Source organism: Saimiri boliviensis, chromosome 2 (assembly GCF_048565385.1).
Source record: "Saimiri boliviensis isolate mSaiBol1 chromosome 2, mSaiBol1.pri, whole genome shotgun sequence".
Taxonomy (NCBI): domain Eukaryota; kingdom Metazoa; phylum Chordata; class Mammalia; order Primates; family Cebidae; genus Saimiri; species Saimiri boliviensis.
Genome location: NC_133450.1, coordinates 861,399 through 1,003,075, shown reverse-complemented (window position 1 = coordinate 1,003,075; position 141,677 = coordinate 861,399). Strand labels below are relative to the sequence as shown.

Below are 141,677 nucleotides of genomic sequence, written 5' to 3'. Positions count from 1 at the left end.
GTCAGGTTAGAAAAATTGTCTCCTTTCTCCCACAGCCATCAGAGCAGGGCTGTGGCTCACAGGTGGCTTTAGGAGCCCCATTTCATATACTCCCCCATTTCACAGGTGGGTAAACAAAGGCCTGGAGGGCTGGGGAGGAGGGCAGGCTCCCCAGGTGGGCAACACACCAGCTCCTGCTCCTGCTCCTGGAGCCCCTCCTGCTCAAGAAGCCTCTCCTCCTGTTCTCTCAGCCTCACCTCCTGCTCCTGGAGCCTCATTTTCGCCTCCTGCAGTCTCTCCTGTTCCCGTAGCTCGTCTCTCAGGTACTTGGTTTCAGTTTTTAGGTTTTTCTCCAAGTCAGAGTGTCCTGCTGGGGGCTTCAGGATTGAGGGTTCAGCTGAGAAAGGAAGCAGACGATAAGGGCCTCTGGATTCTCAAAACAAAAAAAACAAAAAAAAACTCTTCTGGGTGCACAGCTCCTCTCAGGTTCCCCAAACCTGCCCTCACTGCTCATGATTCCTCAACCCCAAATGGTAGCCAGTCTTCCGAGCCACTTTCAGATCGAGAGCACCGTGGGTGGCTGACGACGGGAACCCCTCCCTCTTTCTGATGGGGACACTGAGGCTCGTGGAGATTACAAGACTTGCCGTCTCCTGGCACAGACCTCTTTCCCTCTGCCTCAAAGCCCTTCCAGACACCCACCTCCCTGGGGCACCCTAAGCCACCCCCACAGCCCTCTGATGCCAGTCCTGCTCCCAGGTCATGCCAGCCCCATCTTACCCAGATGGTTTTGTAGGTGGGCAAGGCTCCTCTTCAGCTCCTCGATTTTCATTGCGTCCTGGCTTTTCTCCATTTTGAATATTTCCATCTGCCCAAAGCACAGGGGGAAAGGGCCCTGGAGAGAGGGGCTGGTGGCTGGACAGGCTACCATCGCCCTCTCCGCCCCCAGCTCCACAAAGTCCAGTCCCGTGACCACCCCTGGCTGGACTATTCTCATTTTACAGATGCCCAGGAAGATCCAGTGAGCTATCTAAGGAGCGCGGCTGAAGGGTCAGCTCTCACTTCTCCTGCCATTTTCAGCAATTGCTGCTGCCACCGCGCCTTCTCTGTTTTGAGTTGTTGAGCGTATGCGTCTCTTTCTAGCTGAACTTTCTTAAGACACTCCGTCACCTGCAAGAATGGGCCCGGAAGTTAGGAAGGGCTGTCACGGGTCCTCACCTGCTCCTGGCCACCTGGGGTCATCTTCCTTCCACATCCCTCCCTCTGCAAAGTCTCACCTCTGCCACCTGTGCTTTGAGCAGTTCCCGCTCCTGTAGAAACTGCTGTAACTGCTGCTCAAGGACTGCTTCACAGCGGCTCGAGGGCTGGAGGGTGGAGAGGGAGAAGCTTCAATCTGGAGAGCCTGGGCCATTCCACACGGTGCCCCTTAAAAGGGCTAGGAGTGAGCTTAATACACAACTCGGTCAGTAAAGATCAAGGCCCATGGCCTGGATTTTAAAAGAACTCAGTAAAGTTGGAAGGGACAGGCAAAGAGATCAAATTTACTGCTGGCTCACAGAGGCCCAGAGAGATCAGATCGATTCTATTGTTATTCCTGTTATTACTACCGCTGTTGGAACCTTTATCGAGTGGGTCACCAGGTAGCATGGTAATGATCCCATTTAAGCTCACAACCACCATGTGAGGCAGTCACTACCATTACCTCTACTGTGTAGATGGAAAACAGGGAGCATTAGAGGTTAGGTGGTTGCCTAAGATCATTAGACAGAGCTGGGACTTGAACACCCAGGTCCATCTGATCCTTTAAGTCCATTTTTTTTTCCTGCCGGGGATGGGGGCACAGACAGGAAAGGGGAAATTAACCTTCTGCTCACTTTTTGAAAGGATGATACATTAACATAGTCCAAAACTCAGAAGGTACAGAAGGGAAGTATCTCCCAGCCACCCGTGCTCTCCTGAGTTTTTCACAAATCCTGGCAGACATATTTTATGTGTATTATCATAGTATGTACACACATGCGTGCACACACACACACACACACACACACGTTTCCTCTCTCTACACAAATCGTAACATCCCAAAGCTCCTCTTCTGTACCTTCACTGTCCATGTTCCCAGTCCCACCTAGGACTTGGCCAAGGCCACAGCCAGGTAAGGGCAGGGCGGGCATTTGGCCTCTGAGCTCTGCGTCCAGTGCTGGCTCCCCATAGCGCCCTTCAACTCACCCACAGCAGCCCCAAGGGGAAACTGGAGCCCAGGACTGGCTGCATGGAATCAGGGGACCCCACCGGACTCTTACCAATACGTTGACGGTGTTATTCAGTTCACTGGTTGTGACGGAGCTCGAGTCCAGGGCTATTTGAGGTTGGTGCGCGCTCTGAGGCACATGCAGAGAGGAGGAGTTGGGGGAGGGTCGGGGGAGAGGTAGAGAGAACAATCATTAGGGTTGGGGTGTGTGGGGGCTGTCTCGGCTGGCAGAGGGGCACCCAGCCGCCACTGTGGGAGGAGGGTGGAGGGCTGGCCTGCAGGGTCACTGTGCCTCAGCTCAGGGCCTCTTACCTCTGGATCTTTCATGGAGGCACATGGCGCAGGGCCCTCCTTGTGACCACCTGCCGCTGACTACAAGAGACGAGAGTGCACATGGAGATGTTCTGTCCCCTCCGTGTCCAAGCCTCTGACTTCCTGTCCTCCCCATCAGCTGGCAGCATTTTCTGTTCTGCCTCTCGTACCCTTTGTCCCAAAACTCCTTGTGCCAGCTCCTCTCATGGTTCTTATCTCCCACCATCCCACCCTGGGGCCCCTTCAGTGACTCTCAAAGGGACAGCCTGACAGCAAATGGCTGTGCTCATTGGGCTGGCTTCCCCTTGAGCCTGGGGATGAGGAAAACCAAACAGCAAGGACCATTTCCTGGGTGTCCTGGGTGTTTACAGCGGGCCATGTACTAGGGATCAACAAAAAAACAACAGCAATAACGAATCTCATTTCACCTTCACTAATGGAAGTCAGACAACACCACCTCTATTTTACAGATGTGAAAGGAGAGACCCAAAAAGCTCCAGCAACTTGCCCTAAATCATATCCCTAGCAGATTGAGAGGCTGGATTCAAACCCAGATTTCTTTTTTTTTTTTTTTCTAGTTTATAAAATGTGATTTATTTTTTGAACTTTAAAAATATGGAACGCTTCACGAATTTGCGTGTCATCCTTGCGCAGGGGCCATGCTAATCTTCTCTGTATCGTTCCAATTTTAGTATATGTGCTGCCGAAGCAAGCACTTTTTTTTTTTTTTAGACGGAGTTTCACTCTTGTTACCCAGGCTGGAGTGCAATGGCGCGATCTCGGCTCACCGCAACCTCCGCCTCCTGGGTTCAGGCAATTCTCCTGCCTCAGCCTCCTGAGTAGCTGGGATTACAGGCGCGCGCCACCATGCCCAGCTAATGTTTTGTATTTTTAGTAGAGACGGGGTTTCACCATGTTGACCAGGATGGTCTCGATCTCTTGACCTCGTGATCCACCCGCCTCGGCCTCCCAAAGTGCTGGGATTACAGGCTTGAGCCACCGCGCCTGGCCTCAAACCCAGAATTCTTAACCAGTACCCAGAAGTTCTTCCACAATCTTAACAATTACCCTCTACTGCCCCTTGGACCCCTTTTCCCAGGAAGCCTGGCCAGCCAAGACTCACATGGCATGGTGACTGGCCACCATCAGAAGCGGCTGTCTCAGGGCAATTGTTGTCTCTTTTCTTTCATCTTCTCACTCGTGTTGGAACAGCAGGGCTGTTTCTTTGTTGAAATTCTTTTAACTGGGGGGAAAAAGAGCAGTAATGCCCATGAGACCTACAAACCCCTACGGTCACAACCTACCTTACAGTTTTTACAAAATACTGTTATACACCACCTGATTTAATGCCACCAACAACTCTATAAAGTGCTGTGACAATCACTTAGTGACTGAGAGGGATTGATATCATGGCAAAAAAGAAAAAAAAAGAAAAAAGAAGAAAAAGCAATACTAGACCTTAAACTCATTCCTCTGACTCCAAGCTCTGGGGTTTTGCCACGAATCAGCAACTGCCAGAGACCAAAACCACAGGCAGAGGCAGAAAAGTCGCCATTAAGTAGGCAGGAACTGTACGCCATGTGGTTTAGAGTCATATGGCCTCACACGTCTGTTAGTGTTAAGAAGTGCACCAGCACCTCTCACACTTTTATATCAATGTGTCCCCACGGCAGAAGGCAGCCTTTCTGTTAAATCTGGGAATTCACCAGAAAGAGGACAACGCAAGTCTCATTTCAGAGAGAAGTCTGGTATGCTCTTAGAAACCGATGTGACTGTCATCCCTAAGAACATTAATGTTTTTGCTGTCTCAAGAGACTCAAGGGAAACTGATGCTTCAGAAAGATGTCCCATGTTTATCCCGTGGCATTCAAAGTAGCCCAGGTTGAGATGATAAGAGTAAGATTCAAGCTGTCAAGTTCAATTTCCCAATATCTGCTCCACAGAAGATGAGCAGACCTCACTCCAGAGGCCACTGACTGAAGGGCAGTCTTGTCCCAGAACCATGGAGAACTTGAAGATGAGGTGGAGAACTCAGAAAGAAACATGAAAGTCTCTCTGGAGAGTAGAAGCCTGAGAGAAAACCAAAGCAAACCCATTCTCCCACTGCCACCCAGAGACACTGTCAACGTTTAGAGCTCACGGGGGAAGTGCAGGCTTTCCACACTGTCAATGTCTCTGTTAAGGGAGTGAGGCAGGCTGAAACCTCTTGCTCCTAGGTCCCACAGTCCCCATTCCCCTTCCAGCTGGAAATTTGTGCTGGGACCAGAGGAGCCAGAAATGGGATGAGAATGCGTAGGGGACTGGGTCCTAAGGTCAAAGGCTGGTCTTGTAGCAGTACTGAGGGTTCCTAGGGGAACGGTGACATCACTACATTCCACTCCTCCTGGGGGAAGGGACCACATCAAGTACATGCCTCGGTCACTGCTCCATGATGGGGGAGGGGGATGCAGGGCTGGGACCCAGGTCCTTGGAGACGCCAGCCCAAAGAGCACAGGCAGGTCGCGCTGGGGGAGCAGGAGGGGAGGGCAGAGTCTGCAGCAGGAGCCCCAGGAGTCAGCAGCCCAAAGTCACCCAGAAATGACTGGTGAGGGTGGGGACTGGGAGACCCAGGTCCTCAGAGACAGGAGCCCACAGAGCCCAGGGAGGTCCGGCTTGGGGCAGGAAAAGGTGAGGCCCAAGTAGGGAGCGGGGAGCCTCAGCGGTTACACATGCAATGTCACCCTGGGGTGACTGGCAAGGGCAGGGGCTGGGCTCCTTGCTGAAGGGGTGGGGCTGACTGACAAGAGGTTGGTAGGGGAGCCCAGAGGCACCGGGGTTGGGGGCCCGCCCAGCCTGGCGTGTCTCGGAAGTGTTATGGACTCTGGCAGCGGTCTTGCCGTCGGAGGGCATCTGCGTGCCTGTCACCTTCTTCCTAGCCGAGGCTAATTTCATCTGGCGAATTTCTTCTGACATCGCCATGGTGGGGTGGGCAGGGAGGGGCGGCTGGGCAGGGAGGGGGGGCTGGGGAGGGGGGTCGGGTTGGGGCCACATCGACACAATTCAGGGGAGCACTGGTGAGCAGCTCCGCTCTCCTGCCAGGCGGCTGTGTTGACTGAGCCAGAGGAGGCGTAACCAGGGCCGCACTGGAATGTGGAATGGGGGCGTGGCCTGCATGCTGCAAGCCCATTGGTCAGTGAGGAAGATGAAAGGGGGAGGGGGCGTGGCCAGGCAGCTCCGGAGACACCTGCGGCATCCCAAGGAAAGCGTCCCCGGTAACCCCTGTCCCCGCCCACTCGGAGAGGGGAGGGGCCCCCCACTCCGGGAGAGGGGAGGGCCCGGCTTTTGCTTTTCAACTTTTCAATCTACCAGAGCCTGCAGCCCAGTGTTTGGGGAGGCGACTGTATGGGGAGATGACAGTGTGGGAAACTATCCTGCCTAGGCCGAGGCCTCATGGAGCCCAGGGTTCCCTAGGGCCAGGAGAGCGCTGGAGCGCACGCTGACACCCATGGAAACCTGAAATCCACACCCGCAGGAGACGAGGAAGGGGCGTTGAGCCTCCAATGCACCTGCAGCCAGGTGAGACAGGCACAGGTGGGCGCCAAGCACGTCTCCTGCCTGACCGTCCTCTCCTGCCTCCCCCAAGCGGAGAAGTGCCAGCTGCCCATCAGCCCATTGGCTAGATTGAAGCCACTGAATCTGGGTCCCAACAGGCAGGTGTAACCCCTGACTGTCCCAGGCCCGGCCCAAGACAGTCATGGCTCTGGCAAGGACGTGGTAGACAGATGTGATGTTCCCAGTGGCTCTATAAACCTCTTGTTGAGGATCAAAGAAATGGGCAAGACCATCATGCTCAGCCGAGAATCTGTCAGGGCCAGACAGAAGTCAGTTTAGTTCCAGGCCTGGCCCTGGAAAGATGGTGGACTGGGGGCAGCCACGGTGAAGGTGAACGGAGAGACATGGGCGGCGTGGCCAAGGCTGTCAGCTCCTGCAGCACCTGCCGAACATCCGCCCAGGCCTGGCTCTGCACTCAGGCTTCTGCCTGGAGCCACAGGTGCCTGGACAGTGGCCTCAAGTACGGATGGTGGTAGGAAAAGCACTTCTGGCCACATGTGGGCACCTAAGCATAACACAGAGGGGCATCATGCCCCAAAGAGATCATAGAGGCCAAGAACTCAAGCAGGGGAGAGAGATCCAAGATGGCTGATCACTAGCAGCTTGGGATTGTAGCTCCCATTGAAAACGCAAAGAACGAGAGGACGCCACAGCTTCACATGAATTCTTGTTGCTCACGCACCAGGAGATTCCCAGCGGAGGAGCCCCACGGGTCGCCAGCGCGACTCTTGTGACCGGCGAGGCGGTTTTGCCGGCGCCTCGGAGCGTCGGTTCTTGGTGCAGCATCAGAAAAGCACCATCAATCTTAACGCCGCTGATTTAGTCGGCGCAGTGGGTTGCTCAGATTTCGGCGCTGAGAATCAGTAAGTTGGACGTCCACTCAGAAACCCAATTACAAAGACGGTAATTATAAAGACCACAGATGGATAAATCTACAACGAAGGGAAGAAAACAGTCAAAAAAGGCTGAGAATACCCAAGATCAGAACGCCTCTCCCTCAGCAGGGGATCATAGTTCCTCATCAGCAACGGAACAAGCCTTGATGGAGAACGAGTGTGTTCCAATTACAGAAGCAGGCTTCAAAAGGTGGATAATGAGAAACTTCTGTGAATTAAAAGAACTTGTTCTAACACAATCCAGAGAAACTAAGAACTTTGAAAAAAGGTTTGACGAAATGTCAACAAGAATACAAAATTTAGAGAGGAAAATAAGTGAATTGATGGAGCTGAAAAACACAATACGAGAACTACGTGAAGTATGCACAATTTTTAACAGCCGAATTGATCAAGCAGAAGAAAGGATATCAGAGGTCGAAGACCAACTCAATGAAATAAAACGAGAAGACAAGATTAGAGAAAAAAGGATAAAAGGGAACGAGCAAAATCTCCAAGAAATACGGGACTATGTGAAAAGACCTAATCTACGCTTGATAGGTGTACCTGAATGTGACGAAGAGAATGAATCCAAGCTGGAAAATATGCTTCAGGACATTATTCAGGAAAATTTTCCCAACTTAGTAAGGCAGGATAATACTCAACTCCAGATGGGAGCCCCCTGAGGGAAAAGTTCCTTTGGTGAGAGGAAGAAGGCCATCTGGCCTCCTCCAAACCAACCAACTCCAGCAGCCTCTGGCTCTTCAATAACAATCATCATCACCCAGAGATTTGAGGACTCAGCCCTGGTCAAGGTGGCAAAGTGTCTGTTTGTCTCCCCCCATTAGACAGGGGTCTTGTCTTGCTACCCTAAGAATAAAGAGGTGACTGGGAAGGGGTGGGAGGGACATGGTGGGGGCGGAGACTCCAGCCCCCCTTCTCCAGGCCTTGCTGACACGGGCCTGCTTTTATTTATTTTTATATTGATCCCTTGATTTTTCAAAAAATCTCATAATTTCCCTTTCATAAATTTGATACTTTTCATAAAATTTTTCTACTTTTTATCCACAACGTTTTTTGCCACAATTTTTCCACATTTTTTTATCCCATAACTTTTTTATCCCATAACTGTTATTAGTTTGTGTTCTTTTAACAAACACACGTGCATAGCTATATTACAATTTCACAAAAATAAAAACACAGTATCTCATGCCAAGTATGCCCAGCATTGGCAGAGTCTCAATATCTTTAATACTATAGTTGTCAAGACGCACAAAATTTTAAGGCAAAAACAGCGCTTTGCAGCAATTGAATAATTTATTACATTACAGGAGCGTCACAGCAGCAGTCAATAATGCTGCTTTACACAAAAGGCTCAGGATTTCCATCTTACATTCTGTTCACAAGAGTTCATACATTGGTAAAAGTCATTCTTAGAAAACTTGGCCACTAATGCTTTGGACTGGAATTGGCATTTCTTTCCCTACTTTTCCTTCCCCTGGTTTCTTTTAAACTATGACATTCATATTTTAAAATGTTTTAAGTAATTTAAAAACATTAAGATAGCAGTTACATGTTTTAATAGTTATTTTTAAATGGCTCTTTAAGATAAAGTTTTGGAGCAGCTATATTATGGGTAGGATAGGACTGATTTACATTTTCAAATTTTCTTAAAATCAGCTTTGGTTTCAGAACTGATTTTTATTCATTTCTGAAAAATCTATCAGGTTTGACAAAATCCTTTAAAATGATTATCATATATCGCAATCTTTAAATAGGTATTTTGATTCTTCCTACAGAAATTCAAATTTATTCAGTTGAACCCACATTTGAAAACTCTATTTTTTTTGTAATGACCTCTGAACAGAGAGACGCTGCCATTGAGCAGGCCTCTGGTATAGCAAACATGGTCCATTCAGGAGCTGTGAATATAGCTCTAGGTGAGCCCCTGAATCCGTTCATGGTAGATTATGCTAAATAGTGAGATGTTGCTGGAGGTGTGGATGAGGACGTTTGTTGTTGCAATCCTTCTTTGCACCTTATTTTAAAGAAAATATGAAACATTTTTCTGGTTGCATTTTTAAATCTTTAAAATGGAGGGGAAGAATAGGGCAGGGCATTGTTATGTTCCTTCTGACCCTTCAGTGTTATAAATTCAACATATAGACTGACAACCGAAATCAATGGTGGAACACGGTTCTTTTCCTTTTTTTTTTTTTTTTTTTTTTTTTTTGTATCTGTTCAATGAAAATAAGAAGGTACAACCCAAGTTTTGTACTCTGACTAGAGGGATTGCACTTCAAGGTCTGAAAGTAGGACTTTTACCTTAAAAACAACAACAAACAAAAACTATCGCACAGGATGGATAAGAAGATTCTTAAACAGTTTTGTGTGGATCTTGTTGGTGCTGAACTATATGGCATGAGCCTTATAGATTGTAAAATAGAGATAGTTGGAGCTAAAGTACAGAGCTAAAATTTTTTAAACTTTATTTGCTGTTAAATTCTGTGAAGTTTCAGTCATCTAAAATAAACATACACAAATATGAAAATAAAATAAAATTCTATGTTTTTGATGAATGCTAACCTTCTGATGTTGCCTTCTAAGCAAATTGAAAGCGCCTTCTACGGAATGAGGCAGAGAACAGATACTTGGCTGAATGAAGTACTGCAAAAGACTCTCATGCACTTTGAAGAAACACTTAAATTACTGTCATATGATTTCCATTCTTGTTAGATTTTTCTTAAATAGATGACAAAATGCCTACAGAGAGTGATATTTCGGTTAATATCGTAAATGTATTTTCCAGAATGACATTCAGCTAAATATGTCTGTATGTGATTTACTCCATAGGTACCTGATGAACACATTCTTGTCAGATTGGGTACAGACGCTAAACACTATGTCAAGGTCATTGCTAGTCATTTATATTTCTTAGGGTAAAAGTGAAGTGATTTGAACTATCAAACTAATTTATCAATGTATCAGATAAACCCAGTTTCAGAATGATTAAGAAAAACTGTTCGGCCAAATAATGTGGCTGATCGACAGTGGTACGATTTCTAGCCTGGGGGTTTAAAATGGACTTAAAGTTCTGTTTTGTGTTTTATTTCTGAACTTGCCGCTTTTGCATTCTTTGAGTTTTTTTTCCAATTGAGACAGAGCCTCACTCTGTTGCCCAGGCTGGAGTGCAGTGGTACGATCTCGGCTCACTGCAACCTCTGCCTCCCAGGCTCAAGCGATTCTTTTGTCTCGGCCTCCCAAGTAGCTTGGATTGCAGGCGGCTGCTACTATGCCCGGTGAATTTTTTTTGTATTTTTAGTAGAGATGGGGTTTCACCATGTTGGTCAGGCTGGTTTCGAACTCCTGACCTTAAGTGATCCAGCCACGCTGGCCTCTCAAAGTGCTGGGATTACAGGCGTGAGCCACTGCAGCCAGTTGAAATCTCATTTCAATCCCTGTGAATCTGAGCTGGACTTTACTTGCTTTCACCAGTAACGTCCAGAAGGGATGCTCTGTGATGCTCACAGCCGAGACAAAGGTGATGCAGCTTCTGCCTCGTTCCTGGGGATAGTTGCCTCTGTGGGATTGAGCTACCGTGTAAGAAGATAACCAGTCGGAGGCCACCATGCTGGAAGAAACCAAAGCCACATGAAGAGTAAGTAAGCTGATTGCTTTAGCAAAATACTCCATACTGATAGTGACTGTCCACTTCTTGCTTTTGTGAATGCAAGCTGTTTTTGCAATAGTCTCACACTGAGTGCCAAAAACTATTGTTTTGGTTGAATGCATTCTCTTGATCCTTCACTACCTGGTCCTAGGAATTTGTTAAATGCTCCTCATTTCTGTTGCAATATAGTCTGCAGTGACCTTGATCATCTTGACATGCTATAGAACATCATCCATTATATTAATGACAGAATAATAATTGGACTTGGTTTTTAGGACAGAGCAAGTATGCTGCTTTGAAATACTTCACGCTGAAGGATGAGAGCTGAGCCCTACAGAGTTCTGGAAGCCTGCCATGTGAGGGAATGTTTTAGAGGCCCAAAGATCTAGGAGTACATTGAGACATCCTAGCAAAGGGATGTTTTGCATTTCCTACCACTAAGAGAGAGGGACAGCAGGGACAGCACTCAGTGGGCTGCCTGGAACTCTTGAGGCAAAATAAAAAATAAAAAAATACTACCCTTGAGAATAATGTTCTGGTCCATGGTACCAGAAGACTACTGACTTTGAGGAGGTCGGAGGAAGTATGTGAATATCCTTTTGAAGACTTAACAGGGGCCGGCGCGGTGGCTGATGCCTATAATCCTAGCACTTTGGGAGGCTGAAGTAGACGGATCACCAGAGGTCAGGAGTTCGAGACCAGCCTGCCCAACATGGCGAAACCCCATCTCTACTAAAAATACAAAATTAGCCAGGTGTGGTGGCGCATGCCTGTAATCCCAGCTTCTCAGGAGGCTGAGGCAGGAGAATCACTTGAACCCAGTAGGCAGAGTTTGCATGGAGCCAAGAATGCGTTACTGCACTCCAGCCTGGGCAACAAGAATGAAACTCTGTCTCAAAAAAAAAAGGGGGTGCTTAGCAAGGCATAAGCTTAGGAATGACACCTTGCATGGCTGGGTCATTGTCCTTGAGGATGCAGTATGTTTGTTCAACCAATGATCACTATATAAAATCCCTGTGCTGTTTCCCCAGCATCTGGAATACACAGAATGGTCATTAAAGCATGCAAGTAAGGTTGACTTAAACACACTCCCTTTGAGCCATTAGTGGCGATTATGTTTTTAATTCTCATAACTTCAGATTACCAGCCTTGGTCTCAGGGTGTGTGTACAGAGGGAGACAGTCTGTGTTCCACTGCATCAGTGCGGTGTCACCTGAGGACATGGGCATCTCCATGCTGCCAGATCAGAGGCCAAAATGGGAATTATTACACTGACGGGGATAACTGACTTGATGAAGAGTTGGACTTGCTGCCACATAATGGGCCCCAAACGGAGATGTCTGGAACTTGGGGGAGTCACTCGGGCACCCCTTCGTGTTTCTGTGCCTGGTAATAATAGCGGAGAAGCAACTGAGGCACCCGTGGCCTGACGAGGGCAAGGTAATCAGGGCTCAGCCTCTCAGAGATGAAGGTCTGGCCATTCACTGAGCAAGCGACGGTGACTAGCTGAAGGGCTGGCCAAGGACGGGGAAACCGAGACGAGGCAGTAGAGGAGAGGGGTCGTGGGTACAGATCACGGCCTTGAGACCAGCTGCGGCAGTGAAGACGGTGGCGTGTTCCACACACCCTTCTATTTTCAGTCATTTTGGAAGATTGCAGCCAGCTACAACCCCGAAATGTCAGTAAGAGAGCAAACGCCGGGTGGGCATGAGAGGATCTGCTGAGAGCAAGGAGTGGACGTGGCAGTCACTATTACTGATGCCCAGCCCACGGCCCAGCGGTTAGTTCTGAGCCCGCAGCGGGAGTAGCCTGGAAGTGCTGAGGCCGTGGCGTCTCCAAGGTCAGCCTTGAATCAGTGAGTTTCAAGAGTCAGAATACACGTGCTCCCACCTTCCCATCCCTCGGTGAATTCCTTCTGAGACCTGCTCTGTATGGCTTCTCAGAGGTTCCCCAGTGGAAGTGAGCCCCAGTTGCTTAGGAAAATACAATCTACTAATTAAGGCAGCTGTACAATTCCTAAGCCCCAGTTGCTTAGGAAAATACAATCTACTAATTAAGGCAGCTTTTCCCTTTCTTTCCCTCCCTCTCCTCACTCTGTCCCATGACGTTCCTGGGATCTCCACATAAATCATCTGTAATCAAATCTTTATCTGTCTGCATTTTGGGGAACCCAAAGAAAGACGTAAGTTTTTATCACGTTTGCCTATCTACGTTTATTTCTTATTTGCTACAAATATTATTAGTAATTTTCTTGACGAAAGTAATATGCTATCAGTTGATAGGCTTAAGAAATATATATTTATAGTGACACCTTCCATAAAATGGTGAAACCAATTTTAAAAAGTTATTTTCACTAGTTTATGAAAAATGAAGAAATTGAATTTTGAAAAACCGCAGCAAAACATCTGAACACCGTATAAAGAGGAATATTTCCATAACTGTAGAAATGGCTGGCAGGGCTATCAGCTATCCAGGGATTATTTCGAAATCTCAGTCATTGGCCAACTACTATGATCAATGAAATCAACATTTTCATGATGTAGACAAAAAAATGCATCATGAGTCAATTTTTTTCTTTTTTTGTTTTGAGGCAGGGTATTGCTCTTTCCCAGGCTAGAGTGCAGTGGCGTGATCTTAGCTCACTGCAAACTCTGCCTTCTGGTTGTGGCAACTCTCCTGCCTCAGCCTCCTGAGTAGCTGGGATTACAGGCATCCGCCACTGTGCCTTGCTGATTTTTTTTTTTTTTTTTTTTTTTTTTTTTGAGATGGAGTCTTGCTCTGTCACCAGGCTGGAGTGCAATGGTCCAGTCTCAGCTCACTGCAACCTCCACCGCCTGGGTTCAAGCGATTCTTCCGCCTCAGCCTCCTGAGTAGCTGGGATTACAGGCATCCACCACTGTACCTTGCTGATTTTTTTTTTTTTTTTTTTTTTTTTTTTTGAGACGGAGTCTTGCTCTGTTGCCAGGCTGGAGTGCAGTGGTCCAGTCTCAAGCTCACTGCAACCTCCACCGCCTGGGTTCAAGCGATTCTTCCACCTCAGCCTCCCGAGTAGCTGGGACCACAGGCACATGCCACCATGTCCAGCTAATTTCTGTATTTTTAGTAGAGATGGGGTTTCACCATGTTGGCCAGGCTGGTCTTGAACTCCTGACCTTGTGATCCACCCGCCTCGGCCTCTCAAAGTTCTAGGATTACAGGTGTGAACCACGGTGCCTGGCCAATAAGTCAGATTTAATGGGTGTATGTTTTTCCTTTAAAAGTTGTTTTAGTATCTAGGTTACTCAGCCCTTTATTTTTCATTTTATAGCACATTTTTTATATATACAAATACACATACACATACACATTAGCATTCAGACTTACATGCACACATCTTTTGGTATTTTAAATATTTTCAAAGTGTAGCTGTATATACTCATGCTTTCTTTCTTTCTTTCTTTCTTTCTTTTTTTTTTTTTTGATGGAGTTTTGCTGTGTCATCCAGGCTGGAGTGCAATGGCGAGATCCCGGCTCACTGCAACATCCACCTTCAGATTCAAGCAATTCTCCTGCCTCAGCCTCCAGAGCAGCTGGGATTACAGGCACGTGCCACCACCCCCGGCTAATTCTGTATTTTTAGTAGAGACGGGGTTTCTCCATGTTGGTCATGCTGTTCTCAAACTCCCAAACTCAGGTGATCCGCCCACCTTGGCCTCCCAAAGTATCAGGTTAACAGGCATGATCCACGGTGTCAGGCCCAGTAAAAACTTTTCTATTTTCAGCTGGTGTGGAGGCATGTGTCTAAGTCCCAGCTACTTGGGAGGATCATTTGAGCCCAGGAGGCTGAGGCTGCTATGAGCCATGATCACATCACTGCACTCCAGCCTGGGTGACAAAACGCAACCCTGTCTCAAAAAAAAACAAAAAACAAAAAACAAAATTATTTGTAAAAAGGATGAAAGGGTTCTTAATTTCATCATTCACGTAATTTCTTAATCCTTGGTACTACCACGCCCTTCTGGAGAAAGCTAAGGACCCAGGGGTGATCCCGCTAGGGAAGGCCTTACCTCTTTACAGAGAGGAGTCCGTCCAGTACACTTGGGCTGCTGGTAACTCTTTGGTAGGGCTCGATAGCTGGAGTCCAGTCGTTTACAAGAGGCGTAATCTATCTCCATGGCAATGCCCTCTGTGGCTCGCTCCTTTGGAAAAGTTTCCAGATGTACAGACTCCTTATAGCCCAGAAAGTTTTTAAACCAATTAAACAACTCAGGGAATTTCCTGAAGAATCAAAGCAATAAGCGACAAGCAATCAGAGGCATGATACAGTTATCCTGAGGTGTGACCACCACCATCTGGTTTCAGATCAGAAACCTGCTACCAGGGACAAATTCTTTCCTGCCTAAGAAGCACTGCTTCTGAGCATCTGGTTTCCCCTTTTTCTAATAAAATGCTCTCAGATCAGTTAAAAGTGGTGATAAAACAGTTTTACTGAAACCAGGCAAAATAACAAGCCATTCTTTTGATCAAAAATATTGCTTTAATGTTCACATAATTCTTAGGTTGTCAAATACAGAAAAGGTTCTGGAACTCTGGGAGAGAAAAGGCTGAGTGTGGTGGCTCAGGCGTGTAATCCCAGCACCGTGGGAGGCCGAGGCAGCCAAAGCACCTGAGGTCACAAGTTTGAGACCAGCCTAACCAACATGGAGAAACCCCGCCTCTACTAAAAATAGAAAATTAGCTGAGCATGGTGGTGCATGCCTTTAATCCCAGCTACTCAACAGGCTGAGGCAGAAGAATTGCTAGAACCCAGGAAGCAGAGGTGGCAGTGAACCGAGATCGCACCATTGCACTCCAGCCCGGGCAACAAGAGTGACTGTCGATCTAAAAAAAAAAAAAAAAAAGATTCCAGAACTCTGGGAGAGATTTTTCTCGATAAACATCCAGCACTGGTCAGAAGATCGGGAGGCCACCAGTCTTAGACATTAGTCAATAAACACTTACTGCCCTCACTCTCTTCTCACCCTAGAGTTGGACTAGAAGACTTCTCAGGACTCTTTTGACACTAACATTTGAGTCAACTGACCTGTCTCTAGTAAATTAACTGTCTGTCACCCACTCTCACAAATCAAATACTACCGGGCCTCCATAACACGCATCAGAGCTGAGCCCCTCACTTCACGTACCCCAGGAAAGGAGAGACTAGCTGCACAAGAGGCTGAGTTGGGAGGATTGCTTCAAGCCGTTGCCACACCACTGCAGACCAGCCTGGGTAACACAGTGAGTCCTAATGTAAAAGAAAGAAGGGAGGAAGGGAGGGAGGGGAGAAAGAATAAAGGGCTGGTCACAGTGGCTCACACCTGTAACCCAGCAGTTTGGGAGGCCGAAGTGGGCAGATCACTTGAGTAAAGGAGTTGGAGATCAGATGGGGGAATATGGCAAAACCACATCTCTATGAAAAATATAAAAATGTCGCCAGGTGTGGTGGTGTGCACCTGTGGTCCCAGCTATTCAAGAGGCTGAAGTGAAAGGATCGCTTGAGCCCAGCAGACTGAGGCTGCAGAGAGACGTGATCATGTCACTGAACTCCAGCCTGGGTAACACAACGAGACCTAATCTCAGTAAAAACACAAAAAAGAAAAGAGAAGAAAATATGGCTGCACACAGTGGCTAACGCCTGTAACACGGCACTTTTGAAGGTTGAGGTGGCCAGGTCACCTCATTTCAGGAGTTCAAGACCAGACTGGTCAATGTGACAAAACCCATGTCTACCAAAAATACACATAGTTAGCCAGGCATGGTGGGGTGCAGCTGTGGTCCCAGCTGTTCAAGAGACTGAGGTGGGAGGATCGGTTTAGCCCAGGAGGTTGAGGCTGTAACATGCCGGGGTCATAGCACTGCACTCCAGCCTAAGCAACAGAGAGACCCAATCTCAATAAATAAATAAATAAGAAAAGGGGGCTCATGCCTATCAGCCCTTTGGGAGGCCAAGGTGAGCACATGACTTGAGATCAGGAGTTTGAGACCAGACTGGGCAACACGGCCAAACCCCAACTCTATTAAAAAAAAAAAAAAAAAAAAAAAAAATTAGCCAGGCGTGGTGGTGTGCACCTGCGGTCTAAGGTTTTCAAGAGGCTGAGGCAAGACGATCATTTCTGCCCAGGAAGGTTAGGCTGCAGCAAGCTGTGGTCAAGCGGCTGCACTCCAGCCTGGGTAACAGAGCAAGACCTAATCTCAAAAAAAAGGAGAAAAGGGCCGGGCACAGTGGCTCGCGGTGGTATCCCAGCATTTCGGGTGGCTGAGGTGGGCAGATAACTTGAGTTCAGGAGTTTAAGGCCGGAACGGGCAACATGGCAAAACCTCATCGCTACCAAAAATACAAAAAATTAGCCCGGTGGTGATACACACCTGTGTTTTCAGCTACCCAAGAGGCTGAGGTGGGAGGATCGTTCAGCCGCGAGGTGGATGCAGCTCGCCGGGACCGCGCCGTGCACTCCAGCCTGGGTAACAGAACGAGACCTTACCTCAAAGGGTGAAAAAAGGAAAGGAAGAAAAAAGGGCTGGGCACAGCGGCTCAGGCTTGCAGGCTGACGTGGGAGGCGCGCTCGTGCCCGGGAGTTTCAGGCTGCAGCCAGGCGTGACCACGGCATTGCACCCCAGCCAGGGTAACAGAGCAAATTCAAAAAAAAGAAACCGCGGGGCACGGCGGCTCAGGCCCGTAACCCAGCGCTCGGAAAGGCCGAGGTCTTGACTCTCCCTCCGGCCTCGGCCCAGGCTGGCGGGACCGCCCCGAGGCGGAGGCTGCCCGGACCCCGCGGCCAGGCCGCCCCTGCTCCGGGACCTCCCGCCGGTCTGCGGGCGTCGGTGTGGGGCTGGCTGGGTGCGCGGGGCTTTCCTGCGTGCACACGTGTGCCGGGGCCCGAGCGCGGGGAGAGCGCGGATCTGGAACGGCGTGTGTGCAGATGTGGGCCAGGCACGGACGTGCAGGCACGGGTCTGCATGCGTGGCGGGGCCTGTGTGTCAGCCTGCTGGATGCACGTGCGTCTCAGCGCCGCCGGGAGGGGCTCGGGGACACCCGGAAGCCCGCCAGGTCGGGTGCCGCTGCAGCCTCAAAGCCGAGTTGGCTGTGGGCCCAGGCACCAGAGTCAGGCTCAGGGCGGTGGGGGAAAGGGGATAGAGACCGATCCGTTCACCTTGCCCTCCACTGGAGACTTTGGGCCGCCCCAGGTTGGGTTGTAGCGTCTGGAGAGCCCCGAGCCTCAGGTAGGGAAGCGGGGAGGTGGAAGAACACTCGCAGAGGCCCGATCCAGCCCTCCGGGAGCATCCAGATGCCGGCCACAATTGTGCAGAATCGAGCTCTTCCTGGTCTTTCCCATCGGCCATCCCGAGGTCCCTGGAAGGTGAAAGTGGGAACGGAGACACAGCTGCTCCTTTCCCACTGCCTGAGGCAGGGGTGGTGCTGCGGTGGGGGGCTCTTCTCCGGGACCCTGGCCTGGGTGCTGAGTGAGGTTGGAGCTTGGCAGGGAGGATCAACAGAGCTGCTTCTCCAGGATGGCCTGAGCCTGCTCCCTGGGCACGTGCCCTGTCCGAGAGCCTGGTCGCCTCCTACGGTCAGGGAAGGAGGCACCTACATTTTGGCAACTGTCGTGAATGGAGGAGCAGCCTCCCTTGAGGGAGTGTATCCTGGGCTCTCCACCTCCTACTGGCAGGAGAAAGGTCACTCCCACACCCCTAAGAGTTCTCTGTGGGCTCCATGGAGCCCCCACCCCCCAACACACAGAGACTCCCAAGGGTCTCAGGTGGCCTCCTGTCAACTACCTGGGTCCGAGGTGGGGGCCTCGGGAAGTCTCCAGGGCAAACGGTATTGCATGGGCTGAGGCCCAGGAGAGAGGGACTCCTGGGGTTGGAGGTGGGGACCCAGCAGGCCCCAAGGAGCATGTGGGGAGGCCAGACCAAAGTCAGCACTTAATTAACCCAGAGTGTCCCAAGGGTGGGGGTGGGGAGAGTCCACACCCTGAAATCCTACAATTACTTCTCACAGCATTGCTGTGGAGTGAGAAGGGGGCTTTCACCCTCATAGGGGGCTCTGTCCACCAAGGCCGCTGACTGCCAGGGAAGCCACACCCACAGTGCCCTTCTTTCTGAATGCTGGCCCTTCCACAGCCTGGATGCTTGAGCCTGGGCAGAGGGGTAACGACCCCAGGACTGTCTTCGCAAGCAGAGAGGCTACTTGGCACCAGGCTCTGACTCCTTGGTCTGAGCTCAGCAGCAGGCATGTCACCAGCGCCCCCTGGACAGAAGGGGCTCAGCCCTGAGGACCCAGCACTCCCCACACCTGCATGTCCCTGCTGGGCATCCACCCTGGGGACCCAGCTTTCCCCCGCCCCCAGCTGCTGGCAGCAGCATCTTGACTCATCTTGGGTCTCTGAGGCCACACCAGGAAGCAGCCAGCAGCTGGGACTGCTGTTTCTGCATCTTTTTTGTTATTATTATTTTATTTTATTTTTTCATTTTTATTCCCCACTCTGTCACCCAGGCTGGAGGGCAATGGCATGCTGTTGGCTTACCATAACCTCTGCCTTCCAGGTTCAAGCAATTCTCCTGCGTCGGCCTCCCAAATAGCTGGGATTACAGGTGTGCGCCACCAGGCCTGGCTAATTTTTGTATTTTTAAGTAGAGACGGGGTTTCACCATGTTGGTCAAGCTGGTCTCGAACTCCCGAACTTGTGAGCCTCCCACCTCAGCCTCCCAAAGTGCTGGTTTAAAGGCGTGAGCCACCCAGACCAGCTGTTTCTGCATCTTTTCTCTGGAGCTCACTTGGGTGGGAGGGGCTACAGACTCTTGCAGCCCACGCCCTCCGCTCCCTGGCTGAGCGAGCTTTCTTCTCAGGAGTCTGACTGCAGGCTGGGACCGCCTGTCACAGAGGCAGGTCTGAGTAGTCCAGGCCCGTTCCTGCTCTCCAGCAGGGCCCCTCCTGTTCATTTGTGCAGCTGCCTTTGCCCAAAGCACAGGTGAAGTCTGTGTGGACTGTGTCCCTTGTTCCCAAGGGGAGCATGGCTCCAGTCCTGGCCTGGAACTCGGATGCCTTAGAATTAGAGGTCACATCTAGCAGGGAGGAGCAGCGTGGTCTGCCCACGGCCAGGGCAGGTACCACGTTGGCAGCCCCAGACCTGACACCACAGCTGCCATGTCCCCTCTCCACTTCTGTCCAGCGCATCACCTACACTACGTGCTGTCCTTCGTGAATCCAGACTGTCAGCCTCCCCAGCTCAGCCGGGAAGTCCCACCGACCGTAAGGAGAACAGTGTCTCCTGAGTTGGGGGCTGTGGGAATGGGCCCGGTGTGGGGTGGGGGAGGTCGGGGTGAGGCAGGTGTCCAGCGCCGCTCTGCTTACCTTCACTTCTCCTTTGCCCACAAAGGAGGCATCTTCTCCATGTCCCTCTGCCACCCTGAGGACATAAAATACTTCCCCAGGTCTGTCTTCCCTTGGACACGGCCCACCTACCTTCCTGTGGGACTCAGGGCTTTGTTTTGTCCTGTGGCCCACATGAGAAGCAATTATCCCTACTCTGCTTAGCTGAGAGAGGTAAACTGAGGCAGAGCCGGGGAACAACTCTGTCATAGTCTGGATGTTAACGGCACAGTCAAGAGCAGCCATTCCCCGAGTGATCAGGTCCAGTGGACACCAAGCGTGGAGGCTGTATCAGTCCGTTTTGCATTGCTCCAGAGGAATGCCTGAGACAAGGTCATTTATTTATTTCTTTCAAGGGGTTGGCAGGGCCACTAGGCTGAGGGTTGGAGCCCCGTCTCCTAGTCCCAGCCTGGGTCTCCATCACTGGCTAGCCGGCTCTGCTGGCTGCATTCTCTCTACACCTGCCTCCTGCAGCCCAGTGGTCAGTCTGGGTGCCAGCCTGGGAAAGGTCCAGGAGCAGATTCTGCCCCCAGCTCATGCCTCCTGTGCACCAAGGCCGCCAAAATGCAGCAGCAGAGTCAGGAGCGCTGGCTTGTCCCTGTATCCCAGTGTCTTGGGAGGTTGAGGTGGAAAGTTCACTTGAGACCAGGCTGCACAACATAGCAACACCCTGTCTCTACAAAAAATACAACCAAGCATGGTGGCATGTGCCTGTAGTCCCAGCTACTCAGGAGGCTGAGGTGGGAGGACCGCATGAACCCAGGAGGTCGAGGCTGCAGTGAGCTATGATTGCACCACTGCCCTCCAGCCCGGGCAACAGAGCAAGACCCTGTCTCTAAAACAAGAAACGAAGTGCACCCGTGTGTGGAATCCAGCTTCTGGCATGTGGACCTGACCTCACTCGGTCCCATCAGTGAGTGGGAGGCTGCCTGCTGTCTTCCAGAACATTCCCACCACTACACCTGTGTCCCTCCTGTGTTCCCTGGCAGGCTTTGTGAGGGGTCCTGTCACCTACCCCTCTGGCTTCTCTAAGGCACAGCTGAAACCTTCCTCGCCACTGAGAACCTTTTCCTGAAGAGTCTTACCCTCACCCACAGGCCTCCTCATTTCAGAGCTTTTGGTGCGGTGAGTACCAGGATTGACTCACTGCTACCAGTTGGGAGGAATTGTCCCTAGGGTTGGTCTCTGGGTGTCATCTGAGGATCTAGACGAGGACCCAGATGCCTGTAACCTGAAGGGCAAGGGCCTCGGCTGCCCGGGCTTCACACAGCCCCTCGTCCAGCCTGACCTTCTGGGACAGGCCAGACCCCTCCATCCTTTGGTCTTGGTCCCTACTGGGAACTCTGGTTTCCCCGGATTACCGACTTTGACGCCAAGGTAATAATGCCGACATCCCCATGAGACAGAGTGACAGACTGAGACTAGGGTAGGGTTGCCTGGCTCAGAGTCACCATAGCCAGGCAGAGCTCAGGTCCTGGCCCTGTTCACGGTTTCCCCAACGCCCTCTAGCTCCGGTACGTGGGTTCTTCCTCACCCAGCTGCGGCTCCCCTGCTCCTTCCACCAGGTGACAGAGAACCTGGCAGTCTGTGACCCATAGAAGGCTTCACTTTCCTTCTGGTGAGGCATAAGAACCTGCTTGGGGGCGATAGGGAAGAGGGGTCTGGGGGCCCTCCCAGCCCTGCCTCTGGCATTTGAAGGATGGTGTCTGGGCAGCAGCATGGTTTCAGCTAGACATGAGCTGTGGGCTGATGTCCCTAGGTTTATAGCCTGGCCTCAGACAGCTGCTGCCATGTCACCTTCTCTTCTGCACGTGCTGACCTGGCATCCCACCTAGTTAAAGGTCCTGAGGCCTCCTGCCCCTGGGCATTTCCCCCACTCCCTGCCCAGGCACAGCTGTCCTTGTCCTGGACTCATCTTCAGAGATTCTTGTCCAGCACACAGCTTTGCTGGACGTCGCAGGCTGGGCCGGGCCCCCTGCCCTGCACTGACATCTCTTTGTGAGTCTCAAGTAGACTGAGCTGCAGCTTCAGGGTCAGGACAGGCTCTGACTTAACTCATATGACCCAGGACAAGGGGGTTACATCTGCTTGAGTTCTTTTTTTTTTTTTTTTTTCATTTCTCTCTCTCTTTTTTTTTTAAAGAATAATAAGAAAAAGAATAAAGAAGAGGGAGAAAGAGAAAGAGGAAGAGGGAGAGAGAATGGGGGTATTGCTTTGCTGCCCGGGCTAGAATGCAGTCCAAATATGGGTATGCCTATAATTGTCCTTAATAATGGAGACATGAAAGAAAATGAGGGAAGAGAGTAACAAACAAGGAGCCAACCAACATTTCGTTTAAACTTCTAAGTTGATATGATGTGGTACTGATAAGAGTGTACACCCTGTGTAAAGTGGAGAGTTCTATAAATGTTAATTACGTTTACTTGTTCCAGATCTGAGTTCCAGTCCTGGATATCGTTGCTAATTTTCTGTCTCATTGATCTGTCTAATATTAATGTTGAAGTCTCCCACTATTATTGTGTGGGAGTCTAAGTCTCTTTATAAGTCTTGTATGTCTGGGTATTCCTGTATTGGGTGCGTATATATTTAGGATCTTTAACTCTTCTTGTTGTTGCATTGATTCTTTTATCATTATATAATGTCCTTCTTTGCTTCTTTTGATCTTTGTTGCTTTAAATACTATTTTATCAGAGGCAAAAATTGTAACTTCTGCTTTTTATTTATTTATTTTTGCTCTCTGTGTTGGTTGGTAAGTCTCTCTCCATCCTTTGTTTTGAGTCTTTGTGTATCCTTAAATGTGAGATGGGTCTGGATGCAGCATACAGTTTTAGTTTTTAGTCCAAATTGCCTGTCTTTGAATTGAGGAATTTAGTCAATTTAAATTTAGAATTAATAATGATATGTATGAGTTTAATACTGTCATTTAATATTAGCTGGCTATTTTGCCCATTAGTTGATGTAAATTCTTCATTATATTGATGTTCTTTACTTTTTGGTATTTTTTAGAAAGGCTGATACTGTTTGTTCCCTTCTATGTGTAGTGGTTCTTTCAGAAGCTCTTGTAAAGCAGGCCTGGTGGTGATGAAATCTCTGAGTGCTTGCTTGTTCACAAAAAACTTTATTTTTCCTTCACTTATGAAGCTTAGTTTGGCTGGATGTGACATTCTGGGTTGAAGGTTATTTTCTTTAAGGATGTTGAATATTGGCCCCCACTCTCTTCTGGCTTGTAGGGTTTCTGCTGAGAGATCTGCTGTAAGTCTGATAGGCTTCCCTTTGTGGGTAACCTGACCTTTCTCTCTGGCTGCCCTTAGTATTTTCTCCTTCATTTCAACCCTGGTGAATCTGATGATTATGTGCCTTGGAGTTGCTCTTCTTGAGGAATATCTCTGTGGTGTTCTCTGTATTACCTGGAGTTGAGTATTATCCTGCCTTACTGTTGGGAAAATTTTCCTGAATAATGTCCTGAAGCATATTTTCCAGCTTGGATTCATTCTCCGTCACATTCAGGTACACCTATCAAGCGTAGATTAGGTCTTTTCGCATAGTCTCGTATTTCTTGGAGACTTTGCTCATTCCTTTTTATCCTATTTTCTCTAATCTTGTCTTCTTGTTTTATTTCATTGAGTTGGTCTTCGACCTCTGATATCCTTTCTTCTGCTTGATCAATTCGGCTGTTAAAACTTGTGCATACTTCACGTAGTTCTTGTATTGTGTTTTTCAGTTCCATCAATTCACTTATTTTCCTCTCTAAATTTTGTATTCTTGTTGACATTTCGTCAAACCTTTTTTCAAAGTTTTTAGTTTCTTTAGATTGTGTTAGAACAAGTTCTTTTTTTTTTTTTTTTTTTTTTTTTTTTGAGACGGAGTTTCGCTCTTGTTACCCAGGCTGGAGTGCAATGGCGCAATCTCAGCTCACCGCAACCTCCGCCTCCTGGGTTCAGGCAATTCTCCTGCCTCAGCCTCCTGAGTAGCTGGGATTACAGGCACGAGCCACCATGCCCAGCTAATGTTTTGCATGTTTAGTAGAGACGGGGTTTCACCATGTTGACCAGGATGGTCTCGATTTCTCGACCTCGTGATCCACCCGCCTCGGCTTCCCAAAGTGCTGGGATTACAGGCTTGAGCCACCGCGCCCGGCTTAGAACAAGTTCTTTTAATTCACAGAAGTTTCTCATTATCCACATTTTGAAGCCTGCTTCTGTAATTGGAACCCACTCGTTCTCCATCAAGCCTTGTTTCGTTGCTGATGAGGAACTGGGATCCCCTGCTGAGGAAGAGGCGTTTTGATCTTGGGTATTCTCAGCCTTTTTTGACTGTTTTCGTCCCTTCGTTGTAGATTTATTCATCTGTGGTCTTTAAATTACCGTCTTTGTAATTGGGTTTCTGAGTGGACGTCCAACTTACTGATTCTCAGCGCCGAAATCTGAGCAACCCACTGCCCCGACCAAATCAGCGGCGTTAAGATTGATGGTGCTTTTCTGACTCTGCACCAAGAACCGACGCTCTAAGGCACCGGCAAAACCGCCTCGCCGGTCACAAGAGTCGCGCTGGCGACCCGTGGGGCTCCTCCGCTGGGAATCTCCTGGTGCGTGAGCAACAAGAATTCATGTGAAGCTGTGGCGTCCTCTGGTTCTTTGCGTTTTCAGTGGCAGCTACAATCCCGAGCTGCTAGTGATCAGCCATCTTGGATCTCTCTCCCCTGCTTGAGTTCTTGGCCTCTATGATCTCTTTGGGGCATGATGCCCCTCTGTGTTATGCTTAGGTGCCCACATGTGGCCAGAAGTGCTTTTCCTACCACCATCCGTACTTGAGGCCACTGTCCAGGCACCTGTGGCTCCAGGCAGAAGCCTGAGTGCAGAGCCAGGCCTGGGCGGACGTTCGGCAGGTGCTGCAGGAGCTGACAGCCTTGGCCACGCCGCCCATGTCCCTCCGTTCACCTTCACCGTGGCTGCCCCCAGTCCACCATCTTTCCAGGGCCAGGCCTGGAACTAAACTGACTTCTGTCTGGCCCTGACAGATTCTCGGCTGAGCATGATGGTCTTGCCCATTTCTTTGATCCTCAACAAGAGGTTTATAGAGCCACTGGGAACATCACATCTGTCTACCACGTCCTTGCCAGAGCCATGACTGCCTTGGGCCGGGCCTGGGACAGTCAGGGGTTACACCTGCCTGTTGGGACCCAGATTCAGTGGCTTCAATCTAGCCAGTGGGCTGATGGGCAGCTGGCACTTCTCCTCTGCTTGGGGGAGGCAGGAGAGGACGGTCAGGCAGGAGACGTGCTTGGCGCCCACCTGTGCCTGTCTCACCTGGCTGCAGGTGCATTGGAGGCTCAACGCCCCTTCCTCGTCTCCTGCGGGTGTGGATTTCAGGTTTCCGATGGGTGTCAGGCTGCGCTCCCGCGCTCTCCTGGCCCTAGGGAACCCTGGGCTCCATGAGGCCTCGGCCTAGGCAGGATAGTTTCCCACACTGTCATCTCCCCATACAGTCGCCTCCCCAAACACTGGGCTGCAGGCTCTGGTAGATTGAAAAGTTGAAAAGCAAAAGCCGGGCCCTCCCCTCTCCCGGAGTGGGGGGCCCCTCCCCTCTCCGAGTGGGCGGGGACAGGGGTTACCGGGGACGCTTTCCTTGGGATGCCGCAGGTGTCTCCGGAGCTGCCTGGCCACGCCCCCTCCCCCTTTCATCTTCCTCACTGACCAATGGGCTTGCAGCATGCAGGCCACGCCCCCATTCCACATTCCAGTGCGGCCCTGGTTACGCCTCCTCTGGCTCAGTCAACACAGCCGCCTGGCAGGAGAGCGGAGCTGCTCACCAGTGCTCCCCTGAATTGTGTCGATGTGGCCCCAACCCGACCCCCCTCCCCAGCCCCCCCTCCCTCCCCAGCCGCCCCTCCCTGCCCACCCCACCATGGCGATGTCAGAAGAAATTCGCCAGATGAAATTAGCCTCGGCTAGGAAGAAGGTAACAGGCACGCAGATCCCCTCCAACGGCAAGACCGCTGCCAGAGTCCATAACACTTCCGAGACACGCCAGGCTGGGCGGGCCCCCAACCCCGGTGCCTCTGGGCTCCCCTACCAACGTCTTGTCAGTCAGCCCCCCACCTTCAGCAAGGAGCCCAGCCCCTGCGCTCGCCAGTCACCCCAGGGTGACATTGCATGTGTAACCGCTGAGGCTCCCCGCTCCCTACTTGGGCCTCACCTTTTCCTGCCCCAAGCCGGACCTCCCTGGGCTCTGTGGGCTCCTGTCTCTGAGGACCTGGGTCTCCCAGCCCCCGCCCTCACCAGTCATTTCTGGGTGACTTTGGGCTGGAGACTCGTGGGAATCCCTGCTGCAGACTCTGCCCTCCCCTCCCGCTCTCCCAGCGTGACCTCCCTGTGCTCTTTGGGCTGGCGTCTCCAAGGACCTGGGTCCCAGCCCTGCATCCCCTCCCCCATCAGGGAGCAGTGACTCAGGCATCTCCTTGATGTGGTCCCTTCCCCCAGGAGGAGTGGAATGTAGTGATGTCACCGTTCCCCTAGGAACCCTCAGTGCTGCTACAAGACCAGCCTTCGATCTTAGGACCCAGTCCCCTACGCATTCTCATCCCATTTCTGGCTCCTCTGGTCCCAGCACAGATTTCCAGCTGGAAGGGGAATGGGGACTGTGGGACCTAGGAGCAAGAGGACTCAGGCTGCCTCACTCCCTTAACAGAGACATTGACAGTGTGGAAAGCCTGCACTTCCCCCGTGAGCTCAAAAGGTTGACAGTGTCTCTGGGTGGCAGTGGGAGAATGGGTTTGGTTTGGTTTTCTCTCAGGCTTCTACTCTCCAGAGAGACTTTCAAGTTTCTTTCTGAGTTCTCCACCTCATATTCGAATTCCCCATGGTTCTGGGACCAGACTGCCCTTCAGTCAGTGGCCTCTGGAGTGAGGTCTGCTCATCTTCTGTGGAGCAGATATTGGGAAATTGAACTTGACAGCTTGAATCTTACTCTTATCATCTCAACCTGGGCTACTTTGAATGCCACGGGATAAACATGGGACATCTTTCTGAAGCATCAGTTTCCCTTGAGTCTCTTGAGACAGCAAAAACATTAATGTTCTTAGGGATGACAGTCACATCGGTTTCTAACAGCATACCAGACTTCTCTCTGAAATGAGACTTGGGTTGTCCTCTTTCTGGTGAATTCCCAGATTTAACAGAAAGGCTGCCTTCTGCCATGGGGACACATTGATATAAAAGTGTGAGAGGTGCCGGTGCTCTTCTTAACACTAACAGACGTGTGAGGCCGTATGACTCTAAACCACATGGTGTACAGTTCCTGCCTACTTAATGGCGACTTTTCTGCCTCTGCCTGTGGTTTTGGTCTCTGGCAGTTGCTGATTCGTGGCAAAACCCCAGAGCTTGGAGTCAGAGGAATGACTTTAAGGTCTAGTATTGCTTTTTCTTCTTTTTTCATTTTTTTTCTTTTTTGCCATGATATCAATCCCTCTCAGTCACTAAGTGATTGTCACAGCACTTTATAGAGTTGTTGGTGGCATTAAATCAGGTGGTGTATAACAGTATTTTGTAAAAACTGTAAGGTAGGTTGTGACCGTAGGGGTTTGTAGGTCTTATAGGCATTACTGCTCTTTTTCCCCCCAGTTAAAAGAATTTCAACAAAGAAACAGCTCTGCTGTTCCAACACGAGTGAGAAGACGAAAGAAAAGAGACAACAATTGCCCTGAGACAGCCGCTTCTGATGGTGGCCAGTCACCATGCCATGTGAGTCTTGGCTGGCCAGGCTTCCTGGGAAAAGGGGTCCAAGGGGCAGTAGAGGGTAATTGTTAAGATTGTGGAAGAACTTCTGGGTACTGGTTAAGAATTCTGGGTTTGAGGCCAGGCGCGGTGGCTCAAGCCTGTAATCCCAGCACTTTGGGAGGCCGAGGCGGGTGGATCACGAGGTCAAGAGATCGAGACCAACCTGGTCAACATGGTGAAACCCCGTCTCTACTAAAAATACAAAACATTAGCTGGGCGTGGTGGCGCGTGCCTGTAATCCCAGTTACTCAGGAGGCTGAGGCAGGAGAATTGCCTGAACCCAGGAGGCGGAGGTTGCGGTGAGCCGAGATCGCACCATTGCACTCCAGCCTGGGTAACAAGAGTGAAACTCCGTCTAAAAAAAAAAAAGAGTGCTTGCTTCGGCAGCACATATACTAAAATTGGAACGATACAGAGAAGATTAGCATGGCCCCTGCGCAAGGATGACACGCAAATTCGTGAAGCGTTCCATATTTTTAAAGTTCAAAAAATAAATCACATTTTATAAACTAGAAAAAAAAAAAAAGAAATCTGGGTTTGAATCCAGCCTCTCAATCTGCTAGGGATATGATTTAGGGCAAGTTGCTGGAGCTTTTTGGGTCTCTCCTTTCACGTCTGTAAAATAGAGGTGGTGTTGTCTGACTTCCATTAGTGAAGGTGAAATGAGATTCGTTATTGCTGTTGTTTTTTTGTTGATCCCTAGTACATGGCCCGCTGTAAACACCCAGGACACCCAGGAAATGGTCCTTGCTGTTTGGTTTTCCTCATCCCCAGGCTCAAGGGGAAGCCAGCCCAATGAGCACAGCCATTTGCTGTCAGGCTGTCCCTTTGAGAGTCACTGAAGGGGCCCCAGGGTGGGATGGTGGGAGATAAGAACCATGAGAGGAGCTGGCACAAGGAGTTTTGGGACAAAGGGTCCGAGAGAGGCAGAACGGAAAATGCTGCCAGCTGATGGGGAGGGCAGGAAGTCAGAGGCTTGGACACGGAGGGGACAGAACATCTCCATGTGCACTCTCGTCTCTTGTAGTCAGCCGCAGGTGGGTCACAAGGAGGGCCCTGCGCCATGTGCCTCCATGAAAGATCCAGAGGTAAGAAGCCCTGAGCTGAGGCACAGTGACCCTGCAGGCCAGCCCTCCACCCCCCTCCCACAGTGGCGGCTGGGTGCCCCTCTGCCAGCTGAGACAGCCCCCACACACCCCAACCCTAATGATTGTTCTCTCTGCCTCTCCCCCGACCCTCGCCCAACTCCTCCTCTCTGCGTGTGCCTCAGAGCGCACACCAACCTCAAATAGCCCTGGACTCGAGCTCCGTCACAACCAGTGAACTGAATAACACCGTCAACGTATTGGTAAGAGTCCGGTGGGGTCCCCTGATTCCACGCCGCCAATCCTGGGCTCCAGTTTCCCCTTGGGGCTGCTGTGGGTGACTTGAAGGGCGCTATGGGGAGCCAGCACTGGACGCAGAGCTCAGAGGCCAAATGCCCGCCCTGCCCTCACCTGGCTGTGGCCTTGGCCAAGTCCTAGGTGGGGGACTGGGTACTTGGACAGTGAAGGTACAGAAGAGGAGCTTTGGGATGTTACGATTTGTGTAGAGAGAGGAAACGTGTGTGTGTGTGTGTGTGTGTGTGTGTGCACGCATGTGTGTACATACGATGATAATATACATAAAACATGTCTGCAAGGATTTGTGAAAAACTCAGGAGAGCACGGGTGGCTGGGAGATACTTCCCTTCTGTACCTTCTGAGTTTTGGACTATCTGAATGTATCATCCTTTCAAAAAGTGAGCAGAAGGTTAATTTCCCCCTTCCTGTCTGTGCCCCCATCCCCGGCAGGAAAAAAAATTGGACTTAGAGGATCAGATGGACCTGGGTGTTCAAGTCCCAGCTCTGTCTAATGATCTTAAGCAACCACCTAACCTCTAATGCTCCCTGTTTTCCATCTACACAGTAGAGGTAATGGTAGTGACTGCCTCACATGGTGGTTGTGAGCTTAAATGGGATCATTACCGTGCTACCTGGTGACCCACTCGATAAAGGTTCCAACAGCGGTAGTAATAACAGGAATAACAATAGAATCGATCTGATCTCTCTGGGCCTCTGTGAGCCAGCAGTAAATTTGATCTCTTTGCCTGTCCCTTCCAACTTTACTGAGTTCTTTTAAAATCCAGGCCATGGGCCTTGATCTTTACTGACCGAGTTGTGTATTAAGCTCACCCCTAGCCCTTTTAAGGGGCACCGTGTGGAATGGCCCAGGCTCAACAGATTGAAGCTTCTCCCTCTCCACCCTCCAGCCCTCGAGCTGCTGTGAAGCAGTCCTTGAGCAGCAGTTACAGCAGTTTCTACAGGAGCGGGAACTGCTCAAAGCACAGGTGGCAGAGGTGAGACTTTGCAGAGGGAGGGATGTGGAAGGAAGATGACCCCAGGTGGCCAGGAGCAGGTGAGGACCCGTGACAGCCCTTCCTAACTTCCGGGCCCATTCTTGCAGGTGACGGAGTGTCTTAAGAAAGTTCAGCTAGAAAGAGACGCATACGCTCAACAACTCAAAACAGAGAAGGCGCGGTGGCAGCAGCAATTGCTGAAAATGGCAGGAGAAGTGAGAGCTGACCCTTCAGCCGCGCTCCTTAGATAGCTCACTGGATCTTCCTGGGCATCTGTAAAATGAGAATAGTCCAGCCAGGGGTGGTCACGGGACTGGGCTTTGTGGAGCTGGGGGCGGAGAGGGCGATGGTAGCCTGTCCAGCCACCAGCCCCTCTCTCCAGGGCCCTTTCCCCCTGTGCTTTGGGCAGATGGAAATATTCAAAATGGAGAAAAGCCAGGACGCAATGAAAATCGAGGAGCTGAAGAGGAGCCTTGCCCACCTACAAAACCATCTGGGTAAGATGGGGCTGGCATGACCCGGGAGCAGGACTGGCATCAGAGGGCTGTGGGGGTGGCTTAGAGTGCCCCGGGGAGGTGAGTGTCTGGAAGGGCTTTGAGGCAGAGGGAAAGAGGTCTGTGCCAGGAGATGGCAAGTCTCATAATCGCCACGAGCCTCAGTGTCCCCATCAGAAAGAGGGAGGGGTTCCCGTCGTCAGCCACCCACGGTGCTCTCGATCTGAAAGTGGCTTGGAAGACTGGCTACCATTTGGGGTTGAGGAATCATGAGCAGTGAGGGCAGGTTTGGGGAGCCTGAGAGGAGCTATGCACCCAGAAGAGTTTTTTTTGTTTTTTGTTTTGAGAATCCAGAGGCCCTTATCGTCTGTTTCCTTTCTCAGCTGAACCCCCAATCCTGAAGCCCCCAGCAGGGCCCTCTGACTTGGAGAAAAACCTAAAAACTGAAACCAAGTACCTGAGAGACGAGCTACGGGAACAGGAGAGACTGCAGGAGGCGAAAATGAGGCTCCGGGAGCAGGAGGTGAGGCTGAGAGAACAGGAGGAGAGGCTTCTTGAGCAGGAGGGGCTCCAGGAGCAGGAGCAGGAGCTGGTGTGTTGCCCACCTGGGGAGCCTGCCCTCCTCCCCAGCCCTCCAGGCCTTTGTTTACCCACCTGTGAAATGGGGGAGTATATGAAATGGGGCTCCTAAAGCCACCTGTGAGCCACAGCCCTGCTCTGATGGCTGTGGGAGAAAGGAGACAATTTTTCTAACCTGACTCCACCCTTCCCGGTGCCATGGGAGGCAGACACCAGGTTCTGGGGTCTCCAGCTGCAGTGGGTGGCCGCTCATTGCTTCTCTCTGTCCAGAAGAACGAGAACAGGAGCGCACTGCATTTGGAGCAGGCAGTAAAGGAGCTGCAGAAGCTTGACGAACAGGAGACGGTACTCTCCGTCCCATCCGGGAGGGCTGGGAGGCAGGCACCGGCCTCTGGGGAGGGGAGGTGCAAGGCCACAGGCAGCTCCACCCTGGGGACAGGTGACCCCACACCCTCCAGGACAGTCCTGTGACCGTTTCTGGCTTCCTGCCCTCTGACTTTTAGAGGCGGGTAGCCTTGGGCTCCTCCCAGGTCTGGACATCATCATCCCAGCTCGAGGCATGGAGCCCCCCAGTCATAGGGCAAGAGACAGTGGTGTGAGAGGCTCTTTGTGCTGGATGCAGTGGCTCACCCCTGTCATCCCAGCACTTTGGGAGGCTGAGGCAGGAGAATCACTTAAGATCAGGAGTTTGAGATCAGCCTGGCCAACATGGCAAAACCTCATCTCTACTAAAATTACAATCACCACCACCACAACAAAGCTGCGCGTGGTGATGCACACCAGTAATCCCAGCTTCTCCGGGGGCTGAGGCATGAGCATCGCTTGAGCCCGGGAGCTGGAGGTTGCGGTGAGCTGAGTTTGCACCACGAATCTCCAGCCTGGGCCACAGAGTGACACTCTGTCTCAAAACAAAAGAAATCAAATCAAAACAAAACAAAACGAAAGTCTCCTTAGATCCAAACTGGATTCCAGCCTGGGTTCCACTGGTCACCATTCGACGACTTCGCATCTCTAGTCTCTGTTTCTTTAACTTCCAAAGGAAGTTAGCGTTTTCCTCGCGTGGGTGCTGAGGATTAAATGAGATGATGCGTGGAAAGCATTAGGCACGTAGCAGACTTGGCAGATGGTGGTCGGCTCCCTCTGCTTTTCCACCAGTCTGTTTAAATGGTGGAAGGAAGGACGTGAGATTTGAGGCTGGGGAAGGAGGCGTGGGGTTCTAGGCAAGGGAGGCAGTCTCTTAGGCTGGAGCCAGGGGCCAGGCGCCTGGGCAGGCCACCTTCCTCTGTGGTCCCTCCCAGACCCCCTTATGCTCTTGGTTTCTCCACTTTCTGATTCCTCTGGACCCTCACCCCTTCCGGGAGCCGGTGGTCAGACACCTTCATGACTGACAGGTGCACTCTCCGAGGCCCCAAGGGAAGGGGCTGCGCTCCACCTCCCTGCCCCGTCTGTCCTGTGTATGCCCCTACAAGAATGGTCATCTCTTGCCTTCAGGTGCCATTTCTGAACGCTGCTGGAGCCGGTGCCCAGGAGGAGCAGGCACGGCTCTGTGAGCAGCTCCAGCAACAACAGGTGTGCTGCCAGCAGCAGGCTCACCCGGTGGCCTCGGCCCTGAGGGAGCCAGAGGCAGCGGCCGTGGCCACAGGGACTGGGAGCAAGTGTGGGTGTGGGGAGACCCAGCGGGCCCTGCAGGAAGCCATCGACGAGCTGCAGGTGAGTGAGTCCTGGCAGGGGCCATGAAGGCTGGGGGTGGGGCAGGTCACTGCCGAGATGTGACCCCATTATTTTGGCTCCAGAGAGACTTCATGGCCATCATGAAGGAGAATGAGGACCTCAAGGAGCGGGTGGAAAAACTAGAACTCGGACTGATCCAGCTCTCCGGAGAGAGAGACATGATAAGTGAGCAGGAGGCCGGGGCAGGGCAGGGGAGCTGCAGGGTGGTGGAGGGGCCCAGCCTCTGAGCCTGTCCTTCCGCAGGAAAGTCCGTCAAACCAAATGACCGTGAGAGGGCAGTGACCAAGACCCAGCACCAGAAGAAGAAGGATGTTAGCATGCTGTCCCAGGCCGAGGAAGCGATGAAGGTAAGGTGTACAACCTCTCTGCGGGGGTGAGGGGATGGGGGTGGGCGTGAGCGTGGGTGCCGGCACCGGCATGGAAGCTGAGCACCCCTATCTCCAGGTGGAGCTGCTGGAGCTGCAGGGGCCAGTGATGCCGCTTATGATCGACCACGACGTCCAGCACCCTGCTCATGAGTCCACTCCAGGGGCCACAGCCCCCCAGGGGCTCGGTGCTGCTGACAAGGATGGTGAGCAGAGCCCTCAGGCGGGGTGGGCAGGCAGGAGCAGGGGAGGCTGGCACTGTGCTCAGACCCCCACCTCCCTCTCTCCAAAGAATTTTGTGAGGTGAGCCTGGATGACGACAGCGACAGCCTGGAGCCTGCAGGAGGGAGAGTGCAGCACAACCCCACTGCACAGCAGGTGGCACCTGGCTTTGTGAGCTGCGGGACGGCCAGCAACACCGGCCCTTGGGCAGCAGTCCCTCTATGCCACGCTTTCACCGGGCTGCGGCGAAGGAGGAAGTAGACATCACCGTCAGCTAAGAGGTGGCCAAGAAATTTACAAAGGACCGAAGTTATAGGGTTAGTCTTCTACACGTTTACTTTATTTGAATGTTAGGGCCACTCATGATGATTTTTGTTTCTAATTTATAGTTTATTTGTAAAAAGTTAAAGGATAGTGGGTCTTCGTGTGGCTTTCACTGATGTTCACTCTGGCATCCTTTAGCGTTTTTCCTTTTCAATTTGAGAATCATAGATCATTAGCATGCCTATCGAGTTTGCCCTTACGTGGTGGGAGTTCAAACACACAAAGACCCGCTGTTGGCACAAAACCATTCTCGCCAGCTTGGAATAGGCTGCTATGGTTTTTTAATGTTATTGCAGCATGTATAGTCATTATGGAATTCAGATACAATTTGCTTATGTTCTGCTATGATATTTGATGGAATCCTGATCGCAGTGACCTCTTAATTAGCTCAATATGTGCTTTGCCCTCACGTGCACACTGTTTATTACCCTGTAAGATGCCACTATGAGTACTGAGATTTAGAGCTGTTGAAAGGCCGAGAACTGGAAACAGCCTTTCTTCCATGTTCTGTGCATTGCAGATGAGAGTAATAACATTTTGGGAGCTTTTAAAATCTGACAGAAGAGGAAAGTGGTCTGCTCTGGCAGGTATGTGCAGAATAGAGTATTCCATTCGTTCCCATGCCGAGAACGAGCGCTGTGCTATGGCAGTTCTTTTAGGATTTTTCTGTGCTGTGGGCTCATGAAGATAGTGCATCATGAGCTGCGGCAGCTGTACTCTTTTTTGATGACCTAAAAAAGGATGATTTCTGAGGAATAAAAGGCTCCCATCTTTGACAGTGGATGTGGAAAACCTTTCCTAGCTTGGAGGATTTATATCTATAATACATTGTAAAGTCAGAGTTCATGTTACCTGTTTTGACACATGACTCTAAGTCTCAGTACACAAAAGGGCAGTGGTTGGCATTCTTCTTAATGTATTTAGTAAAGATCATAAGAAATCCTTTAAGATAAAGTGTAATATATATATTTATATGTATATACGAATGGAAATTTGTATCATAGAGTGGATAGGCACTAAATATTGATGACTCAACAGTTAACGTTTTAGGACACTTGGTATAGTGCCTTGTACACAGAAAGAGACCAATGATGATATTATCCTTTTGTATCATTTCAGTTTTAAAAATTGCTATTGATTACAGTTCACATAGCAAGTTGCCGATAAAATATCCATTTTTATAAAACGTCTCCAAGAAAAAAGAAGTCCTTTAAGAGTTTAAATGTCCAGAAAAAAAAGAAAATTAAAAAAATTTTTTGTAAGTTTAAATGTCCCTAGAACAGGCATACAGGTTCTAGTCAAGAATGAATTAGAGCGCAGGAAAGCCGTGTGACACCTGGCATCCCTCTGTGTTCATGGAGTTTCTTTGAGGCAACAAGACTGATTGACCGTCCAGACTCCTCTGGCTAATACCTATTCTTCAACCACCGTGGTTACTCTGACATAGGAATTGCCTTCATTTTCTTCAATAAAAAGGACTTTAAACAATAATCACAAACAAAAAATGATAATCACAAACATTATTATAAACTAATACATGTGAGAGTACTTGGCTGAAACAAAAAGGAGTTTCAGTAGAGAGAATTGTACTGTATTTTAAAATCAAGGAGAAGTTTGTGCAACTTAAAATGTTTATAGACTGCATGCCATCTACCGTATGTGAATGTCAGCGTATTATCAGGAAAAGTGTCTGTACAATCACAGAGTTCTATTTCCTCACCAAGTTCTTTACCAAGAGGGAAATATGTTTTTACACCTTTCGGTTTCAGTTAGAGGCATATTTTGTGCAAGATTTATGTTAATGTGCCTCTACATTATGAATGAATTCTTTCAGTCAGACATTGCCCAAGTCACAACGTTATGATGCTTGGGAAAGAATCAACAGTTGAAACTTCATAAAGTTCTAATGTCTGTGGGCCAAAACACGTCCCATTGTTAGGATGGAGGGAGATATGCATGTGTGCTCCCTGAAGTGGAGATTCCTAGTTACTGACCGTGTCCATGTTTAGCATTTGGCATCCTCATATTTTCATAAATATGACATTAATTGGAGAGCACTAATATGATTTACAGATGGAATAACACATTTGCCTGCATTCCCTGAAAGAGTATAAATATTGGGTCCTGGTGACTTGAACTGACTCTTCCAAATTATAGAAATTTATCAACGTATCAGATAAACTCAGTTTCAGAATGATCAAGGAAAAATGTTAGACCAAATAATGCGGCAGATCGACAGTGGTACGATTTCTAGCCTGGGGGTTTAAAATGGACTTAAAGTTCTGTTTTGTGTTTTATTTCTGAACTTAACTGCTTTTGCATTCTTTGAGTTCAGTTTAAAGACAGTTACTCTTAAGTCCATTTTCAGCCCCGGGCTAGAAATCGTACCACTGTTGATCTGCCACATTATTTGGTCAAACATTTTCCCTTGATCATTCTGAAACTGAGTTTATCTGATACGTTGATAAATTTCTATAATTTGGAAGAGTCAGTTCAAGTCACCAGGACCCAATATTTATACTCTTTCAGCGAATGCAGGCAAATGTTTTTCTTAATCATTCTGAAACTGGGTTTATCTAATACATTGATAAATTATTTCAAAGCGATTTTGATAGTTCAAATCACTTCACTTTTACCCTAAGAAATATAAATGACTAGGAATGACCTTGACATAGTGTTTAGCATCTGTACCCAATCTGACAAGAATGTGTTCATCAGGTACCTATGGAGTAAATCACATACAGACATATTTAGCTGAATGTCATTCTGGAAAATACATTTACTATATTAACCGAAATATCACTCTGTGTAGGCATTTTGTCATATATTTAAGAAAAATGTAAAAAGAATGGAAATCATATGACAGTGACTTAATTCTTTCTTCAAAGTGCATGCGAGTCTTTTGCAGTACTTCATTCAGCCAAGTATCTGTTCTCTGCCTCATTCAGTAGAAGGCAGCTTTCAATTTGCTTAGAAGGCAACATCAGAAGGTTAGCATTCATTAAAAACATAGAATTTTATTTTATTTTCATATTTGTGTATGTTTATTTTAGATGACTGAAACTTCACAGAATTTAACAGCAAATAAAGTTTAAAAAATTTTCATTCTGTACTTTAGCTCCAACTATCTCTATTTTATAATCTATAAGGCTCATGCCATAGTTCAGCACCAACAAGATCCACACAAAACTGTTTAAGAATCTTCTTATTCATCCTGTATGATAGTTTTTGTTTGTTGTTGTTTTTAAGGTAAAAGTCCTACTTTCAGACCTTGAAGTGCAATCCCTCTAGTCAGAGTACAAAACTTGGGTTGTACCTTCTTATTTTCATTGAACAGATAAAAAAAAAAAAAAAAAAAAAAAAAAAAAAAAAAAAAGGAAAAGAACCGTGTTCCACCATTGATTTCGGTTGTCAGTCTATATGTTGAATTTATAATACTGAAGGGTCAGAAGGAACATAACAATGCCCTGCCCTATTCTTCCCCTCCATTTTAAAGTTTTAAAAACACAACCAGAAAAATGTTTCATATTTTCTTTAAAATAAGGTGCAAAGAAGGATTGCAACAACAAACGTCCTCATCCACACCTCCAATAACATCTCACTGTTTAGCATAATCTACCATGAACGGATTCAGGGCCTCACCTAGAGCTATATTCACAGCTCCTGAATGGACCATGTTTGCTATACCAGAGGCCTGCTCAATGGCAGCGTCTCTCTGTTCAGAGGTCATTACAAAAAAATAGAGTTTTCAAATGTGGGTTCAACTGAATAAATTTGAATTTCTGTAGGAAGAATCAAAATACCTATTTAAAGATTGTGATATATGATAATCATTTTAAAGGATTTTATTAAACCTGATAGGTTTTCCAGAAATGAATAAAAATCAGTTCTGAAACCAAAGCTGATTTTAAGAAAATTTGAAAATACAAATCAGTCCTATCCTACCCAAAATATAGCTGCTCCAAAACTTTATCTTAAAGAGTCATTTTAAAATAACTATTAAAACATGTAACTGCTATCTTAATGTTTTTAAATTACTTAAAACATTTTAAAATATGAATATCACAGTTTAAAAGAAACCAGGGGAAGGAAAAATAGAAAAAGAAATGCCAATTCCAGTCCATAGCATTAGTTGCCAAGTTTTCTAAGAATGACTTTTACCAATGTATGAACTCTTGTGAACAGAATGTAAGATGGAAATCCTGAGCCTTTTGTGTAAAGCGGCATTATTGACTGCTGCTGTGACGCTCCTGTAACGTAATAAATTATTCAATTGCTGCAAAGCGCTGTTTTTGCCTTAAAATTTTGTGCGTCTTGACAACTACAGTATTAAAGATATTGAGACTCTGCCAATGCTGGGCACACTTGGCATGAGATAGTGTGTTTTTATTTTTATGAAATTGTAATATAGCTATGCAAGTGTGTTTATTAAAAGAACACAAACTAATAAAAATTACAGGATTAAAAGTTATGGGATAAAAAATGTGGAAAAGTTGTGGTAAAAAAAAGTGGATAAAATGTAGAAAAATTTTATGAAAAGTACAAAATTTATGCAAAGGAAGTTATGAGATTTTTAAAAACCATCATGGGGAAAAATATAAAAATAAATAAAAGCAGGCCCGTGTCAGCAAGGCCTGGAGAAGGGGGGCTGGAGTCTCCGCCCCTCCATGTCCCTCCCACCCCTTCCCAGTCACCCCTTTATTATTAGGGTAGCAAGACAAGACCCCTGTCTAATGGGGGGAGACAAACAGACCCTTTGCCACCTTGACCAGGGCTGAGTCCTCAAATCTCTGGATGATGATGGTTGTTATTGAAGAGCCAGAGGCTGCTGGAGTTGGTTGGTTTGGAGGAGGCCTGATGGCCTCGTTCCTCTCACCAAAGGAACTCTTCCCTCAGGGGGCTCCCATCTTCTTACTCAGAGAGGCAGCTGAGGCAGGACAGTGGCGCTGACTGTGGACCAGGCGAGGGCACGGGCTGCTGGGGTGACCCCATTCCCCAGTGTACATATTGTATCCGTGTAACGTTTTGTATAGTTTAGGGGTTTGGGGTGCCCTGTGTATCTGACCTGGCAGAGGTTGGAGTGGCACTTGGGGAGGAGGTTCAAATAATTATTTGCAGCTGGGAAACTTACTTATTGATAGCAGAGGACAGAGGAAGGAGGCGGGGATGGGGTCGCGGCTCCCTGGTGATGCAACTCCTGTTTATTTTGCCTTTTATTCTGGAATAAATGGATTTAGCCGCACTGCTCGGCCTGCTGTAGTCCCGTTTCCCTCACTGGATCCTGGAGTTTGTGCCCCTGAACGAGGAGCCCCAGAGTGTCTGAGCGTGTCCAGCCGGGCTGTTGGGGACCTTCCAGGCCTGTTACCTGTGTGCCGCCTGGTGACACCGGGGGGACTTCCCGGGGACTGCCGTGGCGCGTCCGGCCCTGACACCCAGCAGGCTCAGAAGCCTGATCAGCGGTGGCCGGGAAGGCAGGTACCGGCACCCAAGGGCGCTGACTCCCGCCCACCCCAGGCGTCTGTCTCCCACCCCCCGCCTCCCTCTCCTGTCTGCGCCTGGTGGCCTGCGCTGTCTGTCCCTCCAGAGCGCCGGCTGCCCCGCGGGCTCCCTCCAGGCTGAGTGCGTGGCCCTCCTGCCCCCTCGTGGCCAGAGCCGGCTGCACGGGACGAGACCAGCTGCGCTCCAGGGGCTTTCCGGGAACAGTGGCCCTTGGAAAGGGTGGGGCCTTTTCACTGCTCCCAACAGCACCCCAGAAATGGCTTGGCCTTTCGCCTCCCCTGAGCTCCACAGAGAACACAGTCCACAGAGGGCACCTTCCCCGTCGTCCAGAAATGGGTTTGACTCTCAGCCGAGGGACAGCAGGACGGGTGGAGACGGTCAGGCCACAGGGCCGCCTGCATGGCAACCCCATGCTTGGCGGGGACAGGAGGGATGGCGGGGCCCGGGTGACAGGGAGGCTCACTGGAGGTGGCGCACTTTGGAGGGGCAGTGTCAGGGCACAGCTTTCTCTTGTTGGGCCACACGGCTCCACCACAAGGACATCACGGTGACTGATTCCCAGTGCCAGAGGCGAGGCGGTCGGCCACGTGGAGGTGTGTGTACATATGTGAGTATTTATAGCTATTTCTAGAACAGAGCAGGGGCGTGCCACAGAGGGGACGGTCACACCTGGATGTGTCACCTCACCGCTACCACAGACTAAGTCACAGATGAAGGGGGCTAGCTTTGGGGCTGGGGAGTCTCAGAACAGCCGCCCAGGCAGGCTTGGAAAGGGAGGTCTCCGACAGGAGGGGGGGTCTGTGTAGAGGTCGAGGGGGGCCTGGGGCTCTCAGGAGGGGATGGACTTCCCTGACCCGATCGGCTGGTGCAGAGAAAACAGAGAGGAAACGGGAGAGGGAAAGGCGAGGAGAGAGCTGGTGAGGCCAGCGCAGAGCAGGGGGAGCTGCAGCAGCTGGGGGAGGGCTGGGCAGGGGAGGGCGCAGTGCAGGTGCGGCAAGGTTCCTGGAACAGGGGCTGGAGGGGAAAGGGGAGGAAGAAGGAGGAAGGAGCCGGAGCTGCACAGTTAGTGCCGGGGGCTGCGGCGGCCTCCCCACCCGAAACACGCTGGCCTCTCCCACGGCACACAGGCAGTGCACCCACAGCTCAGACCCACGCTCACCGCCCTCGGGCTGCCCTCCTTTCTGAACACCCTGTCTTCCAACCCACTGGCTCAGGGCCACCCCTGGCCTTGGGGAGCCCCACACACAGCCCCATCCAAGCTCCCAGCCCCTACACCATAAAGCACCCACGTGTGCCAGCTTGGGCATGGAGCCCGTTCCAAGAGCCCCAGGCTCAGCCATGGAGGCCTTGGGGCTCCCAGGAAAGGGAGGCCAGCAGCACAAGGACAGAAAGCCGGAAGAGCAAGTCCGCAGCTCCAGGAGGGAGGGGCGGGGACCCTGGCTCTGGGGTCCCAGGTGTGCCCCGTGTGGAGCTGGTGCAGCGGGGCGGGCACACCGTTCATGCAGCAGGTGGCAGGGCAGGTACCTACCGTGGCTGACGCTCCTCAGGGTCACTGGCTGATCGGAAAGAGCATGACACCAGCATGGCAGCGCGCGGCGCGTGCTCAGTGCGCCCAGCTCTCGGCGTCCCGCCTCCAGGGGCCACAGCTCCCTCTCGACTGTGTCCTGGCTCAGCGCCGGCAGGTCTCGGGCCTGCGTTTCTGCTGTGTCCTGGAGACGACCCCCAGCCGCAGAGCCTTAGCCGTGGGCCTGTCGGGGCGGGCTGCCCCCCTCCTCCGACCCCTCCAGTGGTCCGGAGCCCGGGGCTCCCTGGTGGCTGCCCCAGGAGGGGCTTCCCAGACAGAGGAGGGGGAACAGTGGAAGGGGGCAGGCAAGGGGGCAGTGAGGGGAGGGAGACCAGGGCACAGCCAGGTTTCCCACCCGGTCTGAGGCCAGCCCAGCGGCCCCTCACCATGCTGACTTCTTTGAGTGACTTACAAAAACGATGGTGGTTTCATTAACTCTCACTCTTTCTCCTCATATTTCCCTCGATGCCCCCGCTACCCCTCCGTCTACCTGCCTCTCAGAATCCCCCCACCCCTCAGTCTCCCCCCATGTCCCTCAGTACCCCCTGTGCTCTAGTCCCCCCCGCCCCTCAGTCTCCCCCGCCCCTCAGTCTCCCCTGTGCCCCTCAGTACCCCCAGCCCTCAGCCTCCCCCCACCTCAGTCTCCCGCTCTCTCAGTGCCCCCAGCCCTCAGTCTCCCGAGTAGCTGGCATTTACAGGCATGCGCTACCACGGCTGGCTGATTTTTTATTATTAGTAGAGACGGGGTTTCACCATGTTGGCCAGGCTGGTCTGGAACTCCTGACCTCAGGTGATTCACCTGCTTCAGCCTCCCAAAGTGCTGGGATTATAGGCATGAGTCACCACGCCTGGCATAATACAGGTGTCTTTAAATAGACAAACGTGAAAAGCGACAAATACGTTTGCAGCACGAGACATTTGGGGGGTTGTCTTTGACACATCGGCTGCCTCGCGGGTGGCCAGGACAGACAGGCAGGAAGCCCCAGGTGCACAGTCCAAGCTGGCGGGACCTGGAGCTGACCGGCCTCGGCTCACCGCCTTGCCACAGCAGCCTTCCCCTCCTGCCTGTCACAGACGGCGGCCCCGCGCCCGGGCCTCTCGCCTTGCTCTGGGCAGGAAGGAGGGGCAAGGGCTGACTCCCAGAGAGCGACTCGTGCGTGTTTCTCCCCAGCCAAGACTGTTCCAGAGCCCCTAGTTGCAAGGGAGCGTCCGCAGGGTGTTTTCAGCGGGTCCCACTGCTGCCTCAAACAAAATCAGAATCTGTTGGTGTGGAAAGAGGGGGACAGGTGTGGGACTGCCAGCTCAGGGGAGGGACCCTGGGGGAGCAGAGAAGGCAGCGCCACCAGCAGAGGGGGTCCCGAGGCTGGGTCTCAACAGGCAGTATGGAAGTGAGTTCAAGGGGAGGAGCGTGGCCGTGCAAAGGCCCTGGGGTGGGCAGTGGCAGAGGGGATGGGAGCAGTGCCAAGGCTGGTGTGGGGACGGGGAGTGGGGGCTGCCCCTCAATGCATTTCTTCTCCAGACATTCTCTGAGCCATTGTGAAGGGTGTGGACAGTGGGGCAGCCTTGACGCCATGGCTGGGTTTGCATGCTACCAGCAGCTGGCATGGATCAAGCTTTTAGGATGTGCCGGGCACAGGCTGGGCCCACACAGGCAAGGCCACACGCAGTCCTCCCTCCAGGGCTTGGAGGCAGGCAGGATTGTTGCTCCAACTTCACAGAGGAGGACGCTGAGGTTCAGAGAGGCCAAATGAGCCGCCCCGGCATCCCAGCTAGGAAGCAGAGGGTCAGGGCACCCAACCCACTAAACCTCCACACTGCCACCTCTCCAGGGCAGACGGGGGGGGGTTACATAGGAGAGGGGGTGGGTGAGAGCCAGGAGGACAGTGGGGAGGTGGTGGGGGGGCTCCGCCTTCATCCTGGCAGGGGCAGTGAGGCACTGTTCTGGGAGGGTTCTGGCAGAAAGGGTATCCTTGGGTCTTGGGTGGTGGGTACCTGGGTGCCAGGCCCAGGTGAGCCCCACAGCCCCTAGGTGTGCAGAGGCAGAGTGTGTACTGCTCGGAGTGGCAGGCAGGGCCTGCGGAGGAGGACTGTGGCCCCCTGGGCTGGCCCAGTGACCGCCAGAGAAGTGCCATGAGCAGCCCTGCCCTGCCAGGTGAGCCGCCGCCACTCTTCCACCAACCCCCCACCCCCGGGCAGCCTGGGTCTGCCACAGTCTGCTGCATCTGGGTCCCGGAGGCCCGAGGGAGGAACAGAGGGAGCCGGATTTTCATTCTCTTCCCAAGGCTGAAGCCCCAGCCCCCGGTCGCCCCTCACCCCAGGCTGGGCCAGCCTGGACACCTGTGGTCCTCCTTGGGTCCTTGGATGTGGAAATAGGCCTCAGGTCACGCTCACTTTCCCTGAGGGGAGGGTGGCAGGAGCGGAGGGGCTGGGCCATGTCACCAGGCTTTGGGGACAGGACACCTACCTGGGCTCGGAGCTCTGGAGAAGCAGCCACTGTCCTCAGTTCCGGCTCTGCCCAAACCTCGAGGGCCTGGGAGCCCGCCCTGGCCCTCCCTGCTGGTGAGCCTGCTGATGCCACCCATCTGATGCCACGCTGATGCCACCTGTGTGCCCTTGCCAGGTGGTGGGCAGGTGAGTGGCGGCTGTGCTCCAGCTCCTGCGGACCATGCTCTGCATTTGCTGCCGGGGCTGGATGAGCAGAGCGCCCCGGGGCTGCCCACCTGTGAACAGCTTCCCCGGCCCGCGGTTGAAACCCCTTGCAACCGCCACATGCCCTGTCCGGCCACCTGGGCTGTGGGGAACTGGTCTCAGGGGAGTGTGGGATGGGAGGGGCCGTCTCCAGGCCACCCTTGGTCTTGGGCTGCAGAAAGGCAGACAGCCTTCCTGCAGCCCTTATTGGTACTGTGAGTGGGAGGGAGCCTGGAACATTCCAGGGTCCAGCCTCTGACTCCAAAGCCTCAGGGATCAGGAAGCCCCCGGTAAGCCGTGGCCACAGCCATGACCTTGAGCTGGCTAGGGCCAGAGAGGGCTGGCTGGGGTCTCTGCCACTCTGACACCAGGCAGTGGACAGGTTACTCCGCCTTGCCCCAGAGTCCCCTGGCAGCCTGCTGCCCAGCCTGAGCCCCTCGCCCTGGCTTCCCCCGCAGTGCTCAGTGACGGGCGGGGAGGGCACTCAGCACCAAAGTGTCCTCTGCACCAGTGACACCGGCGTCCCCTGTGACGAGGCCCAGCAGCCAGCCCGCCAGGTCACCTGCTCTCTGCCACCCTGTCCGAGGCCCCTGGACTCACCGGATCCTGAAGGCTCAGGCAGTGGCTCCTCCAGCCATGAGCTCTTCACGAGGCTGACTTCATCCCCCGGCACCTGGCCCCATGCCCTTCACCCTCCTCAGCAACCATGCCAGCAGCATGGGCAACGCCATTGAGGAGCCGGCCCTGGAGCTGCACCTGCCGGGGACCGTGTTTGTGGATGACAATTTCATCAACTTCCACGAGGACCTGTCCTACGGGCCCCTTGAGGAGCCCGATCTAGACCTGGCAGGGACGGGATGGGACACCCACACCATGCGGCCGTCCTGCTGTGCCCTCCACGGGTAGCCCAGTGCCTGCCACAGAGCCTCCTGCAGCCACGGAGGAGTGGGCACCGGGACCTTGGCCCAGCCAGACCAGCTGCTCCCCACCCCCACCCCCAGAGCTGACCCCTGGGAATTCCGGTCAATTTCCTGCCCGAGGAATACGCCCCCATAGAGGCTCCAGACCTTGGGCTCCCCAGCCTGCCCTGGCCCAGGGTTTCCATTGATGGCATGCAGATGCCTGCTGCCCCTGGGAGCCAAAGTGACTTCCCAGCTGGCGAGGACAGCCAGCGCCAGCTGCCCCCCTCCACGGTGGACAGGACCAACGAGGTTTCCAAGGACGATAAGGAACCCTGGAGCCACAGAGCCCCCCACCTGTCCCAAGACCCAGCCCCACGCTGCCCTTTGTCCCGTCGGCCACACCCACTCCTCCCCTGGTCCTGACGCGGTGGAGCTGTGGACAGGAGGGACTGTAGCCTGGAAGCCAGCTCTGGAGGGTGGCCTAGGGCCTGGGGACAGTGAGCTGTGGCCCACTGTGGGGGCGGCTCCTCCCCTCCTCCTCCTCCTCCCATAGACCCTCCACCAGAGATGGAGGGCAGGGACAGCCCCCCGGAGCCGGGGACTCCCACCTTCCCAACGGCAGGACCAGGCTCCTGGGACCTGCAGACTGTGGCAATGTGGGCCTTTCTTCCCACAACCCTGACTGGCCTCGGGCACACACCTGAGTCTGAGCCTGAGCCTGCCCTGGGCCTGTGACCCAAGGGCCAGCCTGAGCCCCTCAGCTGTGAGGTGTCCCTGAGCTCTGGGCCGCTGTCCACGCCGACAGCTGCAGAGCCCTTGAGACCCAGCTCCTGGCCCCCAGCCTGGCTGAGGCGCGGCCCCCGCACACCCACCGGCCGCTCACCTTCTGTACAGGTCCCCAGTCCGGAAACGGAGCCAGCGGCCGGGCGGGCGGGGAGTTTGTGCGGGGCGGGACTTTGGTGACCGTTTCCTCACCTGAAGATGAGCAGAGTGGGACGGAGTAGGGGGTTGCCGGGACTGGGGGAACAGAGGGCTGGGTACGGGGGAGGAGCATTACTCCAGCTCAGTCCTTCCACCCTCCCTGGGACCCTGGGGCCAGGCTGCCCGGCAGGCCTGTTTCCCATCTGAGCAGCGGAGCTGCGGTGGGGGGACCCCGGGCGCATTTCTGAGCAGCACAGGAGGCCTCAGGGAAGGCAGGGGTGGGCACACTCCGGCAGCATGCCCCAGGACGGAGCTCACTCATGTGGGGAGGGTCCCTGCATGGCCACCAGGCCCAGGCCTGCCCAGCAGGAGGCCAGCTTACCTGTGGCTCACCCTGGCCCCTCCAGGCTGGGCTCGGCCCACTGCCACCTGGCTCTGTCCTCAGGGGCCCACCCTCCTTGGCAGGCAACACAGGCCCTTTGTCCCTTGTGGGCAGGGACAGTTGGTTGCTGGGTGCGGGGGGTTGACTTTTTATTCTTTTTGGGATGTGGGTGGAAGAGTCTGTTTTGCAAATAAGGAAACTGAGGCCCAGAAGAGGGCCCTGTCTTGCTGAGGTCTTGGTAGTCTAGGTGGGTAGTTCCTGGCTGTGGGGGCCTGGCGGGGATGGGGTCTGCCTGGCTTTCACAGGTCCGTGCCCTGCAGTGCTCCACCACCTGCGGCCTGGGCACCGTCTGGAGGCCGGTGCGCCGTAGCGCCGGCCGGGATGAGGACTGTGCCCCTGCTGGCTGGCCCCAGCCTGCCCGCTGCTGCCACCTGCGGCCCTGTGCCACGTGGCACTCAGGCCACTGGAGAAAGGTGCTTGAGAACGGAGCCAGGGCAGGCAGCCTCAGGGCATGAGAGGAGCCCTGGGTAACCAGGGCCTGTGTTCTGAGAGCAGCAGGGCAGGGGAGGGCTCTGGGCTGCACATCTGGTCACCCAGTGACACCGGATTCCGAGTCCCTTGGGAGTCTTTGGCTTGGCCTGTGTCTTTTCCTCTGTGTTTCTGATCCCATCCGGACTGTCTTTCACCAGCTTCCCTTTGTTCCTTCCTCGGTCTGTCCCCGCCCATGGCAGCCCCTGGCCAGGCACCTTTTGCCTGGGACCTGCCAGCCTTGGCCTCTCTCTGGGCTTTCCAGGGATTTGCCCCGGGCTGGAGTGTGGGCCTGATGGCTTCCCTGCCACACGCCTCACGGGGTCACACGTGTGGGCCTGCATGTGGGGGGTGTCCACACGCGTCTCTTGGTCCCCAGTGCTCCCGCAGCTGCGGTGGAGGCTCCTCTCTGCGGGACGTGCAGTGTGTGGACTGTCAGCCGGGGCCTGCCAAGCCGCCCGCGCACCAGCCCTGCCAGGCCCAGCCCTGCCTCAGCTGGCACACCTCTTCCTGGAGGGAGGTGAGGCCTGGGGGTCCAGTCGACGGGAGGGGGCACTCTCGGACCCTGGCTGTGCCCTGACTCCTTCCCTGCCCCCCAGTGCTCCGAGGTGTGTGGCGGTGGTGAGCAGCAGCATCTGGTGACCTGCCCGGAGCAGGGAGCAAGGGCTTGGCGGCACCTGGTCGGTCCCGGGTTGGGTGAAGCAGCTATTGAGTGCGGCTGAGAGCCAGGCTGTCTCTGGCCACTGCTCGTGCAGCAGTGACTGGACGAGGTCCCGCCCTGCGGGTGCTCACAGCCTGCCAGGGAGAAACAGACAAGGAAAGGGCACGTGTGCCGCGATGTCAGGGAAGGCCTTCCCAGAAGGGGCCTGGAGGTGAGACCCGAGGGAGGGGCAGTGATGCCAAGGACAGGGATCAAGGGGACAGTAGGTGTGAAGTCTGAGGCAGGAATGACGAGCTTGGGGCGATCAGGGAGCCTGGCAAAGGCCAGCAGCAGAAGGGGGCAGAAGAGGAGCCTCGGGTGGGCAGAATGCCTTCTGCTGGGCCTGTTTGGAATGAAGGGGTTCAGAAATCTCAGCTCTGGGCCCTGAGCCGGGCCCTGGAGTCGGCTGGGCCAGCGTTCGCGTCTGTCCCACTGGCTGCTGAGTGACTGTGGGCAGGTTGCTTTGTCTTGCTGGGTCACTGTTTTCTCATCTGTAAAATAGGGACAGCTTGGGAGAGGAGGGTCGGGAAGATTAAATGAAGTAATGCGACAAAGCACAGGGCTGGGCACAGCCTCGGCGGGCACAGCACGACACTGGCACAGACTCGGCATGTTCAGGGCTTTCAGACCCGCACCTGATAGCGACGAAGCCTGGCGGGCTGGGCCCAGCTGTGAAACCTCCTGCCTGTGTGCTGGGCAGTTCCTCTGCCCCATCCCTCGGGCACAACAGTGTCTCGCTGCCCTGCAGGCTTGAGGGCTGTCCCCACTGTTCTCACACCCCTCCCCGCTACAGGAGCCGATCCCACAAACGCGAGTGGGGTTCGAGTACCGAGTGGGCTCTAGGCATGGGACCTGGGTCTCCGAGGAGCCACCGAGGGCGGCGCGGCTGGGAGCAAGGGCAGGCCGGCCAGGCACAGGGCGCGGGGAAGGCTTCCCAGAGGAGGTGTCGCCCTGCCCTGCCTGCCCTCAGCACGCACCCAGCCAGCATCTCGGAGCGCTCCTGTGAGCCGCCTGAGCTGGGTGCTGGCACCGTCTCTCTGCCGTCAGGGCTATAGGGCTGGCCACAGGGAGCGGGGTGGTTACAGTCTAGGTGGTGAGGACCAGATGGGGCAGAGAACAGGAACTGAGGCGCCTGGGGGCCTGGAACCAAGGACAGATGGCCCAGCATGCTCTGGGCTTTCGAGGTCTCCCAGGGTGGGTGTGGGCCGGCTGCAGGGAGTGGCGGTGGGCCTGGTTAGGTGGCTGACCTAGGCGCTGTCCTCAGTGAGGAGTTTTCTGCCACCAGTGAACAGTGGAGGGCGGCAGGAAGGTGTCTTGGACCTCGAGACCTGGAATTCCCAGGATGTTTTGCTGGTGTGTGGGTCGGTGTGGCGGGTATTTGGAAAGCCTGGGAACTCCAGAGTGTGTGATCCCTGCAGTGACCCAGCAACGCCACATCCGTCTGCTGTGGAGGTGGGGTTCACAGAGGAGGGGACGGAGGCCTGAGAGGTGCAGCAGCTCGTGTGAGGTCACCCAGGGCAGCCAGGATGCAGCCTGCAGATGCACGCTTTGGCGCTCTGCCCGGAGCTGGGCTGGAGGAGAAGCCTGCCTGCTGCCTCGTGCCCTCTGCGGGGCCTGGAGGATGGCCCAGGCCCGGGCTGGCTGCTCTGGTCCTGCTGCTCCTTCCCCGGGAGGTCTGCTGGAGTGAGCCGGGCCCGGGCGGCAGCTGGGGGTTGTCGGCAGTGACAGCAGCATCAGGAGCAAGGCCAGGAGACTGGAAACAAGCCACTTTTCAAACAGCTCCGATAACCGCAGGCAGGAGGGCCCTGAGCCTCAGCCCTGAGCGACGAGCACAGCCTGCAGCCGGCCTCCCTCACCAGCCGGCCTGGGCTCAGCCCCTGGTTACTGCTGACGGCCTGTAAGGTCCACTCTCTCTAGGCTTCCCGGCCCACCTGAGACGTGGAAGGCTGGCCTGGGAGATGGGACCCTGTGACCCCGAAGCTGAGGCTGAGTGCAGCCCCCGTGGCTGGAGGGGGTCAAGGAGGCCTGGCAGGACAGGTGCCCTGGGACGGGGGACATGCCGGGAGTAGGGGGCAGAGGCCGCTGCAGGCTGGCAGGAGGCCCCTGGGACTGCAGTTCCATGCCAGGTTCTGTCAGGGGACACCAAGGCTGGAGATGGGGTGGCAGGGTATCACCCCGGGCACGCTCTTTCACCGGCATGTGAGGGGGTCAGGGTGGACCTTTCCTCCAGAAACCTCAGCCCACCAGTGCCCATTCTCGAGTCCTGGGGGTGAGCCATGGGCAGGTGGGACAGAGACAGCAGTAGCTGGAGATCTGCAACGCTGGTTCGGGAGGCCCTCTAGGAACGGGGGCCTCTGCATGGCGGGGAGCTGCTGGAGCCTCCTTAAGGTGGTTGGGATGGGGCGCCAGGTTCTGCATACCCCACACCACTGGTCCTGATGCCCCTCAGAGTGGCCCCTTCCCCACCACCAGCCCCAGCACCAGGTTCCTACCACATTGATCTATGGTCCAGCTACCTGGTACCTGCCTACCCACAGCCCCTTCCCCGCCCATAAAATCTAGTCCCATGGAGCCAGACTGTGGCACCCATAGCAGAAACGGATGGGCGTGAAGGTGCTTTGAAGGTATGTGGAATCTGAGCTCGCCGGGGGTGGGGAGGCTGAGGAAGGGGCACACACTGTCCTCCCGGCCCACGCCCAGCTCTGGATCCAACGCTGCCCTCTGGCTTCGAGCCTTGGCCTCCTCAGGCCTGCCTCTGGAAGGTGTTACGCCCCTTCTCCAGGTCAGGGGTGCTAAGGTTCAGAGAGGTTGCCCTGCAGCCTACCAGGGCCACCTCACACATTCTACTTTCCCGCATATGACATGACTGGACAAAAGGTGAGTGGGGCCCCGGAGACCGCATGTGGCCTTGGCACATACCCTGGTGACACAGGCCATCCTAGGCCCCAACTGCTCACCTCCGATCTCTAGGCCGCCCTGAGCAGGTGGAAGAAGCAGGCCCCGAGCAGGCCCCAGCAGTGGCTTTGCACAGAGAGGGCAGCCTGCCAGAGGCCACGCAGAAAAGCACGTCACTCGGCAAGCTAGCGTGAGTCCTGGCCCCGCTGTGCAGCCCGAGGGTGGGGGAGCATCAGGCGTGCTTCCTGTCTGTGTCTGCAGCAGCCTGGCCGGCCCAGAGAGACCCTGGGGACCCATGCTCTGAGCCATGGCTTCCCAGGCCTTAGTCAGAATTGCCCCTGGTGACAACCCCTTCCAAGGGGTGGGGAGCAGGGCCTGTCGACTTGCTCCTGAGCCAGTCCCTGTCCCAGCTCTGCCACCACTGCTGTGCCATGTGACTTCAGGAACTCCCAGCCTCGCTGAATCTGTGTCCCCAGAAGAGAAAAGGCTGCCAGGCCTTGGGCTGCTCTGTCTGGGAATACTTGCTAGAGCCGCTCTACAAACCCCGCCATGGGAAGACATTTGGTCCTAATCATTCTTGGTGTTTTCCACTGATGGCTGGGGTGTCCCCAGTGGCAGCTGGGCCTGAGCTATCAGCCCAGGCAGGAGACAAGCCTGTGACTCAGGCAGGGCATGGCACAGCTGGCGGAAGGAGGGATGTCTGTTCTTTGTGGCTGGACGGGGGGCCGGGGGGTGGTTATCTGGACACAGGGAGTCTCCAGCTCCCGGCTTTCCCACCTCGGTGTCCCCAGCCCACACCTGCAGCTTGGCTATGGTTTTTGGGGCCTCCCGAGACTGCCCCTGCTGGCAAAGCCATCCTGATACACCCACCCCAGGGCGGGGACACCCAGAAGCTGGGTCGGAGGGCCCCTCCTTGCCCCCCAACACCAATAAGCCCTGCCCCACCCTCCAAGCCCTTGGGGTGAGCCCCATCACGTGACTATAACTGAATTTCAAGGCAGAATATTATACAAAATTAGTAGTTTATTTCTTCCTTTAGTATTATAATTCCAAAATGTAACTTGAAGGTCAGCACAGTCGCTGCTATGATATAAAGGACAGAGTCACTGGGCGCCCCTGGCATCCTGCAGTTGCCCAGCAGCGGTGGACGCTCGGGCACACACTAGGTCTCTGTACGGCCTCCCACCTGCAAGCATTTCCCCGGGCAGGCCCAGCTGCCCAGAAGCCCGGGAACACACAGGAAGATGACACTATAGGATGGCGGGGGGGGATCTGTGCAACACAAGCACGTGGTCAGAAAACCCAACCGAGACCTGTCCAGCACGCCCACCACATCACACCGCAGTTGAAGCCAGAGCCGCCTCCAGCCAGCAGCAGTCTTGGCTGCTACCGTACAGCGGTCAGCTCGGTGACAGGGAGCGCCCGAGGCTACCTGGGTGAGACGTGTCCGGCACATCACGTCGGTGAGTCAGCGCGAGTCAGGGCCGGAGGGAGAGCAACTCAGAGGCTCAGACTGGTGCAGATACACCCCAGGGAGTCCCACACACAACCTAAGAACTTGTTATATAAAATAGATATGTGGAATCTGGAGACACCTTGAGAAAATAGCCTAAAAAAATATAAACTGTAGTGAAAATATACAAAAGTATTAACAGAGAGGTTCAACCCATTAAAAAAACCCCATCCATTTAAAAATCGGCAATTCCCAGCAGGTGGGGAGGGAGGCCCCGGTCCCGGCATGCGCATTTGGACAGATGGAGGCCGCGCTTCGGGCTTCACAGCCAGCAAGGTCCCCCTTGCAGGGGCCGTGGGCTGGGTGCTGCGGCGAAGGTTCGGGGGAGGAACAGCAGCGTGCGGAAGCCCCTGCCAGAACGGCCCCCTGCTGTGGCACCAGTGGAGGCCAGGGACCTTTGGGCCCTGGAGGGGACACAGCAGCTCTTTTCTCAATGACATGAGGGAGGGGAAATATTAGCTCGAAAGAGTGGGGCCCACAGTTCCGGAAGGAGGAGTTAGTTCATCCTGTTCCCAAACTGGAATCCGGCGGAGCCGCCCTCTCTTGCCTTCTGGACACACAGAACTTCATTCCAGGCAGGAGAACCTCCAGGAAAGCGTCCCCAGTCCCCTTCCTCCAGGACATCTCCTGCTCTCGCACACACACTGCCTGGAAACACTAACATTGCACCTTGGGCTGCAGCTACAACAGGCCTCCGGCCAGGCACGTCTCTCAGAGCAAACCAGAGAACTCGAGCCTGTCCCTAAGGCAGGGTCTTAGCCCCAGGCAGCGTGCGCTGGCATGTTCCAGGGGCCAACGGCTTGGAATGTAAAACCTGAGGGCAGCTGGAGCCGGCTCACAGGCTCAGCCCCATTCCGGCTGTGAGCAGCCGTCCCCCAGGCTGACAGCTGCCACTTCCCGATGGCCTGGGGGGCGGGGTTCCAACACTCGCCAGCTCACAGGACAGACTCCTTCAGGAATCCGCGGCTCTCAAAGACAAAGACAATGACAAAACCCATTTCTGATGCCTGCAACAGGCAAAGGCTTTTGGCTGAACATGGAAGTCAGCCCCTCTACACAGAGAAACACTAACAATTCCACTAGGACATGAAGCCGGGGCTCGGTGTGGCGTGCGGAAACGGCAGCTTCGCGCGGCAATGCTGGAGCCGACACAGGAGAAAGGCGTTTCCTGAAACCGCTGCTTCGGTCCCTAGTCTCACTGCGCTCATACCAACAGGATGATTTCGCTTTCTTTCAGGTAATGAGAAACATTCCACGGAGACCGTTTCTCTCGTATTTTAACAAGACTGTGCCGGAAAACACCCTGTCACATCTGTGCATCAGGGATGGTCTAGAGGGACTGAACAGAAAGTAAGCTCCTTGCTCAAAGCCTTCTCCGGCCTTCAGAAAGGCAGTCCTCCGAGTTCCCAGAAACTGCCAGAGGCAACAGTGACCCTGCATCCTTGCAGAGAACAAAGATGCGTCTAGGCAGTGGTGGGAGGGCCCACATCTGGGAGAGCTCCCCAAGCCTGCGCCCCAAGTGCTGGAGTTTCCCAGCCCCGGCGCTGGCAGCCGGTCTCCTGCACAACCCAGTCAGGAGGAGCAGACACAGGAGCACTGGCCATCCCCAAGGCGGCCACGTTTTTCAGCTGTCCAAGAGTACTCATTCTGCAGCTGCACCACTGCCCTGCAAAGCACCCTCAGAAAGATCCCTCCTTCCCCTCAACCAAGGCTAGCCCAGGGAGCCCAGGGGTAGGCCTGCTTTGCAATGTGATGGCTCACCATTTACTTGGAATCCCACCTCATCATACCTGGTGAATGCAAGTCAAGAGGGCATTCCACAGAATCTCACAGAGCCATGCCCGACACGGGCCAAGCTGGGGACAGAGCAGCCCAGCAATGTGCAAGCCCAGGCTGGCCATGGGAAGTGAGGGTGGGTGTCTGGATAGCCAGCTCAAACGCTATTCTAGAAATGGGGAGTGGCTGGCAGCTTAAAGCCACCAGCGGAAGGTTCACGGGCTTTCTACAGTGGCCGTTTCTGAACAAGGGATGTGCCTGCTTTTCTAAGGCAGTTCATTTTCATACCAGCCTTATGCCTGAGGCAGCCACCCTCTGGCCTACAGGTGCCTGAAGCACAGTGGGCATCCTTCCCAGTGCTGCCATTCAAAACCACACACGACTGCCCACCGTGTACAGGAGAGAGAACAAGGGGAGACGCCCAGCAAAGCAAGGTTTCAGAGGGTCAGGGCCCCGCCGGGCTGCCGGAGGCTGGAAACAGGCCCAACATCCTGCCAGTCATCAGGCAGAAAGCACGACTGGGATACGTGCAACCAGAAGCCGTGGCGTGGAGATGGCTGTAAACATCCGACCTCCCAGCCCTGCCCCCACGCAGTGGGAGGTGAGGAAGTGCAGTCTGGCTCTGGACATCCGCCCAGCAGATTCCCAGAGGCCACACACATTACATTCTGGCTTTTCAGCGCGTTTTCGCCCTTTGGGCACACTTTGGTTTGAAGGCAGGAAGAGCAGCATCCAGGGACCCACTCAGGTGGAGAAGATCAGGTATCCTCCTCCTCATCGCTGACCAGCTCGCCCTTGTCAGGGCTGGTGTCCCGCTCACGCAGGAAGTCCTCGCGGATGGCCTCCAGCTCGGTCAGCTCCAGCCGGACCTTCTCCAAGTGGTAGGCGCGTCGGTTCCGGATCTGGCGTAGGGGGAAGGGGTTCAGGTCCCCAAAGGAGATACTGATCAGCTTCCTGGCAGGGCGCAGGGCAGAGACAAGAGAATCAGTGGTGCCAGAGTGAGCGTTCACAGACAGCCCTCACGGGCACAGCCAGGCAGCCCAGGGTGGGAAGGCAGGAGCGCTGGCCATGCTGGGGGCTTGACAGCCTGGACTCCAGCTCTGCCACTGCAGAGAGGCAACAAGCACAGTGGCCCTGCCAGGGCAGGCTCAGAATGACAGCCTGGACTCCAGCTCTGCCACATGCTTGCTGTGTGACTGAAGTCACCCCCTTTCCTGGCCTCAGATTCCTCATCTGCACACTGGGGTAACAGTGGTGCCGCTCCTAGGGAGTGGGATTACTAGAGCCCCCCCACACCAGCGCTGAGAAGAGCGCCTGGCCTTGCATGGTGACAGCGGGTGCAGGGGTGTCTGCATCCTCGGGCAGGCACAAGGCGGGGCACCGGGCATGAGTCCGGGGCATCTCTGTCCCAGGACTGAGTGACTGGGCATGAACACAGGCCCCGGCAGTCCCGGCGACGACTGTCAGACCAGTCAGCAATGTGACAAGAGTCCAGATGCTGTCCACAGAGAAATGTGCAGCGCATGGGATTCACATTCTCCCTAGGTGAAGGCACCAATTTACAATCAAAACTTTAAGGTTGTGGTCACCGGCGCCTACCCGCTGGTCAGTGGCTTAGTAAAACAAAACCAGAGCCAGAGAACAGGAGAGGCCCGAGCATAGGGGACCCTGCGTGGGGATTTCCCAGGTTCCACCTCCTGCCTGGCTCCGAGGACCAGGCTGCCACCCACCAGACAGAAGGAGGCTCCATGTGAACAGGGTGCAGGGCCCCCCCACAGCCCCCACAAACCCCAAACCTCCAGCACCCAGCTCTCCTACACTGCAGAGCGCAAGCCCCAAGTGTGATTCCTTATCTGCTCCTCAGCTGACAGAGGCCCCTCGCCCCAGGCTGGCACCCGGGAAAGCAGACTCCACCTCTGCCTCAGGCCTGGAAGGTTCTGCTGGAGGATGAGAAGGTGCCCCATGGTCAGCTAAATTTAGGAGATGATGTCCAGCACCGTAAAAGGCTCCCAGAAGTCCTGCTGCAGAGCCGAGTTCAATCCTGTTAGCCCCCAACTCCTGAATGCAGTTCAGTACGCAACTCCCTCCCTCTGTGCAGCACTGGCCTCCTTGCAAACACTAGCCTGGGGAGCTGCTTAAAACACGGGCTCCAGCCCAGAGACGGGTCCAGGGCTCCTGCAGTCTTGATAACATCGGGGAGCCTGCCACCAAGCCTGGCACTCCTTAAAGCACCCGTTAGTCTAGCAACCCTGCCTTCTAAAGCAAGCTGCACGGGAGATGGTACCACGAGCTGGTCACAAGGTGGCGCGGCAGGACCACACAAGGCCCAGCAGTGTGGGAGGGGCCAGGTCAGCCTGCTGTGCCAGGAACAGGTGGGGCACTCGCCAGAGCCCCCACCCACCCGCCTCCGCCCCTCCTGGCAGAGCCTGTGACCCAGCACAGAACTGTGGGCACCGGTGCTCTGAACAGAGCCCTCGCTGTTGGCATGGGCAAGCTCACTCTGTGTCACTCTCAGCAATCTTGACCCAACGTGAGATGAACAGCAGCTCTCCAGGCTCACCCCAAAACTCAGAATCAAACTTTCCCCAGCAAATATGATTCCGATATCCCTTCTCATTTGCCAGAACTCAGGGCACTGTTAGTAAGCCTGAAACTACTACAAACCCACTCCCCAATAAAAGACCCTAAAAGTGGTGACAACCTCCAGGAAGCCTGGCATGGCCTCAGCTGGCCCCTTCAGCTCCCAGTGTCCACCTCAGCATTCAGGGCCAGAGCAGCCAACAGCTGCGGTCCAGGGGACGTATGGATGAGGGTGGCCCGGAACAGGCAATGACCGGGCGGCCAGGGAGGGCTCCTGAACACTGGCTGCGCAGGCCAGGAACGCAGGGGTCTCACAAGTCAAGCTCCCCCCTCCCTCTCTCCCATGTGCCCTTCTTCTCCACCTCTGTCCCTAGAGCCCTCTAACAGCCACCAGTCCTGCCCCAATCTGACCTGTGTGTCTCCTGCCTAACCCTGCAGGGACTTCCCTGAACTCTCAGGATGCAGCCTCGAGTCCCGAGTGCAATCTGTAAGCGCCCTGACAACCCAGCTCTGCTACGGCCCAGCCACATCGGCGCCAGCCGGGCTCAGCCGCCACCCCACTTCCCCAAACACACGTGCCCCACAGCTTCGCGCTGCTCCTGAAGGACCCCTGCCCCCCGACTGTCTCCTCGCTGCCGCCGCCCACTTCCTCAGCCTTTCTCCGGCCTGGGCACCCTCTGTCACAGCAGTGAGCAAATGCTGTACAACAGTGTCCCCAGCAAGGGCTTCCAGGACAGGCCCTTTTCTCCACCCATCATCCTCAGTGCCTGGCACGGGTCCTGCCATGCAGTGGGCACTCAGTAAATGCTTTCCAGACAAATGAAACGATTGCTGTTGGTTGTAGGGATTTATGTTTGCAGGACAAAGGACAGAATCCTCATCTCAGTTCCTCCCTCGGAAGGCTACTTGGGGCTCACACCGCTTGCTCTCTCTTTTCCCTGGAAAGCAATTCCCTCTCCCACACTGTACCCCCGGGATGCCTCTGAGTTTGCAGACCGAAAGGACGGGCTGCTCTCAGGGAGGCAGGGGCCAGGCTTCCTGCTCTCCTTGACATCGGAGACCTCCGCAGGACTCACCTAGCATCGAGGACGCTGCGAGTGAAGGAGCGGAGATACTTGAATATGGACATCGAATCCTGCAGTTTCAAGATCTCCTCTTCCTTGTACTTAAAAAGTGCCAGGGCAAAACGGAAAATAACCTGTGGGATCAACAGGGAAATCTATTAGTGGAAAAACCTGTGGGTCCAAGCACAAGGCTGGACTCCAGGGCAGTGCTGGCCCCCCTGGGGACTTGGGGACATGGCTTGCACAGTCCCTGCCCTGGGGACAGACTTGGTCCAAGGGGCAATTTTCGCTGGCTAGGCCAAGACTCCTTTACACAGGAAAAAAAACTCTGGTGGTTTCCAACAACACATCAGCCCCAACCAAAAACCTCCTTATGGAGATCTCTGTGGAATCCCTTCATACGCAGCTAGCATTTCTAATCAATAAAGCAAAAAGAACAAATGTAAGGAATCATTTTAAAATAAAACCAAAACCAAGCTTTTCTGATTCTGAAACTCTTAGAAAGTCCCACCTACAGAGGCAGTTTCCATCCCAACTAGTGAGCTTCTGAAGATGGGAGAGGATTTTTTTAAAATCGATCTGTGTTTGGAAATGGACTCCTAGGAGTCTTGCGAGTTCAAGCAGCTTTGGAACAAACTACTTCCCCATATCTAAGGGCCTGCGCCAGCCTGCACTTTCTCTTATTTCGTTTGCTTTCCGGTCCAGGATGGACTTGAACTCCTGGTCTCGAATGATCCTCCTGCCTCAGGTTTTCAACTAGCTGAGACAAGTGGCACAGGCCACTGTGCCCAGCTAAGACATACAATAAACGGAGAAGAGTAACTAGAAGACAAGGGGGGCCTCCAGTTCATTACACACCCCTGTTTATGTGATTAGAAGTTAACATGTAAATATATTCCTTATTCAAAATCCAATTCTTAAACAGCACACAACAGAGCAGGTGGGAGGCTCACGGGCAGCCAGGCTCTGAAGCTCGAGCCCCTGGTCCCCTGCTGATTCACTCTCTAGGCCTCCATCTCCTCCTCCATACGATGGGCAGCACCACCAGCCATCTGACAGATGGTGAGGCTCACGCTCAAACCACAGCCACAGCTCCCGGCGCCTCCCACGGGGCTTGGTGCGGGCTGACTGTTTCCGATAAATGAACCAATGACTGCGGTTTCCTGACACCCTGGACCCAGCTCTGGCGCAGGCTGTGCTGAGATCCCCTGGGCACTGTGGTATCCCTCACGAGGTGAGCCCGCCACTCTACCGCCACCAATGCTGCCAACAGTTGTCAAGCGTGTGTATCTAAAAATAGCTGAGCTAAATGAACTCACCTTTGGTCCCTCATAAAGGAAAGAGTCCCATATTTTAAAGAGGATGTCACTAACGACGCTATCCACAAACACCACCAGAAACCAGTTGAAAGTGATGAGGGTGTAGTCAACTTTGTACTGTTCAAAGTGGGCATGCAACCGAGGCAGCTTCTCACTCATGAGGTCTCTGAACACCCGCTGGTCCACCTGGAGAGGGAACAAAGGGCAGAAGCGTGTGGGGCCTGCCAGGACACCGGGCAAGCCGGTGAGCAGATGCACAGCCGGACGGCCTGGAGGTGCAGCCCACGTGACAGCGGCACAGCTGTTCCAAACGTGCTCCGGGCCCATCGCAGAGCCGGACGCCTGCGTTCCGGCAGCGCTGACCTAGGGCACTGCACAGACACACTGAGTGTCTGCTCAACAGCACGCTCTCCACGGGGAATGGGAGTGGGGCGTCTGGAACCCGGAGCCAACTCCTGTGCTCAAAACGCCTGGGAAATAGGTCACTGCAAGGAGCAGGTGGGACAGTCAGCCTTGCCAGTCCTCATGTAGGTACAGGAGACGCTGACACGAAGGGCCACAAAGTGGAATCCCAGGCAGATGGGAGGCTTCAGCCAAAGGAAGCAGCATCACCACGTCCATTCAACAAGCATTTGCTGGGCTGCACGCGCAGTGGGAGGGTGAGGACTCTAGAGTCACATGGACCTGCGTCTGAATCTCGGCTCTACCACTTACTAGCTGGGTGGCTTTTAGCATATTATGCACTAAACGGCTCTGTGCTTCATCTGGAAACAGTTACTAACCTTTCTTTACCCATCGCATGACAGATGAGCAATACCTGGTTACTGCTGCTCCATCACGCACGGGGCCTGTGCTGGGCAGAGCGCTGACCGAGGTTCAACCCTGACCTCAAAGAGTTAAAAGACAAGAGGGGAAAGCCGGACGCATGGGCCATCCCAACCACGGCCAGGCCTGGGTCACGACGTGTTCATACAGCTCTGTGGAGCCACGGACAGGTCCCGGCCAAGCCCCGAGGAGAAACCGCTCCTGCAGCCAGAGCTCAGGCTTCCAGGCAAGGGGGCTGGGAGGTGAGGCGGCACAGCCTGGCGGAAGCGGGCCGCAGAGGCCCTGTGCCACACCGAGGGGTCAACACACCATCCTGCCAGCCAGGGGCTTTCCCAGCCTTTGTCTGTGACTCACATAAAAACATTCGTCTTCAACCATCACCCAGTCCACACGAACCAGCGTGCACACGTGTAAAACAGAAACCAATGTTTCACAAAACAGTACTTGACCTCACACAGTAGATTACGCTTTGATGCTTTTAATTCTAATCAACTGGATGTGATGGGGGGAAAAAAACCCTAGTCCCAACCTCGTAAGCCAATTTCTCTATCCACAGTGTGAGAAACAGCTACAGTTGTCCCTTGCTGCATGTGGGGATCAGTTCCCAGACCACCCCCTGCAGCACACAGCACACTCAGGTCCTGCCGTTGACATCCTGGCCCTCCGCATAAGAGGGTTTCACGCGTCCTGTGAATACTGTATTTTCAATCTGTGTGTGGTTGAAAAAATCCACATGTAAGTAGACGCATGCAGTTTAAACCCGTGTTGTTCAAGGGTCGACTGCACGTATCTTCCCATACATCATGCCCGGCCAGGAGCTGCCTTTACGGAGCTGTAAAGTGGCCGGGGAGACGGAGCGCTCACTGTAAGAGCAGCTGATCACGACGTGATTCGTTCCGCCTGGAGGATCCCGCGGAAGACGCCCAAGAGGGAGGGGCGGTCAGCTGGCCCTGACGTGGGAGAAGATCCTGGTACACATCTCTTCTCCCAACTAGGTGGCAGACTCTGTCTCACTCTTGAGGCTGCCCGGGTGCTTGGTGGAGGGCTGGTGTGGACCCGGCTGCCAGGGAACGCTCTGGCCTCTGTTCAAGCTCCCTCCCCCACTGAGCTCTGGAGGACATGGAATAACTGTGTCATTTATCTCTGTGTCCTTAGCGCCTAGTAAGGTCCTGGCACAGAACATGCACTCAAAGGCTGGCACGAACGGAAAAGCTGACAAGCGTGCAGACTGCAGGAACAGTGCGCACGGGGCTCGGGCACTTGGCTCTGGCAGGAGGCAGTTTGACAGTGACTGGCAAAGCCCAGTGCTGGGGGCTGACGGCACACACGAAGCTACCCGCATTTTACCAGCAGCCTTACGCAATGGCCACTGATAAACGGGAGGGTGATTAAACACATTCTAGCACCACCTGATGGAATATTAGGCCACCAAGTAGGATGGTGGCCTACAAAGTATAAAACGACATGGGAAAATGCTCATGCTATAACGTGAACCAGTCAGGATACGCCGTGCTCTCAGTTTGGATGCCTATATGAACCAGGGGGAGAAGAGCAAAAGGAAATAGATCAAAATGCTAACCATGGTTCTCTAGCTGGTAGGATAAGAGGTCATTTTCATTTTCTTCTTTTTTTTTTTATAAAGACGGGGTTTCACCATGTTGGTCAGGCTGGTCTTGAACTCCCGACCTCAGGTGATCCGCCCGCCCGCCTTGGCCTCCAAAGTGCTTGGATTACAGGCATGAGCCCCCGCGCCCGGCCTTTCATTTTCTTCTTAACATCTTTCTACATTGCCTGACTTCCTTTAGTGAGCATCTATTACTTGTACAGTCAGTGGGGAAAAGCCTCCTTAGAATTCACATTTATGTTTATATGACAAAGTGATGCAAATTTTAATAAATCCAGACATTTAAAATAGGTCTTCCCCTATAACCGTATTACCGACTTTTGCTGAGTTTTTACCATGTTCTGAGCATTAAACTTTTTTAATGCATCATCTGAATTCAACCTCAAATAAGCTACGTCAGGGGAACATTACTCTCATCTTACATACGGGAGACTAAGGCACAGAGATGTTAAATGATGTGAGCAAGCGACACAGCTCACAGGAGGTAGGGCCGGGGCTGTGACCCTCCGCCCAATTTCCTGACGGATGTGCTTGACCACACCTCAGTGGAATTAAGAAAGATCAATGCTTCATTTTTCTTATTCTGAAACACTGAGTCACTTGATATTTTATATTTGAATCTCTGAAAGCAATTAGCTTTCAAGTGCCCATGAATTCACAGAACTTTCTTTATTGACCCTCTAATCCCACCTGACTGACTGCCGCCTCTTCCTGTTGCTGTTCATTTCCTACACACCAACGCAACCAAACGATACATTTCTGGGGTAATTAGCGGATGAAGTGATCATAGGGAGACCAAACGAGCTTCCCCTGGGATCCACTGATATCTGTGAAACGGGGGCAGGGACCTGAAGAGGGCAGCTGTGGCAAAAGCCACTCTCCGGGAAGGCCAGAGTTCCAACTCAGCCACCCTCCTGTGACGTTCTAGGAGGCAGCGGGCAGGGAGGGGCGGGCTCAGGCCCAGAGCTATGGCGGCCTGAGTTCCAAGCCCAGCTCGGCCCATCAGCGGTGGCACCTCAGGCAAGTTGCTTATTAATGTCTCCAACTCCCAGTTTTCTCCCAAGTCAAGTGGGGACACTGACGGCTCCACCGTGCAGGGCTCCGAGCAGGCACGCGGGGCTCCGTGCAGACATGCAGGGCTCTGTGCAGGGTACAGCTGCTGGCACCGGGCCAGGGCTCAGTAGATGCCAGTTCCCTTTCCCTGATCACAGAGTAGCTCATGTAAGTTCAGACATTCACTGTGTGGGGTGCCGGGAATACTAACAGGAAGACAGGGAGGTGGCCCTCAGGTACCACTGACTCGCCGGAGGACACGCAGGCACACAGGATGATCCGGTCCGGTGGCCGCTGTCCCGGAGGCCTGTGCTGGAGCAGCGGGACCAGCAGCAGGTCTGCCCTGGGGCAGGTGGCAGCACTAGAAATGGTGGTGACAGGGATACAGGAGAGGGAGGCAGGAGTCCAGGACAGCTTGAGTCCCCAGCCTGGGGAGCCGGAGAGGGGAGCAGCACAGCAGAGGCGATAATGACCACCTTCCCCGCAAAGGACACCCGCTCAGGGTCCCTCTAAATGGGTGTCGCTGAGGGAATGCCATCCAGGGGCTGGTCACACCAGTGGCAGAAAAGCTGAGAAGCCAAACAGCTGACAGGGAGGCAGCTCAGAGTTCAGCAAGGGCAGAAAGCCACCGTGGCGGGAGAGATGAAGGGAGCAGGTGGGGTCAGCTGCTGGCACGCAGGACGCACGGACAGGAGCTGGGCACAGAGGAGACAAAGCCACCTTCAGAGGCAGTGCCTGCAACGCGGAGGGAAACCCCTTCAGCCCCTTCGGCCACCTCCAGTCTCCGCCCAGCACCTCCTACTGGCCTGCAGGGCCAGGCCTCGAAACACCAGGAGGTGCAGGGGAAGGGCAAGGAGAGACTGTGGGCAGGCAGGCCGGGGGGGGCACAGACCTGGAGAAGAGACATGCGATGGAGCGGGCACATGCGGGCACAGCCGTGGTTAAGACAGAAGGTGCCTGAGGTGCCACATGCCAAGGGCCAGCCTATGGGGAAGCCAGTGCCGGCAGCAGCCCCAGCTCAGCCCAGGGAAGACACAAAGGGCCAAGGGTCCGGTCCAGGGTCAGGACCGTCTCAAGCAAAGACAGAAACACTGGGCTCTCCCAGCCCATGGCGCCCTGCCCTAGGCCCTGGCATCAGACTCCAGGTGTGGACGGCATGAAGTGCGCCACTCAGATGCCCCGTGGGAGGTGACCGCGAGCCCTGCCGCTGCCCATCTGGTGCATCACCGCGTCGGCCCCCAGCTGCAGCGCATGGGTGCGGTGGCCGCACGAACGCAGCCCGTCTTTGGAGGCGGGTGCCTGGCCACCATCCTTGGTTTGATGGGACCCCACTGGCCCCGCCCAGACTTCCTCAGGACTGCTCAGTGGCCACCGCACGGGGTCTGGGACTCTCTTCCCCATCCTTCTCCCTTCCTGGGGCTGGAGCCTCTCTGTCCCTTGTCCTCCACAGCGGTTCCCCGTAGAAGTCTCTGGTTTGACTCATCGCACCCCAGCATCTGCTTCTTGAGAGCCTGCGCTAACACACCCGCCCCCCAACCACGCCTGGATTGACTCAGCCTGCCGGTGAGCCTGCGTCTGGGGAAGAGCGCGCGGCGCGGTGAGCACAGCGTTCGGCCTGCACGACGGGTCTGTCTCTCTGCTGGTTCCCAGGGGGCAGAAGGAGCCCAACCTGGCCTCCGTCACAAACAGCAGGCCCCGACTGGGGCCGGTCTGAGACATGCCTGCCATCTTCAGGCATCAGTCTCTGAAGTCACGAACACAAGGCCCCCCCACCGCACCCCAACCACAGGTTTAATTCAGGTCACATTTCAGCTGCAATTCTGAAACTGGCGACTGAGGCACAGAATTTTCGAAACTTACCTGTGATCCTAAAAGAGTCTTTGTGTAATAGTCTCGAGGCATGAAAACTTCCACTATGGTAACGAGACACCAGAAGGCGTCTTCTTGTTCCAGGTACAGGAGGGCCACCGCCACCAACCTACGAGCAAAGCGAGGACAAGATGAGCGCCCGGGCACGGACGGCTGCTGCCACAGTCTGCACACACCCCGTCTGCGCTAGGCCACTTCCTCTCTCACAGCCAACAATAAAGAATAAGAGGGCCTGGATCAATGGCTCATGCCTGCTATCCCAGCACTCTGGGAGGCCAAGGCAGGAAGACCACTTGAGGCCAGGAGTTCAAGAGCAGTCTGGGCAACATAGCAAGACCCCATTTCTAAAAAACGAAGACCAAAAATCAGCCAGGGGCGGTGAAGCACACCTGGTAGTCCCAGCTACCCAGGAGGCTGAGGCAGGAGGATCGCTTGAGCCCAGGAGGCGGAGGCCACAGTGAGGGATGATCACACCACTGCACTCCAGCCTGGGCGACAGAACAAGGCCCTGCCTCATTAGGAAAAAAAAAAAAAAAAAAAAAAAAAAAGGAAGAAAAAAGAGTAAGTGTTCCTTTGCAAATAAGGTATTTCCTAAAATTTGAGAAGCAAAGCTACCTTCCCCGACTTTCACTTGCTTTTTGTTCAAAGATGAAATTGCTTCCTAATGATCAACCACCCTCATTTTAAACAAAACTTTTCATTTTAAGATTTTGCAAGTGCAGCTGACTGAGTTCATCGTTTGAGAAGAACTCAGTTGCTATGTTGTTTGTAACAGAAACTGGGGTCAGCTATTTACATGCTGTCTCTCATCAAGAGGGTACCCATCAGTAGCCCTGGTATGCCTCCAGGTGGGCATCTGGAGCAGCAGCATGGAAAGGAAGACGTGAGAGACGGGCCTCCCTCTTCTCAGCTGAAACCCCAAACCTCTGCCCATGACATGAAGCTTATGAGCAACACTCATGGGAAAACCCTTGAAGCCATTTCTCACAATGTTTTTCCTTAGATAAAACTATAATGGGCCAGGCGTGGTGGTTCATGTCTGTAATCTCAGCACTTTGGGAGGCCAAGGCAGGCAGATCACCTAGGTCAGGAACTCAAGACCAGCCTGGCCAACATGGTGAAACCCTGTCTCTACTAAAAATATAAAAATTAGCTGGCATGGTGGCATGTGCCTGTAATCCCAGCTACTCGGGAGGCTGAGGCAGGAGAATCGCTTGAACCTGGGAGGCGGAGGTTGTAGTGAGCTGAGATCGCGCCACTGCACTCCACTCCAGCCTGGGCGACAGAGCAAGACTCCATCTCAAAAAAAAAAAAAAATCCTATAATGAAGTCATCTCAAATTAAATGGAAAATGAGTAAATAAGTCCTGGATAGGTGGGAAGGGGATGTCTCAAGTAGGCAGAGATGGGATGCAAAGGAGAAAGGTGACCACCGGCAGAGACAGACGAGAGGAAAACAGCACACAAAGGCACAGACACCAAACCCACAGCACTCGACGGTGCCAGAAGGAGCAGAGCCTTTGAGGACATCACTGAAATCACCAATACTCCAGATGACAGGCCCAGATCACAGTTATCTAGACAAGGCTGCAGCTGTCCTGCTAAAGTTCTGGGTGCTCAGAAGGCGTGGACACACATACAAATTATTTTGAAGAGGAAGTCCCATAAAATGGTTACAAAATGGTCACAATTCAGAGGTTTTAATGGCGACGGGGTGGAATTGTAGAGAGAAAGTTTCAATTACCTGGAAGTGTCATTTATGTATGAAAAAATGGATTCCATGACAATGCCAGATAAATGGGCATTACCGTGCCCCAAACGGGCACGCTCAGGTCCTCACCAGGACACTTAGTTTCAGGGGTTTCCAGCTTCCAGGAATTCTCAGACTGAGTATACAACGTGAATGGTGCATTTAAGCAAAACGAAACTGCTTTACCAGGCAGGCTTTTTAAAATGGAGACTGTCTAGGAGCAGCGATAGTCCCTCTCCCTTTCTGAGGGCTCAGAGAGGCTGCCCTATCCTCACCACCACCGAGACGATGACTTCCTGGAACCCGTTTGGTTTCAGGTCTTAACCAAGTAACATTCCAGCTTAAACCCTTTCTTCCTGTAATACTCCATTTCAGACACAAATAGAAATGGAGGTCAATGCCTGGCATGGTGCAGGAGCAAAAAGGCCTGTGGGCAGCCAGGACAAACGCCAGCACCGAGAACGCCACCTCATGCACGGCGTACAGAAGTCCTACGATACACATGCAGAGCTTTTTCATTCTTACTTTATCCGTATCTTTTTTTTTTTTGAGACAGATTCTCACTGTTGCCCAGGCTGGAGTGTAGTGGTGTGACCACGGCTCACTGCTGCCTCATCTCCTGGGCTCAAGCGATCCTCCCACCTCTGCCTCCCAAATAGCTGGGATTAGAGGCGCATGCCACCACATCCAGCTAATTTTTTGTTTTTGTTTTTTTTTGAGACAAAGTCTCACTCTGTCATTCAGGCTGAAGAGCAGTGGCTGCGATCTTGGCTCACTGCAACATCTGCCCGCCAGGTTCAAGTGATTCTCCCACCTCAGCTCCCGAATAACTGGGATTACAGGCATGTGCCACCACATCTGGCCAATTTTTGTATTTTTAGTAGAGACAGGGGTCTCACCATGTTGGCCAGGCTGGTCTTGAACTCCTGACCTCATGATCCACCTGCCTCGGCCTCCCAAAGTGTTGGGATCACAGGCATGACCACTATACCCAGCCAATTTTTTGTATTTTTTTATAGAGACGGGGTTTCACTATGTTGCCCGGGTTGGTTTCAAACTCCTGAACTCAAGTGATTCCCCCACCTTGGCCTCTCAAAGTGCTGAGGTTACAGGTGTGAGCCACCAAACTCAACCTTTATCCATATTTCTAACAAGCTTAGTTACCTACTATTACTCAGAGAGAAATATACATGGCCAACTGCAAGGACAGCAGGAAGCAGAAAGTGAGCCAGCCCGGTAAGAAGTGGTCAGAGCCAAGTCCAGTGACAGGAAGAGCTTCATGGGGAGCAGACCTGAGTCCTCCCGAGGCCTCATCCCATCCCTGCACAGCTCAGGAGGATGAGCCTGGATCACCAAGAAAATGTGAGAGGCCTTTCAGCATCCTCTGCCTATGAAAGTAGGGAAGTATGCAAGATTAAAGATTCTAGTTTAAAAGGAAACAAGTTTAAGTCCACCGAGGGCTAAGTTTCAATTGGCTGAATAACTGTTTGGGGCGACTTCTTGCTTCACAAAAAGATCCTGTAGACTGCATAAACCAGGGGTGACCACTAATTTCCACTCCGTGTAGTTAAACTAGGAAAATCAAACTTCTGATCAAAACCCGAGTGTGATGAGAGCAAACAAAATATGAGACTCCTAGTAGTTTCAAATGAGTTTAACTCTGTGTTCATACTTTCTGAAAGCAAGTTTCTCTCAGTTCTTCTAGAAGTGGGGTATTGTGTCGTGAAAACTGACTTGCTGCAACGATTGCGTTTTCTTGGCCAACCAGGAAAGGATAGAGCTGCCAGGCGGCACTGGTGCCTACAAGCTGCCTGATGGCAAACGGGAACACTTTACACCACACACCCACCTGTTAAGGCCTTGGCAGTACCCGATATCTGGATTCCGCCAGGAGAAGGCGAGGAGGACGTTGCGTAACTTCTGTATGCCCTCCGAGGTGGGGCAGGAGTAATGTTTGTTGTTGGGCAGAGTTCGCAGCAAATCCAGCTCAATCTGCTTGGAGGCCGGGTTCTGCTTCTCCAGCGCCTTCTGCAGCAAGGTCTGGAAGTGGCCAGGCCCGGTGTTGTCCCTGAACTTCCTGGTGTGGCGGTCCACACACCACTTCCACACCTTGGAGCGGTGCTCGTGGGGAATGCCCGCGCGGATCAGGTTCTTCAGTTCTGGAGAGCACATCATCTCCCTGTTCACTGTACTCGCAAAATAGTTTTCCCACTTGACCCCGGTGGAGACTTCCTGGTTTTCTGTCAGGTACAGAGTCTTCAGGTCCAACGCACGGACCCTGGCGACCAGCTTCTCTTCCTCATCATCCTCAGGTACAGTCCTGAACCCATAAATATCATATTCACTGTTGGTAAACACAAAAGGAAAAATTAAAATGACAAAGGTTTAGCAACAAAGACCAATGCGACAGAAATAGCCTAGAAACCAATCCACGCACACGTGATACACTGCACTATGAGAAAGCATTTCAGAGCAGTGAGGAAATAATCGACTTCTCAGTATATAAAGCTAGGACGACTGGCTATCTATAACGAAAAATTAAATTAGATCTCTTCCTGTTACTATTTTCATATTTCAGTTTAAAACTGAAAATATGAAAAGCATGGAAGAAAATACAGTCAACAGCACAAAAACAAGATTGATAAATCTGGCTACATTAATGTGTGTGTATGTTTCTTTATCATATATATGCTTCATATGTGTAACTTTATGCTTTAAAATATCATTTCAAAAGGTTAAAAAAAAAAAAACAAGGAAGAATGTATTTATAAGCTATTAGGGATAAAGATGTTCACGTCCCAGGTCCTGGAACCTATGACTCTGTTACGTTACATGGCAATAGGAATGTTATTAATGGAATGTTAATGCAGTTAAGACTACAGAATTTAAAACACGAAGATTATCTGGGATATCTGGTGGGCCTGAATATGAAGAATCAGTCAGAAACCTCAGGCAGGAGAGATGGGCTGGACCTGATCTACTGCCCCTGAGGATGGGAAAAGGGGCCACAGGCCAGAGAATGCGGGGGGCTCTAGAAGCCGCCACCCACATCTGACAGCCAGCAAGGAAACAGGGGCCGAGTCCCATGACCAACTGCAAGAAACTATATCCTGCCAACAGCTGAAATGAACAAGGAAATTAACTGTTCCAGAACCTCCGGAAAGAAAAGCAGCCCCTAATTAAACCTTTATTTTAATCCAATGAGACCCAGGTTGGGCTACAGACCTACAGAACTATGAGGCGATAAATTTGTGCTGTTTTAAGCCACTATGTTAATGATAATTTGTGCTACCATTGAAAGAAAATGACAAAGGCCTTTCACGCACTGCTGCTGAGCGTCAACTTACTTAAGTACTTTGGAACTCAGATCTAGCAGAGATAAAGGTATGTATTTTCTATATGCCAGGAATTGCACTTCTAGCCTGCTCCCTAGAGAAACTCTCTCATGTGGGCACAAGGGGCCATGACTGGTCCTTGCACCACTGTCAAAGGGAAAAATGGAAGGGCCCTAACGGTCCTCCCTGAGGGGAAAGAATGAAGACCCTGCAGCAGATTCACACAATCATGTTCTACGAAACAGGTAAGTGTCCTTGGTCGCGCGCATCTGTAGGCCCGGCTACTTGGGAGGCTGATGAAAGAGAAGTGCTTGAGCCAGGAGTTTGAGGCCAGCCAGGGCAACAGAGTGAGACCCCATCTCTTAAAAAAGATAGCTCAGGGGTAACTTGTATCAACATGGATCATTTCAGAAAATCATGTTGAAGGAAGTTAAGTTTCCAAATGATACGTATCTGGGATTGGTATGTAAAAAGGTATCATCAGTCAGGAATACACACTGAAGTGATTACAGGTAGAATGATGTGACATCTGACATTTGCTTTAAAATATTCCAGAAAAAAAAAACTGTGGACAGTCAGGAGGTAAGATAAAACAATATTGGCAAAACATTAATAATTGCTCAAGTTAGTTGCACACAGGGGGATGTTACATGATTCTCTCTACTTCTTTGTATGTTTTAAATTTTCCATAGGAAAAAGTTGAAAATAAACCAATATACATGGTTATTCTACTTATACATAAAATCTGAACATACGACATAAATAGTAAGAGCACAGAACGCTTTTACATGAGAATACCACGCAACACCTTCCGAAGTGCTCCAACGTTCACAGAGGTTAACAGCCACCACGCTGAGCAAAGCCCAACGCCCAGCATGCAGGTGGCACTCCTGCACCTGGGAACCCAACTATCCAGGCTGAGGGCCTGTCCTCGCCACTCACAGGCTGAGTGACTCCGGGCAAGTTCTATCACCTCCAAACCCAGCTTCCTCACTTGCAAAGTGAGCATAAAAGCACCCACCTCACTGAGTATTAAGTACAACCCTACACATAAAACACTTGGCACAGTTCCTGGCACATGGCAGACCTCCATAACAGAGTTCAGAAACGATGGAGTCGGGCACTTGCTGAGCCTATTTCTAACTGCCATCTGAGTAAGCCCAAACAATGCAGGCCGGCTCAGAGAAGGGAAAGGTCATGTCACACTGAAGCAGGGCTTTACCTGGCCTGCAGGGTGGGGCAGGACAAGCAAAGAGACCCAGTAAGCAAGGCCTGGACATAGGGCTGGTCCTGAGGAGCGGAACCAAGAGAAGACTAAACCCTGGGCATCTGCAGATTTCTCCTGGTTCAACAATTTCATGAGTCTCGCTTTTTAGAAAACAGGTTATGAGATGGTTCTTGATCCAAAATCTATCGTGGGCTTCCAGATTCAGCGCTTTCCCCAAAAATATATGCCGTGAGTGCCTGTGTGTGTGTGCATGTGTGTGCACGTGTGTGCGTGCATGTGTGTGCGTCTGTGTGTGCGTGCATGTGTGTGTGTCTGTGTGTGTGTGTGTGCATGTGTCTAAGCTCAGTCCTTCATTTAGGGGCCCCCTCTGTTTTCAACCACCTGTGGGTAGGGCTATGTTTTAGGACAGGCGACCCCAAACTTTTTACACAGGGGGCCAGTTCACTGTCCCTCAGACCGTTGGAGGGCCTCCACATACTGTGCTCCTCTCACTGACCACCAGTGAAAGAGGTGCCCCTTCCTGAAGTGCGGCGGGGGGGGCAGATAAATGGCCTCAGGGAGCCACATGCGGCCCGTGGGCCGTAGTTTGGGGACGCCTGTTTTAGGAAAAGGTTCGTATTCCCTGGAGACTGGCTCCTTCTGGAGGAAGGAAGGATCGGAAGGAAGGTTCTCTCACTTACATGAGAAACAGGTCTTGCATCAGAAGACCTGTGGTGGGTCCCAGCTCTATGACTTGATTTCTATGGGAGAATGAAGACATTGCCTGTTCTGCTGACCTGACAGCATCTGTCGTGGGCACCAAATGAGACACAGAGTTGTGCACAGCTCTCTGTGAGAAAGGGACTTCAGAAACGGGACGCACTATCCCCAACAGTCACTAGCACCTTTACCTGACAGGATGAGGTTTAACAAATGCTTGCTCTGGCTGTTCTTGGCTCTCAACCTGCAGAGCGTCCTCCAGCAACTGGGCTATGACCTCCCGGGTGGGCCCCTGGTCTTCTGAGCACACTGGTGTCTTCATTTCTTGGAGCAGTATCAGGTATTTACTTTCTATCTGGCAGAGTTTGGCTTCCAGGCTAGAATACTGCAGAGAACGTGGTGGTTATCTCAATCAAGACAGGGAAACAGGAAGAGCAATCTTTAGGCACTCAGCCACTCAACGACAAACCTAAAACTATTAGGAAGTGAGCCAGAGACAGACTGTATCAAAGACAATACATGAATTTATATCACAGACCACCTGTCATGTTTAAAGTGGCCTGCAGTGGGTGCCTCTCTTCCTTGTGGAAGGGGTGCTGGTCATCAGACCTCAGGATGCCAACAAACGCATCACCTCTGGACAGAGGTGGAGAGAGCAGCAGAAACCAGGCTACAGGCTACATGCCGATTACTGAGGTCCAGCTCAGTGCCATTTGGCACATGGCCCGTGAGTGGCCACTCCATGCCATACCCATTCTTTCTTAGGACTCTGTGATCCAGGACTAGCTCCCACCTGCCACCTTATCAGACAAATCAAATATACCCTGGAAAACATGCGGGAATAAGGTCTGGGAAGATGCTTCAAGCTCTGTTCAAAAAAGTGTGTCAGGTATATAACAGCTGTTGACAAGTGTCACTTGATTACAGCTGAAATGTTCATGATCCCATTACACTTTGTGCAAAGCCCTTTCCAGCCATAATCATACCTGACTTTCACACCAAGCCTATTGGGTTCACAGAGGAGGTACTAACCTCACCATCTCCATAAATACAAAACTGAACAGCATAAATCAAAACCCAAATTACCTTAATTTAGGGGACCTTATAAATACATACCTTGTTTTCTTCAAAATCCATTAAAAATGCTTATGAACAAAGGTACAAAGAAAGCAATATCTTATGTTCTTTTTATTAACTAGAGAAACTGAACACATTTTCTGTAGATTCTCATTCCTACTTACCCAGTTTATGTCAAAAAGCCACATCTCAGGGCATTTATCTTTGTCTTCATCAGAGATAAAATGAGACTACATATCTCTATGTATTGTATATATTTCAAATATATTTTGGTATCAGCAACCACATCTCTCTGAGCCTGAGATTTGAACCGGTTTGAAAAGCATGCTTATTTTTTTTTTTTTTTTTTGAGACGGAGTTTCGCCCTTGTTACCCAGGCTGGAGTGCAATGGCGCGATCTCGGCTCACCGCAACCTCCGCCTCCTGGGCTCAGGCAATTCTCCTGCCTCAGCCTCCTGAGTAGCTGGGATTACAGGCACGTGCCACCATGCCCAGCTAATTTTTTGCACTTTTTAGTAGAGACGGGGTTTCACCATGTTGACCAGGATGGTCTCGATCTCTCGACCTCGTGATCCACCCGCCTCGGCCTCCCAAAGTGCTGGGATTACAGGCTTGAGCCACCGCGCCCGGCGCATGCTTATTTTTAATGGTTTCCTTACCTCACCTCCCACCAGGTAACAGAATCCATCTATCCTGACCCACCTTCGCCATGAGATCTCTCTCTCTCCTTTCTGCGTTTCTTCGTAGAGCTGAGAGTTCCAAAATCTCCTTATTTAGAAATTTGTTTTGGGTTTTGTACCCTTGTAGATTATCCTGTTAGGAAAAAAAAAATCCCTGAATTCACATCGGTTGAATATTGACCAATTAATTACCCTATGTAGTCAGCATCTTGCTGCCTCACCAGTCAAAGAGCCCTGCTAAGTCAAAGTAAGTTCTAAAGAGCTAGAAGTTGTTAACAGGCACTTTCTGATTCATCTTTTTGGCAGCAGAAGGCCGGCAGGCATGGTTGCTGCAATGGAGATAGAGAAAATATCCATATTCCAATTCATTAAGGTGGTAAAAATAAAAGCAATACCTTACATTTTTTTAAAGTTGAGAAACTGAACATATTTCTGTAGGTTATAATCATCACACCGATTTTATGTTAAAAAAAAAAAAGGCTATACACATATACAAAAGTGTTTAACTAAAAATCACTCTTAACAACAAATCCTACGACCTCCAATGGGTTAGGCGCATAAGAGAACAAATGTTCTTCGACAGTGAAAAATTACAAACTTACAGAAAAGTTGAACGAAAAGTACAATGGACACGATGCAGCCTCCCCTAAACTGGCCACTTGTTACCTCTGCCTATTCGCCTTCAGTCTCTAAAAGCACAGAACGAGCCGGTGAGGTGTTCTGCCGCGTCCCGAGTCCCCGAGCAGGTCGGGCCCGGGCAGATGTCACGCTGGCTTCAGGCCTTGAAACTACAAGCAAGAAACTCAAAGGAGCCAACAGCAAGAGAAAGCACAGCAGCGAGGGGGCGAGGCATTTTCACGTAACACACTGAAACTAAAGCTCCAGAAACTTCCTCTGACTCTCCTGATAGTAACAACAACGAACTGAAGAAGCTGCTAAGGATACTAATCAGAATCACCTCTGAGGCAGTGACTTCCAAATGTTCTTTACAAATTCGGTCTTTTATAAATGCGCCCCCTTTCCCCTCCCTGCTTCTATTTTTCTTTTAAAATGTGACAGGCTGGTATGTGAGGTTCCTGATCTCCCAATCCTAGAAGAAATTATGTTGGCGACAGCTCGAAGGGCAGGCCAGAGTAGTCAAGACAGACTCCTGTGAGGCCGCAGGCAGGAGACGGCTGCCACTCCCCAGAGACGCAGCTACAGAGATTCCCCATGGCCAAACCAGAAACTACCACAGGATTACACTGTTCCCCCATAAAACGCAGAACTGAAAATAATTCAATAGTCCCTTTAATCACTAATATTTACGGAGCACCTGTGATGGCTTACAGGTGCCCTGTGCTAGGCATGTGGGATTCCTAATCTTGTTTAAAACTCACAACTCTTAGGCAGCCATTCTCACCATCTTTATTTTTGAGGTGAAGAACTGAGCCATAGAAGGCTGCCCAATTACTGTCTAGGCTGCAAATCAGACTTCTGAGAGCCAGGCCAGTGGGCTCTTGGCTCCATGGTCTCAGGTCCCTGACTCCCATTAGAATATTGACAAGCGGGGCCGGGCGCAGTGGCTCACGCCTGTAATCCCAGCACTTTGGGAGGCCGAGGCGGGTGGATCACGAGGTCGAGAGATCGAGACCATCCTGGTCAACATGGTGAAACCCCGTCTCTACTAAAAATACAAAAAATCAGCTGGGCGTGGTGGCACGTGCCTGTAATCCCAGCTCCTCAGGAGGCTGAGGCAGGAGAATTGCCTGAACCCAGGAGGCGGAGGTTGCGGTGAGCCGAGATGGCGCCATTGCACTCCAGCCTGGGTAACAAGAGCGAAACTCCATCTCAAAAAAAAAAAAAAAAAATGTTGACAGGCATCATACTCAGCCTCAGCAAGACCACATAATGACAAGTACTTGAAATGAATGTTGGACTTCCTTTTTTTTTTTTTTTTTTAAGAAACAAGGTTGGCGGGGCATGGTGACTCATGCCTGTAATAACAGCACTTTAGGAGGCCAATGCAGGAGGATTACTTGAGGACAGGAGTGTGAGGCCGGCCTGGCTAACATGGTGAAACCCCATCTCTACTACAAATACAAAACATTAGCCAGGCATTGTAGTGCACGCCTGTAGTCCCAGCTACCCTTCCTGAGGCATGAGAATCACTTGAACCAAGGAGGCAGAGGCTGCAGTGAGCCAAGATCATGCCACTGCACTCCAACCTTGGTGACACAGTGAGACTTTGTATCGAGAGAAAAAGAGAGACAGAGGAAGAGACAGAGACTCTGTCTGTTGCCCAGGCTAGAGCGCGGTAGCACGGTCATAGCTCACTGCAGCCTTGAACTCCTGGGCATAAGTGATCCTCCCACCTCAGCCTCCTGAGTAGCTAGGACCACAGGCATGGCCACCGCACTCAGCTAATTTTTTCTGTAGACATGGGGACTCACTATCTTGGCCACGCTGGTCTCAAACTCTTGGCCTTAAGTGATCCTCTTGCCTCGGCCTCCCAAAGCACTGGGACTACAGGTGTGAGCTACTGCACCTGGCCAAAGGTCTCATATTTGGAAACATTAAGCAAACACATTACTCAAAGGCAGGGCAGCCAAAGGAAGGTGAGCTGGAGGGCAACTGAAGAAAACACTCAACAGTGACGGACAGAGACTGAGTGACACAAAGTGGGCCATGGAAGCAAGTCACATCAGCTGCCACGTCTGTCTTTAACTTAAAATTTGTGTCACGGTCTCAGTCGGTCCTGATTATTTCTATTATGGACACTTTCTCTAGAATGATGATGACGACCACAGCAATAACACCACCCAACAGTGGAGACCCTAGGAGGAGCCAGACACTGTGTGAGGGAGGGCGCTATGTGGATTACCGCCTGTAGCCCTTACGATACCTATGAGGAAAATAAGCACTGCTCCACAGATACACACACTGAGGCAGAGACATGAAGTCGCCTGCCCAAGTCAGAGGTGCTACGTGGCGATCTGGGTTTGAATCCAACCAGGGCTGGCTCCAGAGGCCATGCTCAACGCAGTGCGTCACCCCACCCTTCCGCCCCGGTGCGTGCTCCAGCTGTCATTCTGCTTTTCTGTCTGTGCCTCTAAATCAAATGGCAGGGCCCAGGACGGCAATGCCTGTGTACCCCTGCAGAGTAAAAGGCCGGGTGCACCGCTGGCTGGCTGAATAGATGGGCTGACGAAGTGCGGGCATGGAGGCGTTCATGGAACAGCAAACGCAGGAAGAAAGACAAGGATGGAGGTAACACCTTCTCTGTGCTATCACGAAGGACAGACAACCCCGAAATCGCTAATGACGGCAGCATGGAAGTGCTGGGGCCATAACGCTGAACGGAACAAGACGGAAGTCCAGCGACTTCAACAATGAAAGAATTACGGGAACACAGAAAAGGACTGGAAGGACACGTGGAAAAATAATGACTTAAATCACTAGGGCGGCAAAATCCTGGGAGCAACGTTTATTCCTGCCTCAGAATACTACAGGAACAACAAGTAACCATGCACTAGACCACACCAAAAAAAGTTAGCAAATCCCAACGGCAGAAATCTTTACAGGCCACACCCACTGAAAATAAAGCATGAAAACTGGTCAAGAACAGCAATAACAAAACAGGTATCTTTAAAATAACAAAACCTATCTTTAAAATTAAAAATACACAAAAATATGCTTTAAATAAATATACCTTAAATATATATATATTTTTTCTAGGTAGACATTTTGAATTTGGAATCAGAAGAACGAATCGATATTTCTTCTTCATCCGCATCCTGTCTAGAGCTGGAGAGGGCTGTGAGAGAACACGCTTCTGTCAAAGTGCGCTCTCGTTCTCCCTGGGGCCTCTCCAGTTCTCCCAGCGCCACTGCGGAGGAGCCCTGCATGAGGCGTGAACACCTTCTGCAGCGCAGAAGGACCCTCAGCCCTGCCAAGAGCACGGCAGCGTCAGAAAGCGTGAGGCCACGGGCCCAGGCCGGCCTCAACCATCTCCCTGGAATCCACCCAACCACGGCTCTGCTGCGGCCTCAGCGGCTTCATCAGCTGTCGCCACTTAACCTCAAAGTCGTGACGTCTTGGAGCCACAGGCTTGTGAAGTTGTTTAAAAAAAAAAAAAAAAAAAAAAAAAAACTGTTAAACTTGTTAAATTGGGGAATGTTGGAGAAAGAAAACTCCACGCAGATTCAAAACCACTCCACCCAAGGGCCGGGCGCGGTGGCTCAAGCCTGTAATCCCAGCACTTTGGGAGGCCGAGGCGGGTGGATCACGAGGTCAAGAGATCGAGACCATCCTGGTCAACATGGTGAAACCCCGTCTCTACTAAAAATACAAAAAATTAGCTGGGCATGGTGGCGCGTGCCTGTGATCCCAGCTACTCAGGAGGCTGAGGCAGGAGAATTGCCTGAACCCAGGAGGCGGAGGTTGCGGTGAGCCGAGATCGCGCCATTGCACTCCAGCCTGGGTAACAAGAGCGAAACTCCGTCTCAAAAAAAAAAAAAAAACCACTCCACCCATTATGCTGCAAAAGAAAAGAGGAGAAGAGGGAATGTCCTGTTCTGATTGGCGTCGGGCCTCCTATTCTGACTGTATCCTGATCAGCTCGGTTAGCTGCACAGTCTCAACAGCCAGCAGGCACACTCCACACACACCCCGGCTCACTCCCCGGGAAAACCTGCTCCACACGCCTCCCCCACTGCCAAGTGCCACACATGCCCTGAAACCGACCGCTATAGTTTTGTTCTACACACTACAGAAATGGACACACTTGCAAAATAAAAACTTCAGCTGTCGGCTGGGCGGGAGGACTCAAGTCTGTAATCTCAGCGTTCTGAAACCAAGGCAGGCAGATCACTTGAGCTCAGGAGTTCAAGACCAGTCTGGGCAACACAGCAAAACTCTGTCTCTACTAAAAATACAAAAATTAGCCAGGTATGGTAATGAGAGCCTCTAGTCCCAGCAACTCAGGAGGCTGAGGCTAAAGGATTTCTTGAGCAGGGGGAGGTGAAGGCTGCAGAGGGCTGAGACTGAACCACTGCATTCCAGCCTGGGCAACAGAGCAAGTCCCTGTCTCAAATAAATAAATACATGAAAATAAAAATTTCTGCTCTCATTAAGTAATCATAAAATGTGTATTATTGATGGCTGTATATTTAGGGTCATGTATATTCAATATTGTGTACATTAAAGAAAAAACCAACTTCTACTGGCAACACTAACCAAGACCTCTTATTTATTTTTTTTTTTTTTTTTACAAAAAAAGGGTATTTTTTTTTCTTGCAAAGAGGTCTCGCTTTGTGATCCAGGCTGGAGTGCAGTGGTAGGATCTCAACTCACTGTAGCCTTGCACCGCTCTCCAGGACTCAAGCAATCAGTCTCTTGAGTAGCTAGGACTGCAAGTACAGGCCACCGTGCCTGGCTTTTTTTTTTTTTTTTTTTTTTTCGAGACAGAGTTTCGCTCTTGTTACCCAGGCTGGAGTAAAATGGCGCGATCTCAGCTCACCGCAACCTCCGCCTCCTGGGTTCAGGCAATTCTCCTGCCTCAGCCTCCTGAGTAGCTGGGATTACAGGCACGCGCCACCACGCCCAGCTAAATTTTTGTATTTTTAGTAGAGACGGGGTTTCACCATGTTGACCAGGATGGTCTTGATCTCTTGACCTCGTGATCCACCCGCCTCGGCCTCCCAAAGTGCTGGGATTACAGGCTTGAGCCACCGTGCCCGGCCTTTTTTTTTTTTTTTTTTTTTTTTTTTTTTTTTTTTTTTTTTTTTTTTTTTTGTAGACACAGGTTTCACCATGTTGCCTACGCTCATCTCAAACTCCTGGGTTCAAGCAATGTGCCACCTCGGTCACCCAAAGTGCTGCTCACACAGGCGTGAGCCACCATGCTTGGCCGGCCATCTTTCTTAAACAGTAGGCGTAAGCATCAAGTACCGAGACCAGAGGTTCCATTGTTGTTTTAGATTTTCTCATTCATAAATCCTCTGGCCTCACATGTGCAGTGAGAAGCGGTCACTGTGGGGACCGTGTACATACTCCAGCCATGCTGCCACGATTCGTGTTTTTACTTCTGTTTGGGAATTATCTTCCGAGTCCCTAGCACGCCCGTCACTCTCTCACTCAATGCACTGACAGGGCCTGAAAGGTCCTGCTAAGCATGAAGCGCATGCTCAGTCACAGCCTGGACGGCAGCAAACCTCTGTTCTCCAAGGACAAGCTCCATCTAGAGCCAATCACCCTTGGAGACACATTATTTGCAAGAAGAAGGGGACCAGGTGAGGGACGCCTTGGGGCTGGGTGAGACCAGTAGCTACAGACACGTCTGGGGTCTGCTGGGGTGGCTATACTTGATACCCCATGTCCTGGGGGCCACTTGTCCATCTGAAACCTCTCCAACAGTCTCAAGAACTGGTGGCAGCAAGAATGTCATGATCCCTGTGGCCCCCCTGCTGGACCAGCAGGCTCATCTACCGGCAAGAAGAGAAATGCAGGCGGCTGCCCCCGCCTCCCCCAAGTGCTGTGTTCCTCCTACCGCATCAGGTGGTCGCCACGCCAGCCATGACTTGGAGTCACTTCTGTTCAGGAAAACAGCCTCCACCTTGAGGGCTATCCCAGAGAGGGACACTTCATTCTAAGTGTCAGGACACTCCCACCCTGGGTGTTGGGGGCACTGACTCTGAAGAGGCCCCCTCTTCCCAGGCCTGCTTGGAAGCTGGAGTCTGCTTCCCCAGCTAACCCTATAATAGCTGTTGGGAACAATGCCCCAAACCAGGCACCCACTAGGTCCTGCAGCAAGCTATACAAATTAAGTTTATGTGTGCTTTCATGTACACAGAGAGGCAAGAAACAGCCTCCATATGTTACACAGGATAATGAAGTCCTAAGGGTGGTATACACAGAAAGAAAAATCTCAGTTGCCCGAAAGCAAGTGAGGGGAAGGATTTGAAACCGCTCCGAGCAGCAGCAAGGGTTTCCTTTCCAAGGAAGCTCCACAGAAAACTAACGACTATTTGACGTAAGTCCTATTACACTTGTGGGGGAAAAAAAGTGTGCAGCTCTTCTGCCATCACACCAATCAGCTCACAGAGGCCTGGCCTCTAGGGTGACATCGGTGGTCTCTCATGCCGACCACCAGAAACGCTGCCCTGCTCTTACTTTCAGCCTGTCCAGTTCCAGCTGGTCCCTGCCGACAGGCGCGGTGGAAGGGGAGCCGGGGGCCGTGGTCGGAGGCCCACCGCCATCGCCCTCGCTGAGCTTGATGATGACCTCGTCCTTGGCTTGGATGGTCTCCATCAGCATCCCCAGCCGCTCGTTGAGCTCGCCCACTTTGCTCTTCAGCGTCCTCACTTCCTGCTGAAGGCTCTCCTTCTCCAGGTTGAACCTCTCCAGCTGGCTGGTGAGGCCCAGAATCTGATCATCCTTCTGGCACAGAAGCTCGAGCGTGTCCTTTGGGACCCCCTCACAGAGCCGGCTGCTAGTGAAATACTTGTCGTACTGGGATGACCGGACTGTCTGCTGGAGCAGCCGAACAAGCTCCTGGGGGCCCAAAGGAGAATGGAGTGAAGGTGAGGAGAGCGAGGAGAGGAGGAAACGCAGAAATCATGACATGGAGCAACGGTCAGCATTGGAGGAAATGTAGAAACCCTACTGGAAACATTTCAATACTGAATTTCCTCTTGAAGGATCTCGAAAATAGAAAAAAATATTTACTCCATAAAGACTGTCTGTAGAGAACAGTAATAGGAAACAGGAAATAATGGACCTGCCCACCGTAATTAGTTAGCAATGGTGTCCAGTAAATGTTCATGGGTATTAAAAAAAATCTGTGCTCTGAGAGTCACGGAACTGCTGAACAGTTAAGTGTAATTTCAGCTGATTAGCTCAGGAAACTATTGTTGATACAGAAAGTCTTCTTAATGACGGTTAAAGAACTCTGGGCTGAAACTGTGTTTAGGGAGATTCAATCTTGGGGCAGGACTGGCCGGAGGTGCAGACAGCAACCTCCCGAGTCCTCCTCTCTTCACACTCCTTACAAATATAAACACCTCTGAACCGACGACCCCGCACAGCAGCCGCACCCAGGATGACGGCCCTGGCAGTAGGAGACCTCCAGGGAAAAGCAACTTTTGGGAAACAAAGCTGTGCCTGGAAAGACTCAGGGACACACAGATTGGGCTTCACTCCCCCCGCCCGTGGCCTGCTGATGTGGGGCGAGACAGAAGCCAGAAGAAGAAGTTACCTTCTGACTGGATAGGTCTTTCTTTAACCGTTCCAGCTCTTCCTGCTGGCTCTGGACCTGCAGTTGCATTTCGGAGGCCGGCTTCCTGACGCTGATGCTGCCACTGCCACTGCCTGGTGTGCCTTCACTTGAAGGATCACCACTGCTGTGACGATTTCTGTACGACCCAATTATGTCTTTCAGAGGGCGCTTTCCTTTGTAAGGATTACGGCCAAAATCAAAGGGGAAGCCTGAGCCAGTTACTCCTACACAAAAATAAAACTTGTGTTTTAGATACAAGCCACATCTTCCTTTTGGAAACTGTAACAAAATAAAGCATCTTCACAAATCATCCTCAAAGTCTGGCATTCCACCTTGAGAACCCGAGGAGATTTGATGACTCTGTCCCCATCGCATTCCAGATAGTAACCAACATGCTTCAGCCAAAGATGCCTGATTCCCCCCACTGGATCCTTCCTTGGAAGACTATCGCAGGATCACTTTTAATGGAAAACGAAGACATACTAAGCATCCTAGGCTTCCCATTTTTGCTAGAACTAGGTATAAGGTGGAATTTCGAAATTATTTATTATTTCATGTTTAAAACATCAATATTCTCTTAATGAATTAATCTACGATTGTGGATGGGCACAGAGGTTCATTCCTGTAATCCAAGTACTTTGGGAGACTGAGGCAGGTGGATCACCTGAAGTCAAGAGTTTAAGAGCAGCCTGGGCAACATGGTGAAACCCTATCTCTCCTAAAAATACAAAAATTAGCTGGGCATGGTGCCGCGTGCCTGTAATCTCAGCTACTCAGGAGGCTGAGGCAGGAGAATCACTTGAACCTGGGAGGCAGAAGTTGCAGTGAGCTGAGACTACACCACTGCACTGTAGCCTGGGTGACAGAGCAAGACTTCATCTCAAAAATAAATCAATCAATCTAGGATCGTAAATGACGGTTAAAAGCATCGGGCAAAAGGCTGATGGAGGAGGTTATGAATGGATCAGAATGACAACCCTCAGCTTTGATCAATCTTTTTTTTTTTTTTGAGATGGAGTTTCGCTCTTGTTATCCAGGCTGGAGTGCAATGGCGCGATCTTAGCTCACCGCAACCTCCGCCTCCCGGGTTCAGGCAATTCTCCTGCCTCAGCCTCCCGAGTAGCTGGGATTACAGGCACGCGCCACCATGCCCAGCTAATGTTTTGTATTTTGAGTAGAGACAGGGTTTCACCATGTTGACCAGGATGGTCTTGATCTCTTGACCTCGTGATCCACCCGCCTTGGCCTCCCAAAGTGCTGGGATTACAGGCTTGAGCCACTGCGCCCGGCCCCAGCTTTGATTAATCTTAATATGGTAAGAGAGAAACCAGATACGATGTGGCTTCGGATGCCATGCAGTAAGAAGCACACAGCACCTCCCCACCAAAACGCCACTCCCGTCCAACCAGAAGTCAACCCTGAATCTGGGCAGGCCTCGGCTCTGACTGCTGGTATGCAGGAAAGCATGTTAAATGACCCCACAGAAATACAATCAGCAAACCCAGATGTGGGAGACTCTTCAGCATGGTTTCTTCAACAAATGTGGGAAGGGAGGGGGAAGGGGGAAAAAGTCACCAAAAGAGACCTAAGACGCCGGGCTCGGTGGCTCAAGCCTGTAATCCCAGCACTTTGGGAGGCCGAGGCGGGTGGATCACGAGGTCGAGATCGAGACCATCCTGGTCAACATGGTGAAACCCCGTCTCTACTAAAAATACAAAAAACTTAGCTGGGCATGGTGGCACGTGCCTGTAATCCCAGCTACTCAGGAGGCTGAGGCAGGAGAACTGCCTGAACCCAGGAGGCGGAGGTTGCGGTGAGCCGAGATCGTGCCATTGCACTCCAGCCTGGGTAACAAGAGCGAAACTCCGTCTCAAAAAAAAAAAAAAAAAGAGACCTAAGACGACGTCAATGAAATATAACGTGTGGGTCTTGTTTGGATCCTCACGTGAGGAAACCGACTGTAAGCAGACACTAGGGAACAACTAAGGAATTAAATAATATCGAGGATTTATTATAACTATAAATAAATAAGTTGTGGTTCTAATTTTTTTAAAAGAGTCATTATGTCTTAGAGATACACACTAAAGCATTTACAGATGCAATGGATTAATGCTTAAAATTTAAAATAATCCAGCTGACAGTGGGTGCAGGGAGGAGCAGGAACTTGAGAGATGGAGAGGGAAGCAGACAGACCACAGTTCACACTGTGGAGGCTGGATAACGAGTACACCGGAAATCACGAGACTATATTCTCTTCTTTTGTGTACATTTCAAATTTCTATCAAGTTTTTTAAAATCAGTATTTCCATAAAAGGATCATGACTTCCAAGTGTTCTATCTCCCAAAAAATTTTAAGAGCCATTGGATTAGACAGTCATTTCTTTCTTAGAACATTTATTAAATAATTTTTCAAGCCTTTGTGTTGTAAGTTTCACAAAGAGAATGCAAGCCCCCACTGGGCCTTGTGCCTCTCAAAACACCTGCTAATAAAGTGTCTCCCATATCACGGGTGAACAGATGGCAGTACAGAGAATTGCAGACAACAGGAAGCGTGCTGATACCTTTGTTTCCTTCAGGGGTCGGCTTCTTCTTTTCCTCCTGCACTACAGACTCTTCTAGGTCCTTAGGGGTTGGGTCTAAAAGTTCCCATTCTTCATTGGTATAAAACACAGTCCTCCGACTATCATTATGGCCCCTCCCAGGACGGAAAGAAGACATTGAATTTCTATTGGGAAAAACGATGTGTTATTAATAAAAACAAAAGTCAAGCAAAATGTAATCTCATGTATACAGGATTGGCAAAAATTACAATATCTGATGATAACAAATGCTGGTAAGGATGTGAAGAAATGGGGATTTTTTTTTTTTTTTTTTTTTGAGATGGAATCTCCCTCTGCTGCCAGACTGGAGTCTGGTGGTGCAATCTCGGCTCACTACAGCCTCCGCCTCCTGGATTCAAGCAGTTCTCGGCTCACTACAGCCTCCGCCTCCTGGATTCAAGCAGTCCTCCTGCCTCGGCCTCCCTGAGTACGTGGGGCCACAGGCACGCGCCACTGCACCCAGCTAATTTTTTTATTTTTTATGTTTAGTAGAGATGAGGTTTCACCATGTCGGCCAGGTTGGTCTCAAACTCTTGATTTCAGGTGATCCACCCACCTCAGCCTCCCAAAGTGCTGGGATTACAGGCGTGAGCCACCGCGCCCAGCCAAAATGAGGATTCTTATACACTGCTGGTGGGAGTAGAAACTGATATTATTAACATGGCGGAGAAACTCAGCAATGTACTGTTAAGTTGAAGAGGTGCCTGCCCCTACCGCCCAGTATTTCCTAAAACAATTTTTACATATGTGCACAAAGAGACACAGGTAAGAACATTCACTGTAGCACGGTCTGTATTAGAACAAAATGAAAAGGTACAACAACCTAAACATTCATGAACAGGAGAATAAACTGTGACACATTCATAAAGTACTATACCGCAGTTAAAATGAATTCATTCCCCCAGCAAATACTGACTGAGCCTGCAAGGTCCCAGGCACTATTCCAGATACTTGGAATATCCCAGTGAACCAAACACAGCAGATTCTTGTTCTTGTGGAATGTCGATTTCAGCTAAAGCTACATGTATCATAGGGATAAATATTTTTTAAACACTGAATGGAAAAGAAAATGGAAGAATTACAGGTACAGCATGATACTGTTTTATATCTTCAGATAATACTAATAAAAGAGACTACTTATGGACACATACATATGTAGTAAAACCATTTTTTTAAATCCACACACAAATGACAATGATCAAATACAGAATATTAGCAACCTCTGTAAAAGGAAAGAAGAATGGGATCCAGAAGAGAGGATCTGGCCTGGCACAGTGGTTCATACCTGTCAGCCCAGCACTTTGGGAGGTTGAGGTGGGTGGATCACCTGAGGTCAGGAGTTTGAGACCAGCCTAGCCAACATGGCGAAACCCCATCTCTACTAAAAATACAAAAATTAGCCAGGTGTGGTGGCGCGTGCCTGTAGTCCCAGCTATTCAAGAGGCTGAGGCAGGAGAATCACTTGAACCTGGGAGGTGGAGTTTGCAGTGAGCGGAGATTGCACCACTGCACTCCAGCCTGGGCAATAAAGTAAGACACTGTCACCAAAAAAAAAGAAAAAGAAAAGAGAGAAAGAGAGGATTTTAGTAATCTTCTGCTTTTAAAAATGCAGTAGAAATATGACAAAACTATAAAAATGAATCATGGCTATCTGAATAATCAATACAACTTGCCTGTGTGCTACAAGCATTTTATCAAAAGTTTTAACAAGTAGGCTGAGATTTCTGCTTCCAGTGAAGATGATGTAACAAGGACTAGATTTACCCTTCCCAGTGAAAACTAAAGAACTGAAAAAAATTTAAAAAGGAAACCATGGTTTTCAGACATTGGCTATCAGGCAGCACAGGACAATGGTCCTGAGAGAGGGAAAGCCAATGTGGTAAGCCCAGCTTAGTGTCTGGAGAGTTTCCAAGCCGGGGTGCAGGAAAGGGGCACCCAGGAGGAGCCCAGCATCTCTCTGAGCTGAGAAGATAGAGTGGGGAGTCTCAGGGCAGTTGCAGCTCACAGAGCAGAGTACTAGGGAGAAGACAGCTGCACAGAGGGAGTGTCAGAGATCTCAGATGGTCCCCCAAGTCTTCAACTGAGTACTGACTGGGGCTTCCACGTAAGAAAGCTATCTGAGAACAGGGAGAGAACCACCTGGGAGAAGCAAAGGAAACAATCCCTGAGCCTCACACAGGACCAGGAACAGTGCCGAGTCTCACCAGTCAGAGCGGAAAACCCCGTAACTCACAGGGCATCAGAACGAGTACTCAGAAAGGCTGCCGACATTACCCCTAAAGTCTGCTCTCATGCTACTGAGCAAAGCTTAAAAGCAAACTTCAAAAGGATCAAACTGTTTCTGAGTCATTTAACACATCGGAGAACAACGCTCAAGAATATTTTTAGCAATACAAAAAAAATCCAGCACACAAAAAGGTAAAATTCACACTATCTGGTACCCAATTTTAAAAACGAACAGGCAGGCAAGAAGCGGAAAGGACAAGTCATAATGAGGAGAAAAATCAATCGACAGAAACAGGCCAGAAACAACGAGTGATAAAATTAGCAGATAGGGACTCTAAAAGTTGTAAGTGTATTCCTGATGTTCTAGAAGCCAGAATAAAGAATGAACACCTTAGAGACATGGAAGATGTTTTTTAAAAAAATATTTAAATCAAATTTCCAAAGATAAAACTACAATGCCTATGGTGAAAAACACGCTAAATGGGAACAAGAGCACACTAGACATTGCAGAAGGAAAGGCTAGTGAATCTGATGAACCTGCAACAGAAACGGCCTAAAACGAAACAGACAACTGATAAAAGAAACAACGCAAGGATGGACGGATGGACCAATGGGCCGGTCACTGAAGGAGAGGGGGAGGAGATGGAATAAATGTATGTGAAAAAGTAATGACCAAAAACTTTTCTAAATTTGATGGAAACTATCAATCCACAGACAAAAGAAGCTCAACAAACTTCAACCACAAGAATCATGAAGAAAAACACTACCAAGGCATGCCATAATCAAATTTCCTAATACAAGTAATATTTAAAGTTTTAAGTATAACCCTGATTTGCAAAAGAAACAAAGGAATAGTCCAATTTTTATAGTTAAACTGTCAAAAGGTTAAGAGGTACATGTTTGTTGTGAAGAGACATCTGAATTCATCTGAGCAGTCAGTAAGCGGAGTGGTGAGGAGAGGGCGTGCTCACATGAACCACCTTATCTGTACGCACACACACGTGGCCTACGTTCTCTTACTTCATAGATCCATACTTACTGAACACTACTCAGCAGTAAAAGGAATTTAACATGAAAACACCAAACAATATAGTTAAGTCTCCAAAAGCTTACGTTAAGTGAAAAAAGACCCACAGGAGATTACACAGAGTATGATTTCATTTATATAAAAATTTTTAAAAGTCAAAGCTGGCCGGGCGCAGTGGCTCCCGCCTGTAATCTCAGCACTTTGGGAAGCCAAGGCAGGCGGATCACGAGGTCAAGGGATTGAGACCATCCTGGCCAACATGGTGAAACCCATCACTACTAAAAATACAAACTCAGCTGGGTGTGGTGGTGCGTGCCTGTAATTCCAGCTACTCAAGAGGCTGAGGTTGGAGAATCGCTTAAACCAGGGAGTCGGAGGTTGCAGTGAGCAGAGATCGCGCCATTGCACTCCAGCCTGGTGACAAAGCAAGACTCCATCTCAAAAAATATAAAAAGTCAAAGCTATAGTTTCAGAAAGGAGGTCCAAGGTTGCCCAGGGCCAGGGATTAAGGGAAGAGATCAACTGTGAAGGAGCGTGGCAGAAGGTTTAAAGGTGCAGAAATGTTCTATTTATCTTGATTATGCAGGTGTTTACACCACTGTGTATAATTTCTTAAATTAATCGGCCTACTCACCTAAAATAAGTGAACTTATTGGAGTTAAATTATAACTCAATGAAGTTATTAAAATAAACATGCAAATAAATAAGGAGGAGGAAGAAATGTATCATCTGCTGTTTTCTTCGGTGGATTAAAGGCAAGGAGGGAAAAGTGGCTTTATATAGTCTGAATCAGATGATAGTCTCATGTAAGATAGTCATTTCTCACTGTGTTTTTTAAAGCCTATCTTTTTCCTTTTTACTTGTTCTTTAAACATTCAGAAGAATACAGAGAAATTACGTAGCACACTTACGTTCTCACCACACTGTCACAGTATATGAATGCACGGCCTTTTGCCAACTGCTTTAACACAGAGTCACCAAGAACCAGCAATTAGGCCTGTTTGGAACCGATACTCGCTTTCTCGTAGCTTCTTTACTTAGGACTGACAGGGAGCTGGACAGTGATGTAAAGCACCCTGCACGTGCTATTTATGTCCTAAGTCTCTTCTAGAGCCTGGCATTGTGCCACACATCTTCATAGACAACTGCATAGAAGGATCCTAGTCGGTTCCCCTTGGTAATCCAATGACCAAAATACTGTATAAAGTCTGATTGTATAAAAATTACCAAATTGTAGAGAAAGCTATTTCAAACGGCTGCTCAGAAGAAAACTCTCAGAAATGCTGGCTATACTTTTGTTCATTTTTTTGCCATCACTGGCTCATCGCTTCACAGAGCAGTGGCACCGCCAGACCCAGCGCACCGTGACGTTTCGGTGGCCCTGCCTATGGCAAGGACCTCACGGCAGCCTTCTCCCGGGTGGCATGTGACAACCACCACCGTCAACTGTAGGGGTTAAATTCTCCTTGCCGTTTGCCCTAGCCGTCCAACTGTGCTCCTGGGCGCTGGTTCCTCAAGGGTGAATGCAGGAAACAGGAATCAGGGCAGGGACACCCCCGCACGGCCCCGGGGAGAAAAAAGAGTAATTTCAGTGACTTAGAACCGCCATACATCCTCCTTCCTCCCACTGTGGTTTTACGTTTCCAGCCTGTCACAGGGCCCGTCGCACACAGCCTGCAGCTGGGGAACAGCCTTGCTGGGGCTGTGGTGCTGCTTGCCAAGTCCTGGGTAACAGAGAAATTGAATCAGGCTCAAAACCTGAAAGCCTCTTGAAGCTGAAACAGTATATAGCCAATTCCTGTTTTTGCTCTTATGTGGCAAAGCCCAATTCTGGGACTGTGCAACAGGGGATCATTACAGTGCAGACTTCTCAGACACTACCCTATCTGCTCTGGCCCACAGAGGCCTCGGTGGCAACCACGTGCCCTGCCTGTGCTCTCCACTGCAGAGTTCACAGCTGGTTTAAACGGAGGGTTTTTTTAGCTGGTGTTAGAGGCTGTTCTATGACAGTACCTGCTGTTTAAAGACCCCAGTCCCATCTGACAGATCTCTGGGAGGTCCTTCTGTGTTCCCCCAGGCACTGTGCCAGGTGCCCACCTATGAACACTCATCTGCTCTGATCTAAATGGAAGTGAGGCACCACCAAGCAGCAAAACAGCACCTTGTTGGGGCTAGCGTTCAGCCTGAGCTTTTTAAAACAAACACCAGCAATCTGAATCATGAGGAAAACCTCTTTCCAGGTTTACATATTTCAGATGGAAGACTGCGTGGTTTAAAATGTCTAACTAAAACAGTAGTAACTTGCTCGACATTCGTTTGAATTCTGATAACCAGCTAGAATTTACAAGTTGACAGAATTATCGGGAAATGTTCCATCAAATCTCTTCCGAGTTAACTCCTCCACAAACCGCCTGCACGGCCAGGTTTCAGATAACACTACAACCTCTTCAGCATGGAGACCACACTGCCCCGGCGGAGGTTTGCAAACAGGACTTTGTGCACACGAGGGAGCCAGCTACCACGGCTTCCAGCTCCCTTGATCCCTCCCTCCCACCCTCCCTCCAGAGACGGGCCCTGTTAAGGGAAACGAAGGTTGGGGGGCAGGGAGGAGGTTGTGTGTGGGGGTTTCCTCTGACTGGCAGTAGCCATCCCAATAAAGCTGACTCAGTATTTCCTCCTCTACAAATTAATTCCTCAAATATATTCTCACAAGGGCACAGAGACATATGTACAAGGATATGAGAACAATGCTATTTGAAATGACAGAAAAGTAGAAGCAAGCAGATGTCCGTGGCTAGGAAACAGCTGAAATAAATTAGGGCACATTCCTATAACTGAATTCTGTTAGAACAAGAGCTCTAGTGAGGACTAGCAAGTTCGGACATTCCAGATAAGTGCCTACATGATGTCTCAGCTCAAAGGGGCATGGCAGGTGGCCCTACACGCCCCACCACTGCCGACGCCTCCTGACGCAGCTGCAGGTGAGAGCACAGCTTTCGTGTAAGTGGGCCTCGTGACATGGTAAATACAGAGAAGGCAAGTCCGAGGGAAGAGTGAGTGGAATTCTAAGTCCCGGAAGTAGCTCTGCGGTGACATAGTGGATACTGTTCCATCCCTCTGTGTAAGTCGCATACACACAGGGCAAAGTTCAAGGTGCAGACATAAGCACCTTCAGTTCTAGCGGAGACTTCTGGGAAGTGGACTTAGAAGGACATTCACTTGTAACTGTGCACCCCTCAGCAATGGTTGGTTTTTCTTTTTGTATGCATGCATGTCTTTTGCAATAAAGTACAAACACACAAGCAGGAAAGCAGGCCAAATAAGGAAGCTGTCAGATGACAGGCCTGCAAGCCAGAGGTCATTTCCTATGGTTTCAATGTCCCCTCCAAAACGCATGTTGAAATGTCATTGTCATTGTGATGGTATTGAGAGGTGAGACCATTAAGAGGTGATTAGGCCATGAAGGCTCAGTCTTCACAAATGGATTAACACGGTTATGTAGCGAGTGGGACTGGATTCAACCAGAGAAGAGGAGACTACAAGTGGCCAGGGAAGAAGAGATCAGAGCGAGGCAGCCAGAGGCCAAGGAATGTCAGCAGCCACCAGAAGCTGGAGGAGGCCAGGAACCAACTCTGCCCTGGAGCCTCTGGAGAAACCCGTCCTGCTGATACCTTCACTTAGGCCTAGTGAAGCTGATTTTGAACTTCCGGCCTCCCAAACCATCAAAGAATAAACACGTATTGTTTTAAGCCACCAAGTTTATGGTCACTTGTTACAGCAGCCAGAGCAAATGAATGCAGTCACTCTAATAAGCTATGCCATGCAAACCACGGGTTTAGAGAGGCTGCTTTCTGTTGTGGTCCAGGCCTCAGCTGGCATTCAAGTTTGGAGCATTAACGCCCGTAGTTAGAATATATTTGCTTCTCATACGATGTCTTTTGGTCCTCAGGATCTGGGAGGGTGTCATCAGAAAGACCCTTTCCAAAATATTCTGGACATCTACCTGGACAGATGAGTACATCATCCTTCTAAGACAGTAGAGCAAACACCTAATAAACACGCACAGCCTCAAAGAAACCAAACAGCTAAGAAATGATACTCTTACTGTCGAACTTTGACACGTACAGCTCCACGGGTTCCCTACTGCCCAAAGGGCAGACACCCCCACTCCTTCACCCTGGGGCTCCCCGGCCTCCTCAGCTCCTCTTCTATCCTCACCCACTTAGAACCCTATGCCGCTGGCACCTGAACCCATGCCACTTGTGAGACACACCTGCTCTGACTTCTTTGCCTCTGCACAGCTGTCCTGGCACCTGAACCCATGCCACTTGTGAGACACACCTGCTCTGACTTCTTTGCCTCTGCACGGCTGTCCCGGCACTTGTGAGACACACCTGCCCTGACTTCTTTGCCTCTGCACGGCTGTCCCGGCACTTGTGAGACACACCTGCTCTGACTTCTGTGCCTCTGCACGGCTGTCCTGGCACTCACAGCTCCCTTTGGCCTGTCCCTTTCCATCTCTCAAGCCCTTTAAGCCAAAACTCATCTTCACAGCAAAACCATCACTCTTCCTCAAGTTGGTGCTGGACACCCACCGTGTGCCAGGCAGTGGGAGGTGTTGGCGTAAACCACAAGACAGACAGGGCCCCTGCCACCAGGGAGCTCCCAGCCTTGCAAGGGGGCTGGACCACAGACAAGTACACAAAGAAAGAGAGAAACTACCAGTGGTGGTGAGGGCTGTGAGAGCGCGGCACAGCAGTGCAGAGTGGGTGGAACAAGGAAGGCCTCTCTGAAGAGTGAGCAGACGTGACCGGAGAAGAGAGCCCTCCCTGCAGAGGGACAGCCTGAGGCGGGGCCTGTCAGGAAGACGATACATCTGAAGAACCGAAAGAAGTCAAGGGGGCCTCCAGCAGAAGAAATGCCAGGGTCAGACCCCATGGGTCCTTGAAGGCCATGTTCCGAAGCACAGTCTTCAGCCTAAGGCAATGAGAAGCCTCTGAAAGGCTAAGCCAGTGGACTGAATTGACTCCGATCCCTTAGAATTGGATCCCTGCAACAGGTGGACCCAGGACCGGCAGAGAATATGGACACGTGCCCCTCCTCAGCGCCCGACGCTAAAAACAACAGGAGACACGGCCCAGTTGCTCCCTGAATGGCCCTGGACAAGACACTGAAGTTCTCAGAGCCTTGGCTTCCCATGGTGTCATGGTGTTGGTTTCTGAGTCTACAGGCCAAAGCCACTGCGCGTCTCCTGACCGCAGTGATTTCCACGGAACGGTGTCCTGCAGCGGCGGCCCTTCTGACAGGTGGGGCCCTGGGAGCGTGTGAACGGATCGAGACCAGGACGACGGCTGGGTCACAACCGCCAAGCACAACCTGACGCTCCCGGGAGCTGTCAGAGAAGACCAGGCGCCGACGCGGCGACACACACACAGCCGGGCCGACTTCCTGCAACTGCTCAAACTCCACCGGCCCAAGAGCAAGTCGCCTTCCTTCTCCAGAAGGCCTGGCTTAAAAAACATGAGCGTGGGGGCGGCAGCATGGTGACTACACGCCCCGTCTTTCAGGGCAGACAGAAGCTGTGCCTTCCAACAAGGACAATCACGAATACCACGTTACGGCTCCTGGACAGGAACGACTACCCCCAATTCACCAAATACGTAAGTGCCTGCTTTGGGCTGGGCTGGGCCCTCTGCTGTGAACTGGGGCTGAAGAGAGGAGTCACTGTCACAACTTTACGGCCCTAGACATTAAAACCATGATAGATGCTTGGGAACCCCTACCATGCTCACAAATAACTCTTTCTACCAGGCCTGAGGGGGTCAAGAGAGAAGCAAAAAAGCAAAGAGTCAGAGCGAGGCCAACGGCACGGCCCACAGAAGACCTGCAGGAGGCGGCAGGCCTGGAAGGGTGAGCACACCTTCCCAGCCAGCTCGGCCCTCGGACCGGCCTTGAGAAACGGGCCTGCCCTGAGAAAGGCACCCTGTCCATCCGACTCAAGGAGTGGAGACCCACTTTATCTACTGGCTCAAAAGAGTCCAGGCAGCAACAGTGGCAGCAACGCCAGCAGGCCTGGGTTGTGTAGACACCATTTACTGAGCACTTACAATGACAGTATGCCAGGCAGTTCTTATTCATAACCTTGACATTTTGACCCATGCAGAGAGGGAGAGGCTTACTTTACACACACACACACACACACACACACACACACACACACATACAATTTATTAGTGGAGAAAATAAAGCTCAGAGAAGTTAAAGCACTACTCAACATCACACATCCAGTAACTAGCAGGACCAGGATTCCAAAACCTGGACTGACTGCAACAGTCACGATGTGATCCCACTCTTTTTTTTTTTTTTTTGAGACGGAGTTTCGCTCTTGTTACCCAGGCCGGAGTGCAATGGCGCGATCTCGGCTCACTGCAACCTCCGCCTCCTGGGTTCAGGCAATTCTCCTGCCTCAGCCTCCTGAGTAGCTGGGATTACAGGCACGCGCCACCATGCCCAGCTAATTTTTGTATTTCTAGTAGAGACGGCGTTTCACCTTGTTGACCAGGATGGTCTCGATCTCTCGACCTTGTGATCCACCCGCCTCGGCCTCCCAAAGTGCTGGGATTACAGGCTTGAGCCACCGCGCCCGGCTGTGACCCCACTCTTAAACAGAACTAGAGCTAGACCCCAGGAGCCAGAGGTCACACATCAGGCACAGCCCAGCACCCAGAGATGGGCACACAGTCCAGGCCTCAAAGCTGCAGAGCTCTGCTGACTGCTGTCGGCACTGCAGCCACGCACACCTCCCACACACACTGGAAATACACGGAGCCGCCACAAGGGCTCCCAATGTGTGCTCACACACGTGCATTCTCACTAATGCTTGCACACTCCCACCCTTGAGCATGCACATTCACACCTGGACTGTCCAGAATTTCAGCAGAGACCTAGTTCCTTCTTCACCTGTGTGATCTGGACTGTTGATAAGTTACATGAAAAATGTGGTTAAACCAGGAATCCATATAAAAGGAACTTAAAAGAAACACATGCACCTGTAAAGGTGTTTGTAAATGTGCACTCATCTGCCAGTCTACTGACACAGGCCAGCTGAAGCCTCTTCTTAGAATCTGGGATACTGGGCATGGTGACACGTGCCTATAGTTCCAGCTACTTGGGGGGCTGAGGTGTGAGGATCACCTGAGCCCAGAAGTTAGAAGTTCAGTAAGCCAAGACTGTGCACTACATTCCAACCTGAGTGATAAAGTAGAGACCCTGTCTCAAAAAATGGGAGAAGAGAGAAAAGGATAGGGAGAGAAGGAAAGGGAAAGAGATGGGAGGGGAGGGGAGGGGAGGGGAGGGGAGGGGAGGAGAGGGGAGGGAGAGGAAAGGGGAGGGGCATGGGGAGGGGAGGGGAGGGGTGGAGCAGGGGGAGGGAAGGGGAGGGGCATGGGGAGGGGAGGGGGAGGGGCATGGGGAGGGGAGGGGGAGGGGTGGAGCAGGGGGAGGGAAGGGGGCATGGGGAGTGGATGGGAGGGGCATGGGGAGGGGTGGGGTGGAGCAGGGGGAGGGAAGGGGAGGGGCATGGGGAGGGGCATGGAGAGGGGAGGGGAGGGGAGGGGTGGAGCACAGGGAGGGAAGGGGAGGGGCATGGGGAGGGGAGGGGGGGTGGAACGGGGAGGGGAGGGACATGGGGAGGGGAGGGGCATGGGGAGGGGCATGGGAAGGGGAGGGGAGGGGTGGAGCAGGGGGAGGGAAGGGGAGGGGCATGGGGAGGGGAGGGGCATGGGGGGGAGGGGAGGGGTGGAGCAGGGGGAGGGAAGGGGAGGGGCATGGGGAGGGGAGGGGAGGGGCATGGGGAGGGGAGGGGCATGGGGAGGGGAGGGGCAATGGGGAGGGGTGGAGCAGGGGGAGGGAAGGGGAGGGGCATGGGGAGGGGAGGGGCATGGGGAGGGGACTGGCATGGGGAGGGGAGGGGAGGGGCATGGGGAGGGGAGGGGCATGGGGAGGGGAGGGGCAATGGGAGGGGTGGAGCAGGGGGAGGGAAGGGGAGGGGCATGGGGAGGGAAGGGGAGGGGCATGGGGAGGGGAGGGGCAATGGGGAGGGGTGGAGCAGGGGGAGGGAAGGGGGGGCATGGGGAGGGGAGGGGTGGAGCAGGAGGAGGGGAGGGGAGGGGGCTGGCATGGGGAGGGGAGGGGAGGGGCATGGGGAGGGGAGGGGCATGGGGAGGGGAGGGGAGGGGCAGGGGGAGGGGAAGGGAGGGGAGGGGAGGGGGATAAATCTGGAGATACTAACTGCAGTTCTCTGTTTTCTTTCCTGGGCAAATCACATCCATTAACACATCAGCTAACTTTCCCAATTTTGTTTTGTTTCTTATTAAAAAGTGGAACAAGACCTAACAGTTGTGAAACAATCTAAGCATAAAATCTTACAGGCTTTTACATTTTTTTTATTTGATTTTTCACAACCATGTGACCCACATCCTCATGGAAATTTTTTCAGTGACTCACTTTTATCAAATCTGCCCTAAGCATTCAGCTTAATTTTTCTTAGAACAATTTCTTTTCATACTTCCTGGGTTTAGTAAATATCTCATTAAATTACATAATTACAATAATAAGTACAACAGGCATTAACCAGTGAGGAACAAACCCAGCTGATTCTTGGTAGCTGTGCAGCTCAGCTGGGGGAGCAGAGGCATGGGTGTCCTGACATGGCCCGCTGGTCTCATGCAGTCAGTGAGGAAACTCATCAGGGGAGCTAGTTAGGAGAGTTTCAACTATACGATAAACGAATCAACAAACCTTCATTTATCTTTTAAGCCTTGACTATACTTTAATTTCGGTGGCATTTTGAGTGCATTAAAAAACACAATTTTTGAGCCATTCATTTAAAATACAGGAATCTACATTTAAAATACAGGAATCTACTCTACAGTCATTAAAGTCTGTCTATGCACCTAAAGCATTATATTTAAAACTTCATAAGGCATGAGATAAGTAAAAAAAAAAAGAAGAAAGAAAGAAAAACAAAACCCACAAACACTTAAGATTCACGTGCCAATGAATAAGCATTGGTGTCTGTAGAAAGTGGTCCCACAAACCTGTGAAAAACGGCTTTGTCATGAGCTGTGCCTCCACCAGCAACAGCAACGACTAACCCTCACCTAGTAGTCCCTGAGTGCCAGGCACTGTCCTAAGCAGTTTACATGTATGAACTCATCATCATGCTATCAATCTCATGATGTAAGATTACTATCCTCATATTACAAATGAGAAATGGAGGCACAGAGTATTAACTTGCCCAAGTTATCCAGCTACTACATGGCATGGCTGGGAGGTGAACTCAGGCAGCCTGGCTCGTAATCACTATGTTACAGGGCAAAGGCACAGCTGACAGAAGGTAACTCCTAGTGATGTTTCACCCTGAACGTGATCTGTCAGCTGTGACAGGAAGTGACAGGCATTCACTTTCCTAGGCAGGAGACACTCAGTCATCACCCTATGCTCAAGGACGTGGAAAGCACCCAGTGTTACAGGTCTGTTTCCACCTCATTCCATTATCTCACTTTGAAGGCAGATGACGCACCTTAGGTATGAAAACCTGGCAAACAAAACGTGCCCCAAACGTGTTCTTACAATGAAAGGCAAAAGGAGCACTGGGTCCCCAGTCAAGAGACCTGGGCGTGTGTTTCAACTCAGCCACACACTTGCTATGTGATCTTGAGCAAGCCACTTAACCTCTCTAAGCCTCAACCTTTTAGAATGAAGGGAGGCTCTCAGTGGTTTTCTGACACTTTTAGGAGCACAGATCCCTTTCTTTACTGGGAAGCCCAATACTTTGAAAGAGAGGAAACCAGTGGTTCTCTAGCTGCAGGTACCCAGGGAAGGCAGCCCCACTGTGCCTCCTGGCTGGCCCCTCCCCTTCCCCTGGGTGCTGGAAAATGACTGAGACTCAATCATATGACACAAGGCACACCAAGCAGACAGGCACATGGTGAGCAGAGGTTCTGGGGTGACGAGGAAGGCACAGAATGGCCAGAACACGAGGCTCGCACAGTGCAAATGCCAGGAAGCAGCTGCCCAAGGAAGAGACCAAAATCGTATCGTGAGAACCTCAAATATCAGACCAAGGTGAGAATCTGAAATATCAGACCAAGGTGAGAATCTCAAATATCAGAGCAAGGTGAGAACCTCAAATATCAGACCAAGGAGCTTGGAGCTGCACCTGCAGGTGGAGGGCTACTAGCGATGCTTCTGGTGTAGGGCGATGACATGATCAGAGCTGTCTGAAGATCGAAAACAGGAGAAAGCAGGTGGATGGGAGAAGAGCAGGACCAAGAGGGTGGGGCTGTGGCCACAAGCCAGGATGAGGAAGGAAGGCAGGGCTCACTACAGCGATCACCCTCACAAGTGCTGGTCTTCTGAGGGCTCAGTACCTCTGCCATTCAGCTCCAATGTAACCTATATATATCTCCTATATATCCCACTCAGCTTCAATATAAACCTATGCCTTAAGAACTAAAAACACACAGAAAATAACTTTTATCATACTGAATTCAACCACAAGGGTACAAAAAAAGAAAGCAGTTACAGGAAAGAAGCTGCTTCTTAAACAGTGTGTCCTTGGATAGCTTCTAGGAACACCCCAGCCCCATCCTGAAAAACCAGTGGGACCCCTTATGGAGCTCGGCTGGCCAACTGCATAGTGACCACTGGCCTGGGCTCTACAGGACAGCAAGAAACTTACAAGTCTCCCACAATGCACTGCCACTACAACCTTTCTCTCTCTCTTTTAATTCCTTTTTTTTTTTTTTTTTTTTTGAGACAGGGTTTCACTCTGTCACCCAGGCTGGAGTGCGGTGGTGTAAACTCGGCTCACTGCAGCCTTGACCTCCTGGCCTCAAGCGATCTTCCCACCTCAGCCTCTAAGTAGCTGGGACCACAGGCATGCACCACCACACCCAGCTAATGGGTAAACAAAATATGACACATTCATGTATGGGAATATTATTTGGCCATGAAAGGAAATGAAGCACTGATACTTGTTACAATATGGATGAATCTTGAAAATATTATGTTAAGTAAAAGAAGCCAGACACAAAGGTATGTACGGTGCCATATTATGAAACGTCCACAATAAACAAATGCATAAAACAGGGACAGTGGCTCACGCAGTCCCAGCACGTCAGGAAGCCAAGGTGGGATTGCTCGAGCCCAGAAGTTAAGACCAGCCTGTGCAAGAGAGAGAGAGACCCTGTCTCTATGAAAATAATCAAAATATTAGCTGGCCACGGTGGTGCACACCTGTAGTCCCAGCTACTCCAAGAGCTGAGGTAGGAGAATAGCTAGAGCCCAGGAGTTGAAGACTGCAGTGAGCTATGATCACACAACTTTACCCCAGCCTGGGTAACAGAGCAAGACCTTGTCTAAAAAAAAAAAAAAAAAAAAAAAAATTCTTAGAGACAGAAAGTTGATTAAGAGTTGCCTACAGCTGACAGGTTTGTAGATGAGAAGGGGTTGGGGGAATGAGAAGGAATTGCTAATGTACTTGATTTATTTTTATACAGATGAAAACATTTAAAAATTGATTATGGTGATGGTAACACAAATTTGTGAATATACTAAAAATCATCGTACATTTTAAACGGGTGAATTGTATGGTGTGTGAATTGTATCTCAATAAAACTCTTCTTTAGAAAAACAACAACAACAACAACAATAAGCCGAGCATAGTGGCACACGCCTGTAGTCCCAGCTACTCAACAGGCTGAGGCAGGAGGATCACTTGAGCCCGTACTCAAGACCAGCCTGGGCAACACAGCAAGACCCCATCTCATAAAAACCAACCAAACAAAAAACCAACCCACCTCTACTCTCACTAGCCCATGCACAAACAGAGACTGGAAATCCAGAGCACAGGACCTGGCCAGCCCAGCGTCTTGGAGAGGAGGCTCGGCCCGAGGCCCAAGAAGCCCCAGCTCTGCAGCCTGACACAACTGTGACCTCGGACACATACTGTCCTTCGGCCAGTTTCGGTCTCTGTAAAATGTCAGCCATATGACCTACTTCACAGAGCCGAGCAATTAAACCGTAGGTGTGAAAATGTCTGGCATAGTGTCAGACATAGAATAAGCATGTCATACAAGCTGAAACCACAATGATCTATGGGAAAGCATGACGTCAACGACAAAGGCCTTCCTCGGTGTAAGACGGTTTTATGACTTCGTTTATAAAATTACCACATACGTTATCAGAAACAACCCATTTTCAGTTTCATATGCTGCTTTCCAAAGACTCACTTGAGCTCACTGCCCCACTGTTTCAAAGAGTAAAAATTAATGGCATTCGGCTGCCCTGGGGCCGGCTGACTTGCGGCCTGTTCTCCCACCAGCTCTCCAGGCACAGTCTCCACAGCTAGGACATTTCTGGCTTTTTCTGCAGAAGCATTTGGGTCTGGGTAAATTAAATCTGGAAAAAAAAAAAAAAGGCAAATAAATGTCAGTTGCTCAAAGCTTCCACACAAAACTTGACATCCTACATGAAACACTGACTTGATATACTATATAAAAATCTAAACCATGTAATACTCTTATTTTTAACGCACACTACCTACAAACATAATCTGTGGGTAACTCTGGTGTTCTAAAACCATTTTCATCTAAATAGATCCATGTTTCTCAAAGTAAGGTTGTGACGTGCTTCAAACCACCAGATATTAACGGTGTTAGCTCAGAGAAAGCAAAGGCTAGAATTTTCCTCCAGTATTGCAGAAGAATAACCCTCACCATAAACCCATCATCAAAGGCCAATCACCTCTACTGATAAGAAACAATCTCCGGGATAAACTGTTAGGTAAGAAGAGCAAAGTGCAGATGACCCTACACAAGGCTCCCTTTTCTCTAAGAAAGTGGGAGAAATACAAATACAAATATATTTGCTAATACTTGTAAAGAGTGACACTGAAAAAAATCAAGTTTGCACATCACAGAATAGCAGTTCAGTAAATTCACAAGCAAACAGTGATGCTAAAGCATGATGAAACGTCGCAACACATCTTTAAAATGTAAGCGTTTACAATATTTCAGGTGGAAATGAGCTGATGTTCAGGATTTACTTCAAAATAGCAATATTTTGTTACTTAAATACATACTAATATTTGCTTCAGATAACATGTTATTTGCTTCAAAATAACAAAGCGGGTTATCAGTGAAACAAGAGGGTAATTATTTTTGAAACCACCCAATAAAACTGGAGGTAATCTTACGTTATTCTTTGTGTATGTTTAAAATTTCCCGTAATAAAAAGTTACTTAAATTTTTTTTTTTACAAAACCATTTCTTTTTTTTTTTTCCCTCCCCGAGATGGAATTTCACTCTTGCTGCCCAGGCTGGAGTGCAATGGCGCAGTCTCAGCTCACTGCAGCCTCCTCCTCCTGGTTTCAACTGATTCTCCTGCCTCAGCCTCCCAAGTAGCTGGGATTACAGGTGCCCGCCACCACGTCCAGCTAATTTTTGTATTTTTGGTAGAGACAGGGTTTCACCATGTTGGCCAGGCTGGTCACAAACACCTGACCCCAGGTGGTCCACCCACTTCAGCCTCCCAAAGTGCTGGTTACAGGTGTGAGCCACCATGCCCGGCCAATAAAAACATTTCTAACTAGAAATACTCTGTATTCTTCCAAATGACATAATCTGCACTGGTGTTTCAGTGGTAGAATTCTCACCTGCCATATGGCATATTCTCTCTGAGATAGGAAATGCTTATAAACAGAATTTAGTATTACTTTACAACCATCAATTTGATCTACACTTCTTTTTAATGTATCTCTGTATCAATACCATCTCTTTCTGCGAAATCAGAATTGACTGCTGACCACTGATATTCAAGAAAAAGTCTTTTCTCTCTCTCTCTCTCTTTTTTTTTTTTTTTTTTGAGGCAGGGTCTCAGTGAACACGGCTCACTGCAGCCTCAACCTCCCAGGCTCCTGCAATCCTCTCACCTCAGCCTCCTAAGTAGCTGGGACTACTGGAACGCACGACCATGCCCAGCTAATTTTTGTTTTGTTTTTTGTAGAGACGGTTTTGCCATGCTGCCCAGGCTAGTCTCAAATGCCCGGACTCAAGCAATCCTTCCACTTTGGCCTCCCAAAGTGCTGGGATTATAGGCGTAAGCCACTGCACCCAGCCAAGAAAAATTCGTTCCTAATCAGATGCGCACACAATCGGAGTCAACAGGACAGGCCTCTGTAGAGGTCTCTGAGCACTGGCAAAGAAAGCAGAAAACAGGGAGTGCTGGGCTCTGGGGGCCTGGACATCAACGTCCTGAATGCCGCAGGATGGGCCTGCACTGTGCAGGCAGGTTCTGACCTGACTGACCACAGTCAGGGTAGGAAGGGCTTCAAGAACACACTGAGGAAGTATCCTGGGTGTGGCATGAGTAAACCACCGCTGCGTATCTATCAGGGTAATTAGGCTCCGGCCAGGAGACTCAACACACGGCTCACGGTTAGGGTTCTGACTGGGAAAGGCAAGACGGTGTGCTGGCAACAGAAGAGTTACAAGCCTGGAACAGAGTACCCACTTTTTTTTTTTTTCTTTTTAAGACTGGGTCTCAAACTGAGGGTTGGACTGCAGTGGTGTGAGCACAGCTCACTGCAGCCTCTTGAGTCAAGAGGCAAGAAGGTACAAATGACTGCAGATTGCCAGCTCTTGGTTTCCCTATCATGTATCAAGCACCGGGCACTGAGGGCACAAGCACCAATGAGACAGAGCTTTGTCCGTAAACTAAAACACGTCCAGGAGAGAGACTAAGTAAAATAGTAACATGTTAAGCTCCAAGTCACTACAGAATAAACACATTCAGTCCTTGGGATCCAGACCCTTCCTCTGATGGGTCTTAGGGTTCTAGGAGATGCCTGGGGGATGGTCCCACGCTCAGCTTAGCCTCAGCAGTTCCTCTGGGGTTCCCTTTAAGATTTCATTTGGAAAAGAAGTTCCAGAAAACAAAGGAAAAAAAGTGCAAACACCACTAATTCAGCCCAGTCTCCCTACCTACTTTACCTGTCAGGACACTAGAGTCCAGAGCCAGGGCCAGAACCCGGCAGAATACAAATATTGCAAGGCAGGTAGAGATGAGTACACCTACCAGAGGAGGGCACGGTGCTCGGGGGTGGGGGTGCTCAATGTTGGTGAGTGTGTGTGTCAGTCAACGGGCATATGGGGTACGGGCAGCTCAGACTCCTTTACTTCAAAGGCTGCTCTTACGATCATCATCACAATTCTAAGCCAAGTCAGGAAATAAACACAACAAAGTGTACACATTTCTGTTACAGGTTGAGTCTAGCCTCCCCTTCCTGCGTGGGCTAGTAGCAAGGTGATGAATGGGCCCTCTGCAAAATCGCATTGTCAAATGCCCATGTGGCAAAGCGCCTATTGCCAAGAAAACCCCAGGCCTTGCAGCAACCCACAGCCCATACTGGAAATACTTCCTGAGGAACTCAGAGGCCCCGGGGAGGGGTGAAGAAAAGGGACCGGAGACCGGGGAGGAGCATGTCGGAGGACAATTTCTAAAAGTAATTATCTGATTTGAAAAAGCAGCTCTTCCCCAGCTTAATACATTTTTGCTGTTCCTGTTACTTTTGTCTGCTTTTTGATTTTTAAGAGACCATGTGAGATTTACTGAATTAAAAGCAGAGCTGCTGGCTTCTCCTCAATACGTGTCCCAACATTAGCATGCAGGCAACGGCCCCAGGGACCACGCTAAGGGAAGCACAAAGTGGGGCACGGCGACCCTTCCCCAAAGACGTGAGGAGGCTGGACTGGTGCCACTGAAACGCCTTCTGTCTCACAGCTACAGTGGGGAAGGACGGGCTGTGCCTGACGGTTTTTGGTGTTTAGACCTCTGTTCTTTTCAAACGTTTTCAAACGCCTACATGACGACTCTGCGGGAGTTTCTGGCTGCACTGTTCCCATTCCCTAGTTCTGATTCCAGCCCCGCCTCTAAATCCAGTGCGACTCTGGGCAGTCTCAGCCTCCCGTGTCTCTTGCTGCATTCTAACACGTGACGTCGAAGTCTCCTCTAATGGGGCTCCCTGCACAGGGGCGGCTCCCGCCTACATTTGGACTGCCTCAGTGAGTCTCCAACGCCTCTGCTGCTGTCTCAGTCACGGCCAGGTGCTCCGCCAGCAACCTCTGCAGAGCACAGAACTGTGTACAGCGGGAGAATTCTCATAAAACCCAACCCAGGCCTGCAGCTGCATCCAAGACAGGAGGCAAGAGCGCTGGGAAAGGCTTACCCCATATGCATCACAGGACACAGCAAACGGAAGTCTGGGTGTCAACACTGGGAGGTGGAGGAAGACAGAGTGGGCTTCATCCGGAAAAAGAATTTATTTATCCATGTGAGTTTTAATACAGATTGTGAAGGAACAGTCAGGAGGAGTAGAAATATCTTCCAAGTGAGGGCACCGTGTACACCGAAGCATCAAAAAGGAGAAGCGGCCAGCCACCAGGTCCTGAGAGGACCCAGGATGGGTCAGTCCATATGTCTGGTCCCCTACCCCGACCAAGGACACAAATCTGTGAGAACCGAACCCCTATCTGATTTGCTAACAGCTGCATATCCAACGCCCAGCATAGAGGAGCAACGTAATACGTATTGGTTAAATGACCAAATGAATCCAAAAAAGACAGGGACTTGCTGACATGGCATGGGAGGAATGGCCTTCCATGGGCTCAAACAATCGGGCAGAAGGCAGCAAAGGCCCCTGCGGTTCTTGAATGGGTTTATACTCATCATCCCTCCTGACTTCCCTCTCTCCTCCACCTTGCCTCCGACAGACTCCCTGAATGGGAGTGGGGGTTTGCCTCTTTTCCTTTCCACTCCTCCCTGTTCTCCTGCCGTCTGGCTCAGCCACCGTCCGATTCACAGCCACCTGTGCTCACCTGCATCAAGTCCCACCAAACCTAGGCTGAGGATGTCTCTGCTGGCACCAAACTCCAAGCCTGGTCCCGACAGTCGCCTTTCCGACCCTCTCCAGCAGGCTCCTCCCAGACAGAACTGCCATCTAACACCACTCAGCAACTCCCTCCCACCCCGCTCCCACAGTCACGTTCTTTGGCAATTTCACTGAACCTTCAAAGCAGAAGGAACCTGGTTCAGAGAGCATCTTGCTTCACAGATGGGGAAACCACGATGTGCTAAAGGTCCCACAAGCCCTCTCCATGCTGCCTCTCAGACACAACACTGGTTAACTACTGTGACTGATACCTCACACGAACGCATGGCATTGTGCAGCATTTTACAAGGATTACACAAAAGCAGTCTCCTTGATCTCTGTATGGAGTCACGACACTAAAAGATGATATGTAATTCCTGTGGCACCGTCTACGCCGGGCCTGCATTCCACCTGATAGCTTTCCTTCTGGCAGCCCTCTACACCCTGCAGCGAGAGCACAGCGCAAGCTGCCTGAGGACTGAAAGTTGCAGCTACCCCTCCCACGCCATCCCCTGGCACACAAGCTGTTAAGAGTGTAACAGTTCAACTACCCGATGCAGCTGCTTCAGGGGAGGAAAGGTGTGGTCATCCCTCAAACTGTCTTCACAATACAATTTTCTGCAAGAAATACCATCTATATTCAAACAGGCACTTGGGCATTTGAGCCTGCTACGGCCATGAATGCTTCAGTACTCATGAACTTTAAAGAAGTCTTTAAAAAAAAAAAAAGCAGGGCCTTGTTAACCCTGGCTTGTTTTCTTACTGGTTTATGTGGGGAATAAAGTAACAGAAGGTACTGGACACACATCCTGTAATGAGGCTATCAGCCATATGGGTATCCCCTTTGGGTTCTAGCTACCTCCTTCTCAACGGCTATAAAGGTTTGTGGACCCCTCATTGTATCTTTAGGCAAATTATTCGTTTGTGTTGAAACTAGATCCTTATCTTTTCAAACACAGAAGACGATGTGGAATGGTATTTGAGGCATGGCATGCCTTCAGAGGCTACAGAAAGCAGACAGAACAGATATCGACTAATAATAAAGCTGCAAGTTCCAATCACACAGGGAAGTCTCTTACTCAACATAGATTCTAGAAAAAAAATTAATGTAAGCAATTACACAACAGTGCCAGCTCCTTAATGAACATTCAATCCAGCCTTTCCTTACTTACAGACCTTGGTTTTGATCGTGGTTATAAGCTCAGCTAAAATACTTGGCTTCCCAGACTCCTTCCAGCCAGCAATGGCCATGTGATGGTTCCAGCTAATGCTACGTAAGCCAGAGGTTTGTGGGAAAACATCCCCCTTTTTGATGTCGGTACCACCTCCAGGGGCAGCCAGCACGAGCAGGAAAGCTAACACACTCTAGCAACAGAAAACAGAGTCAGAGACAGCTTGGGCCCTTCAATGGCACTAGTGAGTAGCTATGCCAGCCATAAACTGCCTATCATGTGAGACAATTACTCCCAATGTGTTAGTCCTTATTAGTAAGGTTTCCTGTTAATTACAGCTGAACATAATACTAGCCCATTCAAAATGGTATCATCTCATATATATGTATACAGTGTGTATGTGTATATACACATGCATATGGCTCGTTACACTTCACAATGCAGTTTCCATTTGATCCTTATAGCAACCATGAAGGAGGGTGAACAAACTTCAATTCCGAGAGCCAGAGTTTGCCATCCCTGTATTACAGGAAAAGTGACTTACTTAAGAGTCTGATGACTAATAAATATCACCAAGACTCACAGGCCCACAGGCCTTCTTCCATCACGTAGAGCTGCCTTCCAAGATATACAACTAGCTGTCAGTGGAAAACACTAATCCCCCATATCTTTCCCCACAGTGACTTTAGGTGCCAGGAGGGTCCTCATGGGTGACACCCATGAGACTATAAATCAAAATGTTCCAAACAATTGGGTGATCACAAGACAATAGTAGAAAAAAATTTATTTTTAATGCAAATCAGAGTTATAAAAACATTCTTCCTCAATTCTTGCTAGAGTAGGCTGAGCTGAGCAGATACCTACAAGCATAGCTTTAGAAACTTCACAGAGCGCTGCCATATAACATAACACAATTTATCTTTGAACTAGATTTTCTCTCTCATGATAAAACAAAAGGGGCTAAAATACAGTCTTTTCTTCTGACTTCCTGACTTAGATTTTTTGACTTCCTAACTATTATACTCTCACATATTGCTCAGGGGCCCAAAGTTTCATTATTTGATCTTAGAAGCTATCTAAAAATTAATAGAAGACTAAAGTTGCAGTCACTTCTACCTACAAAATCTTCAGAGGCACTCCACTGCTCTTAGGATAAAGTCCAAAATCCCAAGGCCAGCTGTCAAGGCTCTCCCGGGTCTAGCTCTGGGCCCCAGGTGTGCCCCCAGGTTCAGCTGGCTCCCCACAACTGCTTCCAGCCGGCAGCCATGCTGGCGGCAGCGCCGGGAAGGCACGCAGTCCAGCCCTCTCATCTGACTCCTCTCCACCTCATCTCTGACCATCCTCCAGGCCTCGGCTTCGATGCGCTTCCTCAGCGAGGCCCGGACTGCCAGAAGCTATGCACAGTCCACTCACAGCCCATGGTCCCAGCATGCACCCTTCCCTCACATTTCTCTCAGTTTTTTCTCTGCAAAACCACCTTGCTTGACTAGAAATTCTGTGAGGAGAGAGACCAAGCTCATCTTGAGTGTCTACCCGGCTGAATGAAAGAGTGAATGTCACATGGCATTTACTCAAACGCTCAACTCCACGCCTGGAGTCCCCAAACCAAAGGAGGAGAAACAAACACGGGCTTCAGATGTTTTCTCTGCCTCGCCAACCATGGCATTTTGGCTTAGAAGCAGGAAGGACAGGTGTGACAGAGAGACTACAGGGCTAGGCACCCCTTCTTTGTCCCCCTTTCGGTTCAACATCCCTGAATCTTCGCTAGAAAGCAGCACTCTGTGTCCTCAGAACACAGGAACTGAGGCAAGGCGAGCCCCTCCTGTGCCAAAGGCACTGGCTATGCTCATGAACACTGCCTGTTCCCACAGGGTTTCCAAACGTTCCAAGCGACTCCGACACTCAGTTAGGAGCGCCTTCTGATGAAAAGCACTGTAATAGCGGCTTTCAAAACGACTCCGTTACCTATGACTCAACCCTGAACTAGACATAAGGGGCCACCAAGTTGAAAATAAAGGCATAATCTCAGAACATGGGACAGTCTGAGGGCTAAGACAGTCATGAAAGTGACTTGAGAACTCTCACAGAAAATATATCAACAGGCACCAAGTATACATAGCAATTTCTCACTGATAAGAGGGTTAACCTGCTGAAAGATACCAGGACAAGTAAATAAAAGATTGGCAAATTTGGAGATGAAAACGTTGCCTAAGAAGGCATTTGTTTCTAGAGAAATCAGCCCCACGTGTGCCAACACCATCCTTGGTGGGACAGGAAACTCGGATACAGCCCCGTGTTCTGCTGAGCAGAGGGTGCCATGGGTTTTACAAAGTGCAGACAACATCGCTTTATGAAAGCGTTAGAACTAGTCCTTACTGTGTCTATTCCTTTTAATGCACACTCCATGGGTCTTTCAAAAATACTAGTACAATGGCCTGGCCTTTTAGACCTTACCTCGGAACTCAGGAGGCTGTTTTTTTTCCTGGATGTGTTGTTTTCTCTGTATGGAGAGGGGGGTCAAAAAAGAGTCCCATTGAGGGACTGTTCATTTCTCTTCCCAAGTCCACAAGGGGCGTGGTTTCAAAGGCAGAAATTTCCCAGCGACATGCCCGACCCGTCCCCATTCACATCCCCATCCAGGAACCAGAGTTGTCTAACTTGCAAGCGCTGAGGCTAGGTAGATTGCCCAGGTGAGCTTCCTTTGTTTAGAAAGCCCGTGAAAAGCTCTGGGAGGACTGTGGGCCTGGCGGCCAATCTGATATCAAAGTCAAAGATCAATCACTCCAGTGGAAGTTTGAAGGAACTCCTCTCACGGGACAAAAACTTGAATGGGGAGGGAGGAAGTCCCAGATTAAAAGTCCCCCTGCTCCTTACCAGTGCAGACTCCATCTCTGGATGCCCTCCCACAACAGCATGGGAGCTCGCTCGCTCGCTCTCTCGCACACGCTCTCTCTCTCTCTACCTAATAAATCACTTTTCTGCAAAGCTCTTTGAATCTGATATTTACTTGAACAATATCACTGCGCTGCCTGGGTCTCCTCCCCATTCTTGGGTGAGTGAGAGACCAGGGACCTGGGAAAAGCACATTCGATGGGAAAACAGTGAGCGTCATGGAACGCCCCTGCAGCCCTGCTCCTGTCCCCGGTTACACCATCTTCAGTCTTTGCAGGGGGGTGGGACGAGCAGCAAATAATTGTTGTCCTGTTCTTACTAGAGGTTATCTCTACACTGCAAATGGCCAGGGAATTCCATGGGTAATAGAAATGCCATGAATCCAGAATAGAACGAAATCAGTGTCTGAAGGTTAAAGTCTTCCTAGGAAACACTAGAGAATTACAAGTGGAATGTTCTGAGGACACCTTCCTAGTGTATACAAACACCTGTCAGCCCTGGCAAGTCCACGCAGGCACGACTATTTAGGCCTGAGGAGTGGGAGAAAGGCTGGTCCCACAGTCAGAACCAGGCTTACAGCACCAGCACTTGCTACATGCCGACCTTAGTCATGTCATCTCTTCCAAACGCTTGGCACGGGGCCTTGCCTGATTCCAAGGCCGTCACTGGGCTTACGTCAGCTTTGTCCATGGAGGCTTTGGGTGACTGTGGAATGCTGCCCATCGTTATCACTTTCCTTCTGAATGCGTTTTCACTCACTGCTACGTTAACGTGCGGTATCGAATGGCTTACACCAAGAGCTGACACAGCTCCCCGTTATTTTTGCCTTACCGGTGGTGGTGTCTCTGGCTACAAGACCCTTGGGAAAAGCCCCAGGAGCTGGAGCGGTCCCGCTGCCCCACTTGGCCACGTCAAGGCTGTTACAATATTCCCATCTCTTCTGCTGAAGCTCCTGCAACCAGTAAGTCATGAGCTGGCGATTGGGAGCCTGGAAAGAGAAAGGAGAGAAAACATGTTACGGGCACCAGGAAGACGAAGAGCTTAAAAAATGTCTGTCTCATGGATACAGACTGCTCACCCTGCCACGTGAGAGTTCAGATGAACAGATCAAGGAAATCTCACAAGATTAGTAGCTTTTGCTCCTGATAAGTTGGTCAAGCAAATAGCAATTGTAACATAAAGAACTGAACCCAATTAATAAGAAGTCTTTTTAAGTTCTGAAATTAAAGAATAATGCAGTATAACATTTTCTTCAAAACAGTTTAGGAGGGTGTGAAAACACTACTGCTCCTTCGCTATGACCACCTGTAAATCCCATCTTCGGAAATAAAATCTTACATAGGTCTAAACGACAGCCTTGCCAAATCACATGAAATAATGGTATTTAAGCTCTGTCAGCATCTGAGGATATACAAAGAAAACCCGCAGATCAAAACTAGCTGGCACTCCTATCAGAATGGCTAATATTTCAAAAAGTTGACCATGCCAAGGGTGCACGGCAGCTAGAATTGCATAAGCTGCTGGTGAATGCAACACGCTGTGGCTACTTTAGACGACAGCTTAGCAGTTCCTTATAAAGTTAAACATACATTTACCCACTGACCTGGCAAGCCACCCCTACATAGAGCCACCCGAGAGGAATGAAAACATATTTGCACAAAGACCTGTATGTGAATGTTTACAGAGGTTTTATTCATAATTGCCAAAAAATGAGAACTTCATCTGGTGAAAAGCTTAAAAAAAAACCTGTCGTCCGTCCATACAATAAAATACTATCAGCAATAAAAAAGGGCAAATCAATTCTAACACATGGATAAACATTAAATGCATATTGCTAAGTGAAAGAACCCAGACCCCAAAGGCTATATACTGTATGCTGCCATTTACGTAACAGCCTGAAAAGGCAAAATTTGTAAGGACAAAAAACGAATCTGTGCTTGCCAGGGCTTGTCGGGGAGGGGAGCCGCTGACTGCAAAGGCGCAGCCCGAGAATTTGTGGGTAACAGAACTGTTCTGCATCACGGCTCTGGGAGTAAAGTCATGATTCTATGCATTTGTCCAAAATCATAGAATGATATACATAAACAGTGAATCTCATTTAAAAAAAAAAAAAAATCAACCAAAATCGGGGAAGGGACCGAAAACAATGAACCTAACTATAAACAAACTGGACTGCAGGTCTGGGTCACGGTCTCTAAGCTGCCCCTACAAAGGAGTCCCATGAAGGAAGGCCGCCATGGCACGATTATGGGAATCTCATCCACACCGGCATCCAGCGACACGTGCAGACATCAGACACACTGGTTCCCGAGCTCAGAGGCAGTGAAGAAAATGGCTCTGCAGGCCTGACAGCAAGAGACAGGCCTAGACCAAACCAGCACTACCTACAGGCAAGCCTCTGGGCGCCGTGGCCACAACCTGGGTCTTTTTAGTGACACTTGAACACCTGGCCTCAGATAAAGAAAAGCCTTCATTACAGGATCTTTGGGTATTTTACAGAAAGTTCTTCCCACTGTCAGTCAAGCTGCCATTTCACCTATTCCTTCAGCCAACATTTGCCGAGCACGTGTGAGGTACCCGGACCTGGGGCTGGCCTAGGGGGAAAGCCGGGAAAACCAACCCGTCGTTTCCATGCTGCATTAGGACAGAAAGCAGAGCCCGTGAGGCGGGGCTGGCATGCCAGGAGAGCACTGGGGAAGGGCACGGGGCCAAGGCGGGGAGGTGCAGCAAAGGACGAGGCGCTCGAAGTTCAGGACACCTGCCACAGACAGGGTCAAAAGCGTCAACGCATTCGCTTGCTGTCTGTCTTCTCCAAGAAACAAACTCCAAGATGTTCCATTTCTCTAGCATCTAGCTCTGTGTCAGGCGCACAGTAGGGCAGTATTTACTGAATACATACATGAAGGAATAAGTGAATGAATGAATAATCAGAAAATGATACAGGAGCTTGGTCTTAAAGGGGAAGCAGGCGGTGGCCAGGGGAAAAGAGGTGCCAGAGAAAGAGAAGAGTGTCTGCAAAAGTGCAAAAGCCAGAGAGCAGGAACGACGCGAGGCTGGTGGGTGGCAAGGACCTGGCCCTGAAGGGACTTGGGTGCCCTCCTAAAGAGGCAGAATGGGGAACTTGGCAGGACACTGACATCATCAGACAAGGGCACCGCTGGGGAAGATGCTGGTGAGGAGAAGACAGGTGCGCAGTCTGCACAGAAGGAGACTAGCTCAGGCCAGAGGCCGTGAGCCCGCTTGAGAGATCCACGAACTGCAGCCTGGAGTTTGGGCAGCAGGCTGGTTGCAGGGTAGACACAGGAGCTTAGCCTGGCCCTGGGGCAGGACAAAGAGCACACAAGCATTCCCACGGGAGGGGAGAGGAGAGTCACCAGGCAAGTTAGGAACTGAGAGACACAACCACAGCCAGATTCAGAGCCCAAAGCCCACCCAGGCCTCCCCGTTTTTTGCAGATGAGGGGACAGAGGCCCAGAAAGGAAAGTGACTTGCCTAGGTCATACAGGGAGTCAATACTGTGAGCCTAGTCTGCCAACCCTCCCACCGCCCCTTAGAGGCAAGTGTGTGTTTTTGCTGGGGAGTGTGCATGTCTGGTCCTCCTACCAGCTCCCTGACTAGCTGGCACCTCCACCCCCATGCCAGGGTGAGCTGAGCACCCTGGGAGCCTTCTGCTCCAGCCAAGGAGGTGCCCAGACACTTGCTCTACTTCCTGTCATTCAGCCTGCACACGCGGCTGTGTTTCTATTTATGCTCGGGAGCCACAGGCTGCTCGGAGAAGCTGGCACACACTCACCAGGGCAGATCTGAAGCAACCTCTCCAGCTGCCTCTGACAATGCAGGCACCCCGAAACATCTGCTTTTTACAAGAAATCCTTTCCCTTTAAATCTCCGAGTATTAAATCTAACAATTAGTGACCTCTGAGTCATCTCTCACTAAAATCCCCAGGCAAAACTTTTAGATCACATGCTTCCAATGACTGACATTATATCATACTGCAGAAATCTGGTCAATAAGGCAGTTAATCAAGACACTGATTAACTGGGTTCACTTCCTTCCAAAAAAATCTAGACGGCCGGGCATGGTGGCTCTTCCCTGTAATCTCAGCACTTTGGGAGGCCAAGGCAGGTGAATCACCTGAGGTCAGGAGTTCGAGACCAGCCTGCCCAACGTGGTGAAACCCCGTCTCTACTAAGAATATTTTTTACATTAGCCGAGTGCCTGTAATCCCAGCTACTCACTCAGGCCTAATTAAATGTATAATCCCAAACCAGCCTCCTCATCATCCCAGTGCCAGTAAGTTAGTCCAGATGTGCCTTGTCCAGCACAGTAGCCACTAGCCATTAGTGACCACTGAGCACGTGAAAGGTGGCCAGTGCCACATGATAAAATCTTTTGGATCCACTGAATTAAATAAAATAGTATTAAAATTAATTTCACCAGTTTAGTGTGGCTACTTAAAACTTTTAAAGTACATATGTGGTTCACATATATCTCTACTGAACAGTGCTAGTCTATACCACAATGGCAAATATATTCCATTTTGAGAGCCAGGGTTGGTGGGAGATTTGGCTTGGCAGGAAACGGCACTTCGGAATTATAATGTAGGCCAAGAGCAGGGGGCCCACAGGTGTGTGGGGCAGCCAACAGCACTGCCCTTCCACAGCACCTTATCTTGAGTTATCAAGATAACTTCTCTCTTTAAACAGGTGCCTCCATAGCTCCAACCACCCCATGGTCCATTAAAGTCCAAAGAGAGGCCAATATTCTTGAGGAACCCAGGCATCTGGGCAAGATGCCTGGTTGACTCCTGGCATGAGATCTGATTGAGAACTGGAGGAGATCTGCCTAATTCCTACTTCTGAGATACTCACAACAAGCAAACATTTTCCTTTGTGCCAAGAATAAAGGACACAGCTTTAGTGCCTTTATTCAGCGCTCCCAAAGTGGGCTAAGTAGGACCTCTGAGTGCTCTGGCTGTACCTTGCTGGGTCTATCACCAGGAGTTCCCTCTGCTGAGCCTCAGCTCAACTGTGACAATGAGCCAGTCCGTGCAGAAGCTTACCGCCGGGATCACACAGCACTCACCAAAGACACACCCGCCAGAGGGGTGAGGGCTGGGAAAGGATCACCATCTGCCCGCCTGCCCCTCAGAATAACCATTTAAAATGCTGTGGTCCCAAGTTCTAGAGAACCAGACAGGCATTCCACTCATGCTAAAAGAAAGAGTGACCAGGCAGAGCTCCACAGATCAGCGGAGGACTGGGAGCCGACGCCAGGCAAGCACTCGACAAGGAGCCAGGTGTCAGCGTGTGCTGTCTGACGGCTCACCCAGGCCATCTGAGTCTCCCCTAACACCAATCTCTCCAGCTCCTTCCTACTCACCCTTCGAGGTCCAATGCAAAGGCCACCTCTCCAGAGCAGGTTTCCCTGACCTGGGTGTGCATTTTCTCTTCACTCTCTGAATGCGGAGTTCAGAGAACCTTGCGCCCAGGTAGCCTTCCCATGGGGATGAGAACACTCCCTGCGCGTTCCCCACTAACCTAAGTTCCAGAGACCTGCTGGTCTCAACATGACCCAAGATGCCTTGCACAGCGCCTTGAACATAGCTCAACGCTCAAATATCTGACTCCTCCTCTCACGTTCAATTGTTGCTACTTCCTCAACACTGCTAAAATCCCAGGTCAAATATGGCACCGATCCCAACGTTAAGAGACCAAGCCACACAACTTGGAAAGCCATTGTAGTTGTCTCCTACATGGCTACATGAACGTCCTGAGGGAGGGAGAGGGGCAAACAAGGATTGGGTGGGCACAATTCTACATGGCAGCCATCTGCTGCCTTTGGGTGCCAAGACATACGGGCACCAGTTCAGAAAAGAAAAGCCGGCCACCCACATTCTGCATGAGGTGGGAATGCTGTCCTTCACAGCTGGCTGAGAAGTACCATGTGATGCCCCAGCTGCTCCCACAAGCTGTTGTCCCCAGGTCTCCAGGAGCCCAAAACCCAGAAGCCCGCTCTTGCGTGAGACAGGCCTTGGCCACCTGTTCCTTCTCTTGGGCCCCGGAGACTCCCCTCAGCCTCCTACAAGCTCTCAACTTGATGCTTAGGCAAGTCCCACAATAAAGCTGTTTGATTTCAGTACACATATAGGAAGGGCCCCCTCTCAGCAGGAAGTGCTTGATTGTGAGGAGAGGGGCTGGAGTAGCAACCCAGCAGCATCGACAGTGAGTCGGGCCTCTTTATCACTACTAAACAACAAGGTTGTCTAAGCTTTTATTCCCTGAGTCTCTGACCCTTTGGTAAACAATGTCCACCTATCAAAATTTACCACATTTGAGAAGCTATGATACTGTTCACGTTCTTTGATCCACAGTTCCATTCCTGGGAATGCAGCTAAAGTAATCCAAAAGAAAAAGGGACAGCACCATGTACATAAAGTGTTCATTTGCTTGACAAATGATTATTAAGAGGCCCACTTGGGCCAAGTCCAGTAGTTAGCACTAAGAATACAGAACTGGAGGAGATCTGGTGAATTCCTGCCTCTGAGATACTCACAGCAAGCAAACGTTTTCCTTTATGCCAAGAACAAGCAGTGGGAAACAAGTTCATAATTATAATCAATACAAAATGCCTAGCATGTATACAACCAAGAAATCCAGAGACCAGGCACAGTGGCTCATGCTAGTAATCCCAGCCCTTTGGGAGGCCCAGGCGGGTGGATCACTTGAGCTCAGGAGTTTGAGACTAGCCTGAGCAACATGGTAAAACTCCATCTCAACAACAAAAATACAAAAAAATGAGCCAGGCACGGTTGGTGTGTACTTTAGACCCAGCGACTCAGGAGGCTGAGGTGAGAGGATCCCTTGAGCCCAAGGGGTGGAGTCTGCAGTGAGCCAAGATCTGTACCCAGCCTGGGTGAGAGCAAGACTCTGTTTCTTGGCTGGGCATCATGGCTCACTCCTGTCATCTCAGCACTGTGGGAGGCCTAGGTGGGCAGATCACCTGAGGTCAGGAGTTCGAGACCAGCCCAGGTAACATGGTGAAACCTCATCTCTACTAAAAATGCCAAAATTAGCCAGGTGTGGGGTGCATTCCTACAAGCCCAGCTAATTGGGAGGCTGAGGCAGGAGAATCATTTAAACCCAGGAGGCGGAGGTTGCAGTGAGCCGAGATCCACCACTGCACTCCAGCCTAGGCAACAAGAGTGAAACTGTCTCAAAAACAAAAACAGAAACAAAAGACCCTGCCTCTTAAAAATATAATAATAATGGGCCAGGCACAGTGGCTCATGCCTGTGATCCCAGCACTTTGGGAGGCAGAGGCAGGCAGATTGATTGAACCCAGGAGTTAGAGACCAACCTGGGCAACACAATGAAATCCCATCTCTACAACAAATACAAAAATTAGCCAGGTGTGGTGGTGGATGCCTGTAGTCCCAGCTACTCAGAAGGTTGAGGTGGGAGAATCTCTTGAGTCCAGGAGGTTGAGGGTGCAATGAGCCATGATTATACCACTGTACTCCAGGCTGGGTAACAGAGTAAGACCCCCGTCTCCAAAAATACAATTTTATATTTTATATATATAATTTTATATATATGATGGCATTAGGACAACTGATCAAATATCTGGAAAAAAATGATAAGCGATACCTGGGGTGAGAAACCTATCATCAGAGAAAATAAATTCCAATTTAAGTCCAGATTTAATAAACTAATGAATTTAATAAAAACCACTAAATGAATGAATTTAATAAATAAATTTAATAAAAACCATTAAATTAGTAGAAGAAAAAGCCTGTATAATTAAAATTAAGTTTCTGTGTCTTTCTGCCTCTTACAACAACGTTGTTACAGATTTCCACAAAATTATAAAGGTATGGAAGGGATGGCAGGACTTAAATCAGGCAATGTGGCAGAAATTCACAAGGGAAGGTCTGGCTAAAACTCAGGTACGACAGCAGCCACAGGACTCTACGCAGAAAACGAATGCCACGTGCACCGTGATGCTGTAGACAAGGAAAACAAAACACGCCTTCAAGACCAAGCCCCAAACTGAAAGCTAGGGGGACGGAAACTTCCAGCTGTAAGCCCGGGGCTGCTTCTCCCATGAGCAACCCAGGGAGCCGGCTCCAGGCAGCAGAGGGTCGCTGATTATGGGAGGGCTGATTATCCTCCCCAGCAGCGCAAGACACTGCTGTCCTAACACTTCTATTCTCTTGGAAGGTAAAGGGTTTCTAAACCCACAAAAAAAGCAAAGCAAAGAAGATGTGTGTCTAAGACACTACAAATAAATAAATAGACAGTGACAAACTGAAGAAAGACCGACAACTTCCAAGTCACTAAGCATGGCGTAGCGTTTCACGCCACCAGAGCTTCGCAGGGGCTCTTCACTCTTCCTGGACTGCAGGAAGTCCTGTTTGTCTGGTGAGATCCTATTAATAATCTTCAGTTAAGAAGACACACATATTTTAGATTTCTATTTTAAATAATAACAACCTACATCTGCTGTGGAGAATTTGGAAAACACAGAAAAACAAAGAAGAAAATAAAATGAACATAGCTGCATCACCAGAAATAACCCCCATCAATGCTTTGGTATTTCCAAACATTCTTCTACCCATAAATGTATAGAAAATTTTCGACCTATATATTTTCTACCAATTTTCTAGCTAGCTGGTAGAAAACTAATTTTCTTTATAAAACTGTATTACTGTGTGCCAGACACTATGCTTTCACTTTATACATGCTGTCCTTTAACCTTCCTAACAATCTCTCCCCAAACAGTATCATCCGCTGGCCCATGGACCCTGAAGCCTAACTGCCGAGGTTCAAATCCGAGCTCTGCTACGGGCTAGCTATGTGAGGCAAGTTACGTAAGTTGTCTAGGCCTCAGATTCCTTGCTGGTATAGTAGGAACCTACTTCATGGTATTGTTACGAAGATTAATGGGTTAACATGTGTTAAGCTCAGAGGGGTGTTTGGCACAAAGTACTCATTAGGTATCAACCATCTGTATTATCATGTTTGCCCAAGATCTCATAGCCACTTGGCACAGTCAAAATTCAAACCAGGCCAGGCGCGGTGGATCACACCTGCAATCCCAGCACTTTGGGAGGCCAAGGCAGGTGGATCACAAGGTCAAGAGATCAAGACCATCCTGGCCAACATGGTGAAACCCTGTCTCTACTAAAAATACAAAAATTAGGCTGGGTGCAGTGGCTCACGCCTGTAATCCCAGCACTTCCGGAGGTCGAGGCAGGAGGATCACGAGGTCAAGAGATCAAGACCATCCTGGCCAACATGCTGAAACTCCGTGTCTACTAAAATACAAAAAATGAGCCAGGCGTGGTGGGGTGTGCCTGTAGTCCCAGCTACTCAAGAGGCTGAGGCAGGAGAATCGCTTGAACCTGGAAGGTGGAGGTTGCAGTGAGCCGAGATCACACCACTGCACTCCAGCCTGGTGACAGAGTGAGACTTTGTCTCAAAAATAAAAGAAATTTTAAAAAATTCAAACCTGAGTCTGCACTACTTGCTATCAAGGGGAAGGATGAGCGAGCCTGCCCAAGACAAAATCAATCCTCTCAGCATTTCAGCAGGAATCACAAGTTCCTCTATGTTTTTTTCTTAAATATTGAAATGCTGATGACTTCAATCAATAGCAAAGTTCAAATAAAAACCTCTGGGTTGGCTTCAGGGACAAATAAAACTATATTAGATGCTGGTCTCCAAATCAGTGGGGAAGGTCCTATGCACATCAAATCTAGAGGGGTCCGCACAGTGTCACTGGGAGAGGGCATGACCATCAGTCTACAAGGTGCTTCCATTCTTAACCACAATTCTGCTCTAAGGGCATTTCTCAAAAACAGACTGCTATGAGCAATAACAAGACCACACATAAGCAAATACGGAGAGGAGAGAAACAGTTCTCCAGCCTAATAGAATAGAATCGCCTGGTCTCCTAGTCCTAAAAACTCCCCTGTCGGTCTCCCAGATTCATGCGTCCTGACGATCTCAGATTCACCCCTGGGCCTCTGGGTCCCCAGATTCACCTACCCCTGGGCCTCTGCAACAGCTTCCTAACTGGACTTGCTGTCTCAGTCTCCCCGCTCCAAACCCTCTTCTGACACCTCACCAATGAACTCAGATAACATCCCAGGCTGAAAATTCTCTCACGGCTTCCAAGTGTCAAGAAATCTGGCCCACACCGCCCCACACTCCACAGAACTATACCCTTTCTCCCACACAAAAGGCCCACAAAAGCCTCCACAATCTCGGCTCCTAATGCACTAACACCTCCCTAACGAAGTCCTACTTGCTCAAGACCCATACAAACATCTCAGCATCCCTTTACAACCAGAAGGATGCTAGCCGGCTGCACACCACTTAGGGTTATGAACTCTGGCTTCCTTCCCAAAGGGTCAGATCCTACCATGTTTATAAGCCAAAAGAACAACATAACAAACCATCACAAATGAGCCACAGGAAGGAAAATATATATACAGAATGGGTCAAGTCTGCAAACCTTATAGAAAGCAATTTAAATTACATGAATAGTTCTGGGTATCCATTTCTTTAAAAGAATGCAACGGCTGCTCATAATAAAGGAACTTTTGTTTCTTAAACTTAAGGAAGGATATCTGGATCTCTAAGAAATGTATAAAATAATTTCTTCCATAAGCAATAAAAAGCACAAGAATATTGTATGCAGCCTGATAACACAAAACAAAACTGAAATGGAAAACAGACTGTGACCCCAAATCTGATAAATAACTTTACGTTCCAAATTTTCTGAGTGTTTCAAAATCATGAGCCTGGAAACAATTTCAAGGGATCTGGCCCAGCACCAGTGGGGAAAAAAATGTATTTTTTTCCTGGGAAGGTTTTGAAATCTTCTGTTTCGGCCCAGCAACAGAGACCGAGAAGGCAAATCCTAGATCTCCTGGCTCCTTGGAAAGCAGAATGCAAGGTCCATTCCTCTAGTGAACATCATAAATTCTCCTTTTGTATCTTTTAAAACTGCTATCTTAAAATCAGCATTCATACATCTTATCAAATAATCATATCTTATTAAAATAGTTCTAATGGAACTCCTTTCAAAGGCCGCGCGCACAGCTAGAACCCATAATCAATTTCCCTGAATAGTCTGCTTCGAGGTGGGCGGCCGCTCCCTGGGAAGATGTCACAAATTCCTCATCCATTCTGGCAGGCGGTGGCCTGAGGAATTCCACCATCTCTAATACTCAAGTACCCCTTTAAAAAAAGCAAACACCTTGGGAGAAAAGCCATTTCTTAAACCCCTATTCAGTATCTACCTTTTTAAGCTGTTAACCATTTAACAGAGATTAGCGGCTAAGGGTGACGGACCAGAGGAAGAGGGCCTGCAACCAGCACAAGGAAGAGCAGATGTGAGTTCCCGGGAAAGCGGGCGATGGAAACAACTGGGCTTGTGAGGGACCTGGTCACGTCGAAGCCGCTCACTGCCCAGGCCACCCGGCTGGGACGAGCCACACACTTCATCAAGACAAGGGCAGGGGCAAGGCCACTCTGCAGGCGTGCGCGTCCCTGCAGGAAACGTAGGAGCCTGTCAAAATGCTTTCTGTTTCCCAGAGAAAGGGAGCACGAGGTCTCCGAGTGACCACGGGGCTACATTCCGATGGTTCCCTCTCGGCTCTGCCATTGCACAATGTGAGAGAGTCCAGGATGAGCTCAGGAAAAATAACAACTGTAGCCACGGCCTGTGGCCTCCTGGACAGTCTTGCTCCACCCCTGTCCACAATGGCTTCCACACACTATGCAACACCACATTATTCTGCTTGATGTTTTTCAACTAAAACTAGGGCACACGAATGACTGACTTAACATGAAATTTTAAGAAATGGGAGTTGGGACAGGTTCCCAGGCTCTACCCATCAGAGATGTGGGAGGCAGTGGGGGTCCAGTACCAAGAGCTCACCTAGTCTTTCAGTGAATTGACAGGCATGTTTGGGAACCACAGTGATTTCTAACACTGTTTTCAGGTGGAGTTGACGCCTCAGGAGTAGCTGGAGGATCTGAAAGTACTTACCAGCTCTTTGGTGGTGGCAATCACTGCATTCACCCTCCCAGAAACACCCAAAGATGCCAAGTGAACACTGTTCACTCCACGAGCCTCTCTCTGAATGCTCAGAGAGGAACCCGAGAACATGGGGTCTGCAGCCACTATGATCGGCACAAGAGTCAGAAACCTTGGGGCCAATGGAGAATTGGGCCAAAAGCCATTCCCCTGGAGCATCGAAACTCAGAATGCAAACAAGATATGCCGTTATAAACCACAGAGTGTCAACCTGAGGATGGAGGGTTCACACTTCACTGGTCTCTACCCACGCAGTTTCGTTATTTCTAGTCCACTTAGAAAACCACCATCGTACAAAGTCAGTCTTTCCTTCACAGCCAAAGAGAACGTTGATCATGTTTCACAGGGGAGCCACAGAGGCCTGCAGCAGAACGGCTGGGATGCTGGAGAGACATGCAGATTCCTGAGGCCCACTCTGGCCTGCCTACCAAAGCAGAATCTCTAGGAGAGGAACCCCACAATCTGCATTAACAGAGGCTGGAAGGTTTCTTTCCCACACAAAACCTGAGAACGGCAGTTCTGAGGGAGATGTTTTCCTTTCAAAGACAGACATGAAAGAAGCCTTACCAGCACATTACCTCTAGCACAGTATACACGAAAGAGCTGTGTAAACAGTACGGTTTAAAAAGTGGTTCACTTCTGAGGCCAGAGGGCATGCCTTACAGAGCAGAAAGAGAAGACACAGCCATCTGCCACGGGCCCGTTTTCCTTTGACGAAACAAAGAGAAAACCAAGCCACCTCCAAAGAGAAGCCCTCTGAAAAGGGACGCACCAGGCCTCAGTCTCTGCCAGGGAAACATCACTGATGCCTCCTATCAAGTCAGCCCGCACTGGAAGTGGACAAGCTGTGCTGTTAACTCCCATGTGATTACACTTCTTAAATCTGTGCCCCAACAGCAAATGTTTAAAAGTACAATTTGAGTCTCTCTATACAACTACTAAAAAAAAGAATATGCCCAATTTTCTACTAATGGATTAAGATACATACATGAAGCGAGTATCATCCAACTGGTGGGCTTAAAATGGTAAGGTGCTGCTCGTGCGTTTGGAGGTTTCAGTGGCAGGGTAGCCACTAGCTAGCTGTGGGACTCAGTTTCCTCTCTGTATCATGCATGGGAAGGGTCTGATCTCTGAAGGCCTCTCCAGTTCTAACTTTGGGGCAATGACCCTTGAGCAAAAACAATGACTGCCTTTCTCCAGCTCACAAAGCCACCTAATGACAATGCCCTAATCACACCCAGAACAGACACAGAAGATCCCTGAGGCCAGAGACAGTGCTTGACTCTTGCTCAACAAAGTGTTTGGTGAATGGCCAGCTGGCTGCATCCATTTATAAAGCTGGCTACCTTCTCTGCGAGCACAGCCTCTCCTGGACACCAGAGAGCTGGAGAGGAAAATGAATACTGGGCTTGCTGCCTAGAAATAATTCCTATAATCCAAGATCAACATCTCTGATAACAACTGGCCTGTCCACCTCCAGGCCACAGCCAGGCCTGCCATCTGACACTCAGCCACTCAAGTCCCAGCCCGGGGGCCAGTCTGCTCAAGGAAGGTCTGCTGGTTTAGCCGCACCGGCCTAGGAAAGGGGCAGAAAGAAGAAACCCACAGGATCTCAGCTCCCAAATCCCCCCTTCTCCTCCTGGATTCCAGTTTTCCCAGGCAATCAATCTCTGCAAAGGCGAAGAAAATGGCCAAGCATGCAAACTCATTAGAAGATGGTGATTCCCAGCTTACTGGGAACACATGTTGCTGATCCAAGACGAACTGGGTCTTCGAGCAGCTACACAATTCCACCAAAATTTACCAACTCCCTTTTCCCACCTTCTTCAGGGAGTTTTTCTTGATAATCAGTCATACAGAACTCTCCAGTTCTGCAACGTGCACCGAAATTATTACACAAACCACAGATTTCTGGCTCCGGGTCATATCCAGATTAGCATTTTACATAGGGATATCCCCTCCCCTTCATTTACTATGAAGTGCCAGAGTCTCTCAGAATCAAAAAACTCGCAGACAATGCTGAATACGACAGACAAATACGGTCCTCTTCAGTGTTTTTTTCAAACTTCTTACAATTCTTTGGTTATATCAGATGCCAAGCTATTTTTAAAGTTAACATTACGGTTTCTTCAATCAATGGAAAATTTTCACTATTTGCAGTAAGAAGCATACTGCTTAGAGTATGATAGCTGCTCCAAAATACTTCCTGAGTGAATGGACACTGGAAATGTCCATGTGACCATGAAATGAGAGCACACCACGCACACACACAGACACACACGTGCACACAGAGAGGATACGAGAGTTTAAAGCATGCATTTAGCCAACAAGCATCTAACAGGTGCTGGCATCCTCTAAGCACAAAAGGCACAGCAGTGAACTACACCCACAATCTCCTCATAAGAGGTGACGCACAGCAGGACACAACAACAGACGCTCAAAGACTAGATCACGGAGCAAAACCATCCTGCATCTCCAGCCGACTGGGGGCCTCCTGTGCGGGCTGGTGAGCTCCTGCCTGCTGGATAATCAGGAAAGCCGCGGTCTCCCCAGGGATCCTCTCAGCTTCTTGCCCCTCACATGGCCTCACACATCCGGGTGCTCAGGACGTTTACTGAACTGAGCACTCCAGGCAGAATATTTCACAGAACACTAGTCAGAAGTCACTAACTAGTCACCACTACCCAGTTTACCATTTCCACGTTGCATTCACTCTGTGAAAGCAAACAAAGCCCGGGTGAGGGCTGGCCTGACAGGATATAGGTAAACACTCCATCAAATGTCATTAAACACCAGAACCGGAAATCGCTAATGAAAATGCCTTTCCCTCTCCCAATCTGAGAGTCACTTCTACAATGGTGGGGTCTTTTTCTTTCTTTAGAGGAAGGGGGTGTTACTATTTATACTTTGTTCTGACTGGAGGTGGGAAGTCTGCACGCCAGTGGCTCGAAGGTAGAAGCGTCTGACCAAGGAGACCTGTGCACCCTGCTCAGATGCCTCAGTGGGGTGGGGGCTGGTACACCGCCACCCCGAATGCATCTGATGCCTCCTTCCATTTCTTAAGAAATCGTTATCTCCGCGGGGGAAGGAAACTGGTAACGTGCATATGAGCAAAGCTAGTGCAGCAGGAGAGAAGTCGAGGCCAGGGAACACTAGGAATGATTCAGGAAGGGAAGTCCACGAGGGCGGGGCTGCCCCAGCCGCACACGCTTGCCAAAGCAAGCTTCACCCATCACAGCAGCCCCTACTCAGAAACAATCAAGAAGCAACAGCTTCAGCTTGCAATGATCTACTTTTAAGTCTGTTTGCCAGTATATAACACATGAATACTTCAGCCTTTCATACCCAAACAAGATAATCCTCCAACCTAGTTAAATAAAAATAGTAGGCATGACCAAACCACCAGCCACAGTCTGAACATCTGTGTCCCCACAAAATTCATGTGTTGAGACCCAGTCCCCAAGATGATAGTATTTAAGAGTGAAGCCTTGCGGGAAGTGATTCCGTCATGAGGGCAGAGCCCTCTGGAATGAGATCAGGGTCCTCATAAAAAAGGCCAGAGTGGTAAAAGGAATTTGAGGAGAAAAATACGTGTAGACAGATGCATATATACATATGTACTAACGTACATACATACATACATACATAGAGACCCCGGAGGGAGCTTGCCCGTCCCCTTCTGCTGTAAGGACACCACTGGAAGGCACTACTCTAACGCAGAGTGAGCCCTCACCAGACACCAAATCTGCTGATGCCTTCATCTTGGACTTCCCAGACTCCAGAACTATGAAAAATGTCTGTTGTGTATAAGCTACCCTGTCTATGGCATTTTATCACAGCAGCCCGAATGGACTGAAACGACCTATTTGGGAACAGAAGAAAGGAGAACAAATCTATTTGTCAAATCCTGCTTAAAACTCTTTACTGACTCTAGCTCTAAGTCCTGCCCTGGCCCCAGGCCTGCTTTCTCTTCCAAAACCTAAGTCCCCTTCACCCCTAGCTGCCACCAGACACTCCAGTCCCTCACGCAAGCAGCACCCCCACCTACGGTCCTCTGCTTATGCCATTTCCTCTCCCCACAACACTTGATTTCCGCCTCCCCACCCCCTAGTCAACACCGACTCAGCCTTTGTGTCCCAGCTCAAATGTCGCTTCTTCAGGAAAGTCCTAGCCCTCCCCCATCCCTAAACCAGATCCAGATCCTGAACCATACACGCACCGCACCGCTTTCCTTCCAAACCTCCCAGCACTGGCTGGTGCTTGTTATATTGTATTAACATCTGTCCCCGCCTACCCAAAGCCCCGTGAGGACAGGAACTGTTTGTCTTGTCCAGTCATATGTCCAGTGTCTCAGCACACTGAGCGAGCGAGCGAGTGTGTGAGTAGCTCCTGAGGCCTCCCTAGAACACAAGTCAGTGAACTACAGCCTGGGGTCATTTCCAGCCTCTGCCTATTTCTGCACAATCTGGACAGTTTTTACATTTTTACTTTGCTATTTTGTTTTTTTGAAACAGGTTCTCCCTCTGTCACCCAGGCTGGAGTACGGTGGCGCGAACACAGCTCACTGCAGTCTCCACCTCCTGGGCTCAAGCAGTCCTTCTGCCTCAGCCTCCCAAGTAGCTGGGACTAAAGACAGGCGTCATCACACCTGGCTTAGTTTTTTTTGTTCCTTTTTTGTTTGTTTGTTTTTTGTTTTTTGTTTGTTTGAGGATTTTCACTCTTGTCGCCCAGGCTGGAGTGCAATGGCGCCACCTCAGCTCACTGCAACCTCAGTCTCCTGGGTTTAAGCGATTCTCCTGCCTCAGCCTCCCAAGTAGCTGGGATTACAGGCGTGCGCCACCACACCCAGCTAATTCTGTATTTTTAGTAGAGACAGGGTTTCACCATGCTGGTCAGGTTGGTCTTGAACTCCTGACCTCAAGTGATCCACCCACCTCAGCCTCTCAAAGTGCTGGGATTACAGGCGTGAGCCGCCGTGCCCAGGCATACCTGGCTAGTTTTAAAATTTTTGTAGAGATGGGGTTTCTCTTTGTTGCCCAGGCTGGTCTTGAACTCTTGGGCTCAAGTAATCCTCCCACCTATGCCTCCCAAAGTGCTGGGATTACAGGAGTGAGCCATTGTGCCCAGCTAACGTTTTCAAATGGTGAAAAAAATCAAAAGAGTATTTTATGAAATGTGAAAATCATATGAAATCCAAATTTCAGCATCCGTAACTAAAAGTTAAAACACAGCTATATTGATTCTATGGTTGTTTCTGTACTACTACAGCAGAATAGTGATGGATAGCAGGATATGCAAAACCTAAAATCCTATGTGGCCCTTTACATAAAAAGTTTGCCCCTGATCTAACAGTGTCCTTGGAGTCCTGACTATGGGCATGAAATACCAGAGACCTGAAAATACGGAACCGACTGTAAGCCCACTCCTCTGGGAAAGGGTGAGTCATAACCCCTGTTGGATTCCTGACGTCCGTTACATTCAGTGGGCATTCACTGAATGGTTGCCACCTCCATGGCATAGGCAAGAATGGCATGTAATACGCCTGTATATTTGGGAGTTCTGGCCGATCAATTCTAAAGGGTCAGGGCTCATACTAAAACCAGTGCTTACTGGGTGACCATTTTCTATTCATTCATTCAACAAATGAATGAACCGTACCTTAGTCAGTTCAGGCTGCTCTAACAGAGACAAGGCACAGACTGGGCGGCTTAAACAACAGAAACTTACTCCTCAGTTCTGAAGGCTGCAAAGTCCAAAATCAAGGTGCTGGTCAATTTGCTTCCTGCTTTGCAAAGGAATGCCTTTTTGCTGTATCTTCATAGGTGGAGAGGGAGCTCATCTCTCCAGGGTCTCTCTTTATAAGGGCACTAATTCCATTCATGGAGGCTCCACCCTCATGACCTAATTACCTCCCAAAGGCCCTGCCTCTAAATATCATCTCATTGGGAGTGGGTGCTTCAACATAGGAATTTTTCAGGAACATAACACTAGTCTATAGTATGTCTCCTTTGTGCCAGATACTGTTGCAGGAGCTGAGGATCCACACAGCCTGGACAGAGACTCCCCTGCAGTGAGGGCTGTGTGAGAGGCAGTGGGAGACGGAATGCCACCGTGCACTGTCACAAGCATAATACTCAACTTGCCTGGAAGGAGCCTACTAATTGGAAAGCCATGAAAAGTTAAATCCCCATACCTTAAAGAGTTAAATCATGCTTCCAGACCGAGCAGATGCCCTGGGGCAGAACAGCTCAGGAGAACCCTGCAGCAAAGAGGGCTGGTTCACCACATCCATTTTGTACTGAGCACACTATGATTACCAAGCCGACAAATGTTTGTCATTAAGAGAAATTTCAACACCAGGGAATGTGCATTCCCACCACAATGGGTTAAGAATAGGGGTACACAGCTATTCAGTTACACGTGGCTGGGAAGCCAACACACGTGTCCATTTAGCACCAAGCACCTAAGGAGGGAGGAATTCATGTGCTGACTGTCTGAGGACGCTCTCTTGCTCCAAAGCCTACAGAGATCTGGAAGAGCAAGGCTGTTTCAGCTTCATCCTTGGTCAGTCACATGCTCTCCTTCCCCTAAATGCCTCAGATTCCAGCAAAGCTCGTGAGAAGCCTCCAGCACCCCTGCACACAGAGAGGCACAGAAGAGGCATCGGCCTCTGCCAGACCCTTGCGGCAGTTTCTAGACATGTCCAGTAAAAGGTACGACATACTCTGGTAAAGAACTGGGCAGTCAAATGTTCCCTTGTGATACTCACTATCCAAAAAGGACAGATATCAAATGCAGTAAAAGGAAAGACTACTACTGTACCTTATCTGATCCAAAACAAAGTCAAAAAAAAGTAGACTTGTCAGATCAGACAATATACAATGATACTCCACATTTTGGACACTCACTGTTCCCAGAACCTCTATCTTTCGGAGAGGAACTGAGTCTAGCTTCATCATGTTGGCAAAATCCCATCCCCTGTCTAGCCTCTATTACCTCATAAGCCACCAGATCAAATCCCTAAGTTTGGGAATAGAAGAGTTTACCATGAAATTCCTATATCAGCTTTCACTAAGACTCACACAGTAAAACATTTTGAAAAAGCCCAACAAAACCACAGCTTCTCCAGAGAAAGCTGAAAGATGCTTCAAAGTAAGAAAAGCATACAATAATAGAATAAGAAAATTGCTGATTTTTCTTTACTTTTTAACCCTCTGTGAAAAGAAGTGGTATTTGTAAAATTATACACAACTAGCTGAAGTCTGAGCAGGGCTAAATCCTAACTTAAAATCCTCAGAAATCAAGATCTCCTCTATGGCTGGGCAGCCCTAAAGCGACACATTAGGTGAACATTAAGCCTTATGGGCATCAGTTCTTGCATTTGAAAGATGAAAAGGAAGATAAATTGATAATTTCCATACTTACCACCATAAAGATTTTACTCCCACAGCTGAAAAGATGTTAACTGTACAATGAAATTTATCTTTCTTCAAACACACCCATACTCTAAAACCCTGCTACCCTCGTCCCCCGCTTTTTTTTTTTTTTTTTGAGACAAAGTCTCACTCTGTCGCACAGGCTGGAGTACAGTGATACCATCTCGGCTCACTGCAACCTCCGCCTCCTGGTATGCGGTTCTCCTGCCTCAGCCTCCTAAGTAGCTGGGACTACAGGCATGTGCCACCACACCCAGCTAATTTCTGTATTTTTAGTAGAGACAGAATTTCACCATGTTGGTCAGGCTGGTCTTGAACTCCTTACTTTAAGTGATCCACCTCCCAAAGTGCTGGGATTACAGGTGTGAGCCCCCATGCCAGTCCTTCCGTTCCCTTCTTCTAGAACGCCTTGCCTGTGTTTCCATTCCCACTGCTGTATATAACCAACACTCGGCCTCAGGTATTATCTTAGTCTGTGACCAATTTAACTGTACATGTCAAAATATTCCTCCAATGTCAGTAACCCAAAGGGAAATACATTTCTTTTTTAAGATGGATAGCATAATATAACAAACACTGATACACCTATAACCCAGTTCAAGAAATACTGCAAGGCCGGGCGCGGTGGCTCAAGCCTGTAATCCCAGCACTTTGGGAGGCCGAGGTGGGTGGATCACGAGGTCAAGAGATCGAGACCATCCTGGTCAACATGGTGAAACTCCGTCTCTACTAAAAACACAAAAAATTAGCTGGGCATGGTGGCGCGTGCCTGTAATCCCAGCTCCTCAGGAGGCTGAGGCAGGAGAATTGCCTGAGCCCAGGAGGCGGAGGTTGCGGTGAGCCGAGATCGCGCCATTGCACTCCAGCCTGGGTAACAAGAGCGAAACTCAGTCTCAAAAAAAAAAAAAAGAAATACTGCAAAACAACAGTGGAAGCCCTGAGGCACGAATTCCCAATCACATTCCCACTCTTTCCATCAGAGGCAACCGCCACCTGGAAACCAGGGCTCATTAGCTCCAGGCAGCTCCTCCTCCCCCCACACAACAGACATTCTTATGCCCTGCAGCACTGTTCCACGTGATCTTCCTAACCTTTCCATAAGTGGTATTCTCAACACAATCAGTCTGTAACTAATTTCTTGCTCAATTTTATGCTTGTGAGAGTAATCCACATTGACACCTGTATTTCTAGCTCTTTTGTTTACCACTGCATAATATTCCATTATATGAATACACTACATATTTGGCCAAAGACGCTGCTTGATGTTTCATATGCCATGTAGTGCCTACTAGTGTCCATGCCACTATGGAAAATGTGCCAGCCGTTTTCCATAATATTCTCTAGAATCCTCACAACCACCTAATGAGGAAGGTACAATTCCCACTAGACCAAAGAGGAAACTAAGGAAGGGAAGGGATGCAGCTTGTCCAACACGTGAGCAACAGACTCCTGCTTCAAGTTCAAGTCCATCCAAGTTTAAAGCCACACTCCTGACAATATGCCTTGTAACCCTGCTTATGTAGATTCAGATTTTTTTTTTTAAATGAAAAAAACTGACAGAGGAATCTACAGTCATCTGGGAAAAGTCTGAAACACAACACTCTATTTTCTTTAACAAACACCCCACAGGAAATTCATCCGACACAGGGACAGCCCATATGTACACTGAGGAAAAGCCTGTCTTTGGCAAAGGTCCCCACCACAGGCCCATTCCCAAGTTTACGCAGGTGCTCTCTAAGTAACCCTGAGTAGGACTGCAACCTGAGTTGGTTTCCTTTGGGGAAACAGGCTGTCTGCACCCGCTTACAGACAGGACAGGGGAGCCCGAGAGAACACGGGAATCAGATCCTTCTTGAATTGGCAAAAGCTGAGTCGACAAAGCTCTAAGAACATCTCCCAGGAGCAGCTCCAGCTGTTGGCAGCTCTGGGGATCTGAGGAGCTGTCCTGAGCTCACAAGGCCAGGTGCTTGCCTGCTCTGCTCTATGTGTGGCCAGCTTCGTCACTGCTTTCATACACCCCAGACCAACCCTGCTGCCCTGGAGAAAGCCCAACGTGCGATACGGAAGAAGAGTCAGTGAGGGTGGAGACTCACAAGAACCAGGCAGGGAGCAGAGCCTGTAGAAAGGACACCCAGCTCCAGGCCTGCACCCCAGATCCCTCCAAGTGCTCAACGCAGGTGGGCCCCTAGGAGGTGACAGTTTAGTCCCCCGGGACTCCCAAGGGCAGGGAAGGCCTCTCAGCACCAAGACTCCTGACTCTACTCTCCCACTTCTACACTGTATCTCCCACTGTGTCTGTTCGCTGGAGGATTAATGGAGCCTCAAAGGAGCAAGGCGCAACTGGCTGAAGCGACCCCCTCCCAACTCTCCCAGACAAAGCAAGGAGCAAGAAAACAGGCCTGCCACCTACTGGCTGTGCGCCCTTGGCGGAAGCATCCCTGCCCACTCCGGAGAGAAACGCAGTGGCCTGTCTCGAAGGGCCCGTCATCTCTGACTCTTTCTGTCCATAGGGCTAAAGGCACCGTGGCTCACCCCTGGCTTCCCAGCACTTTGGGAAGCTGGTTGGGGAGGAGGGTTTGAGCCCAGGAGTTCGAGACTAGCCTGGGCAACATAGTGAGACCCCCGTTTATTAATAAACATCAAAAATTTTTTTGATTAGTCAGGCGTGGTGGCCCAAGCCTGCGGTCGCAGCTACTCGGGAGGCTGAGGGGGGAGGATCGCATGAGGCCAGGCACGGAGGCTGCAGTGAGCCAAGATCGCGCCCCTGCACTCCACCCTGGGCAACAGAGCAAGATCCTGTCTCTGAAAGAATAAGTAAATAAAAATAAAACAAATGCACTAATACTGAGCAGTTTAGAGTACGATTCATTCAATCCCAACACCCCAGAGGCAGGTACTGCTGCTCTCCCTTGTCCCAGAGACCGAGGCGCCAAGGTCACGGCCGCAGCCCTAAAGGAGCCCCGGGGGCAGAAGGCCGCGCTCGTGGGTGCCCGGGGGGGCCGCACAGGGCACCCGCGGGGCGGCGGGGGGACCGCGGAGAGCGGCCCGCGAGAAGGCGGAGGGCCACGACGGGTCGCGGCGCCCGAGGCGGGAGGCAGGGCCCGGGGGCCCCCGCCAGGCCGGCCGCAGCCCAGGTGGAGGGGACGGGAGCGGGGCGGGATGGGCAGCGGCGGGAACACGCGGGCGGCCGCGCGCCGGGGCGAGGAGGCCGCGGAGGAAGGAGGCGGGCGGCGCCGGCGCGCGGCCGGGGCGGGCGGCGGGGGGCGGCGCGCGGTCCCACCTTGAGCACCGTGACGGCCCCCGCGGTGCGCACCTGGAAGTGCGCGGGCGGCTCGGCGCCCGGCTCCGCCGCCTCGTCGGGGCCCTGGTAGCTGAAGCAGGCGTCGGCGATGTCCAGGTGGCCGAGGGGCAGCGCGTCCTGCGGGCTCTTGAAGTAGTAGAGGTAGCAGCGGCGCGCGTCGAACACGAACCAGCGGCTGCGGTAGCCGCGCAGCGGGCCCTTGCCCGACAGCTTCTGCAGGTAGCCGCACAGCCGCGCCGGCTCCCGCGCGGGACCCGCCCCGGGCTCCGCGGCCGCGCCCTCGCCGCCGCCGCCGCCCTCGCCTTCTTCCGCCCGGGCTCCGGCCCCGGGCATCCCTACCGCGAGCCGGCCGTCGGCGCCCACGCCCGCGCCCGCGCCCGCGCCCAGCGCCTCCGCCCCGCGGCCGCTGCGCCCCTGCCCCTCCGCGCCGCCCCGCCGCGGCGCACGGCCCGCGGGCGCGCAAAGCAGCCTGGGACTTGTAGTCTCGCCCCCGCCCGCCCACTGGCCGCTGCCCCCGCAGCCCCGCGGGTCGGTGGCCTTAGTGCTACGTGGGCTCCGAGTCCCCGCCCCGCCGGGCGAAGCGATGGTCTGTTTCTTTACGGCGGTGTAGGTACGTGGGAGTGTGCATCTCTCAAAACCCAACGGAGTGTCGACTTAAAACCGCGTTTCACGCTGTGTACCTTATTCTAAAACACTGGATTTTTAAGTCTCCCTCCTGCCAGAGTCTCCAGCTAATATTGTAAAAATGAGACAGCCTATTGCCTCGTGCTGAGTAAATATTTGCAGAATTCACGGGAGCCAACGCGTTTCCTGTCTGTCCAGACCTCAGTTCATTCATTGAATTCACCATATGTTTATCGAGCGCCTTCTGAATGCCAGGTATGGCTCTGTAAGCCAGGCCCTGGTGGATACAGCAGTGAACAAACCAGTCATTCTTCTGCCCTCGTGGAGATTATATTCTAAGGCAAAGAAGTGACACACAAGAAAGCAGGCAAGTGTAACGTGTGCTATGTTGTATAAATGCCGTGATGGCATGTAAATGATTACCAGTTAAAATAGCACCTAGTACTTATCAGTGCCTCGTAGATTAACTTATTTGAACTCTCACAACCTCAAAAGGCAAATCTATGGCTTTGTAATAAAGCAAAGAGAATGAATAAGACCAAGTATTTGCCAGCACAACAGGGTGACTAGAGTCAAAAATAATTTGACTGCACATTAAAAAATAACCACAGGAGTGTAATTGGATTGTAGCACAAAGGATAAATGCTTGAGATGATGGAACCCCTACTTACCCTGATATGATTATTATACATAGCATGCCTGTATTAAAAAAAATCTCATGTAACCCAGTCAGGCATGGTGGCTCAAGCCTATAATCCCAGCACTTTGGGAGGCCGAGGCGGGTGGATCACAAGGTCAAGAGATCGAGACCATCCTGGTCAACATGGTGAAACCCTTGGCCGGGCGCGGTGGCTCAAGCCTGTAATCCCAGCACTTTGGGAGGCTGAGGCGGGTGGATCACGAGGTCAAGAGATCGAGACCATCCTGGTCAACATGGTGAAACCCCGTCTCTACTAAAAATACAAAAAATTAGCTGGGCATGGTGGCGCGTGCCTGTAATCCCAGCTACTCAGGAGGCTGAGGCAGGAGAATTGCCTGAACTCAGGAGGCGGAGGTTGCGGTGAGCCGAGATCGCGCCATTGCACTCCAGCCTGGGTAACAAGAGCGAAACTCCGTCTCAAAAAAAAAAAAAAAAAAAAAAACTCATGTAACCCATAAATATATATACTTACTATGTTCCCACAAACATAAAAAATAGAATTAATGAAAAGCAAAGTGAGAGGATGAGGTGATGGGGGGCGGATAACTGGCTGCTCCCCCAGGACAGGCAAGGAGGCGGGTCTGATCCTGTGATAGGGAGCACAGACTTGGATGATGGGAGGGACCGGATCGACCAGAGATGTGAAGGAAGCATTCCAGGCAGAGGGACCAGTGAGTACAAGAGCTCACTTTATTCAAAGGAAAAAGGAAGTGTATAGCTACATTTGTGAGGGCCCAAACCAAATATCTCACCCTCATAGATTTGCATGTTTTATACAGACACAAAGACCGGGTGGAAAACTGACCTTTCTGAGCTAGAAAGGGACACAAATTAAGACTGCCTGTTTGGAGCCACCCAGGTAGGAAGGGCAGGCTCTGGGGCCTCACCCAGCTTGCTGACCCTCTGCAGGCCCTACATTGCCACCACACAGGTGCCCCTGTCCTGGCGCCCGTCGGAGGTCTGGCTGGGGTGGCCACAGCAAGGGCCATCGTAGCCCTCTCCAGCTGTGGTTGAGCACAGTCAGCACAATGTTAAGGACTGGGCTCTGACTTCGTTCTGACCGGAGGTGCCTCCCAGCTCTGCCACTTACCAGAGGCATGGCCTTGGCCAAGTGATTTAACCTCTCTGGGCCTCAGTCTCTTCATTTATAAAATGGGGTTGATAAATACATGTAGCTGTCTCATCCTGTTGTTACTGGAAGGATTGCATGAGAAATACATATGAAGGTGCTTAGCAACGCTTAGCACACTTAGTAAGCACTCAGATTATTATCATCATAAAGTTAACACTGATGTCTTCCTCATCAGTCAGCAGATTTGGAGAGGGGGGAATCTAAGAGTCAGACCAGGCCCGGACGAGGGAGGTCAGAGACTACGGTGCTTCAGGAGCGGGGTGGACTGCTCTTGGGAATAAGGAGTCCAAGTTCACTTTGGGCCTCACCGTGTATGTAAAAGGGGCTGTGATTGGCTTGTGGGATAGGCAGTCAGGGTGGACTATGACCTTGAAATATTGTTGGACAGGGAAGAGCTGGGAGAACTGGGTCTGTATTGGCACAGTACCGGCAGGCAACGAGACAGGGCAGAGTGTAGCCCATCTCTCCTAGCTCTATCAATAAGTTAGGAGGAAGTGAGGGTGGCCATGACCTGTGGTCCCAGTAGACAGGACCAAGCCCCATCAGGTATCTCCTGGGGGCTGATGTCTGCTAGGCTGGAGGAAGGCATCCTTCACAGGCACAAGGCACAAGCCCAGCTCCCAGAATGAAAGTTTGGGCTGGCTGGCCTGGGCTAGGCAGATGGGATGGGACAAGGGGCCTCTGCCCGTCCTGGAGCTGCTGTCTGTGCCCCTCAGTGGGCAAGTTGGATCTCAGCCTGACTCCCCTACCCCTGAGCCCCCAATCCTTCCCTGGTCACCCAGCATAGACGAGCTGGGGCCATTTTAAAATACGCTTGCAGGGCTGGGCACAGTGGCCCACGCCTGTGATCCCAGCACTTTGGGAGGCTGAGGCAGGTGGATCACCTGAGGTCAGGAGTTTGAGACCAGCCTGAGCAACGTGGTGAAACCTCATCTTTACTAAAAATACAAAAATTAGCTGGGCATGGTGGCAGGCACCTGTAATCCCAGCTACTCAGGAGGCAGAGGCAGAAGAATTGCTTGAGTCTGGGAGGTAGAGGTTGCAGTGAACCAAGATTTCACCACTGCACTCCAGCCTGGGCAACAGAGTGAGACTCTGTCTCAAAATAAATAAATAAATATAAATAAATAAAATACTCGCAGGCCGCTGCCCTCCGCCTTCTGGAGGCGACACCTTATATCAAATCAAACATGTGAGGCTGGGCGCAGTGGCTCAAGCCTGTAATCCCAGCACTTTGGGAGGCCGAGGCGGGTGGATCATGAGGTCAAGAGATCGAGACCATCCTGGTCAACACGGTGAAACCCCGTCTCTACTAAAAATACAAAAATTAGCTGGGCATGGTGGCGTGTGCCTGTAATCCCAGCTACTCAGGAGGCTGAGGCAGGAGAATTGCCTGAACCCAGGAGGTGGAGGTTGCTGTGAGCCGAGATCGCGCCATTGCACTCCAGCCTGGGTAACAAGAGCGAAACTCCGTCTCAAAAAAAAAAAAAAAAAAAATCAAACGTGAAAATGTCCTACATCCCGTAATAAATATATGCGTAATTTTTGCTATAAAACTATTGCAGGAATATCTGTAATTGCACTCTTGATATTATCCAATTCTGAGTTCTCATTTTAATTTGTAAGTGACTGATTTCTTGGCAATCATCGTGTCTATGTGGGAATTTTGGCCAAGTGAGAGAAACGTAACCTAGAAATTGTTCTCAAACGTAATGACTTTTTTTTGAGATGGGTCTCATTGTGCCTACACAATGGGTAGGCTGGAGTGCGGTGACGCGGTCTCGGCTCACTGCAACCTCCCGCTGCTGGGCTCAAGTGTTCCTCCCACCTCAGCCTCCTAAGTAGCTGGGACAACAGGTGTGCACACTGCCACACCCAGCTAATTTTTGTATTTTTCATAGAGATGGGTCTTTGCCATGTTGCCCAGGCTGGTCTCAAACTCCTAGACTCAAGTGATCCTCCCACCTTGGCATCCCAGAGTGCTGGGATTAAGGTATGATGCCGTGGTGCCCAGCCCGGTTATGACATTTTTATGATGACTATAAAGGTGACATGTTACATTTGTAGACATTTAATTAATGTTCATTAATTCTAATTTTGCTCTTTTTCTTGGGTTATAGAGCGAATAGATTTTTCTTAGGCCACAAACATTTCACAAGCAGGCGGGCCCAGGCACCGAGCCTATTAGAATCCTAAGGGGTAAACTGGCCTGGCCCCTGCCTGGGTCTGGCTGGGTCCAGAATGTGGCCCTGTAAGGAGACTGCACAGACACAGGCCTGAGTCCCCAGTGAGAGTGGTGAAATATGGAGGCCTTAAAACCTACAGCAACGTCTCAGGAGGGTCCCCTGGAGGCCCCTGAGCCTCTGTCTGCACGACCAGGCTTGGGAAGTGTCCCAAGCCTTCTGAGGATCCCCAGAGCCTCCAGAATCAACCCCAAAACCCTCTTGACTCTCGAGCCCTCCCCAGGCCCCTCTTCCCCACTGACTCTCTCCAGGCCCTGCTGGAATGCCTTTATTTCATGGACAAACCCTTTTCCCTCATTCCTAGGGCCATGAGCTGAAGGGAAATAGGCCATGGGGCTTCACCTCATGTCTTTTAGTACCTCAGTCTTCAATTCGGACAATGTTTATAGTTTATGTAAATAAATATAGCTTCCGTTCCCCCGCAAGGGCCTCCTACATGGAAATTCTGGGGGTGTCTCTGGTGGCTCCTATTTCCCTGGAATCCTTTACAAATGGTTTGTTGACATTTGCAGTTCCTGAGGGCTCTTACGTTAAACAGCAAGGTCCTGTGGTCAGGGCGAGCTGAGTACTTCCCCTGCATCTAAGACAGGCATGAGAGGTGTTGGAGGGTCTGCCCTGCGTGCCCATGGAAGCCCCTTCCTCTTTTTTTTTTTTTTTATTTTGAGGCTGAGTCTCACTCTGTTGCCAGGCTGGAGTGCAGTGGCATGATCCTGACTCACTGCAATTTCAGTTTTCCAGTTTCAAGCAATTCTCCTGCCTCAGCCTCCCGAGTAGCTGGGACTACAGGCACGCACCACCACACCCGGCCAATTTTTTGTGTTTTTAATAGAGACGGGATTTCACCACGTTGGCCAGGATGGTCTCGATCTCTTGACCTCGTGATCAGCCCGCCTTGGCCTCCCAAAGTGCTGGGATTACAGGCGTGAGCCACCACGCCCGGTCACCCCTGCCTCTTTAAGCCTTCCAGAAACCCAGTGACCAGAATGAAACAGCCACCAGAAGGAAGTAGCTGCAGTTTACTGAAAAGGGGAAATTTGGGCAGTAAATATTCCTCCATGGCCACCCTCTGGGAAAACCCTAGGGGAACACACAGCCAGTGACTTATCCTGGGTCAGTCTCCCCAGAGTGGGCAGCATGTGCCCAGAGGCCTCTGGAGAAGCACCCACTGCACACTGCCTTTGTGACCGTCAGACCCCAGGGAGATGGAGCTGGCCAACATGCTGAGCCCCCCGCAGGAGGAACGCACAGATCTGCAGGAGGCCCAGAGAGGAAAACAGCCTTATCTCCTGCATGCTGTGTGCCCTCAGGCATGTCCCTGCTCTCTCTGGGCTGCAGTTTTCCACCTGCACAACAAGGAGGTAGATGGCTGAGTGATTTCTAAGGGCCTGCCTCTGCCTGCTCTGAAATGCGACAGTGGCATGATACACAGCTGTGAGGGCCCACAGGCTGGCGGAAGCTCTGTCCTTTTCAGACCCCACACTCAAAGCTCTCTGGATTGTCGCAGCCATCACAACCAAGCTGTCCCCTCCGCTCCATCTGCAGGCTTGGCTGCCCACTGCAGTTAGTGCAGGCATGACCCCTTTAAGATGACACTTTTGCATTGTTTGTCCCTGGGCCTGAATGGCGAAGCAGCCTTATCCCCATCACCCCCGTCCAGGGCACAAATGGAAGCCTTGTGTCCCTGAGGCAGAAAGAAGCAGAGACGGCAGAGTTAAGTTGGGGGTTGGGGGGACAATGCTATCCTGGCAGAGCCTTGTGAAGGAAGTTGGCTTGATGAGGAGGGGGCGGGAGGGGTGAAGAAGGTTGGGGGACTGGAGCTGTGAATGGGCCACGCATTGGAGGGCTAGGGATGGGACAGAGAAGAGCAAAGCCATCCTCAAAGCAGAGAATGCTTTGACCAGAGCAAACAGCTGCCTCAGTGAGACCCCAGACCAGATAGAGGGCTTTCCATGTATGTACGCAGAGCTCTGAAAGGGGGCCCCCTGCGCCAAGCCTACGGCCCTGGTGGGAGGTTGTCGGGGGGACTGGGGCAGGGGCATGGTGGTGGGGGAGTGGTTTTGAAATAAAGAAGGGGGTCTGGTGGCTCACATCTGTAATCCCAGCACTTTGGGAGGCTAAGGCAAGTGGATCACTTGAGCTCAGGAGTTTCAGACCAACCTGGGCAACATGGCAAAACCCCAGCTCTGCAAAAGATTAGCTGGGCGTGGTGGCATGTGCCTATAGTCCCAGCTACTTGGGGGTCTGAGGCAGGAGGATTGCTTGAGGCCAGGAGGTCCTCCTGATACCACTGCACTCTGGCCTGGGTGACAAAGTGAGAAGAAAGAGAGAGAGAGAGAGAGAGAGAGAGGGAGGGAGGGAGGGAGGGAGGGAAGTGGGAATGGGGGAAGGGGGGAAGGGGAAAGAGCTGTGGGACCTTAGGCCAATCTCCCAGCCTCTCGGCCTCAGCTTCCTCATCTGTAGAATGGGACATCATGACATTTACCTCCTAGAGCTGCTGTGAGGCTTACATGAGCCCGTAAATGCAAAATGCTCCCCACAGTCCCTGACATGCAAGTCTCATTTGGTAACTAATTCATTCAACAAACATCCCTGGTCCCTGCTCTTTGCCTCTGGCCGGTGATGCGTGATGCTGAGGACTCACCACAGGACGGGGCCTGGCCCCTGATGCAGGAAGCTCCCAGTCTTGTCAGTTGGGAGAGCCTCGAGAGAACAGCCCCAGCAAGGGAGCCCAGGCGCTCAGACCCTCCTGGACTGTGGACTCTGGCTTCCAGTAGGCCTCATTTCCCTGCCAAATTGGCAGGCAAATCTGCACACCTCCTGGCTCTCTTTCTGAGAGGGAACAAATCTGAGGTGCTGGCCAAGCTCTCAGCCCTGGGGTTAGGGGACTGACGCTTGGACAGGTCGGGGCCTGGGTGTCTCTGGGAGCTGATAGAGGGTAGAGGTTGGCAGGGGCTCGATGCCAGGCAGGCAAGGCCAGCATGGGAATTAGGGAGAGCCACACTGCCGCAGGGGCAGGGGAGGCGGGGGGCCACAGCTGCAGAGGCCCTGTGTCCTTCCTGTTACCGCCCTGTTCCCAGGGCCTGGCACTGGGCCCAGCACAGACAGTCCCCTCTGCCTTCACCTCCCCGCTTCCCAGAGGCCCTCATGCTGTCCCCTTCCCAGCACCCCCATCACTCAGCCAAATCTGACCTCAGACTCTTCCACCCTTCCCGTACAAGCAACAGGGACTAAAATTGAGGCCAAATCTGGGAGTGTTTTAACTGAAAGCTTCAAGAGATGTTGTTCTGATGGTAGAAGTTCAAGCCTCCTTCTGGTTCGGCGAAGGGGTCTGCAAGAGTAGTTTACAGGCCCCTCTGTGAGCAAAGCGATGGAGAGGGAAGCAGGGAGAAGGTGGTCGTGATACATGATGACGGGCACAGAAGAAGCAGATACGGGAGTGGGGGGAGTGTTTCTCAATGTGTGTCTTATTTGGAAGTTTGAGTACATTGACTATCTGTTAATTTGGAATCAACGCATTTTCAAAGTACTTAAAGAATTTGAGAAGCAGTGAAAATGGCTGCGGCAGTGACATGGGAGGAGATGGGCTGCCGGCTTCTGGTCTTGGCCCTGTCACGGACTTATACTTTGTCTTGGACAGGCCATTCCCATTCTTTTTTTTTTTTAGACGGAGTTTCGCTCTTGTTACCCAGGCTGGAGTGCAATGGCGCGATCTCGGCTCACCACAACCTCTGCCTCCTGGGTTCAGGCAATTCTCCTGCCTCAGCCTCCCGAGTAGCTGGGATTACAGGCACGTGCCGCCATGCCCAGCTAATTTTTTGTATTTTTAGTAGAGATGGGGTTTCACCATGTTGACCAGGATGGTCTCGATCTCTCGACCTCGTGATCCACCCGCCTCGGCCTCCCAAAGTGCTGGGATGACCGGCTGAGCCCCCGCGCCCGGCCGTCATTCCCATTCTTGAGTTTCAGTTTCCTTGTCTTTACAATGGGAAAAAATGAGGGCAGTGAGACCACCTTGTGCGCCTCCTGTAAAGATGAAAGGAGGCCGGGAGCGGGGGCTCACGCCGGTCATCCCAGCACTTTGGGAGGCCGAGGCGGGTGGATCACGAGGTCAAGAGATCGAGACCATCCTGGTCAACATGGTGAAACCCCGTCTATACTAAAAATACAAAAAAATTAGCTGGGCATGGTGGCACGTGCCTGTAATCCCAGCTACTCAGGAGGCTGAGGCAGGAGAATTGCCTGAACCCAGGAGGCGGAGGTTGCGGTGAGCCGAGATCGCGCCATTGCACTCCAGCCTGGGCAACAAGAGCGAAACTCCGTCTCAAAAAAAAAAAAAAAAAAAAAAAAAATGAAGGGAAATCGCAAATGTGGGTATGTGAAGTACTTGGCACGTGGAAGGGCTCAGAATCGTTAGGAACCTACAGAGGACCTCCGTTTTCCAGCAGCAAAGGGCGGGAAGGGAGACAGGGATCGGACTAAACTGAGGGGCAAGCCCAGGGGCCCCAGCGGCCCCAGGTGCCCAAGCTGCCAGGTGCACCAGGCCTCTGCAGCTGGGCCCCACGGTGGCCATCGGGCCTCCAAAAGGCTACAGAACAAGGGTTCTCAATATTACAGTTCTTGGCCCCTTGTCTTCCCTACGGGCCTTAAGTGGATCCCGAAAGCTCGCCGTTCCCCAGTCGTCGTGAGCACACAGCAAGCCACTCTGCAGAATTTCATTTTTACACAGGACTCACAGGTACTCACTGGTGAGGCCATTTTATCTATAGGGAAATTAACCTGTGTCTTGCTGAAAGGGACGAGCACACTGACAAGGGAGCCTTTCTGATCCGAGGGCTGGGTTTTCCACTCTGGCCTCTCAGGAGCGGAGATCACAGGCTCAGAGCGCCCCAGATGGGTGCTTTACAGAGCAGATGAGGCTGGCAGGGTTTCCAAGACCGTGGTGGGTCCAGAGCGCTGTCACCTTGGGCATCCCCATCTCGCTACTATCAAACATGTGTAATTTTTAAATAACATGGCCACATGTTATTAAAAAAAAATAGATATGTCTTTTGCTTTCAGCTTTTCAGAAAGGTTTATTCTTGTAATTTTTGCTTTTGAATGATTTGGCTTCGAGGAATTCATTTCATTTACAATTGGTAATGATTGCTTGGCAGTCTTCTTGTACACTTGGGGATTTTTGTGAGCTAAGATAATCTGGCCTCCAAATCATTTTCAGATGTGATGAAATGTCTATGAATACTAAATGAAGCTGATGCAATATTACATAGTATGGACATGTACTTAGACGTTTATTCATTGTGATTTTGCGGTTTTCTCCTTTTGAATTTTGGAGCTAATACTGGTTCTTTGTTTGTTTGTTTGTTTCTTCCGGGTCTGAGACCTTTGGAAACATAAGCCCTTGTACCTGGCCATTGTCCTATGGGTAGAACAGAACAGGCTGTGTTTGGTGGGAGGTGGGCTGAGGAGGATCTCTCTGGACGCTGCCCTCCCCAGCCAGCAGCCATACGTGAAAGATGCCAAGACGAAGCCACTCGGTGTCCTTGAGGGGCCAAAAGGGTCACAATAATATTGGTGACTTCTCTTGACCAGCGTCAGCCCTCTCCCCTGATTTTTCTTGCATGCTGAGGGCTTCAAAATGACTGAACCTGAAAATATTATTCATTCATTTAATCAATATTTATTGAGCCGTAAATCAATAGAACCCTTAAAGAAGGCACTTTGGCATCATCTGTTAAAATGACAACTGGAAATACCCTTTGATTCAGTGATTCCACTTTTGAGAATGTGTTTTATGGATGTATTTATTCTTACACTTAATCAAATCCGTGTAAGGTCATCCATTGCTGCATTTTCTAATTAAAAAAATTGGAAACAAATGATCATCAATAGAGGACTGCTTACAAAAATTATGATGTATTCATGCAATAGAATAATATGCAGCTGTGAGGATAAGAATGTCACCGCTCTCTTTAGTCTTGTGGAAGGAATGCCAAGATATACTGTTGAATTTTTTCTACAAGGCGAGGTGCAGAATGCTTTTTATTTTATTTATTTATTTATTTATTTAGAGACGGAGTTTCGCTCTTGTTACCCAGGCTGGAGTGCAATGGCGCGATCTCGGCTCACCGCAACCTCCGCCTCCTGGGTTCAGGCAATTCTCCTGCCTCAGCCTCCTGAGTAGCTGGGATTACAGGCACGCACCACCATGCCCAGCTAATTTTTGTATTTTTAGTAGAGACGGGGTTTCACTATGTTGACCAGGATGGTCTCTATCTCTTGACCTCGTGATCCACCCGCCTCGGCGTCCCAAAGTGCTGGGATTACAGGCGTGAGCCACCGCGCCCAGCCCAGAATGCTTTTTAATACTCTACCTTTTATGTAAGAAAGTGAGGAAAATAAGAATATCCATACTTGGCTGGGCACAATAGCTCATGCCTGTAATCTCAACACCTTGGGAGGCTGAGGCAGGAGGTTTGCTTGAGTCTGGGAGTTCAAGACCAACCTGAGCAACATAGTGAGACCACTGTCTCTACAGAAAAAAAAAAAAAAAAGCCTGTAGTCCCAG

The 141,677-nt window shown here is 50.8% G+C and overlaps 3 protein-coding genes, 1 long non-coding RNA gene, 2 other non-coding genes and 1 pseudogene across 8 annotated transcripts; 3 read left to right on the top strand and 4 right to left on the bottom strand.

Annotated features, from left to right (window-relative positions):
* Positions 1-3,148: 3,148 nt before the first annotated feature.
* Positions 3,149-3,255, bottom strand: LOC141583824 (U6 spliceosomal RNA). The gene has a single exon (XR_012516720.1). It is a non-coding gene; the product is annotated as a U6 spliceosomal RNA (small nuclear RNA).
* A 7,314-nt stretch (positions 3,256-10,569) lies between these two features.
* On the bottom strand, positions 10,570-15,867 carry LOC120363143 (uncharacterized). Its single transcript, XR_005578822.2, has 3 exons — positions 15,835-15,867; positions 14,719-14,929; positions 10,570-10,633 (listed from the first exon to the last, which is right to left on the bottom strand). It is a non-coding gene; the product is annotated as an uncharacterized LOC120363143 (long non-coding RNA).
* A 12,339-nt stretch (positions 15,868-28,206) lies between these two features.
* LOC120364062 (U6 spliceosomal RNA) lies at positions 28,207-28,313 on the top strand. Its single transcript, XR_005579415.1, has one exon. It is a non-coding gene; the product is annotated as a U6 spliceosomal RNA (small nuclear RNA).
* An 806-nt stretch (positions 28,314-29,119) lies between these two features.
* LOC141583775 (uncharacterized) lies at positions 29,120-30,007 on the bottom strand (annotated as a pseudogene).
* A 3,457-nt stretch (positions 30,008-33,464) lies between these two features.
* On the top strand, positions 33,465-34,129 carry LOC141582539 (putative golgin subfamily A member 8D). The gene is made up of 2 exons (XM_074390785.1): positions 33,465-33,587; positions 33,674-34,129. The coding sequence occupies exons 1-2, from the start codon at positions 33,491-33,493 to the stop codon at positions 33,862-33,864; spliced, it is 288 nt and encodes a 95-aa protein (XP_074246886.1). The 5' UTR covers positions 33,465-33,490; the 3' UTR covers positions 33,865-34,129.
* A 4,964-nt stretch (positions 34,130-39,093) lies between these two features.
* Positions 39,094-47,133, top strand: LOC101036298 (A disintegrin and metalloproteinase with thrombospondin motifs 7). Its single transcript, XM_074395165.1, is given in 19 exon segments — positions 39,094-39,402; positions 39,512-39,645; positions 40,641-40,830; positions 40,974-41,306; positions 43,013-43,109; positions 43,112-43,142; positions 43,611-43,673; positions 43,675-43,807; positions 44,137-44,323; positions 44,326-44,388; positions 44,391-44,532; positions 44,534-44,698; positions 44,700-44,963; positions 44,965-45,118; positions 45,121-45,379; positions 45,382-45,457; positions 46,131-46,356; positions 46,791-46,931; positions 47,011-47,133. Coding segments are annotated over 19 exon segments (3,090 nt in total).
* Positions 47,134-51,009: 3,876 nt separating this feature from the next.
* TBC1D2B (TBC1 domain family member 2B) lies at positions 51,010-130,828 on the bottom strand. 3 transcript variants are annotated; one of them, XM_074392594.1, is made up of 14 exons: positions 130,393-130,828; positions 108,396-108,552; positions 98,804-98,972; positions 83,216-83,379; positions 80,634-80,878; positions 79,550-79,930; positions 72,420-72,530; positions 70,832-71,025; positions 67,228-67,722; positions 63,621-63,738; positions 58,259-58,444; positions 56,952-57,073; positions 54,089-54,249; positions 51,010-51,089 (listed from the first exon to the last, which is right to left on the bottom strand). In XM_074392594.1, the coding sequence occupies exons 1-14, from the start codon at positions 130,744-130,746 to the stop codon at positions 51,022-51,024; spliced, it is 2,925 nt and encodes a 974-aa protein (XP_074248695.1). In that variant the 5' UTR covers positions 130,747-130,828; the 3' UTR covers positions 51,010-51,021. The 3 variants fall into 3 exon arrangements, with proteins under 3 accessions (XP_074248695.1, XP_039325194.1, XP_074248694.1); XM_039469260.2 differs by lacking the exon at positions 51,010-51,089 and having other exon boundaries at positions 51,139-54,249; XM_074392593.1 differs by lacking the exon at positions 51,010-51,089 and having other exon boundaries at positions 51,139-54,249; positions 130,426-130,828.
* Positions 130,829-141,677: the final 10,849 nt, after the last annotated feature.

Coding starts and splice junctions, on each gene's coding strand:
- LOC141582539 (XM_074390785.1), top strand. CDS start 33,491: ATGCCGCTTATGATCGACCACGACGTCCAGCACCCTGCTCATGAGTCC. Junction 33,588..33,673: donor CGGTGCTGCTGACAAGGATG/GTGAGCAGAGCC, acceptor CTCTCTCCAAAG/AATTTTGTGAGGTGAGCCTG.
- TBC1D2B (XM_074392594.1), bottom strand. CDS start 130,746: ATGCCCGGGGCCGGAGCCCGGGCGGAAGAAGGCGAGGGCGGCGGCGGC. Junction 54,250..56,951: donor CGCAGCGTCCTCGATGCTAG/GTGAGTCCTGCG, acceptor GCGCCCTGCCAG/GAAGCTGATCAGTATCTCCT. Junction 51,090..54,088: donor GGACACCAGCCCTGACAAGG/GCGAGCTGGTCA, acceptor TTTATATCATAG/CAGCGACTGTGCTGACCTTC.